Source organism: Triticum aestivum, chromosome 2B, assembly GCF_018294505.1.
Source record: "Triticum aestivum cultivar Chinese Spring chromosome 2B, IWGSC CS RefSeq v2.1, whole genome shotgun sequence".
Classification (NCBI taxonomy): Eukaryota; Viridiplantae; Streptophyta; class Magnoliopsida; order Poales; family Poaceae; genus Triticum; species Triticum aestivum.
In genome coordinates, this window is record NC_057798.1 from 385,905,707 (window position 1) to 386,049,885 (window position 144,179).

The window sequence follows — 144,179 nt, forward strand, 5'->3', positions numbered from 1 at the left end:
GCGCTACGTGATATCATCGGCACTAACTGGGATTCCTCTCAGTTTCCTCGGCAATGCTATGACCTTTTCAAATAGTGAATTCACTCTCTATTGATGAGCCTCTCCCCAGTTACCAGAATCATTCCCAGCATTTGCATTTTGTTCCCAGCTTGCACCGCCAATGTGCCATTCTACCATGGGTCTCTTCCATTTCCGGTGGTAAGCAAGTTCATCCATTACGTTTTCTTCAACAAGGTAATCCACATCAGCCAAGTCCGAGTATACCATTCCACCGACCCCCTCCAAACGATTGCTCGAGAATTGCCTTAGGCTGGTTTAAAGAGTCTCAATGATCTCTGAATCAAAGGTAATTCTTTTTGCCACTTAAGGGGATATTTCTACGAGTCACCTTCCCTAAGGTGCATCGTTATGGTATCATGGAAACTCAACTCCTCGCTACGTTGACAACCGTTCACCACCCTCTTAGGTGTGGAATTGTGGTCTACCTAGTGAACCTTCGTCATCCGTTTCTTTCCACCCCTCTTGATGTGTATCTCGTGTCTCAACCCGAGAGATGGTCCTATGTCTCATTCCGTGAGTTGTTCGATCTTCGAGAAGATTGATCCTTCTAGAGTTCCCCTCCTTCTCTTGTTGTCATGTTGGTTGGAGTTTCCAGAGCAAGACGTCGAGACAGGATGATGATCAAATCAACGTTCCTATGAAGTGCAACCTGGATCGTGAAGATTGTGCTAGGTCGCGTTCCCCCTTCATCTTACCCTACGCTTGAATCTCGAGACGAGATTTTTGTTTAGTGGGGGTGAGTTGTCACATCCCTGGTCCTGTTATGCACTAGGCTAGACCTCATGTGAGCATCATGTTTTAATTCAAATGAAATTTGAATTGAGGGATTTTTAAAGCCTCAGAAACCTTCTAAAAATGATCAACATTAAAATCTTCTCAAAGAAGTCCAAGAAAATGTTCCTCTTAGTCTCTGAAAATATTGCAAAGAGGTAAAACTCAAAACAATATTTTTGGTATCTCAGAGTTAATTATTTTGGGCCTTTGAATTAAATAAATAACTATTTGCATTGGATATATATTTGATATATAAATAATATATGTCCAATAATGCTGGAACATTTTATGTGGTTTGGTATATTTTAGTTCTAGCCACATAACTATTTTCAGGATTTTATAAAATGGTTTAGTATTTTACTAAACTAAAACAACACAGAACAAAATAAATAAAAACAACAAAAATAGGAAAAGCAGAGAGGAGAGAAACCTTACCTGGCGCTCACCTGGTAGCCCAGCCGGCCCAGCTCCTGTGCGGCCCAGCCCACCAGGCGTTCCCCCCCTGTCGTCTTCCTCCCCTCGCCCCAAAGCTGCTGCTGTCGCCGTGAGAAAGCGCCGCGCACGCAGGCTCCACCTCCTGCTTCGCGCTGGAGGCTCAACCTCCTCCCTGTCCCCGCGCCTGGAGACGCCTCGACCCCCTCTGTTCTCCCGCCCTCTTTCCTGGCTCTCCCCCTCGCTCGCCGCAGCCATGGCCGAACGCCACCATCGCCACCGACGCCGTTCGCCGCGGCCACAGCCACCGCCTAGCCTTCCCATCTGTCCAGGAGCTCCACCTCCGTCGTCTACGCCTCCTCAAGGGCACACGCGCCGCCGGACGCCCCCGAACGCCCACACCGCCGCCTTCTTCAACCTTCGGCCCCGTCGATCGCCGTCGTCGATTCGCCCCCGACAAGACATCTTCGAGCCCACTAACCCTCCCAACGGACTCGCGGTGAGCCCCTGAGTCGTTTCCCCCTTCTTCCCTGGTCGCTTTTGACCTCTAGGCCATAGCCCCGTCGTGGCCGAGAGCTCCATGCCGCCGCCGCGTAGCTCGTCGTCGTTTGAGCCAGCATCTGTCACAGCTGAGCACATATTTGTGCTCCTCGCGTCGTCAGGAGTCTGCTGAGACCCTCCACTAGTTTCCCCGTGCACCGGAGCTCCATTCTCGTTGAGGTCCGGAACTCCGGCGCCACCGCGAGCTCGTTTCCGGCGAGCTCCGGCCACCATAGCCGCTGCCGCTCGCCCAGTTGGATGCGGCGCATCTTCAGCTACCCGTAGGAGCAAACCACGCGTCGAATGGTGCTCCGTAGTCGGCCATGGTCGTCGCCGGCGAAACTCCGGCGGGAGCTGACGTGGCGTTGCCATTAGCGGCTAATCCCCCCAATTAGCACACTAAGAGACACTGACAGCGGGCCCCGTAGCGGGTCAAAGCCCGAGTCAACGCGGGATTAGTTCCTGTGTCACTAACGTGTGGACCCCGCACGTCAGGTTTGACCTGGACCTGGCCGTTGACTCGTTGACGTCATGCTGGCGTCAGGCTGACATAGTTAAATCATTTTCTGGAATTATTTTAATTCTAAATATTCAGGAAATTCCAGAAAATGTTCAAAACTTCAAAAATTCATAGTAATTCAACCGTAACTCCAAATTAAATAATTTATATATGAAAAATTATCAGAAAAATTCAAGGAATCCATCTGTACCATTTTCATGCATGTTAGAACAACTTATAGATGTTGTTTAGCACAAATCATATAAAGGGCATTTAAATAATCACATATGGAGTTTGAATTTGAATCTTGTATTCAAACCAACTTCATTTAATCTGTTGCTAGTTGCATTAGCTCAAAACACATTCATTTTGCCATGTCATGATCATGCATCATATTGTGCATTGCATTGATTGTGTTCCCTTCTATGTTGCCGGTATTTGTCCCCTCTCGATAGACGTGATACCGATGATGTGATCGTTGACACTGATGAAGACTCAATGTTATCTTCAGAAGTGCCAGGCAAGCAAAACCCCCTTGTTCATTCCGATACAATCCTACTCTCTCGCTCCTGCTCTCTTTTAATGCATTAGGACAACAACGATTCAACTGTTACTTGCTGCGGTAGCTGAACCCCTTTATCCTTTGCATGACCTGTCATTGCCACAGTAAATAGATGAAACCCACTAGCATGAGTAGGAGTTGTTTGAGCCCTGTTGTGCCTACTCATTCATGTTTGTTTGTCATGCCTGCTACTGCTTAGAGTTGAGTCAGGTCTGATTCATCGGAGATGAATCAGAGGTGTGTGAACATGTCCTACTGTGTGTGAGCTAAGTGTGAGAACACGATTTGGTAAAGGTAGTGGTGAGAGGCCATGTAGGAGTACATGGTGGGTTGTCTCATTGCAGCCGTTCTCAGGAACTGAGTTCTGTGTTTGTGATCCATGATTCAGCTACTACCATACATTGGGCCCTGAAATATGACCCCGCTCGACTTCTTATTCACCCTTGTCCTCTGTCCATGAGTTGCAAGTAGTTTCTGGTGTTTGTAGCTTACTGGAGGCCGTGGACAGCGCTGACCGTAGGGGTGGGCTGTGATGCGGTAGGTACGTGGCACGGTGTACCGGATGCCCGTTTGGTGTCTCGGGAACCCTGTTCACATCGTTTGGGGCTGTGAGCGAAACTCCGGCCGGATCTCCTCATGGATGGAACCCGAATAGGCAATAAACCTGGACTAGAGACTTAGGTGTTTAGGTAGGTCGTGGTCTACACCCACGTCGGCTTTCGCTTGAAGTCTGCCGAGCACATGTCGTGTGCAGATGCTAAGTGGTGGAAACATGTATGAAGAAGTACACCCCTGCAGGGTTAATATCATCTATTCGAATAGCCGTGTCCGCGGTAAAGGACTTCTGGGTTGCTTATATCAGTTCATAGACAAGTGAAAGTGGATACTCTAAAATACGCAAGATAAGCGTGAGTGCTATGGATGGCGTTCTCGTAGGGAGACGGGACGGATCCATAGTGGTGTATTGATATGGTGAATATGTGGACTCGTGTGCGCCACCTCAAAAGAGTTGCTTGCAGTCGTAGTTTAGGATAGCCACCGAGTCAAAGCTGGCTTGCTGCAGTTAAACCCCACCATCCCCTTGTTGATAATGATGCATATGTAGTTAGTTCTGATGTAAGTCTTGCTGGGTACATTTGTACTCACGTTTGCCCATTTTATGTTTTTGCAGAGAGACTTCGGTCTCACTAGTAGTTCCACGTGGACTTCGACGTTTAGCTTGTTACCTCAGCTACGGTCTTGTGCCTCCGCAGGATTTGGTAGATAGTCAGGCTTCTCAGCCTTTTTCATTTATAGATGTCTGTACTCAGACATGATAGCTTCCGCTTGTGCTTTGATATGTATGCTCTGAATGTTGGGTCATGAGACCCCTGTTTGTAATATCTCGCTCCTCGGAGCCTATTGATTAAATACTTGAGTTATAGAGTCATGTTGTGATGCCATGTTGTATTTGCACATATCGAGCATATTGTGTGTATGTTATTGAAATGCTTGGTATGTGTGGGATCTGACTATCTAGTTGTTTATTCTTAGTAGCCTCTCTTACCGGGAAATGTCTCCTAGTGTTTCCACTGAGCCATGGTAGCTTGCTACTGCTCCGGAACACTTAGGCTGGCCGGCATGTGTCCTTCTTCGTTCCTGTGTCTGTCCCTTCGGGGAAATGTCACGCGATGAATACCAGAGTCCTGTTAGCCCGCTACAGCCCGGTTCACCGGAGTCCTGCTAGTCCAGTGCTACAGCCTGGATTCACTCGCTGATGACCGACACGTTCGATGCTGGGTCATGGATGCCTGTCCCTGTAAGTTTGTGCCACTTTGGGTTTACGACTAGCCATGTCAGCCCGGGCTCCTTATCATATGGATGCTAGCGACACTATCATATACGTGTGCCAAAAGGCGCAAACGGTCCCGGGCAAAGGTAAGGCGACACCCGTGGGAATACCGTGCGTGAGGCCGCAAAGTGATATGAGGTGTTACATGCTAGATCGATGTGGCATTGAGTCAGGGTCCTGACATTAGCTATTACATGTTGAGATAGCACCGATGGGCCAACTCATATCACCACTGACGCGCCAGCGGCCCATCAGTGGTTTCGGGTCAGTGATGACTTAGTCATCAGTGATGAGCTAGTTGACCCGTTTGTGATGACTTTCATCATTGACCAGTTGAATGCTACTTGTGAGCTGCGTTGAGATTTCCCAGAAGAGGAGGGGATGATGCAGTACAGTAGAGATAAGTATTTTCCTCAGTTATGAAACCAAGGTTATCAGTCCTGTAGGAGAACCACGCAAAAACTTTGTTAGCAGCACCTGCACACAAAATAACAAATCCTCGCACCCAATGTGAACAAGGGGTTGACAATCCCTTTGCGGTTATTTGCAAGATTAAACAGTATGGTGATAGATAGATAGATAAAAAAGTACAAAATAAATAAATAAAGTAAAATTGCAGCAAGGTATTTTTAGAATTTTTAATATATGATAAAGGCAGACCCGGGGGCCATAGTTTTCACTAGAGGTTTCTTTCCTGAAAATAACATACAGTGGGTAAACAAATTACTGTTGGGCAATTGATAGAAAAGCAAATAATCATGATGATATGCAAGGCAATGATCATGCATATAGGAATCACGTCCGAGACAAGTGATTGCTAGTATCTGCATTGGTATTTCCTCGAAGAGGAGAGGATGATGTAGGACATCAACGGTAATTATTTCTCTCAGTTATGAAACCAAGGTTATCAATCCAGTAAGAGGATCCACCCACACTATGTAAACAACACCTGCGCACAAATAACAAATAATTGCAACCCAATGTGTAAGAGGGGTTCTCAATCCCTCCTCGGTATTGAGACAGATTAAATTGTATGAGATTTGGTAAATAGATCGAACAAAAGCACAAAATAAAATAAATAAAGAAAAATTGCAGCAAGGTATTTTTGTTTTTTTGGATAAATAGATCTGAAAATAATATGATAGGAAATAGATCCCGGGGCCGTAGATTTCACTAGAGGCTTCTCTCGAGAAAATAGCATATGGTGGGTAAACAAATTACTGTTGTGCAATTGATAGGAAAGAGAATAATCATGACGATATCCAAGGCAATGATCATGTATATAGGCATCATGTCCAAGATTAGTAGACCGACTCCTGCCTGCATCTACTACTATTACTCCACACATCGACCACTATCCAGCATGCATCTAGTGTATTAAGTTCATGAAGAAATGGAGTAATGCAATAAGAACGATGACATGATGTAGACAAGATCTATTCATGTAGGAATAGAACCCATCTTCTTATCCTTAATGGAAACGATACATGCGTGTCATGTCTCCTTCTGTCGCTGAGATTGAGCACCGCAAGATCAAACCCATCACAAAGCACCTCTTCCCATGGCAAGAAAACTCAATCTAGTTGGCCAAACCAAACCAAAGTTTCAGAGAAGAAATACGAGGCTATAACAATCATGCATAAAAGAGTTTAGAGAATTCTCAAATAATATTCATAGATAGAACTGATCATAAACACCCAATTCATCGGATCCCAACAAACACACCGCAAAAAGTCATTATATCAAATAGATCTCCAAGAACATCAAGGAGAACATTGTACTGAAGATCAAAAAGAGAGAAGAAACCATCTAGAAACTACCTATGGACCCGTAGGTATGTAGTAAACTACTCACGCATCATCGAAGGGGCAAGGGTGTTGATGAAGAACCCCTCCATGATCGTTGACCCCTCCGGCAGAGTGCCGAAAAAGGCCTCTAGATTCGATCCCGTGGTTCTGGAACTTGCGGTGGCGAAACTATTTCCTCTCGACCCCCTAGGGTCTTTGGGATTTTAGAGTATTTATAGAGCTAATAGGAGGTGGAGGGGGTGCCTGTGAGCTCCACTACCCACGAGGGTGCGCCCTGGTGCCTGTGGGCTCCACAGGCCACCTCTGGTGCACTTCTTGCGCCTCCTGGGTGTCTTGTGGGCAGAAAAAATTCTCCAAAAAGTTTTGTGGCATATGGACTCTGTTTGGTAATGATATTATTTGAAGTAAAATCAAGAAAAAAAACAACAACTGGCACTGGGCACTATGTTAATAGTTTAGTCGCAAAAAATGATATAAAGTTGCTAGTAAATGGATATAAAACATCCAAGATTGATAATATAACATCATGGAACAATAAGAAATTATAGATACATTGGAGACATATCAGCATCCCCAAGCTTAATTCCCGCTTGTCCTCGAGTAGGTAAATGATAAAAACAGAATTTTTGATGTGGAATGCTGCCTAACATGTTTATTACATATTCTTTTCTTTTGTAGCATGGACATTTGGACTTTTAAGATGATTCATATCAATAGTCTATATTTGACATGAGGACATCATTACTCAAGCATATCAACAAGCAACCATGTCTTTCAAAATATCAACACCAACGGAAGCTATCCCTAGCCCATTATGCTCAATCATTGATCCATTCATGAGACACACTCGAATTTTAACCATGCCCAATGCACATGTATGATAATAGTGTTCCATAGTTGGTGCTTTATAAGAGAAGATGGAGACTCAATAAAAATAAAAATTGCATAAAAGTAAATAGATAGACCCTTCACAGAGGTAAGCAGAGACTCGTAGAGGTGCTAGAGCTCAAAGCTTAAATTGAGAGATAAAATTGTTTTGAGAGGCATGCTTTTCCTGTCAACATAAATGACCGAGAATTCCCAATACTTTCCATTCTAGATAAATCATAGGCGGCTCCCAAACATAAAATAAAGTTTATTCCTTTTCCCACCATTTTTCACAATCCATGGCTAGCCGTATCCACGGGTGCCTTCCATACCAACACTTTCCAAGGAATTTATTAGTGACAACATAAAATATATTTTTTTCAGTTCGGGACTAGGCATCCCTATTATCAGCCACTCTCATGCAATGTATAGTAAATAAACACTCATCTTGAGAATAAAATATCTAGCATGGAAAATATTGGCCATCCCTGCTGCTTCATGAGCGGTACGGGCACACAAAAAGGAAATTCATTTTGAAATTTAGAGTTGGCACATACAAATTTACTTGGAACAGCATGGAAATACCGCATATAAGTAGGTATGGTGGACTCATTTGGCAACTCTTGGTTTAAGGAGTTTGGATGCACAAGTAGCATTCCCACTTAGTACAAGGGAAGACTAGCAAATAGATTTAGAAGCAACCAACCAAAAAACGAAAATGATCATAAACGAGCATTAAACATAACTAACACCGAATAATGCACCACAAGTAGGATGTAACTTCATTGCATAAATATTGACTTTCGTGCTTGCATAGGGAATCGCAAACCTTAACACCAATATTCTTGCTAAAGCATAATTACTCACCAACATGACTCACATATCACTATCTCCATATCTCAAAACTATTACGAGGAATCAAGTTTATAATATCAAATGATCTTCGTGAAAGTTTTTATTATACCCCTCTTGAATATCTATCACTTTGGGACTAATTTCCTGTTTTACCGTTGCTACTAATAAAGCTCTCAAATAAATTTAAGTGAAGTATGAGAGCACATATTTCTTCAAAACAATTTTCATTTCTCAAAATAATGTAAGTGAAGCATTGAGAGGATATTTATTTAAAAAATTACTAACTCCCAAAATAATCTAATTGAAGCATGAGAGTATTTATTCAAAAATAAAACTACCACCGTGCTCAAAAAGATATAAGTGAAGCACTAGAGCAATTCGATAGCTCAATTTTTTTGAAGTGAAGTACATAGATCAATTCTAACAAATTATGGCATAATTATGGCTCTCTCAAATAGGTATGTCCAGCAATGATGATTGTGACAAACTAAAAAGCAAAACAAGCAAAGAATCATATAATACAAGACGCTCCAAGCAAAACTCATGATATGTGACGAATAAAAATATAGCTCAAAGTAAAATTACCAATGGTCGTTAGAAGAAAGAGGGGATGCCCCACTTAGTTGCTTGGTTCTCCTTGAATATTAATTTTGGGTGCCATGGGCATCCCCAATCTTACGCAATTTTCACTCCTTATTCCTTCATCCATCCTGATCTCACCCAAAACTTGAAAACTTCAATCACACAAAACTTGACAAAACCTTCGTGTGATCCATTAGTATAATAAAGCAAATCAACACTCTAAGTACTGTTGCAAACCCATTATTATTGCATTATACTTACTTTATTCTAACTTTACCATGGCTTGTACCCTCCGATACAATCCATAGATTCATCAAAATAAGCACACAATGCAACACAAATAGAATCTACCAAAAATAGAACAATATGTAGTAATCTGGACTTTAACCATCACAAAGCACCTCTTCCCATGGCAAGAAAACTCAATCTAGTTGGCCAAACCAAACCAAAGTTTCGGAGAAGAAATACGAGGCTATAACAATCATGCATAAAAGAGTTCAGAGAAGACTCAAATAATATTCATAGGTAGAACTGATCATAAACTCATAGTTCATCGGGTCCCAACAAACACACCGCAAAAAGTCATTACATCAAATAGATCTCCAAGAACATCGAGGAAAACATTGTATTGAAGATCAAAAAGAGAGAAGAAGCCATCTAGCTATTTCCTAAGGACCCATACGTCTGTAGTAAACTACTCACGCATCATCGGAGGGGCAAGGGTGTTGATGAAGAACCCCTCCGTGATCGTTGACCCCCTCCGATAGAATGCTAGAGAAGGTCTCTAGATTGGATCTCGTGGTTCTGGAACTTGCGGCGGCGGAAACTGTTTTCTCTTGACTCCCCTAGTGTTTTTGGGATTTTAGAGTATTTATAGAGCTGATATGCGGTGGAGGGGGTGCCTATGGGCTCCACTACCCACCAGGGCACGCCTTGGTACCTAGTGGGCCCCACAGGTCCCCTCTAGTGCACTTCTTGGGCCTCCTGGATGTCTTCTGGGCAGAAAAAAAAATCTCCAAAAAGTTTTGTGGCATTTGGACTCTTTTGGTATTGATATTCTATGAAGTAAAAAACAAGCAAAAAACAACAACTGGCACTAGGCACTATTGAAAGTGCAAGTGGCACTTATACTATATTTTGGTGTGATGACAATGTGGTTAGTTGAACTAATATCGGTTATTAAAGTTTATCCCAGGATATAGATGTGCGCCCCCCCCCCAATTCAAAAAGGTCAAAGGCGTAGTCTTCCGGCGAATGGAATGTTTAGTTTTTGGTTTGCTTCGAGTCATAGGGAAGACCGCACTATTAAGAGGGGTTTGTGTGGATGGAAGTTGTGTGGGAATGCCATTGCCGAACCATATACACTAAGCCTACCCACTCCTACCACCTAAAATCCTAGTGTGTGTGCTTGTGGTACTCAGAAAGTTTGTGGCAGAAAGTTACTGGGTACCCCATGCTTACGGGGTCTTTGGACCCCCCGCGCACGGGGTACTACATAACTCTCTAGGTACCTCGTGCGCATGGTGTCTTTTGACCCCCGTGTGCACGGGGTACTATTTAAACTCTCTGGGTACCCCATGCGCACGGGGTCTTTTGACCCCCATGCGCACGGGGTGGTGTGTAAGTCTCTGAGTACCCCATGCGCATGGGGCTGACTTAGCCCGTGCGCACGGGGTCCAACGGGCACAAATCCCCACCCGACCAAGAACATTATAAAAGGCCCCTTCTTCCACCTCCAACCTCTAACCCTAATGTCTTGTTGAGATCCACCATTGGTACACCTTATTTTGCTCAATACTCTTAGTCCCTCCACCCAAACTTGTTGAAACTTTGGGGATTGCGAGAGCAAGACCCAATCTACATCTTGACCAAACCAAATCGCGTTCCCCGCAACATTTCTTACCCATTGACTTGTTACTCTTGGAGCTTGGGCTCCTAGACGGTTAGAGGTTCCTCCGGAAGCTTCCTTGCTTGTGGTTTTCTCCGGAGAAGTTTGTAAACGTGTGGTGGTCACCTTCAAGACCAACCTCGAGTGATTCGAGGCTCATCCGTTGGGGGTGACTCGAAGGAGATTACGGTGAGCCTTCGGTGGCATTTCGCAAGCTTTCGCTCCGGCACCGCTCCAAACGGAGAGTAGCTCTTCCCCAAGTAAGAGTGAACTTCGGGATAAAATCCGCGTCCTCGTCTCACTTGTGGTTAATACTTTCCCGCACCTTACTTTGCTTTGTATGCTTGTTGGCTTGCTACTTAGATTGTTGCCTAGCATATTTAGCTTGGAGCTTGCTTGTCATATAGGTTGGATTCACCTAGTTGCATATCTAGTTTACCCTTTTTATCTGCTAAGCCTTAAAATTGACAAGAAATATTAAAATTTGTTGTCTCCTATTCACCCCCCTCTAATCGACCGTATTGATCCTTTCAACTATGTCAATAGGTTAGTGCCAAAACCTGATATAAAGTTGTTAGTAAATGGATATAAAACATCCAAGATTGACAATATAACATCATGGAACAATAAAAAATTACAGATACATTGGAGATGTATCAACAAGTAGACCGACTCCTACCTGCATCTACTACTATTATTCCACACATCGACCGCTATCCAACATGCATCTAGAGTATTAAGTTCAGAAAGAACGAAGTAACGCCTAAGCAAGATGACATGATGTAGACAAAGTAAACTCATGCATGAATAAACCCTCTCTTTTTTATCCTTAATAGCGACGATACAATACGTGTCATGTCCCCTACTGTCACTGGGATTGAGCACCGCAAGATCGAACCCATTACAAAGCACCTCTCCCATTGCAAGATAAATCAATCTAGTTGGCCAAACCAAATCAATAGATCGGAGAGAAATACGAAGCTATAACAATCATGCATAAAAGAGTTTTGAGAAAACTCAAATAATATTCATGAATAATCTGATCATAAACTCACAATTCATCGGATCCCAACAAACACACCGCAAAAAGTGAGAACATTGAGCATAGAACTCCAAGAACATCAAGGATAACACTGTATTAAAGATCAAATAGAGAGAAGAAGCCATCTAGATACTAACTATGGATCCGTAGGTCTGTGGTAAACTACTCACGCATCATTGGAAGGGCAGCAAGGTTGATGTACATCCCCTCCATGATTAAAGCCCCCTCCGACAGAGTGCCAGAAAAGACCTCCAGATGGGATCTCTCGAGAACAGGAATTCGCGGCGATGGAAAAAGTATTTCATGGACTCCCCTGTTGGTCCTGATTTTAGAGAATTTATAGAGGCAGAGTTAGGTCAAACGGAGTTACATGGGCCCCACGAGCCACCAGGGCGCGCCCTACCCGCTGGGCACGCCCTGGTGCCTCGTGGGCCATTGCTCCATCTTCTTGTCGCCTCCCGAAGCTTCCAGGGTCTCTTATGTCCAAAAAAAATCTCGAAAAAGTCTTGTGGCGTTTGGACTTCGTTTCGTACTGATATTCTAAAAAACCAAAAACAGGCAAAAAACAGCTACTGGCACTGGGCACTAAGTTAATAGGTTAGTCCCAAAAATTGATGTATAATTTCTTGTAAATATATATAAAACATCCAACATTGATAGTATAATAGCATGGAACAATAAAAAATTGTAGATACGTTGGAGACATATCCCTGAATGGTCAATGATTGCTATGTAGAGAAAGCCGAAAGGGTCCTGCTACCGTAGACTAGCTGGCCAGTGTGGATTGACAGTGGAGGCCATTGAGCAATATAATACTTACTTCTCTCCCACGGAGGCCAGTCAGTGATGCCCAGTTTAACAATCATTTAGTGGATTAGCCTACATACTGTCAACCTCTTGACTGCATAAAAGATGATGGACATTGCAACCCCAAATATCATTACATACATGTGTACATTTTTGAACATAAGATAAAGTTACCTTTGTGATTTTTCAATCGCATGCAACCATTTTCCGGAGATTCAAAGAGAAGATAGCACGTTGCGAATTTCACCGAGTTCACGAAATTAACATATGGTGACCGAAGGCATGAGACTTAAGCAAAATGTATATGTTATCCCATGGGAACATATACACATATAGCAAACCAAGTTTTATGCACCCACACCACTAACTACAAAATATGATCACAAGTTTGCACAAAAAATTGATTTTCTTCAGCGAAAACTATTGCCCCTTTGTGTCATTGCCTTAAGTGCTGCTACTTTGCTGAAGAGGTAGGCTTTGACTTCGCTTAAATTCATGCTAGAGTGGTGATTCGTCAAAGATTTCTATTCAATGAATATTGCTCCTTTGGCTGCACATGGCCCATGAATAGGCGAAAGACCATATATACGATTTTCAACCCGTTTCCTTCCATGATTTCATGTGGTGGCAGTTCAGATTTTGAATTCCCAGCAGTACAGCCTAAGAAATGCAACAAAAGTCTGAAATATAGTAGACATGCCTAGACAATGGCAAGGGCCTGGCATGTGTCATGCCATGACGTTTGCAGAGTGCAAAATAAGTTTGGAGGCCAAGGGAGCAAATGGCCTGGCACTCCCTTAACAGACCGAATCCTTTCCATCTCAAAAGCTAGATCCTTCCCAAGAGAGGCCCCCGTTTGTATGTGGTCCAGGTAGGCTTCTGCAGAACATACGATGGTTGTGACAGGGCCCGCGGAGTTCCGACCTTGTATGATTTTCCGTCAATTCAAGGGACACCATCTGACATGTCGACAACCTAGAGTAGTCACACCTTGTTTTGGTAGATTCTCTATTCCCATCAGACTAGCTACCAACGGTTGAGCCTTGAATCTTTGGGCGATGTTTGATTTCATTATTTGGCCATGGTATCGAGGGAAACCCCTTTCTTAAAAAACAAAAAAGTATCAAGAAAGAGAGTAGATGAACCTCGATAATGTAGCAAACGCATTGCCTATAACATTATAAGAAAAAAAAGAGAAATGAGAAAGGAAAAAAAAAGGAAAGAACAAAGAAAAATAAAATACATAAAAATGGTACTTTGCCGAGCTCGGTTATGGGATTTTCAAAGACTATATTTCCCAATCTCCTGCGGTTTAGATCTCGGCAAATCTTCCGTTTTTGTTTTTATGTTTCTCTGACCCTTTCCACCCTGGGAGGAGAGCAAGATGAGAAGAACCATCCCCTTAAAATTGGAAGGCGAGGCGCGCATAATCCCATATCCTCCATCGGAAGAGCGACTCCAAATTGAAGCATGCCATGAAGCATCACCGACGAGCTCGAGCTGCGAAGACAACCTGATTTATTTATTTATGTTGTGCATGGTGGACATGTGATCTGTTTATCGCACAATTAGATCTTAAGTGATTTTATATATTACTACTGAGTGCATATCTTTTGTACTCACAACTCGATTCTTGATTGACATATGAGTTGTTTGTTGTTACTTATGTATCCATTATCATGTTCACTAAACACTTCACAAGAAATTTGTCTATATAGGTCAGTAAATATATAATAATGTTCTGTCATAACTTGGCAATAACATTTAGTAGTAGTACATGGCATCTAGATTTGTGTTTTTAAGAATGGGATCAATGTGTTGACAATTTTGTTTAGTTCTAGTTAGTGCTGCTTTTTTGATAAGGGGCACTTTGTTACTTAAAAGGTTTAAGCATTACATCCAACCTCCGCATAACTAAGATGCACATAGCCAAACAAATTTCTCACACAAAGCCAAAACTAAAAAAAGAAAAAATACAAAGAAAAATGTAGAGTCTATATAACGCGTAAATCGGAGGGGGGGGGGGGGCAATCCTAAGATCATGCTGGCACCCATGTTGGGAAAAGGTATCCATCGACATAGCCTCCAATCATGCACACACCTCCGTAAATAGGTCTTGATTCTCCACACATTGTAGAGAGGACCATAAATGAAGCGTCCAGGTACATCTGTAGATAACCTGCATAAGAGAAGTACTTTTATTGTTAAAACCATATTCCTCCTTACATAGCCAAAGCGAGCAAATAACGGCAAGCGCTCCCACCCTAAGAAGAGTTCTAAACTTGTGATAAATACCATGTAACCAGTTGCCAAATATATTAGCTACACTACAAGGAGGATACAAGCCAGAAACTATTTGGATGGCTCACCATATAGAATGAGCCAATTTGCATTGAAAGAACAATCGTTTTAGTGTCTCATCATGCTGACAAAATAAACATTGCGTACTTTCGTGCCAATTCCTCTTAATAAGGTTCTCCTTAGCTAGTAAGGATGACTCCATGATGAAGATACAATGCAAAGATCTTATTCTTAAGAGGTATCTTCATCTTCCAGGTCTTCTTGTTATTATCAACTAGCACATCATATTGGAGCAGCGCTCTATACATAGACTCCACTGAGAATTGTCCATTCCCATGTAGGTTCCAATGAAAAACATCGAACCCTAGTGATAATTGCACCATGGACAACTGCTGAAGCAGGATGTTCCATGATTGGAGTCTTGGTCCAATTAAATCTCTTCTGAATGCCTCATTTGGCGGAAATGATTCCAAAACCATGGTGATAGTATCACCCTTGTGATGCACAATATAGTATAGAGCTGGATATTGTTTCAAGGACGTAGTGTTGCTTAGCCACTTATCCTTCCATAATCTAATTTTTGAGCCGTCCTTAATCGGGAAGGATCCATAGAGGAAGAAATATTTCTTCGTGGCCATTAGACCCGCCCAAAAGTGAGAGTCCCCAGGCTTCTAGTATACTTGGGATACCGCCTTGGAACCCACATATTTTCCCTTAGGAGGGTTTGCCATAAACCATCTTCCGTCAGTAACTTAAACAACCATTTACCGATGAGGGCCCTATTCTTAACCTCAAGATCATGAATGCCGAACCCGCCTTGGTGTTTGGGACGGCAAACCACACTCCATTTAGCCAACTGACATTTCTTTCTCTCGCTATCTCCTTGCGAAAAGAATCTTCATCAGAAATAATCCAATCTATGTAATATTACTTTCGGCATCTGGAAGAAGAAAATCATATATAATACCATATTATTTCATACTGAAATTATGAAGACCAATCTTTCGCCTAGAGAGAACAATTTACCTTTCAAACTACTTAGTCTTTTTTTAGTATCTCCTCGACATGTTTCCATTCAACATTTGTGAGTCTTCGATAATGTATCGGTATCCCCAAATATTTGAGCTCAAACTGGCCCAACCCGCATCCGAACAGGTCAGCGTATGGATGGGCCTCGTCTGGAGCCTCACCAAAGCAAAACAATTCAGTTTTATTAAAAAAATGTCTTAAGTCCTGAGAGTTGCTCGAGTGATGATAAAATTAATTTCAGGTTTCTCACTTTCTCGAGGTCATGATCCATGAAGCGAATCGCACCATCGGCATATTGAAGGATAGAGAGACCACCACCAACTAGATGATTCACTACCCCATCAACTTGGCCATCAACCTTGGCACGCTCAATCATGTCTACTAACATATTCACCACTATATTGAATACCATGGGCGATAATTAGTCACCTTGTCGTAATCCTTTCTTCATTTGGAAATAGTGGCCAACGTCATCATTGACTTTAATGGCCACATTACCTCCAGATATGGAACTATGGATGTGTGCCACTTTGCAAAAAATCCTTTCATTCTGAGAGTCTGTTGAAGATTAAACCACATGACTTTTTCATAAGCTTTTTCAAAGTCCGTTTTAAGTACCACCCCATTCAACTTTTTCCAATGTAATTCATGGACTGTTTCATTTAGAATAACAACTCCATCTAGGATGTTTCTGCCTTGCGTAAAAGCAGTGTGTGAAGGACGAACCACATGTTCAGCAACCAAATTTAGACTACTCGTCACAACTTTCGCGAAGATTTTAAAACTAACATTAAGGAGATAGATAGGTCTATATTATTGTATCCTTTCAGCCTCAATAACCTTAGGTAATAAAATAATCTCACCAAAGTTTAAGAGAAACAATTCTAGTTGGGGAGCATGTAGGTGGCCAAACAAAAGTAGGAGATCCAGTTTGATGACTTCCCAGAAGTTGTGCTAGAACTCAGTGGGAAACCATCCGGGCCAAGATCTTTGTTGTGCTCCATTAGGAAAACCGCCTTTCTAACTTCCTCCGCAGAATATGGAGCTATTAGAAGGCTATTTTCCTCCTCAGAGACTATGCAATGTTACTGATAGTTGCTTTCTCTGAACATACTTCGGTTTGCAAATGCTAATTATATTTTGCCATACGTGCATTTGCTCTGAAAATTACATCACAATAATATCCTTAAATGGTCTTAAGGTAGGAGGTGTCAGGTTTGAACTTGCTGAGAGCATTCTTTTCCCAATAGTATTTTAGGAATGCAACTTGTAACCTTTTTTCTCGCTCGATTTCACACCTCCGTCACTTCAATGGACTCCATAACGTCTACTTGTAGCTTTTCGTCAAAAGTATTAGCTACACATGTAAACCATTGCATGCATGCATTGATATATAAATAAGAACAAATCATACTAGAACCTAAATAGTAATGTCCAAACTAGGGTTCCGCAAACCGTACTCTAAAATTAATACTAGCTAGAGTACTGGGCATTTAGTCCTTCTTCCTCTTGTATCACCCTCCCGGCCATCACCTGGGTGAAGACGTAGGCTGCTGATCGTCGGCTAGTCGTCGTCATTGGTGTTTCTGCCATTCCCGTCCTCATCCACCACATCCTCCTCCTCCTTCGAACTGGGTACTCTAACTCTGAGTTGTCTGGGAGCGGGGGGGGGGGGGGGGGTCCTTCGGCCCTTCCATGACCTCAGTAAAGTCGGGTTCGTGGGAAGTGTGGGGACCGAGGGCGGCGTCAGCGCACATAAATCCTCACTGAAAGCAGGACTGTGAGTGTCACCGTCGCTGGAGTTGTCAACATTCGATGACCCTGTCCAGGCCATGGATGAGCAATTTTTTACACTAATTAGTAGTTGAAAATATCTAGCTAACTATCTAACAATTAATAAAGTGTATATAGTTTTTAAAAAGTTATATATAACTAGCATTTGCTACTAACTTATTATTTTATCAGTATTGCTAAATTCTACTACATCATATCTAACTTATTTTAGCAAGTAAACATGCATGCATTTTATAAAAAATAGGAAAAAGTGATGAAGGAGCTCACCTCGTGCGCTCCTCCTTGATGATGGAGACGTCGGTGACGGTGCGAAGAGGAGCGGGGCGACCAGCTGCGATGGAAGCTCCTGTGGCCGTGGTTGTGGTCATCGGCGCAGCGGCTTCTGCTGCCTCCATGGCGACATGGAGAAGGAGAGGAGGCAATGCGGCAGATCGGTGGAGGAGGGAGACAGGGCCCACAAGGGTTTCTGTGGTTGTCGAGCCCGTGCCTATGCGCATGTTTAAATGCGGGAGACAGAGGGTCAGAGCTTTGCTGAGTTTCAAAACTCGGCATAGGAAGCCCAACCATCAAATAGTCATTGCCATGTCTCTGGTGGGACCGCCTGTCAAATCTTTGCCGATTTTTTATCCTCAGACATCACACTAAGCGTGACCCCTAGAACTCCATAATGAAAAATAAGAAAAGGATAAAAAGATTGCCGAGTTTCCTTTTGTGGAAAGCCGACAAACTTAGGCCGTTGTCACGTCTCCGTCGCTTACTCGTTTGTGGGGCCCACATGTCAGGACATTGCTGAATTTCTGGCAAACAGAACTTGGTGAATGTGCGACACTGCCACGTTTCTTCTTGTCGTCGAGTCCCTTTTTCTGGACATGGGAAAACTGTGATGTTTGACGAGGTGTGTGGCACTACTGAGTACAATCACCCCGAAACTCATCAGACACCTTAGACTGCCGAACCCGTGATAAAAGGAACTTAGTGAACCTTGGAAACTCGGCATCAATGGCGATTCTAGTAGTGAATTAAAGATTACTTTGAACAAAACCAAAACTAAAACACCATGTCATCCAAGAGAAGCATGGACAATTTTTTTGCGAGAAAACTTCCGACCTATTCATCTTCAATCATGAAAGTACAACGAACACCAAAAATAATAAAAAGTGCATCCAGATCCATAGACCACCTAGCGACGACTACAAGCACTAAAGCAAGCCGAAGGCGTGCCGCCATCATCGCCCCTCCCTCGCCGGAGTCGGGCACAACTTGTTGTAGTAGACATTCGGTAAGTCGTCATGCTAAGGCCCCATAGGACCAGCACACTAGAACAATAACCGCCGCCGATGAAGAATAACGTAGATCGAAAGGATCCAACCCAAAGACACACTGATAACCCACAAGTATAGGGGCTCGCAACAGTTTTCGAGGGTAGAGTATTCAACCCAAATATATAGATTCAACACAAGGGGAACCAAAGAATATTTGTAAGTATTAGCAGTTGAGTTGTCAACTCAACCACACCTAGAGATTAAATATCTGCAGCAAAGTGATCAGTAGCACAGTAATATGATAGTTTTGATAGCAGTGGTAACAGTAGCAATAGTAACAGTAACATCAGTGATGATTTTGTGGCAAGTGTAATAGTAACAACAGTAGTAGCAACTTAGCAAGAGCAATATGTGGAAAAATTCGTAGGCATTGGATCGGTGCATTCGTTGGATGATATTCATCATATAACAATCATAACCTAGCGCGATACAGCATGAGCTCCAGTTCATAAATATAATGTAGGTGAAGGAAATATGCCCTAGAGGCAATAATAAAGTTATTATTTATTTCCTTATAATCATGATAAATGTTTATTATTCATGCTAGAATTGTATTTACCAGAAACATAATACATGTGTGAATACATAGACAAACAAAGTGTCACTAGTATGCCTCTACTTGACTAGCTCGTTAATCAAAGATGGTTATGTTTCCTAACCATGAACAATGAGTTGTTATTTGATTAACGAGGTCACATCATTAGTAGAATGATCTGATTGACATGACCCATTCCATTAGCTTAGCACACGATCGTTTAGTATGTTGCTATTGCTTTCTTCATGACTTATACATGTTCCTATGACTATGAGATTATGCAACTCCCGTTTACCGGAGGAACACTTTGGGTACTACCAAACGTCACAACGTAACTGGGTGATTATAAAGGAGTACTACAGGTGTCTCCAATGGTCGATGTTGGGTTGGCGTATTTCGAGATTAGGATTTGTCACTCCGATTGTCGGAGAGGTATCTCTGGGCCCTCTCGGTAATACACATCACATAAGCCTTGCAAGCATTACAACTAATATGTTAGTTGTGAGATGATGTATTACGGAACGAGTAAAGAGACTTGCCGGTAACGAGATTGAACTAGGTATTGGATACCGACGATCGAATCTCGGGCAAGTAACATACCGATGACAAAGGGAACAACGTATGTTGTTATGCGGTCTGACCGATAAAGATCTTCGTAGAATATGTAGGAGCCAATATGGGCATCCAGGTCCCGCTATTGGTTATTGACCGGAGACGTGTCTCGGTCATGTCTACATTGTTCTCGAACCCGTAGGGTCCGCACGCTTAAGGTTACGATGACAGTTATATTATGAGTTTACATGTTTTGATGTACCGAAGGAGTTCGGAGTCCCGGATGAGATCGGGGACATGACGAGGAGTCTCGAAATGGTCGAGACGTAAAGATTCATATATTGGATGATATGGTTAGGCCAAGGGGTCAAGCCCATGAGGCTTTAGGTCGGTGCAAAAAGGAGTCTTGCGGAGGCCAGGGGGCCAAACGCCGGAGACCTTGGCGTCTGGCCCTGGGCCAGACGCCGAGGCCCATGGCGTCTGGGCCAGACGCCAAGGATTGTGGCGTTTGGTCCTGGAGTCCGAGTGGGACTCTTGCCTTTCGGGCAAAACCGACTTTGAGGAGGCTTTTGCTCCAAGTTTCGACCCCGGGGCTCAACATATAAATAGAGGGGCAGGGCTAGCACCAAAGTGACAACAAGTTGATCCACGTGATCTATTCCTTAGCCGTGTGCGGCGCCCCCTCCACCATAGTCCACCTCGATAATATCATAGCGGTTCTTAGGCGAAGCCCTGCGATGGTAGAACATCAAGATCGTCACCACGCCGTCGTGCTGACGGAACTCTCCCTCGACACTCGGCTAGATCGGAGTTCGAGGGACGTCATCGAGCTGAACGTGTGCTAGAACTCGGAGGTGCCCTAGTTTCGGTGCTTGATCGGTCGGGCCGTGAAGACGTACGACTACATCAACCGCGTTGTGCTAACGCTTCCGCTTACGGTCTACAAGGGTATGTAGACAACACTCTCCCCTCTCGTTGCTATACATCACCATGATCTTGCGTGTGCGTAGGAAATTTTTTGAAATTACTACGAAACCAACAGTGGCATCCGAGCCTAGGTTATTTATGTTGATGTTATATGCACGAGTAGAACACAAGTGAGTTGTGGACGATACAAGTCATACTGCCTACCAGCATGTCATACTTTGGTTCGGCGGTATTGTTGGACGAGACGACCCGGACCAACCTTACGCGTACGCTTACGCGAGACCGGTTCCCTCGACGTGCTTTGCACAGAGATGGCTTGCGGGCGACTGCCTCTCCAACTTTAGTTGAACCAAGTATGGCTACGCCCGGTCCTTGCGAAGGTTAAAACGGAGTCTATTTGACAAACTATCGTTGTGGTTTTGATGCGTAGGTGAGATTGGTTCTTACTTAAGCCCGTAGCAGCCACGTAAAACATGCAACAACAAAGTAGAGGACGTCTAACTTGTTTTTGCAGGGCATGTTGTGATGTGATATGGTCAAGGCATGATGCTGAATTTTATTGTATGAGATGATCATGTTTTGTAACCGAGTTATCGGCAACTGGCAGGAGCCATATGGTTGTCGCTTTATTGTATGCAATGCAATCGCGATGTAATGCTTTACTTTATTACTAAACGGTAGTGATAGTCGTGGAAGCATAAGATTGGCGAGACGACAACGATGCTACGATGGAGATCAAGGTGTCGCGCCGGTGACGATGGTGATCATGACGGTGCTTCGGAGATGGAGATCACAAGCACAAGATGATGATGGCCATATCATATCACTTATATTGATTGCATGTGATGTTTATCTTTTTATGCATCTTATCTTGCTTTGATTGACGGTAGCATTATAAGATGATCTCTCACTAAATTATCAAGAAGTGTTCTCCCTGAGTATGCACCGTTGCGAAAGTTCTTCGTGCTGAGACACCACGTGATGATCGGGTGTGATAGGCTCTACGTTCAAATACAACGGGTGCAAAACAGTTGCGCACGCAGAATACTCAGGTTATACTTGACGAGCCTAGCATATACAGATATGGCCTCGGAACACGGAGACCGAAAGGTCGAGCGTGAATCATATAGTAGATATGATCAACATAGTGATGTTCACCATTGAAACTACTCCATCTCACGTGATGATCGGACATGGTTTAGTTGATTTGGATCACGTGATCACTTAGAGGATTAGAGGGATGTCTGTCTAAGTGGGAGTTCTTAAGTAATATGATTAATTGAACTTAAATTTATCATGAACTTAGTCCTGGTAGTATTTTGCAAATTATAGATCAATAGCTCGCGTTGTTGCTTCCCTGTGTTTATTTTGATATGTTCCTAGAGAAAATTGTGTTGAAAGATGTTAGTAGCAATGATGCGGATTGGATCCGTGATCTGAGGATTATCCTCATTGCTGCACAGAAGAATTATGTCCTTGATGCACCGCTAGGTGACAGACCTATTGCAGGAGCAGATGCAAACGTTATGAACGTTTAGCTAGCTCAATATGATGACTACTTGATAGTTTAAGTGCACCATGCTTAACGGCTTAGAATCGGGACTTCAAAGACGTTTTGAACGTCATGGACCATATGAGATGTTCCAGGAGTTGAAGTTAATATTTCAAGCAAATACCCGAGTTGTGAGATATGAAGTCTCCAACAAGTTCTATAGCTAAAAGATGGAGGAGAATCGCTCAACTAGTGAGCATGTGCTCAGATTGTCTGGGTACTACAATCGCTTGAATCAAGTGGGAGTTAATCTTCCAGATAAGATAGTGATTGACAGAATTCTCTAGTCACCATCACCAAGTTAGTAGAACTTCGTGATGAACTATAATATGCAAGGGATAACGGAAACAACTCCCAAGCTCTTCGTGATGATGAAATCAATGAAGGTAGAAATCAAGAAAAACATCAAGTGTTGATGGTTGATAAGACCACTAGTTTCAAGAAAAGGGCAAAGGGAAGAAGGGGAACTTCAAGAAGAACGGCAAGCAAGTTGCTGCTCAAGTGAAGAAGCCCAAGTCTGGTCCTAAGCCTGAGACTAAGTGCTTCTACTGCAAAGGGACTGGTCACCGGAAACGGAATCACCCCAAGTGATTGGCGGATAAGAAGGATGGCAAAGTGAACATAAGTATATTTGATATACATGTTATTGATGTGTACTTTACTAGTGTTTATAGCAAACCCTAAGTATTTGATACTAGTTCAGTTGCTAAGATTAGTAACTCGAAACGGGAGTTGCAGAATAAACAGAGACTAGTTAAGGGTGAAGTGACGATGTGTGTTGGAAGTGGTTCCAAGATTGATATGATCATCATCGCACACTCCCTATAATTTCGGGATTAGTGTTGAAACTAAATAAGTGTTATTTGGTGTTTGCGTTGAGCATGAATATGATTTGATCATGTTTATTGTAATACGGTTATTCATTTAAGTAAAAGAATAAATTGTTGTTCTGTTTACATGAATAAAACTTTATATGGTTACACACCCAATGAAAATAGTTCATTGGATCTCGATCTTAGTGATACACATATTCATAATATTGAAACCAAAAGATGTAAAGTTAATAATGATAGTGCAACTTATTTATGGCACTGCCGTTTAGGTCATATTGGTGTAAAGCGCATGAAGAAACTCCATGCTGATGGGATTTTGGAATCACTTGATTATGAATCACTTGATGCTTGCGAACCATGCCTTATGGGCAAGATGACTAAAACGCCGTTCTCCGGAACAATGAAGCAAGCAACAGATTTGTTGGAAATCATACATACCGATGTATGTGGTCCGATGAAAGGCTTACAGCAGGTATCATTATTTTCTGACCTTCACAAGATGATTTGAGCAGATATGGGGATATCTACTTGATGAAACATAAGTCTGAAATAATTGAAAGGTTCAAAGAATTTCAGAGTGAAGTGGAAAAATCATCGTAACAAGAAAAATAAAGTTTCTGCGATCTGATCACGGAGACGAATATTTGAGTTACGAGTTTGGTCTTCAATTAAAACAATGTGGAATAGTTTCATAGCTCACGCCACCTGGAACACCACAATGTTATGGTGTGTCCGAACGTCGTAACCGCGCTTTATTGGATATGGTGCGATCTATGATGTCTCTTATTGATTTACCATTGTCGTTTTGGGGTTATGCATTAGAGACAGCTGCATTCACGTTAAAAGGGCACCATCTAAATCCGTTGAGACGACACTATATGAACTGTGGTTTAGCAAGAAACCCAAGTTGTCGTTTCTTAAAGTTTGGGGCTGCGATGCTTATGTGGAAAAGTTTCATCCTGATAAGCTCGAACCCAAATCGGAGAAGTGCGTCTTCATAGAATACCCAAAGGAAATTGTTGGGTACACCTTCTATCACAGATCCGGAGGCAAGATATTCGTTGCTAAAAATGGATCCTTTCTGGAGAAGGAGTTTCTCTCGAAAGAAGTGAGTGGGAGGAAAGTAGAACTTGATGAGGTAACTGTACCTGCTCCCTTATTGGAAAGTAGTTCATCACAGAAATCAGTTCCTGTGACAAATACACCAATTAGTGAGGAAGCTAATGATATTGATCATAAAACTTCAGATCAAGTTACTACAGAACCTCGTAGGTCTTCCAGAGTAAGATCTGCACCAGAGTGGTGTAGTAATCATGTTCTGGAAGTCATGTTACTAGACCATGATGAACCTACGAACTATGAGGAAGCGATGATGAGCCCAGATTCCGCGAGATGGCTTGAGGCCATAAAATCTGAGATATGATCCATGTATGACAACAAAGTATGGACTTTGATTGACTTGCTCGATGATCAGCAAAGCCATGTTAAATAAATGGATCTTCAAGAGGAAGACGGACACTGATAGTAGTGTTACTATCTACCAAGCTCGACTTGTTGCAAAAGTTTTTCAACAAGTTCAAGGTGTTGAATACGATGAGGTTTTCTCACTCGTATCGATGCTTAAGTCTATCTGAATCATGTTAGCAATTGCCACATTTTATGAAATCTGGCAAATGGATGTCAAAACTGCATTCCTTAATGGATTTATTAAAGAAGAGTTGTATATGATGCAACCAGAAGGTTTTGTCAATCCTAAAGGTGCTAACAAAATGTGCAAGCTCCAGCGATCCATCTATGGACTGGTGCAAGCATCTCGGAGTTGGAATATACGCTTTGATAAGTTGATCAAAGCATATAGTTTTATATGGACTTACGATGAAGCCTGTATTTACAATAAAGTGAGTGGGAGCACTACAGCCTTTCTGATTAGTATATGTGAGTGACATATTGTTGATCAGAAATGATGTAGAATTTTTCTGCAAAGCATAAAGGAGTGTTTTAAAGGAGTTCTTTAAAAAGAAAAGACCTCAGTAAAAAGCTACTTATATATTGAGCATCAAGATCTATTGAGATAGATCAAGACGCTTGATAAGATTTTCAATGAGTACATACCTTGGCAAGATTTTGAAATAGTTCAAAATGGAACAGTTAAAGAAAGAGTTCTTGCCTGTGTTGCAAAGGTATGAAATTGAGTAAGACTCAAATCCCGACCACAGCAGAAAATAGAAAGAGAATGAAAAGTCATTCCCTATGCCTCAGTCATAGGTTCTATAAAGTATGCTATGCTTTGTACCAGACCTATTGTATACCTTGCTCTGTATTTGGCAAGGGAGTACAATAGTGATCTAGGAGTAGATCACTGGACATTGGTCAAGAATATCCTTAGTAAGGACTAAGGAGATGTTTCTCGATTATGGAGGTGATAAAAGAGTTTGTTGTAAAAGTTACATCAGTGCAAACTTTTACACTGATCCAGATGACTCTAAGTCTCAATCTGGATACATATTGAAAGTGGGAGCGATTAGCTAGAGTAGCTCCGTACAGAGCATTGTAGACATAGAATATTTGCAAAATACATACGGCTCTGAATGTGACAGACCCGTTGACTAAGCTTCTCTCACGAGCAAAACATGATCACACCTTAGTACTCTTTGGATGTTAATCACATAGCGATGTGAACTAGATTATTGACTCTAGTAAACCCTTTGGGTGTTGGTCACATGATGATGTGAACTATGGGTGTTAATCATATACAGATATGAATATTGGTGTTAAATCACATGACGATGTGAACTAGATTATTGACTCTAGTGCAAGTGGGAGACTGAAGGAAATATGCCCTAGAGGCAATAATAAAGTTATTATTTATTTCCTTATAATCATGATAAATGTTTATTATTCATGCTAGAATTGTATTTACCGGAAACATAATACATGTGTGAATACATAGACAAACAAAGTGTCACTAGTATGCCTCTACTTGACTAGCTCGTTAATCAAAGATGGTTATGTTTCCTAACCATGAACAATGAGTTGTTATTTGATTAACGAGGTCACATCATTAGTAGAATGATCTGATTGACATGACCCATTCCATTAGCTTAGCACCCGATCGTTTAGTATGTTGCTATTGCTTTCTTCATGACTTATACATGTTCCTATGACTATGAGATTATGCAACTCCCGTTTACCGGAGGAACACTTTGGGTACTACCAAACGTCACAACGTAACTGGGTGATTATAAAGGAGTACTACAGGTGTCTCCAATGGTCGATGTTGGGTTGGCGTATTTCGAGATTAGGATTTGTCACTCCGATTGTCGGAGAGGTATCTCTGGGCCCTCTCGGTAATACACATCACATAAGCCTTGCAAGCATTACAACTAATATGTTAGTTGTGAGATGATGTATTACGGAACGAGTAAAGAGACTTGCCGGTAACGAGATTGAACTAGGTATTGGATACCGACGATCGAATCTCGGGCAAGTAACATACCGATGACAAAGGGAACAACGTATGTTGTTATGCGGTCTGACCGATAAAGATCTTCGTAGAATATGTAGGAGCCAATATGGGCATCCAGGTCCCGCTATTGGTTATTGACCGGAGACGTGTCTCGGTCATGTCTACATTGTTCTCGAACCCGTAGGGTCCGCACGCTTAAGGTTACGATGACAGTTATATTATGAGTTTACATGTTTTGATGTACCGAAGGAGTTCGGAGTCCCGGATGAGATCGGGGACATGACGAGGAGTCTCGAAATGGTCGAGACGTAAAGATTCATATACTGGATGATATGGTTAGGCCAAGGGGTCAAGCCCATGAGGCTTTAGGTCGGTGCAAAAAGGAGTCTTGCGGAGGCCAGGGGGCCAAACGCCGGAGACCCTGGCGTCTGGCCCTGGGCCAGACGCCGAGGCCCATGGCGTCTGGGCCAGACGCCAAGGATTGTGGCGTTTGGTCCTGGAGTCCGAGTGGGACTCTTGCCTTTCGGGCAAAACCGACTTTGAGGAGGCTTTTGCTCCAAGTTTCGACCCCGGGGCTCAACATATAAATAGAGGGGCAGGGCTAGCACCAAAGTGACAACAAGTTGATCCACGTGATCTATTCCTTAGCCGTGTGCGGCGCCCCCTCCACCATAGTCCACCTCGATAATATCGTAGCGGTGCTTAGGCGAAGCCCTGCGACGGTAGAACATCAAGATCGTCACCACGCCGTCGTGCTGACGGAACTCTCCCTCGACACTCAGCTGGATCGGAGTTCGAGGGACGTCATCGAGCTGAACGTGTGCTAGAACTCGGAGGTGCCGTAGTTTCGGTGCTTGATCGGTCGGGCCGTGAAGACGTACGACTACATCAACCGCGTTGTGCTAACGCTTCCGCTTACGGTCTACAAGGGTATGTAGACAACACTCTCCCCTCTCGTTGCTATACATCACCATGATCTTGCGTGTGCGTAGGAATTTTTTTGAAATTACTACGAAACCCAACAGTAGGAATGTATTCCGTAAATATTCATACGTGCTTATGGAAAATAACTTGCATGACATATTTTGTCCTACCCTCTCGTGGCAGTGGGGTCCATAAGGAAACTAAGCGATATTATGGCCTCCTTTTAATAGAGAACCGGAACAAAGCATTAACACACAGTGAATACATGAACTCCTCAAACTACGGTCATCAACTTAAAGTATCCCGATTTCTGTCACCCCGGGGTTTACCGGTCATAACACGTAATAGGTGAATATGACTTGCAAGATCGGATCTAGAACATAGATATAATGGTGAAAACATAAACAGTTCAGATCTGAAATCATGGCACTCGGGCCCAAAGTGACAAGCATTAAACATGGCAAAGTCACAACAACATCAATACCAGAACATAGTGGATACTAGGGATCAAGCCCTAACAAAACTAACTCGATTACATGATGAATCTCATCCAACTCCTCACCGACCAGCGAGCCTACGAAGGAATTACTCACTCCCGATGGGAGAATCACGGAATTGCTGATGAAGGAGGGTTGCTGATGACGAAGACCGAAGATTCCCCTCTCTGGAGCCCCGAACGGGCTCCAGATCTGGCCTCCCGACGAAGAACAGGAGGTGGCAGCGGCTCCGTATCATGAAACGTGATGAAACTTTCTCCTCAATTTTTTCCTCCAAAAATAGGATTTTATAATGTCGGAATTAGGGTTAGGGGGGCCACCAGGTGGGCACAACCACTAGGGCGCGCCTGGAGGGGGTGGCACGCCCTGGTGTATCATGCTCACCCAGGACACGCCCTCCAGTGGTTCTTGGTCCCAGTATTTTTTATTTATTCTAAAATAAATCTCCAAAAAGTTTCATTCCAATCCAAGAACTTTTATTTTTGTACAAAAACAACACCATGGTAGTTCTGCTGAAAATAACGTTAGTCCGGGTTAGTTTCATTCAAATCATGCAAATTAGAGTCCAAAACAAGAGCAAAAGCATTAGGAAAAGTAGATACGGCAGAGACGTATCAACTCCCCCAAGCTTAAACCTTTTCTTGTCCTCAAGCAAAACTGAAAGTGAAAAAGAAAAACTTTTACGAAATCTTTTGTTCTTGTTTACATAAATAAGCTTAAGTAGCAGCCATGTTTTCAGCAAAGATCATGACTCACCATGTCAACAATAACTCTTAGAAATTATATTGACTCATATCAATGGCATAATCAACTAGAGAGCAATAATAAGGTATATCAAATGCCAACACTTTGTCAAAACAATCATGATATAATATGACAACAGTGGTATCTCGGTAGCCCTTTCTGAGACCACAAAACATAAATGCAGAGCACCTCCAAAGTTCAAGCAACAAGTAAACATTGCAATTCATGGTAGAAAAGATCCAGTCATGATGCATCCAAAATTAACCATACGCAATTTATGAGGATGACAACAATGCTTGTTTGAGAAGGTGCCAACTCAACATAAAATTAAATAGATAGTCCCTTCACAGAGGGGATCAGGGATTTGTAGAGGTGCCAGAGCTCAAAGTTTTAAAAATAGAGATAAATAAAATTTTGGGAGGTACACCCTTCCTGTCAACGTTATGACCAAGAGTTATCAATATATTCCATCGTAAACAAATTAGCGGCGGTTCCCAAGCGCTAAAAGTAAAGGTTTACTCCCCCTCCACCAACAAACACACTCCACGTCTAGCCGAATCCAGGGGTACCATTGATACCAACAACAATCCTATGGGACTTTCGTTTAACTAAATGCAATTTTTGATTTCGAGACTGGGCATCCCTATTACTGCCCCTCTCGGGCAAGGACGAGTGAATAAACACTCATCATGAGAATAACCCACTTAGCATGGAAGATACTGACCGCCCCCTCTCGCTCCATGAGCGGTCCAGGCACACAAAACAGATGTTCATTTGGAATTTTTAGAGGTGGCACATGCAAATTTACTTGGAACAGCAGGGTAATACCACATATAGGTAGATATGGTGGACTCATCTAGAATAACTTGGGTTTTAGGATTTTGATGCACAAGCAGTATTTCCGCTTAATACAGGCGAAGGCTAGCAAATAGGTTGAGAAGGGGCTAGCTAGAGAGTGAAAACGGTCATGAACATGCATTATGCATAATTAACATTGAATACTAACATGAGTAGGATATGAACACCATGAACATAAATATTGTAGAGGCTATGTTGGTTTTGATTCAACTACATGCATGAACATGTGCGAAGTCAAGCCACTTGAAATATTCAGAGGAGGATACCATATCATCATACTACATCACAATCATTTTAATGCATGTTGACATCCAAGATAAATCATTATCCACTCCTAGCTACTTAAGCATGGCATGAGAAACTATAATCTCTAATTTTCATTGCAAACATGTTTGATCATAATATCCTGAATCATGGATACTGGGTTAAACATATTTACAAAAATAGAACAAGTTGAGTTCATACCCATTTCTCTCTGCGACAGCCAGTTCATCTAATATCGTCATTATTGCCTTTCACTTGCACGACCGAATGATATGAAAATGATAATAGTGCAAGTGTGCCGTTGACTAAGATGGAATCTGCAAACATTTTATTAAAAAAGGAGAAGGCAATGTAATATGGGATCTTTGTTAAATCAACAACAATGCATAAGAGAGACACTCAATATTTTCATCGCGGTCTTCTCCGTGGTACGACTCAATGAAAAGAAAAGAATTTTAGAGAAACACACTGAAATAGTTTTGGAGTTTTCAGTTTTTCTTGAAGAAAGCAAATTAAAGAAGGAAAAACAAAAACAAGAAAACTATTTACACGAGAAAGCTTCCAACAAGCAAAAGAAGAATCCAGAAATCTTTTTGGGTTTTCTTTTTAATACTACAACTGATTAAGCTAGAAAGATAAACCGAAGAGAAGTAAGAAATATTTTTGAATTTTCTCAAAGTTTTTCAAACACACAAGAATAAAGCGAGAAAATAAATCTAGCATGGATAATACAATGAAAAAGTGTGAACACCGACAACTAGAATAAAATTTGTGAACATGAATGTAATGTCGATGGAAATACATACTCCCCCAAGCTTTGGCTTTTGGCCTAGCTTGGTAATCACCATCCACGGCTTGCATAGTAGTCAGAGTGATATCTCATGCAGGCTCTTGGTGCAGCCTCCTCAGCCCGCCGAGCTGCCTCGATCTCCACCTTGTACGAGTGGGCCTCGCTCTCAAGAACATAATGTCTTCTTTTGCTGTCAAAATAAAAGAGAGCATGCGCAGGCAAAACAATAGGCACAATGGTTTCTTTATTGAATCTCAAGTTATAAGTATAATTAGTGACTTTTGCCTTAAGGAACTTATGGCACTTCATGGCCTCAAAGTCTAAGTACTGAGTATGTAATATGGGGTCATAAGGCAGAGGTGTAACACCAACCTCTTTAGCTAAACGAGAAGCATAAATCTCACCATAAAATAACCACTACCAGCATTGTGCTGCAACCTTCATGCAACAATCGCTCCAAGATTATAACATTTAATTCCGGTCAGAGCAGTGTATATGAGGCTTAAGTCAGGAGCAGATACTGTACTACAATCTTGCTTGCCTATGATGCATTTGCCATTAAAGAGTGCAAAGTATTGAATTGATGAGGACTTAATACTTTTTATTCTACCTTGTGTCACTCCTCTATCCTCACCATAGAAAAGGCTAGTCAAAAATGACTCATACTCACATCTTGGTGGCTCGTCTAGCGAACCCCAATATGGAATTTTGTAGGCATCACATAACACACTTAGAGGCATGGTAAATGGGTGATCATAAAGGATAAACGAAACTCTAGACTCACGAGGAAAATATTTAAATTTCTTAGTAGAAGTTTTTGTGAGGTTGAGATGCTGGATGCACTTATCTTCAATGTAGGGGCTGAGCTCGGCATTGTGAACATATTGATCAAATTCTTCCTTAATGCCCGCGCTTACCATGAAATCGTTACACGACCATAGGCATGATTTGATAGCGGCATCCTGCATTGCGCTTGCACTTGGTTCAACATAAGACCGGCGTATCGAGCCACTACTAGATGATGCCTCTGTAGACCACGTCCTCGGAGAACTCCTAAATAATTGCATTTTTATTTGCAAACAATTTCTGAAAAATTTTGGGACACAAAATTTTTGTCAACAAAACTTCACAAGATTGATATCAACTAGTCATAAGGATGCATAGAGGCGATATCAAGCATTTAAACTACCTAGAACTCTAGGAACTCAACATGCAAGCCCATTTACAACAACACCAAGAGTAGCTAATTATTCAAAATATAAACCACTAAAGAAAAACTAATTGGAGCAATGGAGGAGTCACATACCAAGTAGCAATCCCCCAAAATAGTTCATAAATGGAGCTTCAAGCAAAGAGATCGAAATCCGCGGGTTTGGGAGCAAGAACACGAGAGAGAGAGAGAGAGAGAGAGAGAGAGCAATGGTGATTTTTTTCTAGAGGTAGGAGATGACATGGGCTAAAGAAGTAAGTGAGGGGACCCACATGGGGGCCAGAACCCACCAGGGCACGCCTCGGGTTGCTGGTGTGCCCTGGTGTATTGTGGTCACCAGGGGCACCCCCTCTGATGTTATTTGCATGAGAAATTAAAAAATATTCAGAAAAAATCGTATTAGATTTTCAAGGCATTCTGAGCACTTTTATTTTTTTACCACTTTTTATTGCACGAAAAAATTCAAAAAATAGACAAAACACATTATTTTATTTTATTTAACTAAGGAAAACAAAAAACAAAAGTTTAGAGTAGAAGGTTGTGCCTACTAAATTCATCATCTTCATATATCTAAAATATGGTCCATTAATAAGGTTGATCAAGTCTTATTAACAACCACTCTCGGTTACCATGAAATCGAAGAACTTTTGTAAAACACTAAGCTACCTCAACGGGGATATGCATATCCCCTACAATAAGTATATCATAATTTTTGGCAGTAGGTAAAGGTAGTTGAAAACTTCCAATAGTGAGTGTCGGAGATTTTTCAATAGCATTAATACCATTCACCTGGAATTGTTTCTTCAGAAAGTGCACCATATGCTAATTGCCATTGATATGAAAAGTGGCCTTGCTTTTATTGCAATCAATAACAGCCCCTGCAGTATTCAAAAAGGGTCTACTAAGGATAATCGACATGTTGTCATCCTCGGGCATCTCAAGTATAAGAAAGTCTGTTAAGAAAGTAACGTTTGCAACAACAATGGGCACATCCTCACAAATACCGATAGGTATGGTAGTTGATTTATTAGCCATTTGCAAAGATATTGCAGTAGGTGTGAGTTTATTCAAGTCAAGTCTTTTTCTATAAAGAGAAAGGCGTAACACTAACACCAGCTCCTAAATCACACAAAGCAGCTTTAACATAATTTCTTTTGATGGGTCAACATATAGTTGGTATTCCTGGATCTCCAAGTTTTCTAGGTACTCCATCTTTAAAAGAATAATTAGCAAGCATGGTGGAGATTTCAGCTTTCGGTATCTTTCTCTTATTAGTGATGATGTCTTTCATGTATTTTGCATAAGGGGCCATCTTTAAAATATCAGTCAAGCGGGTGCGCAAAAAGACTGGCCTAATCATTTCTGAAGTGTTCAAATTCTTCATCGTCCTTTTTCTTAGTTGATTTAGGTGGAGAGGGCAAGGGTTTTTGAACCCATGGTTCTCTTTCTTAAGCATGTTTTGTAGCAATAAAGTCTCTTTTATCATATCATTTATTTTTTGGTTGTGGGTTATCAAGATCAACAACAGGTTCTATCTCAACATCATTATCTGGTTCTTTATCATTGTCCGGTTGAGTGTTTTCATGAACATCATCATTATCCTTTTCATTATCACTAGGTGAATGTTCATTACCAGATTGAGTTTCAGCATCTGAGATAGAGACATCATTATTATCTTCAGGAGGTTTTTCTATATCAGGTTCACTAGAAGTATGCAAAGTCCTATCATTTTTCTTTTTCTTTTTCCTCTTGGAAGAACTGGGTGCATCAGTGTTAATTATTTGAGAGTCTTGTTCAATCCTTTTAGGATGACCGTCAGGATAAAGCGGTTCCTGAGTCATCTTACCTCATCTAGTTTCTACTCTAACAGCAAAATTATTTATATTATTATTCATTTCATTAAGCAATTCTCTTTGAGATTTAGCAACATGTTCTAATTGAGTTTGGACCATAGAGGCGTGTTTCCCTACACCTCTAACATCATTAGTGATTCTAAATAGGAAGTCACTCAAGCGAGCAATCATATTAGAGTTGCATTTCAATTGTTTCATAACATTTGCATTGAAGTGATCTTGTTGGATGATATATCTATCAAATTCGTAAAGGCATTGACTAGGATGTTTATTGTAAGGGATGTCACCTTCATCAAACTTTATAAAAGAATTTACCTCTACCACGGGTGGTGGTGGTGTGTCAAGTCCATGTATTTTTTCAATAGGAGGTACTCCCTCCGTTCCACTTTATAACGCGTCTGTGTGTGCAGCATTTATACCAATGCATGACCTGGCACTCTTATTTGGACAGGAATTGCCCTCCTGCTGCTCTCTCTCACACAGCACATGGGTGTCTGCTGTCGCGTTCCTCTGAACCAGGACAGGGCTAGTTTTATCCAAAGTAGCTTATGCGCACTACATTTCGGAATCTACACAAAAGATCTATACGCATTATAATATGGAATGGAGGGAGTAAAATTTTAAGATCTTCAACCTTAATACCTTTTTCCTTCATACATTTCTTTGCCTTTTGCATATCTTCAGGACTGAGAAATAAGATACCCCTCTTCTTCGGAGTGGGTCTAGGCGGTGGTTCAGGAAGAGTCCAATAATCATAATTCTTCAAAATATTATTCAATAGTTCCTCAGCTTGTCCAATAGTTTGTTCCTTGAAAACACAACCAGCACAACTATCTAGGAAGTCCATAGAAGCATCGATTAATCCATTATAGAAGATATCGAGTATTTCATTTTTCTTAAGAGGATGATCAAGAAAAACATTAAGCAGTTGGCGAAGCCTCCCCCAAGCTTGTGGGAGACTCTCTTCTTCAATTTGCACAAAGTTAAATATTTCCTGTAAAGTAGTTTGTTTCTTATGAGTAGGAAAATATTTTTCAAAGAAGTAATAAATCATATCTTGGGGACTACGCACATAACCAGGAGCAAGAGTATTGTACCATATCTTAGCATCACCCTTTAATGAGAACGGAAATAGCTTGAGACTATAATAGTAGTGAAGTTTCCCATCATGAGCAAAAAGGGTGGCTATATCATTCAACTTAGTAAGATGTGCCACAACAGTTTCATTTTCATAGCCATGGAAATGATTAGATTCAACAAAAGTAATTAACTCTGGGTCGACAAAGAATTCAATCCTTATCAGTAACAAAGATAGGTGAAGTAGAAAACTTAGGCTCACATTTCATTCTAGCATTCAAAGTTTTTTCTTTATACTTGCATAGTAATTTCTTAAGGTCGTCCCTATCATTGCAAGCAAGAAAGTCTATAGCTATCTCTCCATCCATAACATAACCTTCGGGTATCTTAGGCATTGTATATCTAGGAGAGCTAGGTCTAATAGGTGTTTCAAGAATTTTAGTTTCAGGAGCTTCATGAGTTTCAACATTCTCAATATCTTTAGCTCTAGCAAGTTGTTCATCAAGAAATTCACCTAATGGCACACTATCATCAAGCAAGGTACTAGTATCATCAAAGGCATTACTCACAGAAGAAGTAGCACCATCAATAACTTGCGACATATCAGGATTAATAGCATGTGGTGGTGTTGCAAGTGTATCAATAACAAAAGGCGAATCAAGTACAGAGCTAGATGGCAGTTCCTTACCTCCCCTCGTCTTAGAGGAAAAAAATCTTGGTTCTTCTATCTTTCAGATTCTCCATAGTTATAAATAGGTATAAATCCCAAGTAACTCAACAAATATAGCTATGCTCCCCGGCAACGGTGCCAGAAAAGGTCTTGATAACCCAAAAGTGTGGGGGATCGCAACAGTTTTCCTGGGTAGAGTATTCAACCCAAATTTATAGATTCGACACAAGGGGAGCCAAAAAATATTTGTATGTATTATCAGTTGAGTTGTCAATTCAACCACACCTGGATATTAAATATCTGCAGAAAAGTGATCAGTAGCACAATAATATGATAGTTTTGATAGCAGTGGTAACAGTAGCAATAGTAACAGTAGCATCAGTGATGATTTTGTAGCAAGTGTAATAGTAACAACAGTAGTAGTAACTTAGCAAGAGTAATATGTGGAAAATTCATAGGCATTGGATTGGTGCATTCGTTGGATGATATTCATCATATAACAATCATAACCTAGGGCGATACGGCACTAGCTCTAGTTCATAAATATAATGTAGGCATGTATTCCGTAAATAGTCATACTTGCTTATGGAAAAGAACTTGCATGACATCTTTTATCCTACCCTCCCGTGGCAGCGGGGTCCATAAGGAAACTAAGGGATATTAATGCCTTCTTTTAATAGAGAACCAAAAAAAGCATTAACACATAGTGAAGACATGAACTCCTCAAACTATGGTCATCACCGGAAAGTATCCCGATTTCTGTCACCCCGGGTTTACGGATCATAACACATAATAGGTGAATATGACTTGCAAGATCAGATCTAGAACATATATATAATGGTGAAACATAAATGGTTCAGATATGAAATCATGGCACTCAGGCCCTAAGTGACAAGCATTAAGCATGGCAAAGTCATAACAACATCAATCTCAAAACATAGTGGATACTAGGGATCAAGCCCTAACAAAACTAACTCGATTACATGATGAATCTCATCCAACTCCTCACAGACCAGCGAGCCTACGGAGGAATTACTCACTCCTGGTGGGGAGCATCATGGAATTGCTGATGAAGGAGGGTTGATGATGACGAAGACCGAAGATTCCCCTCTCCGGAGCCCCGAATGAGCTCCAGATCTGGCCTCCCAAAGAAGAACAGGAGGTGGCGGTGGCTCCGTATGTGAGGCGTGATGAAGCTTTCTCCTCGATTTTTCTCTCAAAAAATAGGATTTTATAGCGTCGGAATTAGGGTCAGGGGGGCCACCAGGTGGGCACAACCCACCAGGGCGCGCCTAGAGGTTGTGGAGCGCCCTGGTGTATCGTGCTCACCCAGAGCACCCCCTCCGGTGGTCTTGGTCCCAATATTTTTTATTTATTCTGAAATAAATCTCCAAAAAGTTTCGTTCCAATCCGTGAACTTTTATTTCTGCACAAAAACAACACCATGGCAGTTCTGCTAAAAACAACGTCTGTCCGGGTTAGTTTCTTTCAAATTATGCAAATTAGAGTCCAAAACAAGAGCAAAAGCGTTAGGAAAAGTAGATACGACGGAGACGTATCACACACGAACATAGACGAATAACAACCAGATCCGAGAAAATCCACCAAGGATAGATCCGCCCGAGACACATCTCCACACGCCCACCAATGATGCTAGACACACCACCAGAATAGGGGCTAGGCGGGAAGATCTTTATTCCATCTTCAGAGAGCCGACATCGTCTCGGCTTCCTGAGCATGACACAAACCCTAAGAAAACTCGAAGGAACGACTAACAATGAAGCCTTCCTGCCGGCCCTTGCCAGGATCCACCACGCCCCCATGGCCCTAGGGCCACTGGAGATGAGGCGGACCTGCGGCGACGCCGTAGAGAGGCACGAACCCTAGCTTTGTTTTGAAATAGGAGGAGGCGGTGGCTGAGTTGCTTCACGATTTAACATTATCCATGGACAATTAACCCAGAATTAAACTACAAACAAAAGGTGGTAGGTCCAGCAAAGTCAGTAACATACCTAAGGGTAACACAACAACCCAAAATAAAATGTATTACTTTGAAGTACACAAACAAAGCAATTCACAAGTTGTGGCTAGCCGCTTGCAATTGGTAGCTTGTTAGTCACTGACACCAGATACCTGCATGGACAATTTTTTTTTTGCGAGAAAACTTTCGATCTATTCATCTTCAATCATGATAGTACAACAAACACCACGATAGTACAAAGAACTATCTGAATTGGAAGCTCCATTTACTAAGGAAGATATTTACAAAGTCATCAGACAAATGCCTGCAGATAAATCTGCTGGACTAGATGATTTCAGTGTAGCCTTTCTCAAAAACTTCTGGGATATCATTGCCATAGATTTCTATAAGCTTATTGAAGATTTCCACTCTGGTCAAATGAATATACAAAGTATCAATTACTCCTTCATAACCCTCATTCCCAAGAAGGAATTTGCCTCAAGACCAGCTGAATTCAGGCCTATCTCATTGCTTAATTGCACTCTTAAGATCATTACTGAATTGCTGGCCAACAGATTGTAGTAGTACATTCTCAAAATGGTTCACAAGAATCAATATGGGTTTCTCAATAACAGATGCATCCATGATTGTTTGGCTTGGTCATATGAATACATCCACCAATGTCATCAGAGCAAAATGGAAATCATCCTCCTGAAATTGGACTTTGAAAAGGCCTTTGATATGTTGAAACATGACACCATAATTGAGATACTACAAGCCAAAGGTTTTGGAGCCAAATGGATTTTGTGGACTAAAATGATTTATGGCACTAGTTTCTCCTCTGTCCTACTCAATGGAGTTCTAGGGAAACAATTCTTATGTAAGAAATGAGTTAGGCAAGGAGATTCGTTATCACCTCTCATATTTGTGATCGCTTCTGATGTGATTCAATCTATCTTCAATGAAGCCTACCAGTCTGCCATGATAGAATCTCCACTCATCCACAACTCTTGTCTAGACTACCCCATTATTCAATATGCAGATGATACTATCCTGGTGGAAAAGGCTGATACCAAGCAAATCCAACACATCAAAAACTTACTCTTGCATTATGCTGGTTACACTAGGCTCAGGGTGAACTATTCAAAGTCTATACTGATCTCAATCAACACACCTGCTGAGAAGATGAATGAACTCTCCAACCTTCTAGGCTGCAAGATCGGTACACTACCCCAAACTTATCTTGGTCTACCTCTCTGTCTTACCAAACCTAGAGTGGAGGACTTTGTGCCTATGTTGAACAGAATTGAGAACAGATTAATGGGTTGCTCAACCATGCTATTTACTGGTGACAAATTGACCCTCATTAAGTCCATTTTCACAAGCATGCCCACCTTCTTCATGTGTACATCGATGATTCCCAAAGCAGTCATTAAGAAAATCAACTCCTACCTCATGAACTGTTTCTGGAGAAAACATGGTACCCAGGATAGACAAAATGTTCTTATTTCCTGGGATAAAGGCAGCAGGCCCAAAGAACTTGGAAGTCTAGGTGTTCCAGATCTGCACTCTCATAACAAAGCATTGCTCATCAAGTTCCTCCATAAATTTTTCAATAAGACTGATACTCCTTGGGTGAACATTATTTGGGAAAAGCACTACCAAGACAGATTACCTGGGGATAAAAAGGTGGGATCATTCTGGTGGAGGGCAATACTCAAGCTGCTACCAATATTCAAGCAACATGTTGTATGTAATGTAGGAAGAGGGGATTCTATTTACTTCTGGTATGAACTGGGAGGGATTACCAAATATCCAGAGCTACACTCATATGCTATTAATCAAGATATCTCATTGCTCAGAGTTTTGCAACACAATGACATCAGCCAGCTATTCCATAGACCACTATCTCAATAGGCCTTTCAACAATCCACTACACTGCAAGCATACTTTAATAACAGAGATATTACATCAAAGAAGGACAACTGGACTTATGCATGGTCAGCGCCCAATTATTCATCCATGAAAATGTACAAGGCCATTAAAGGGGAAGGCACAACAAACAATATCTTCAGACTATTATGGAAAACAACATACAGGCTCAGGCACAAGATTTTGTTTTGGCTCTTAATCAGTGACAGAATAAGCACGAGGAATTTAATTCAAAGGAAAAGTATGTATTTGGAGGATTACAACTACCCACTATGTTCACATGCCACTGAGGAAACAGTAACTCATCTCTTTTGGGATTGCCAATTTGCCTTGAGGTGCTGGAATTCCACCACTCCTAGTAAACAAAGAGGCATTTCAGTATATGATGAAGTTCACCTGATCATGAACAAAAAACTTACATCCAGATCCGTACACCAACTAGAGACGACTGCAAGCACTGAAGCGAGCCGAAGGCGCGCCGCCGTCATCGCCCCTCCCTCGTCGGAGTCGGCCACAACTTGTTGTAGTAGACAGTCGGAAAGTCGTCGTGCTAAGGCCCCATAGGACCAGTGCACCAGAACAACAACAATCATCGATGAAGAATAACGTAGATCGAAAGGATCCAATCTGAAGACACACAAACATAGACGAACAACAACCAGATCCAAGCAAATCTATCGAGGATAGATCCGCCGGAGACACACCTCCACACGCCCACCAATGATGCTAGACGCGTCACCGGAACGGGGGCTAGGCGGAAAGATCTTTGTTACATCTACAGGGAGCCGCCGTCGTCTCGCCTTCGTGAGCAGGACATAAACGCTAAGAAAAATCAAAGGAACGACTAACAATGAAGCCTTCCCGCCGGCCCTTACCAGGATCCACCGTGTCCCATGAATCTAGGGCCATTGGAAACGAGACGGACCTGCGGCGACATCGACGAGACGCACGGACCCTAGCTTTGTTTCAGAACAGGAGGAGGCGGCGGCTGAGTTGCTTCACGATTTGACATTATCCATGGACAGTTAACCCAGAGGTAAACTACAAATAGAAGATGGTAGGTCCAGCAAAGTCAGTGACGTACCTAACGGCAACACAGCAACCCGAAATAGCATGTATTATTTTGAAGTATACAAATAAAGCAATTCACAAATTATGGCTAGCCGCTTGCAATTGGTAGCTTGTTAGTCACTGACCCCAGATACCTTCTAGCTAACTTTTTTTTTTTGCGAGAAAGCTTCCGATCTATTCATCTTCAATTATGACAGTACAACGAACATCAGAAATAATAAAAATTACATCCAGATTCGTAGACCACATAGCAACGACTACAAGCACTGAAGCGAGCCGAAGGCGCGCCGCCGTCATCGCCCCTCCCTCGCCGGAGTCGGGCACAACTTGTTGTAGTAGACAGTCGGGAAGTCGTCGTGCTAAGACCCCATAAGACTAGCGCACCAGAACAGCAACCGTCGCCGATGAAGAATAACGTAGATCGAAAGGATCCAACCCGAAGGCACACGAACATCAACCAGATCCGAGCAAATTCACCGAAGATAGATCCGCCGGAGACACACCTCCACACGCCTACCAATGATGCTACACGCATCATCGGAACGGGGGCTAGGCGGAGAGACCTTTATTCCATCTTCAGGGAGCCGCCGCCGTCTCGTCTTCCTGAGCAGGACACAAACCCTAACAAAACTCGAAGAAAAAACTAACAACGAAGCCCTCCCGCCGGCTCTTGCCAAGGCCCCCTCCCCCCGCGGCTGCATCCGACCTTTTCTCCTCGCACTCAGGCGCGCTCTCTCCTCTCTCTACATAACTCAAAGGACAGAGGAAATAATTCGGCTATGTTCTCCCAGATCTTCCATATATAGAGCATAAGAGGCATCGTTCTGTTTACACATATATCTTGCCTTGCTTCCTCCCCCTCTTCGGTGCTTCGAGATTGCAAGGAAAAAATGTCATCTAGCCAGTTCGCCTCGGAGCATGTTTGCTATGTAAACTGCAGCTATTGCAACACCATCCTTGTGGTATCACATCCCCCCTCCTCCTCCTCTCTCTCTGTGTCTCTCTCCCCCAATTTGAGGCCATCTTTATTTATTTGGTACTGTTCGATTTTCTGAAGGAGTGCATGGATTACATACAGTTCGATTTTCTGAAGGGGTTAACAGCAGTTTTTTTTTGAGGTCAATAGTTCAATTCATGTAGTTTTGGGGAACAGGCCTTCGCTGCACACTCGTTGCTACAGTAATTTAATTTCCATCAAGTTGTACAGTATCCTTTTTGTCTTTTCAGTTGCCCACTTACATTTTAGTTTGAACATTTCGGTGTTTTCAGTAAACTTCATAGTGCATGAATAAGGTAACACTGATGTTTTCCCTTCTCAATATTTTCACAACATTAAATATGAATACACGGATCTGTTCATACATATCATCAGCAACAAGTACTATATTACTGCGTCGATTTCTTTTGCACTGTCCATTTCTGGTTTGTTTTGCCTTCTTCACTTTGGGCAGATGTACCATTTTTTCGGTAACAAATGGAAAACTATTTCTCCTTGAACTATCTAGTTTTGTTCTTTTTAGTGGCGCTTTACTTGGGATTAGATCCATATGTAAGATTTGGTATAAGCGTTCCTACTCCTCGAGGGAGCCGCGTCGTGTATATTTATATGGGGCAACAATGCCTTGCCGTGGCGTACAAGAGAGAACAGAGAGAACTCCAATCTGGTTCGGTATAAGAGATAGAGAAGGATACCAGAGAGAGAGATAGATATAGGTTGAGATTACATGAAGAAAACTACTCAAACTCTAACACCCTCCCTTAATCTAAACTATCCTATATTGAGATTTCTCTTGAACTCTTCAAAAGGCTTGGCCGGCAAAGCTTTGGTGAATCCATCAACTACTTGATCCTTAGATGGAATGAACCGTATATCCAACTTCTTCTCTGCAACCCTTTCACGCACGAAATGAAAATCAATCTCAATGTGTTTGGTTCTACCATGAAACACTGGATTGGCAGAAAGGTAGGTTGCTCCCAAGTTATCACACCATAGGCAAGATACACGAAGTTGCTTGATTCCTAGCTCATGAAGCAAAGATTCCACCCAAATTAGCTCAGCAGCGGCATTTGCTAGTGATTTGTATTCAGCCTCTGTACTTGACCTTGACACAGTGGCTTGTTTTCTGGCACTCCAAGAAATAAGGTTTGAACCAAAAAACATTGCAAATCCTCCAGTTGACTTTCTGTCATCAACACATCCTGCCCAATCAGCATCAGAAAAAGCACTGACAAGTGTGGAACTAGAACGTCTGAACTGAAGTCCCAAACTCACAGTTTGTTTAATGTATCATACAATCCTTTTGACAGACGTCCAATGAGTGGAGGTAGGAGCATGTAAATATTGACAAACCTTGTTTACATCAAATGATATGTCTAGTCGTGTCAAAGTTAAGTATTGTAAGGCTCCAACAACACTTCTATATTTTGTGCTCTCCTCTTCATTAAGAGGTTCTCCTTGATATGTTGAAAGTTGTTCTGAAGAAGATAGTGGTGTAGGTGAAGGTTTGCAATCCTTCATTCCCATACGAGTTAGAAGTTCAGTGGCATATTTTTGTTGATTCAATACTATGCCATCTTGAGTCTTCTTAACTTCAATGCCTAAGAAGAAATGTAAATCACCAAGATCCTTCAAAGCAAACTCTGAACTCAAATCACGCAAAAGAGCATTAGTGGCATCTTGTGAAGAGCTTGCAACTATAATATCATCCACATATATGAGCACAAAAATCATTGTGTTTGCCTTATTATAAATGAAGAGAGATGTATCTGCCTTGGATGGAATAAACCCAAGATGCTTCAACTGTGAACTTAGCCTTGAGAACCAAGCTCTAGGTGACTGTTTCAGACCATAAAGAGCTTTATCAAGCTTGCAAACGTAATGAGGTGTTTGTTTGTTTTCATATTCTGGTGGTTGCCTCATATAGACCTCCTCTTCCAGAACACCATGCAGAAACGCGTTCTGAACATCTAGCTGTCGAAGACTCCATCCCCTGGAAACAGCAATGGCTAGCACAAGTTTTATAGTAGCAGCTTTTACAACTTGACTAAAGGTATCCTCATAGTCAATACCATATCGTTGCTTCAATCCTTTTGCAACTAGACGTTCTTTATACCTATCAATGGAGCCATCTGCTTTCCTTTTAATTCTGTAGACCCACTTGCAGTCAATAATATTTTTACCTCTCTGACTTGGCACCAACTGCCATGTTTTATTCTTCATGAGTGCATCATACTCTTCATCCATAGCCTTTCTCCATTTAGGATCTTCAAGTGCATCACTCAACCTCGCTGGTTCACCTGAAACACATAACATACCATATGGTATAGTGCCATCTTTTCTTATCTTGGGATTTTTAATACCTTTTTGTAGCCGGGTCATGACCCTTGAAGTAGTAGTAGGCTGTTCTTGTTGTTTCACAGGAGATTGCATAGACTGGCTGGTGGCAGAAGATCTTGGCGATCCATCCATGTGTGCAGACTGGGCTGGTGTACCGGATCCAGTAGACCCCGGTGTGGCTTGACCCGAACTAGCAGCGGCCGAGTCCACAGAATAATCTGGAGCAGAAAATCCCGAGCCTGGCGATCCTGTCCCCTGCATGTGCGCGCCGGACAAGGGAGATCTTGTCCCCTGCATGTGCGCGCCGGACGAGGGAGATCCCACGCCCTCTCCTGTGCCTTGCATGCGCGCTGACATGGCAGAAGCGGAGCGGGTCGGGGACGGCTGACCCCCATGTCGGCTGGTCCCCCTGACAGGCGCGTGATCCCGTGCGGATCTCCGCCCATGATCCAAGGCGGATCGGCGCGCAGGCATGGCAGGTGCAGCCGTATCCTCCTCGTGCTCCACGCCTGCTGCTTCTTCCTCATACACATCAAATATAGCATCAATTTGTACCGGATTTTGATCATCTTGATCGTTTTGAACGCCGTTTTCTTCATGCACCTGCACAGGCGTACCAGAAGTAGAACTAGAAGAAATATTAGCACATTGGTTAGCACAATTGTTATCACCCCCTTGATCAAATTCCGGAAGTAGAAGAATTTCTTTTCGAAGAAGGGCACCGGCATTTGGATGAAGTGACTTGAAAGGAAAAACAGATTCATCAAAGACAACATCCCTAGATATATAGACTCTGCCAGTAGAGACATCAAGACATTTGACCCCTTTGTGTATAGGACTATAACCCAAGAAAACACATTGTTTGGAACAAAACGCAAGTTTGCATGTGTTGTATGGTCGAAGATTCGGCCAACATGCACAACCAAATATGCGTAGGGATGTATAGTCAGGAGTAATACCAAAAAGACGAGTGATAGGATTTTCAAGTTTGATGACTTTACTGGGGCGAATATTGATAAGATATGTTGCGGCAAGAAAGGCCTCATCCCAGAATTTGAGAGGCATAGATGCATGAGCTAGCAATGCTAGTCCTACTTCAACAATGTGGCGATGCTTTCGTTCAGCAGAACCGTTCTGTTGGTGAGCATGGGGACAAGATACATGGTGAGAAATTCCAATCTTTTGAAACAAAGAATTAAGTTTTTCATACTCACCTCCCCAGTCCGTTTGCATGGCAAGAATTTTAGAGTTCAGTTGACGTTCAACAAGACTTTGAAAGTTGCTAAAAACTTGAAAGACATCGGATCGTTTCTTTAGCAAATAAATCCAAGTAAACTTGCTATAGTCATCAATAAAGCTTACATAATAAGAAAATCTCCCGACTGAAGTGGGGGCTGGTCCCCAAACATCTGAAAAGATAAGTTGTAACGGAGCAGTAGATATACTAGTAGAGATGAGATATGGTAATTGATGACTTTTTGTTTGTTGACACGCATCACAAACTGACTCGATACTAGACACAAAGGGAAGTTTATTTTTGCTAATGACATGCTGAACTATAACTGAAGATGGATGACCCAAGCGTCGATGCCACTTTTCTGAAGATGGTTTGGTGACACTCCAAGCTTGTTTATTTGACTCCGGCATAGGAGATGATGATGTGATTGGATAGAGACCTCCCTCGCATCTTCCTGTAAGAATGACTCTCCTCGTTGCCAAATCCTTAATCACAAAAGAGTAAGGGTAGAATATGATGAGAACATTATTGTCAAGTGTAAAACGATGAACAGAGACAAGATTTTTTGATGCATGAGGGATATGTAGGACATTGTTGAGACTAAAATTTCTCTGAGGGGTTTTAACAATTGAGTTACCAATGTGGGTAATATCCATACCAACTCCGCTTGTCGTGTGAACCTCGTCACCTCCATGGTATTTCTCCCGCATCGTCAACTTATCAAGCTCTCCTGTGATGTGCTCGGTAGCACCCGAATCTGCATACCAGTTAGTGTCGATGCCATACGAGTTGGTGACGAGGTTAACCTTCTTCCTTTCCTGATGATCTTCCTTGTACCGATCCCAGCAGTCCCTGGCGCCGCCAGCATGATATTTGTAACATATCTGGCACTCGGGGTAATCGCCCTCATGCTGCTGCTGATATTGCTGCGCTGATGGCTGGCGTTGACGCTGCTGGTAGCCGTTGTTCCCACCGGTGCGAACAGGAGAAGGGGGAGCACGGTCAGAGCGACCACGCCCCCTGCGTCCGCGGCCTCCTCTGCCCCGAGATTGGCCACGTCCCCTGTACATGGCATTGGCTGACGAACGAAATCCTGGTCCGTCGCCAAGCATCTCCATCCTCTGATCGAAAGCGGAAATCTGCGAGAAAAGATCATCAACAGAGATGGAATTCTTGATGGCGCCAACTGCTGCAACGACGAGGTCGTAATCCCGATCGAGTCCGGCGAGGATGTAGTCCACCATCTCTCCATTTGTCAACGGACGACCTGCTGCCGCAAGCTCGTCTCCGAGGCTCTTCATCTTGGTGATGAAAGCATTAATGGACATGTTGCCCTTCTTGGTGTTGGAGATGGCGATCCTCAGGTTTGTTATTCGCGATTGCGACTGCGCAGCAAAGATTGTGGTAAGGGCAGTCCATAGATCAAGGGTACTTTCCTTACCGATCACTTGCGCGAGGATTTCTGGAGTGAGCGAATTCAGGAGATAACTTAGGACCTGCTGATCTTTGGCAATCCATGGACCATACAGTGGGTTCGGCTCAATGGCCGTGGTCTTGTCCGCCTTGGCGATCTCCACTGTTTTCGGCGGCGCTGCATCGCTGCCGTCGAGAAGGCCGGTCACCTGCGCGCCTCGCAGGGCCGGCAGAACTTGCGCCTTCCATAGGAGGTAATTCCCCCTTGTGAGCTTCTCTGTTGGTGGAGCGCCGAGGTTGAGGCCGACGGTGCTGGAGCTCATGATGATGGCGATGGAAGGGCGCTGGGGTTCTGGTTTTTGTGTTGCTAGATGATAGGGAAGAGGCTAGCTCTGTATACCATGTAAGATTTGGTATAAGCGTTCCTACTCCTCAAGGGAGCCGCGTCGTGTATATTTATATGGGGCAACAATGCCTTGCCGTGGCGTATAAGAGAGAACAGAGAGAACTCCAATCTGGTTCGGTATAAGAGATAGAGAAGGATACGGGAGAGAGAGATAGAGATAGGTTGAGATTACATGAAGTAAACTACTCAAACTCTAACACCATAGACTATCTCGCATGCATAACTGGGATTAGCCACTACCCTTTGATGCAATGGTTTTAGATAGCAAATTATATCTCAATTAATTTGGTCTTATCTTCACATATAATTTCGCGGAAATGTTCTGCACAATGGCAGGTTTTCATGCTTTGTAGAACTAAATAAACTTATCCCTGTAGATCAAGAAAGATACAGAATGTTTCTTCATTGGATGTAATTTGGGAAGGAAACCTGCTGCATGGGATAATAGATTTTCCGAGAGTAACGCTTTCATTTTGAAACAACGAGCCTCCTCGATTTCCATTCAAGAAACCGCCATAACCTATTTTCTTTTTGTGTAGTACATTTCTGAGAGTAATAAATAGGAAATAATCTTCATATGTTCCTTGAAATATAATTTTTTTTCAAGTCAAGACTAGACATGCATGCGTACAGGCTGCAGCTGATTAAATCCTCTTTGACCACATATTTGTTTAGTTTTTCATGCGATATTACTTAGTTTGAGCCGTTACTACTTTAATTAACTGATAAAATTTAAGCTGCCACAACCTTGAATTCTATCTCTCTCCTCTCCAAACAGAGTCATTCTGCGGATGTGGAGAGGGAAGTGGATCTGCTTGTCATGTCATTTTCCTCTTTCTCGATGTTTGGGCAGGTGGGGGTCTGTGTATGTGTCACGTGCTGAAAGAGAGGCTGGATCGAGAGAGGGTGGCATGAACTTTCACCTGTATAAAGTTTCCGCTACTTTTTTGCGTTTTCATCATGCATGCCCTTACTAAGAGAGAGAGAGAGAGAGAGAGAGAGAGAGAGAGGATGTTGTCGTTTTCGACCAGAGATGTCATGTCTGCCTGTCACCTGGAGGAGATGCCATTTGGTTTCTCATCATACATCAGGGTACGATATGGATATGAGACATGGTGCAACTTTACCATGCATTCCTAGCTACTAGTATAACTCTCTACCTAATGGGCACCACACATTGACCGTTTGCATTGACCCCATATAGCTCTTACAACTCTACTTTTTAGAGCGCGCATGATTTTGTACCTATCTCTCTCTCCCTCTCTCCGCGCGCATGCCTGTGTGTATCTATGAAGTCTAAATAAGCACTGTTGCACATAGCTAGCAGGTTTTGTTGACTCTACTTGAACCATTTGCAAGCTAGCGCTGGTGCAAGATAGCAAGCATTTAATCTTGCCTGTGACTTGTTTCTGTTCATTCGGATCTAACATACATGATTTATGAATGACTACCATATACAGATAACTATTCAAGATACTCCATTAAGCTACTATACTTACAATAATAGTTCAACAGTGCCACGTTTATCCTGTACATTATTTATTGCAAAACAAATACACGTGATATAATTCATACTCCAAAATACTACAGTTCTATGCATCAGTACCCTTAATAATAAAACACATGTATACACAGGTTTAATTATTAGCAGTTAACGTATACAAACATATTTGCAGGTCAACGTGCCAAACAATTGTTCCTACAACATTGTGACTGTTAGATGTGGGCATTGCACGATGGTTCTCTCCATGGATCTTGGACCTTTCCACCAAGCACGCACCGCTCAAGAACACCAGGTCTAGAATGCAAACGGTTCTAATAAATTGTGGATCCACAAATACAGCAGGAGTTATTGTGGCACTATGTATATACTCTCTCTGTCCCATAATGTAAGACGTTTTTTATACTACACTAGAGTCAAAAAACGTCTTACATTACGAGACGGAGGGAGTATGTGTTTACTAGGTTATATAAATATCTAATAGGACACTTAATTGTTTCTTTTGCCCTAGAGGACTACTTCACCCGGGTTTATAAGGCCTAGTATGTATTTCAAGATTTACTATAGCCATCAATTAGACCAACAATATATAAGATGTGTGCCACAAAAAGTATAGCGATGAGTTTATATTTGAAAGAAGATTCTAACTGTATGATTTCATGGCATATAACTCATGTATTACCGCTCCATCTGATTTTTTTTTTTTTGAAAAGGAGGCTTGCCCCCGGCCTCTGCATCTGAGCAATGCATGCAACCATATTATTAAAAGTCTCAAAGAAAAACAAAGTATTCAAAATACATATTACGCCTTATGAACGTGGACTGACGATGTACAATTTCTTTTTCTCCGGACATCTATCTTTTTTTGGATGGCCTGCTGATGATTACATTTTAGCTTCGTACATAATCTGTGATGACTAAACAGGTTGACAACAACATTGTCGACTGTTTTAATCTCATATATATTGTGGTATAGTGTTTTTTGAGAAAATAAATAAGGGTACATCTCATAAATATAGTTTGACCAATATTTACAACTAATGGTTACATGCATATTTGTTTATTTAGGTGCAGAACAAAGTTATATTGAATAATTCTGGGAGTTACGACTCTGCTGCAAGGAATCAGCGGGCAATGCCCATGTATCCGATGGTGAACAATCAGCAGCAAGTGTCACCGATACGCCGTATGTTGTTTATTTTCATGTTTACTAATTTGCTGCATTTCTTGAATTGTCGTTATTGACGAACTGCATATCATTTTACTATTTTTGTTTCATATAACCACACACTTTACCTACTAAGAGCATCTACGACCGGAACCCCTACTTTTCCCTAAACATCCACGCAGATAGCCCGAACATTTTCAGATCAAAAAACATAACCCAACCGGAGCCCCAAAACCCAACACATACGTTCAGGCTGTCTGACACCCCTCATATTCAGTCCATATGTGGGACGGATATGGGGACGCACGGACACGTCCACCACGTGGGATTGACAGGCAAGACCCACACGAGAACCGTTGACGAGGTCATTGGTTTGTTGAGGACACATTCATGGCGCCGCTCTGGTGCACCGTCCGAGGGGCCAAATCCGGCTATTTAAGCCGGATGGTGAGGGTAAAACCTAGCGGCCCCCATTCCGTCCTTTCCATCCCATCCATTTCGACCTTGTCGTCTACCATGGTCGGGTAGAACATCACACATTACACAATTCTCACACTCGAGTGCTGGTGGAGGTCATGTCGGAGATGTGCGCCGCCGAGATATGTGGTGTCCCTCACCTTGCGGGGGAGGAGAATGTGCCAGGACTGGGCATGGAGGTTCCATAGGAGGAGGTGATAGAGGAGGAGCCACGGGGCCTAGAGGTTGAGCATGGCGGATTGTGCCGGAAGCAAGCGAAGGGTGAATTCCACCTCGCCCAAGCCGCAGAGGCAGAGGTGGTGCACCTCTTGACGGAGGCACAGTTGATGGCGGAGCAAGCAGGCGCGGCCGCCTTCACGGTGCTCGTCGCCAACCCCCGTCTCATGGACAAAAACCAGGCCATCTTGGAGTCGCTCCAGTCCGAGCGGGAGGTGGAGGTGAACCGCTGGCATATCCACCTCGCCGACGTGAGTCATGAGAGGCTACTTGCGACATGGAGGAGGCATCGGAGTTTCGCACCAGCGCCAATGACCATGAGGCAGGTGGCTCTGGAAAGGGGCTCATCGATCTACATCTCCGATGACGATGAGTAGATTTGGGTACTTTGCTTTTTCGAATGTAGCTTGTTTCTTTCATGTGATTAGTACGTGGTGAAATGAATGTTTCATGGAGTAGTATATGGAAATGAGAGTTTGCAAATGAGGGGTGTGGTTGCAATGATAGACAAATGAGGGGTGACCGGTTCCTTCCAGCGGACATATTGAGGGTCAAATATGCACATTTTGGTTGAAGATGCTCTAGCTACTTTGCAAATATACCATGACTGCACATGCTCAAAATAGTCGAACTTAACCTTGATTCCAACATATTTTCACATTACCTTTTCCCTCTCGCTGATCTGTGTGTATTGCATATAGAAGTATGACCAGTTTAATTACATTACTAATTAAATTATCTTTTTTTATTTTACAAGTACCACACGTAATCTTTTCTTTTTGTCGCCAGCACCGGAGAAGAGACAACGTGTTCCATCTGGGTACAACAGATTCATCAAGTGAGATTTCAGGCCATATATATGTTGATCACTTACATAATATTGTTGCTACAAACCAAGTTTGGTATAAACCTGTGCAAACCAATCTAGATTGAACAGATCGATCGCTCCATTAGCTAATTAGCTAGCAACAATAATGATGGACAGTTCAAACACGATAAAATGATTACGGAACTAACTATTATGTGGTCTTGTTAATGAGTTTTGCAAGAAAGTTTGAACACCAGATTTTTGGGTTACAACAAGCTAGGATTAGGCTTATGTTGCATTGTAACCATAAAAAGTATTCTAAGATTGTTTTTGCATCACTAGGTATATTCTTAATGACATGTGTTTCTGTTAGGTTTGTTTGGAAGACAGATTTTGTAAGCACGTATTACAGAAATTATTGCAGAGATATGTTTTTGTTTGTTTTGTTTGGTTATTAGGATTTATTAGTGACTGCTCCCTCCATCCATGTTTACAAGGCCTATTGATCTTATCTTAATTTATTGTTTAAGTTTGACTAATTTTATAGGAAAAATATCAGTATATTTTTCTGAAAATGGAGGCATACCCCGGCCTCTGCATCATGAGGATGCATGCAGCCATCTTATTAAAAATCTACAAAGTATCATCATAAAAGTCTTACAGCTCGCAAACGGAGCAGAGGAAAGTAAAAAAGGAAAATTACATGCTGACAAAGGCAACCGATACGGTAATAAGAAGGATAAGCTCCCTAGACTCCTATCGTGTTATGCGAACGCCATCCGAATCGGTTGAAGATAACCCGAGCTACCATCTCCCATTGGTTGCACCCAGTAACCAAAGGCTCCCTGGAGTTCATAGGAGTGAGTAAGGACCACGTACGGATCCAAGCTGTAGCTCTGAAGATGACCTGCAAGAAAGTTAAAGTATGTTGCCCGTTAAAAATCATATCATTCCTGCAGTTCCATATAGCCGATAATAGCGCACATATTCCAATCCGGATACGAGCCGCAGTAATCTGTTCAACCCCAGCTAACCACGTCCCAAACAATGACGCAATATCGAATGAAGGATTAATGTTGAAAGCCATATGAATCGTTCTCCAAAGTAGCTTGGCAAGTGGACATTCAAGAAATAAGTATTGTATTGTTTCATCATGATCACAAAAATAGCACCGCGAACTTCCTACCCATCGCCTTTTAATTAAGTTGTCCTTTGTGAGTATCACTTGCTTGTGGACAAACCACATAAAGATTTTAATACGCAAAGGAACCTTAACCTTCCAGATGTGTAACGACCTTGAGAGGGGGCCAGAATTAATCAAATTCATATAGAATGATTTCACCGTAAAAATCTCATTCTTAGTTAACTTCCATTGTGTTGAATCCGGCTGGTCGAAGAGTTGAACTTCTATCAGTCTCCGAACCAAATGCATCCAGGCAGTCCATCTATCACCAACTAACACACGTCTGAACTGAATGTCCAGGGGAATAGTTTGAAGGACCGTGCCTATGTAATCCTCCTTACATTGCACAATATTATGAAGAGTAGGATATTGGACGGCCAGGGGCATCTCTCCCAACCACGTATCCTCGCAAAATCTTGTTGACATCCCATTGCCAACCAAGAATTTGACCCTACGAAGGAACAAGCCCTTCGTTCTCATAAGTCCCTTCCAGAACAGCGAGTCAGTCAGTCTCATGGTAACCTGGGCTAGTGTTTTCGAGCGTAAATAGTTATTACGCAGGATTTGTGACCACATACCCCCTGGCTCTGTCTCTAGCATGTATAACCATTTGCTCATAAGACATTTATTCTTAATTTCTAAGTTCTCAATACCAAGACCCCCTTGGTCTTTAGGTCGGCAAAGGATATCCCATCGTGCGAGACGATATTTCCTCTTGGCCTCATCAGACTGCCAGAAGAAACGAGATCTAAAGAAATCAAGTCTCTTCCGAGCCCCTTTCGGAATTTCGAAGAGCGAAAGTAGAAACATCGGCATACTAGTCAGCACTGAGTTAATCAGGACTAGACCTTCCAGCAGCTAAGGTCTTTTTCAATTCGTTCTTCAATACACTCCCATTCTTTATTGGATAGCTTATGATGATGGATCGGTATAACCAAGTAACTGAATGGTAAAGCACCTAATTCACATCCGAACAATTGTCTATAAGTGTGTTCCTCGTCTTTGGCTTTCCCAAAGCAGATCAACTCGCTTTTATAAAAATTAATTTTTAAGCCAGACAAATGTTCAAAGAGACATAAGATAAGTTTCATATTACGTGCCTTAGCCATGTCATGTTCCATCAATATGATAGTGTCATCAGCATACTGTAGAATGGATACCCCTCCATCAACTAGATGAGGAACTAACCCCTCTACATGGCCATGCTACTTGGCCCTGCCAATAATGACGACCAACATATCTACCATAATAGTGACCGATATCATTGTTCACCTTGATTCCGACACTACCCTTCTGGACTTGGGTATCCACTTGGTTCCTCCAGGCTTCACTAAAACCTTTCATGCGCATTGCCTGCTGAAGAAAAGGCCACTTTACTTTATCATACGCCTTCTCAAAATCCACTTTGAAGATAACCCCATCCAGTTTCTTCGAGTGGATCTCATGAAGCATTTCATGCAGAACGACCACCCCTTCTAGTATGTGTCGCCCCGGCATGAACACTGTTTGGCTTGGTTGGATCACTGAATGAGCAATTTGTGTCTATCGGTTCCAACCTTTGTGAAAATTTTGAAACACACATTCAGCAGACATATGGGCCGGAATTGTTCGATCCGAACTGCCTCATCTTTCTTAGGTAGCAGTGTTATCGTAGCGAAGTTAATATGAAACAACTCTAAATGACCGTTGAAAAAATCATGAAACATAGGCATAAGATCATTTTTAATAATATGCCAACATTTCTTATAGAATTGAGGTGGAAACCCATCTGGTCCCGATGCTTTATTCTGCTTCATTTGTGATATTGCCCGAAGAACCTCTTTTTCAGTAAACGGTGCAGAGAGAATATCATTCTCCGCTGCCTGTAATTGAGGAATATCATCAATCACAGATTCATCGAGTGTCGCCGTACTTGTATTCGGGGGGTCCAAAAATTGCTTATAATAATTAGAGATATACGCTTTCAGATTTTCATGTCCTACTATTGTCCCCTCGTCCTGTTCAAGCTGTATGATTTTCTTCTTCCTATGTTTACCATTTGCAACCACATGGAAGAATTGTGTATTGTCATCCCCTTGGACAATCTTAAGCGTTTTAGCACGCAATGCCCAAGAGAGCTCGTAGACTCCTTGCTCAGCCTTGGAATAATAGAAAGAAGAGTGTCTTCAGCCTTTAAGTCTAGTGCCTCAATTAATTGAGTAAGACACTCTTTTTCTTATTTGTAAATCTCACTCTCATTTCTAGCCCAACCTCTCAAAAACTGTCGGAGATGTCTAATTTTATTTTGCCATCTCTCAACATGTGTCCTTCCACTAACCGGCTTAGCCCATTCGCGTGCAATGATCTCCAAAAATCCTTCTCTCTCGAACCAGCTTTGTTCGAAGGAGAAGGTATTTTTATTTGCCACATGGGTAGCCTCACCCAAGTCTAATAGAAGTGGTGTATGATTCGAGATCGCTCTCTGCATCGCATGGACCGACACCAACGGATACTTTTGTTCCCACTCCACACTAGCAAGTACCCTATCCAACTTTTCATAAGTCAGAATGGGTAACGAGTTGACCCATGTAAATTGCCTACCGGTGAGTTCTATTTCTCTCAAATTAAGACTCTCGATAATCATGTTAAACATCATAGATCAACGTCCATCAAAATTGTCATTGTTCTTTTCATCTCTCCTCCTGATTATATTAAAATCCCCCCGACTAGTATTGGCAGATTCTCATCTCCACAAATCCGCACCAAATCGGCCAAAAAGTCTGGTTTAAATTCAGGTTGTGCTGCCCCATATACAGCTACAAGAGACCACCGGAGCCCATCCAGTTTTGATCTCACCCTAAATTTAACCGAAAAGTCTCCTTGAACCACATTAAGCACCTCTAGCGTCTCACACCGCACTCCTAGTAAAATCCCGCCTGATCTTCCTCTAGGAGGTAAGATGTGCCAGTCAAAATTGATACCACTAGATAGAGTTTGAAGAAACTGTGATGTGAAATTATCTTGTCCTGTTTCCAAAAGTGCAATAAAGTCTAAGTGTTGTTCTATCGTTGTCTCCGCTAAGAACCTTCGTTTAGCCAAGTCAGCTAGACCTCTGCTATTCCAAAAGAGTCCTTTCATAAGTCATCATGATTTTTTTCTTAAGCTTAACTCTAGCGCTTCTGCGTACTGCCGAAGTAGGATAAATTTTCCGCTTCCAGGGTCATTTGGGCTTCTCCCCAACACCCTGCGGGAAAATAGGATTGGCAACGACAAAACTGCGCCCTCCATCAGGAGAGGCTCTACAGTGTCTGTAGTCTTCGATCCCTCCTCATCCTCGGCCTCCGCACTAGGCAAAAGATTGTTACATATATTTGCGAGATCAACCATTCCTAAATTGTTCATTTCATTGTCATTCATGGGTTTGATAGATGCAAGATTACGAATAATTTCGGAAGCCCTCTCCACTTCTAATTCCCCAAAGAAATTCCTAAGTCGTTTGCCTTATCCACTATTTCATTCTCTCTAAAGTGCAAAATTGAACAACTTTTATCAAAAGACGTGCCTGTAGTAGCCTCCACATGACGAAGCATGGCTGCCCTCTTGGCGCGCGCTAGCTGCAGGTCGTCCGCGTCAGGCTGTCCCTGGATCCGGTTGCTGACACGCCTGCCAGCCGTCACCGGATCCACGATCCCGCCGAAAGCGATAAGCTCCTCCGCCGTCCTCTCCCGGGGGGTATGCTCCCGACTCCCACGCCCTTCCCCTAGCGTCAATAAAGGAGGGTAAGGCGTAGTCGAGCGAAAATCGGCCGCAGTGGTCAAAGGGGAAGAGGACCATGGAGCCACCTGCTCACTAGTCCCGCTCCCCCCTCGCCAACATAGCAGCGCATGGCGCGGTCCTGCGGAGGGGTTAAGGCATGGGGCTCCTGCCCGCACCTCATTCCCAGCTTGCCCGGGACAACTGGGATAAAAAGAGCACCTCAGACCTCCTGTCCAGGTGCCCCTCCCAGAGAGGTCGAGTCGGACACGTGTAGGCGGGCGCTATGGGCCTCCTGCCCACGCCCCCCACTCGCGGCCAACCCGCAAGTGTCCACCTGCCCATCGGGCACTACTAGAAAAAGGCATGTTAGTGGCGCACCTATATTTACCATTAATGACACACTATAGGTGCGCCACTATTATCACGCCATTAGTAATTTTTAGTAATGGCGCACATTTGGCGCGTCATTACTATGCCTAGAGGTGCGTCATTACTATCTGACTTAGTAATGGCGCACCACATAGAAGTGTGCCATTACTAACAATTTTTTTCAACTTTTTTTTTAGAATTTTTTTTCATTTTTTTTTCAATTTTTTTTTCATAATTATTTTTCGTTTTTTTCTTAATCTCGGGCCACCATGGCTTAATCTCGCATCACTATGGCTTAATCTCAAGTCAAATCACACTCCATGGTCAAACTTCCCGAAAGGTTACCCATCCTCACACTACTCCAACCCAAGCACGCTTAACTTCTCAGTTCTATCCAACCCAGCACCAGCTCACTTAACAGGCACTTGTTGATATATCTAGCATATCAATCTTATTAAACCTTGTTGATGTCTAGGACTTTGTTCATGTTCATGTTCATGAGTGTGATGAAATTTTGAAAAAATATCTCAAACTTCCGTTCATATTACGTATCATATTTTGAACAATTTTTCCAAAAAAAATTCGAAACTAATTTTTTTTCTGTTACTAGTGGCGCACCTAGCAAATGGTGCGCCACTACTAAGTTTGATTTTTTTCATTTCCCCCCCCCCCTCTAGATCTTAAAAGCCCCGTATCTTTTATTCTGTTAGGTTTTGGGGGATTCTAAAAACTTTTACAAATTCGAGTAGATGATTTTTCATATTAAAAACTTTTTAATCCGAGTTCGTTTGCAAAAGTTATGCCCATTTTACAAATTCTAAAGAGATTTGGCAAATAAAGTCGAAATTCATATTTGTAAATTTTCCCAACAACTAGACCACATATCACATGAGAAACTTATTTTCTTTTATTTATTTTTTTGACATTTCCATCATTTTATTTTATTTTTTTAAAACTGAAAAGGTGGTCCACCGGGGGGTGCATTTGAAAGTTAGTAATGGTGCACCTTCACAAAGTGCGCCATTACTATGTGTACCAATTGGTCAAACCTTGGTCAAACTTAGTAACGGCGCATTTTGTATGGGTGCGCTATTACTAAGTTTGACATAGTAATGGCGCACCTATGCAAAGTGCGTCATTACTAAGTTTGACCAAGGTTTGACCCAGTCATACACATAGTAATGACGCACTTTGTACAGGTGCGCCATTACTATGTCAACTAGTAATGGCGCACTATCCCCTGGTGCGCCACTGCTAACAATTTTTTTATTTTTTTTCAAAACTAATAATGGCGCATCACACACCAGGTGCGCCATTAGTAATATGTCAGTAATTGCGTACCTCAATATTAATGTCCATATTAGCTATAGCCGTTTTTTTAGTAGTGGGGCGTAGAGCCCATCCTGACTGGGCCGCTGTCAGCGTGTCGTAGTCCCTGTGGTGCCTGTTGTGGGGTATCGGAAACCTGAAGGGCCGTCATCGCCTCATAGGCCGGAACCAACACCGGTAGTAGCTCAAGTTTTGTCGGGTCGTCCACCTCGATTCTGGAGCTCCATAACCGACTAGGAGCCGACCTCGCTCCAAACGAACCAAAGCAAAGTGTGTTTGTCGGAGTTATGGACGGGGGCGCCTCTTTAGCGGAGTTATCTGCCTTATCTGGTTGCGCATTGGGCCCCTTGGCCGACTCCCGTGGTGAGTTATCTGAGCCCTTATCCTGATCCTGGGGGCTCCGCCCCCCTCAGTTGTGTCCATATCCTGAATCTCAACCCCATCCTGCGAAATCAGAGTGTCCTCGATCTCAAACTCTAAAACGTAAGTGACTCCAGCATGTCTCCATCTAACCATATCTGATATGAACTCAACGCTCACAACACTGACCAGCAACCTCGCGGCCCCAATATATAAAGTACCTAGTAAATGAATTTTAATACATATTCATGATAGATCTAGACATTTATTGTTTTTTTTATAGGCTTAGTGAAATTTAGAATGGTCTGGCAAAAGGCAACATTAATAATAGGCCTCTAAACCCAGATGGAACTACGGGAGTATCTCCCTCAACAAAAACTATTGAATTCTGCTTCTTCCTGTTCATATAGACAATATAATACCTTTGCTAGTGCAATAGATTAGTTCTTCTTAATTCGTGTAAACAGGGTCAGATCAAGTACTGATTACTTCAATAAGATTTCCTGAAGGTATTGCTAGGACAAAACAATTTCAACTTTATCTTTGGAAACGCGCGACAGAAACAATCGCTTACATATTAGTGCCTTTCATTGTTATTTGGTGTGTTTAACCTGAAACATTTCGTGGATTAAACTGGACTGTGTTATGAATTCCGTAATTTAAGCAATCTTTTAGATGGTTAGACTATACATAAAGTTTTATATCTATTCACAAATGTGGTTCCTCATACAATAAAACAACATTGCTTGATAACCCTTTACGGGTATATGGGGAATATATTGCTGGCACCACTGGGATATATCACACCGAGGACTAAAGTTACTTCGTGCTTTGATATTTGCATATTTTTACCATCTTTATTGCAGCATATCCTTATTTTATGTCTTAATAAATTCAAGTTTAGAGTACTATCATGTCTAAAACATGAACAATATGGTCTATATTTGACTATTATTTTATGTTTAATTGATTTTACATCTAATTAATATGCACTCATATGGATTAGTTCAAGTTAAATACGAATTGGTTCATCACGGCTAGTACAATGTTGCATAGTGTAGACACATGAAATGTGTAACCTCAAAGCACAACTGGAAGATATATAATCCTTTTGTCCTATATTAATTGTCACTCAAACAGATGTATTTAACACTAAGAGGAGGCAATAGATGGCAGAGAGGTGTAGCCCACTGGGAGCAAAAAAATCCAAATTAAAATGAAACTAGAATTTAAGGAGGTAGCTTTAGTTTGCTTCACTAATCGCCTAAAAAACTACGTGTATGGTGCCCTGCAAAAAGAAACTACGTGCAGCGTGAATCAGAAGTATATGTCAAGGTTGATGGGTAGTTAATTAATTTATGTTTTTAAGCTATTGCATTTTCTGATCTCAAACTTCATGTATACATACGAGACCCTGAATACACGCAAGTATGATGATTGTTTAAGAAGAGGAGACATGCAGGAGTCATATTATACATATTTAAGTTCGCTTCGATTGACAGGGAAGAGATACAAAGGATAAAGTCAAGCAATCCTGAGATTAGCCACCGAGAGGCATTCAGTACTGCTGCAAAAAAGTAAGTACACTTAATTATAGTACATTTTTATTATTCATGTGCACGCGTCATCATCGGTACATTTTTTTTCCTTTCGAAAAGAGGTTTTACCCCAGTCTCTACATCAGAAAGATGCATATGACTCATATTATTAATAAGAATCCAGCAACAAAGTCTCCAAGTCTCGAAGTAAGAAATAAAATAAAACGCTCATAAGAGCCTAATCGAAAGCCACAACCGGCTGGCAAATAAAATAGGAGCACTACATGCCTATCCTATTACATGACCACCATCCAAACCGGTTGAAAATAACCCGAGCTACCATCTCCCATCGGGTAGACACAGTAGCCAAACGCCCCCTGGCCTCCGTCGAAATGAGTAGCGACCACATACGGATAATTGCTGTGGCCCTAAAGATAACCTGCAAAAAGGGAATGTTCGTTGATCTGTTAAAAACCAAATCATTTCTGCAGTTCCAGACTGCCCATAATAAGGCACAAACTCCAACACGAATGTGCCTCGCTATATCTAAGTCAACCCCATCAAGCCACGTTCCAAATAACATGTTGATGGAGGTAGGCGGAGTAATATTAAAAGCAATATGAATTGAACGCCAAAGAATCTTAGCCAGCGGACAATCTAGAAAGAGGTGTTTGATAGTTTCGTTATGGTCACAAAAACTACACCTAGCAGAACACATCCAATTGCGTTTTGTCAGATTATCCTTTGTCAAAATGACTTATTTATGCACGAACCACATAAACACTTTGATTCGCAAAGGTACCTTTACTTTCCAAACGTGCTTCGAGGAGGGAATGACACTAGAGTTTATGACATCCAGATACATGGATTTGATGGAGAACACGCCGTCCTTAGTCAGTTTCCAATACAACCGATTTGGCCGCTGAGACAACTGGACATCCATCAACCGTCTTACAAGATGAAGCCAGGCCTCCCAACGATTGCCAACTAGCGTCCTTCGAAAACTAATATTGAGGGGAGTGGATTGTAAAACGTTTGCAACGTAAGCTTCTCGACGTTGAACAACGTTGTACAGAGTAGGATATTGAAGTGCAAGGGGCGTCTCCCCAAGCCACGTATTCTCCCAGAACCTCGTATTAGCTCCATTTCCGACTAAGAACCTTGCCCTGTTGAAAAAGAGTTGCTTGACTCTCATCAACCCTTTCCAAAACGGTGAGTCAGCCGGTCTCACAGTCACCTGTGCCAATGTTTTAGACTGAAGATACTTATTTCGCAAAATCTGAGCCCAAGTAGCCTCCGTCTCGGACGAAAGTTTGAATAGCCACTTGTTGAGGAGACATATGTTCTTGACATCCAGATTTTCAATGCCTAGACCCCCTTGGTCCTTCGGCCTACAGATGATGTCCGATTTTGCAAGCCTATACTTTCGTTTAAGCTCATCATTCTGCCAAAAGAATCGAGATCGATAAAAGTCTAACCTCTTCCTGACCCCCACCGGGACCTTAAAAAAGGATAGGAGAAACATAGGCATACTTGTGAGGACCGAATTAATCAGAATTAATCGCCCTCCATATGACATGACTTCCCTTTCCAATAGCTCAGTTTCTTTTCAAAATGATCCTCGATGCACTTCCACTCCTTGTTAGTCAGCTTACGATGATGAATGGGTATACCTAAGTGCGTGAATGGTAACGAACCCAATTCACATCCGAACAATTGCTTATACGCCTCCTGGTCATCATTAGCTCTTCCAAAACAGAACAATTCGCTCTTTTGGAAGTTAATTTTGAGCCCGGATAATTGTTCAAATAAGCATAACACAAACTTCATATTTCTCGCTTTCGCCAAGTTATGCTCCATAAAGATGATAGTATCATCAGCATACTGTAATATGGATATACCGCCATCAACTAGGTGCGGAACCAGGCCACCTACCTGCCCCGCATCCTTAGCCCGTCCTATTAAAATAGTTAGCATATCAACCACTATGTTGAATAGAATCGGTGACATGGGATCTCCTTGCCTTAACCCTTTGTGTGTCTGGAAATAGTGACCTATATCGTCATTCACTTTAATCCCTACACTCCCTTTTTGCGTAAAGGACTCAATTTGGTCTCTCCAGGCCGTGTCAAATCCTTTCATACGCAAAGCTTGTTGAAGCAAAGGCCATTTAACTTTATCGTATGCTTTTTCGAAATCCACTTTAAAAACCACACCATCTAGTTTTTTTGAGTGAATCTCATGGAGCGTTTCATGCAAGACGACCACCCCTTCAAGGATATTTCTATCTGGCATGAAAGCAGTATGGGACGGTTGCACAACTGAATGCGCAATCTGCGTAAGTCTGTTCGTCCCAACCTTGGTGAAGATTTTGAAACTGACATTAAGCAAACATATAGGCCTGAACTGCTCAATGCGAATAGCCTCTGTCTTCTTAGGAAGAAGAGTTATCGTTCCAAAATTCAGCTGGAACAAATGAAGCTGACCATCGAAAAACTCATGAAAGATCGGCATCAGGTCTCCCTTAATGAAGTGCCAACACTTTTTGTAAAACTCCGCCGGAAACCCATCCGGTCCTGGCGCCTTATTGTTTTTCATTTGTGCAATGGCCTCAAATACCTCTTTCTCCATAAAGGGAGCAGTCAAAATCTCATTCTCGTCCGTCTCAAGTTGAGGAACATCCTCAACCCTTGACTCATCCAAAGACACAAAATTCTCTTCCGAAGGTCCAAACAACTGCTTATAATAGTTGGTAATGTAAACTTTCAGGTTTTCCTGACCAACTATCGTCCCTTTGTCTTGTTCTAATTGGAAAATTCTCTTCTTACGATGCTTTCCATTAGCAATCATATGAAAGAATTGAGTGTTATCCTCGCCTTGGACGATTTTACGAACCTTAGCTCTCAACGCCCATTTCAATTCCTCCTCGGGAGAAGCTCTTTCAGCCGCAACTCGGCCTCCATTTTAGTCTCCAGCTCACTGGTATCTAAGATAGAGGTTTCAGCTTTTAACTCAAGGGTGTGAATAAGCAGGAGGAGTCTTTCCTTCTCCGCCTTATATATCCCATGCGTATGCTTAGCCCATCCACGAAGGAACCTTCGGAGATGACGAATCTTGCACTGCGACCGCTCAATGGGTGACCTTCCACCCGAGTCTTTAGCCCACTCTCCAGCTAACAACTCGAGGAAACCCTCTCTTTCAAACCATGTCAGATCAAACGAGAAAAAAAATCTTATTACCCACATGAGTCTGAGCCCCCGAGTCGACTAGTAGCGGTGTGTGATCCGAGATACCTCGTGTCAACGCCTGCACCGTTACCAGGGGAAACTTATGTTCCCATTCGACACTAGCTAAAACACGGTCAAGCTTCTCAAAAGTCGGAACCGGTAATGAGTTAGCCCAAGTGAATTTCCTACCCGAGAGCTCTATCTCTCTGAGATCCAAGCTTTCAATGATAGTATTGAACATAAACGACCATCTGCCGTCAAAATTATCATTATTCTTTTCCTCCTTTCTTCGAATAATGTTGAAATCACCACCCACTAAGACGGGTAGCTGCTCGCTACCGCAAACACGGACCAGATCGGCCAAGAAATCTGGCTTGAGTTCTGGTTGCGCGGCTCCATAGACCGCCACCAAAGCCCAATCAAATCCATCGGCTTTAGTTCTGACCCGAAACTTTACCGCAAACTCTCCCAAAACTACACTCCGAACCTCCAAAGTTTCACACTTAACCCCAAGTAGAACCCCACCGGATCTTCCTCGAGGAGGGAGGCAATGCCAGTCATAATCTACCCTCCCAGATAAAGTGCTAAAAAATTGTGGAATGAAATTTCCTCGTCCAGTCTCCGACAAAGCAATAAAATCTAAATGATGTTCAAGAGAAGCATCCGCTAGAAACCTTCTTTTAGCCAAGTCTTTAAGACCTCTACTATTCCAAAAAATGCCTCTCATATTTCGTCATGAATTTTTTTAGAGGTATGGATCCTAGAACTTCTACGCACAGCCGACACTGGATAAACCTTCCGTTTCCAGGTCCGTTTAGGCTTAACGCAAACAACAGAAGGTTCACCACACTCGGGCTCTGCCTCCATCACCAAAGACTCATCATCATGGTTAGAGGTTTCAGGATAGGCATACTCCTCCTCCTCCTCCGTCTCCGGTAATGTAGGGTCAAGATCGGCACACAAACCATCAAGAGCCCTAACCCCAAGCGCATCAATCTCTGACTCATTCATAGGCTTAACGGTATCTATGTTACGAATCATTTCTAACGCTCGTTTGGCTTCCAAATCAAGCATATCATTAACAAACTTAGAAATATCTAAATCATTATTACCAAGTGATACTCCTAGTTGGTTCGCATTGTGCACAATCTCATCATTGGTAAAATGCATAATAGAATTTGATTTATTAACAGACATACCAGTGGAGGTCTCGACGTCACGCAGCTTGGCCGCCCTCATAGCACACCTGAGCTGCATGTCATCAACGTCCGGCTGCTCCTGCAGTCTCCCGCTGACCCATCTCCCCGCAGAGATAGGATCCGGGATCCCGCCGAATGCGATGACCTCCTCGCGCGAAGCTATGCTAGGGGAAAGGCCTCCTGCCCGTCCCCCAACAGCGGTGACCTGTGTCGGGACCACCGGAACATCACCCAGAGACGACGAAAGCTCCCTCGGCCTATCCACAGAAGTCCCGCCGAGACCCGAGACCGGCGATACCAGCATAGGGGTCCGTGGAGTGTGGCGACGAAACAACCAGACCACCCGGCCTGCCCTTCAAAGCAGCAATAGGGGAGACGGCGGCCTCCTGCACGCCCGCTCCTCCGCAAGTCGGCGACCTCAGGGGCGTGAGCGCCGAGCAGACCCTCGGCATCGATGGCGACAGGGGCTCAGAGGGCCGAGCCTCCTGCACGTGACCTCCAGACGCGACCACCGGCGAAGCCACCTCGACCAAAGCCGAGGGAAGGGTGAGAGAAGAGGGCGGGGCCTCCTGCCCCGCGGCACCTCCCTCCTCAACATGCTTCGTCATGCACAAACTCACCATAGGGCTCACTGAATCGACCCGGTCGCACCATAACCTAGGCGGAGCCGAGAACGCCCCCAACGAACCAAGCTGAAGACTGGTAGTTGGAACTATACCAGTGGACCCAATAGGAACAGAGTCATCAGAATCAGACGGACCCGAAGGCCCCTTGACCTTATCATCATCACTCTTAGCATTATCATCCTGGTTCCTCGAAGCACCTCCTTCCTCAGAAGTGTCCATGGGATTATCATCCTCAAACTCACTGAAAAGACTAGGATCCTCATACTCAACATCCAACTGATACAGAACGCCTGCATGTGTCCAAGGCACCACATCTGGCAGAAATTCAATGTTAGCGACACTGACAAGTAGACGTGCCACCCCGTGAGCATGTGTGAACTGCTATCCACCTGCTCAGTCTTGCCAATCAAAGAACCCAAGCTCCACGTCACCAAGAAGCTGTCGAGAGGAGCAGACGGAGCTCCAGAGAAACGAACCCAAATCTGAGTTAACGGCGTGCCCTGTGGCTCCTTATTTTTCCACTCATCAAACTGCAACACATAACTAGTACCCGTGACCCTACTCATACCGAACTTGAGGGTTCTCAGTTGATCCTCCTTAGACGGGAAATCCACTTTAAAAGAATTATCTGTGAGCTTAAGTAAGGACCACTGGAAATTACTCGGAGCAAGCTCTCTCAACTGCTAAATGATCTGCGCTTCGGTCAACGGTCCATGAACCACCTTCACCACATCGGAGAAGGAGGTTTCCACTACGGGAGCCGAGGGTTCCACACTGGGAGACTCAAAAAACATCAACTCCGAACAACACACCCGGTATATCTGCACGGAAGGTTTGGGACCCAACATCAGAGGACACTCGGCAGTTGTATGTTTAGGTTTCCGGCACAAATCGCATAACTCCGTAGTACATTGAACCAAAAAGTGTCCCGGTTCCCCACAACGGAAACAGGTGAGCTTCTTCTTTTTAGCCGCCCACTTGGGCAGCTTGTCACCCTCAGCCTTGTCCTTACCTTGCTCAGTACCAGAATCACCAGTATGCATGGGCTCCGGCAAAGAGACTGCAGCCAAAGCCTGCACCGTCTCCACCGCCACCTGCGGTAGATCCGATGCACCGTCAGCCACCTCCGTCGTGGTAGCGTTCTTCGTATGCCTTGGCGGGTGGTGCCGCCGGTTCCCGCCCTGACCTCCGCGAAAACGTCCTCGAAAAGCTCGGTTATTAGGGCCAGCCGCACCCTCGACAAAGTTGCCTGGCGTTCCTTGGAAACCCCGGTTATCATTGCCGTTGTCCACCCAAGCATAGCCACGGCCCCCTTCGGTGGACGAAGAACCCCGGTGCAGACCAGCGCCATAAGCATCATACCCATCATCGCCCCACTGACCACACGGGGGATTACGGTCATCTCCCACAGACGCACCCGTCCCGTGGCCGGTCGAACCCTGGCCCGAGCCACCGCGGCCTCCCGCCATCTGCCTCGGCCATGGCCGTTATGGCAGCGGCGGGTCGGCCCTACGTGGCAGTGTCGGCGCTGCCCTAGGCACGGGAATAGGCGCCGGAGGCGGAGGAGGCGCCCCCCGAGGCGGAACCGGCGCCCTAGCCGGAGGCGGAGCTTGTGCCCTAGCCGGAGTCAGAGCCGGCGCCCTTGCCGCAGGCGGAGCCAGCGCCCTAGCCGGAGGCGGCACCACACGAGGCGGAGCCGGCGCCCGCGGCGGCAGTTGGGTTGGCCGGGGCGTAGCCCGAGCGGGACCTGGCGCGGTCGCTGCCGCAGCCTGAGCAGTTGCTCCCACGGCCCCGGCCTGGTTCCACGTAGCCGGCGCGGCCCGCGGCGAAGGCGGCTTAGGCGGCATCTTGGCCGGACTCGGTCCCGGAGGCGACCGGCGATTAGCACCGCCGGCGAGCACCGGACAACGATGGCGCGATGAGGCTTTCGGGAACCCCGGGTTTCCTCTACGGCGAACCCTAGCCGCGCGATGAGTGGAAGGAGAGGAACGTGCATGCGGGGGCGACCGACTCGAGGCCTCCACATGCACGTCGCCTGCTCCCGACGCACCGCAAGCCTGGCCAGCCCCCTGGGCTTCGAGCCCAGTACTAGCCAAGCCCACGGCACCGTCGATCACTTGCGGCCCTTCTGTGCCCAAAAGCAAATTTAAACGCTCGTGTCTATCCGCCCGAATATCACGAACACCGGCAACCACCGGCGATCGTTGCGACACCGTCCGACCCCCCTTCTTTTTCTGCCTAGTAACTTTCGTCCAACAGTCGGGACGAAAAAAGTCGGGCAAGGTGATATCCGTCGGCCCAACCTTCGGCAACGGTCCACACCACGATTTCACTTTCGACTTCTGCGGAAGAACTGGAGGGCCAAACAAAATCGATTTCTTGCTACTCACCGTAGGTTTAGGCACGGGGATAGAAGTAACCAAGCCAAGCGAAGATGACGGCCAGGCCGACGTTCCCGGCAGATCAACCTCGTCTTCATCCTCATCAGCAAGAATCCTAAAACGTCCCCCAAACCTTTGCATCGGCTTTGATCCGTCGACATCCTCCGTGAGATCAACAATGACAGCTTGTTTATGTGTTTGGAATATTGCATAAAACGCATACCCGCAAAAAAAAAAAACAATGACAGCTTGTTCTTCACCCTCCGAGGGCACCTGCACACACTCAAGAATCATCGGTACATAAACTTGAGTATATAAACACATAAATACGTTGCCATTTCTCAGTGGACTGAGGTAACGTTATCATGAATAGCCTCCCCGCCAGGTTTGCTCCTATGCCGATGCAAGTGCAGGCCGAGGTAGGCCCGCAAACTGCCATGAATTATTCAGAAAATACAAACGACCAATACAAACTGTCCAAAGAACAGCGACACAGGAAAAAAAACACTCCAGAAAGTACAACCACAATTACTCCAATCTAAAACGACTCAAAGTCGCTTCAGCCCACTGCCTAACTTCTAGGGAGAAGTTTCGTGGATCTAGGCGTCCCAACCAAGATGCGACATCCGACATGCACCGCAATGTTCAAAGGTTCTCTGCTATGTTTATGTGTTTGGAATATTGCATAAAATGGATTGCATTCGCCGCGTTTTCCTCTGGCATGCACACAAAGACGCTACTGACGGCTACTGCTACGTCAATGAGCAGCGTGTGTATCGTCCTCTCCGCATCCATGACTTTCATCACATGGGCATCACACCGCACCCGTTGGACAAGGCTCCAAAAGACCGACCCGACCAGACCTGCACCCGTTGGACAAGGCTCCAAAAGACCGACCCGACCAGACCTTGGTCGTGCCTCCCGAGCAGTCATCCAGGCCAACTTCACCGCGCGACCCTAAACGGACGTCCGTTTTGTCCGGATTCTGTCCGTTTGGGTAGCGCAATGGGGTCGTGTCCGGGCAGTTTTCGGGATACGGTGGCTGTGCGCCCAGCGCGCGGACGCATCCCGGTCGTATCTTGTCCGCGTGCATATTTTTTTACAAGTCCTTAATTTTTTTTTTCATCATTCATTTTTGGTACATGATAATACATCATCACATTTTGACTAGTAAAATAAGGCCAAAGAAAACAAGAACCACAAGAATACATTTAAGAAGATACCTAACTTTCATAACTGCTCCCTTGAGTTGGGTTAGGGCCTTCTCGATGCACTCATTGTTGATCTGTGGAGGAGGCTCGACGTTGCACACTCCTTTCTTCTTCAAGTCAGAAGTCGATGTTGCTTCCTCACACCTAGTATCGTGCCTAGCATCTAATCTAGCAACAAATGCATTTGTCTCATCTACAGCCTCTATGCTAGCTAAAAGTGCACGAACATGTACTAAATTTCGCTCTATCAATATATCGATGTACTCTTCTTTTCAAAACCAAAACTTGCATCCATTCTACACAATACAATTTGAAATTAGCACAATTAGTCTAATCCGAGAGCACAAACCGAAGCTAAAAAGAGCACATACCCCATCGTTTAAGCACTTGATGAACATCCATCTGGGATGTTCCGGCGTTGTAGACACGCGGTGCACGACCATCCTTGGGCAGTGGTCGCACTTAATGAGGGGCAACGATGCGCCGACGAGCTTTTGGGCTAGCACCGAGCCCGGCCGGCCGCCATTCGTGTATCTGCCGGCGGACCACCGACGGTGCAGATCCGAGCGGCTAGAGGACGAGCCACTCCCTGCATGTAACCTTGCGGCCCGGCCAGTCCATGGCGCGGCCCGGCCTCCCACAACCGGGCGAGCTCAAGACCGACCGGATCCGTCCCAAATCCGCTCGGCGGGTGCGCAAACCAGGTGGCCGTGATTGAGTAGCTCGGCGGCGCCAAGGGGAAGGGGCTGGGCGAGTGCGCGCCCGAGCTGCACGGCTGCAGTGGCAACGGCAGCGACAAGGGGAAGAGTGGGGAAGAGTGGAGAAGAGTGGAGTGGGGTGCGGCCGGAGGGAGGGAGGAGGCGGATAGAAAAAGGCCCGTCCTGTGCCACCGACGGGCGAGCCAGGGGAGGACACGCGCAGACGGCCGGCGCGTCCGCGTGGTGTCCGTTTCACCCCAAAAGCGACGCAAACTTGGGCCGCGGATGGGTCGAAAGCGGACACAAAACGGACAAAAATCCGTTTGCTCCCGCCCCCGGTTTGTCCGTTTTACCCCAAACAGACGGGGTCGGACATGATGGGGTCGCGCGGTGGAGTTAGTCTCAGTGGATGTACGCACCATCTTCGGCGTTTCGACCACTTGGCATGTTGGAAATGGTGAGACCCACCTGTTCTGGAAGGATCATTGGCTTGACGGTTAATCCATCGTTGAGGCCGCTCCCGCCGTCCTCGTGTTGGTGCCATGTCAACATCACAAGTGTTGTATGGTCGCTGAGGGGCCTTCACATGAGAGCTTGGATCCGTGATATCCACGGCAGTCATGGACCCTCCGTTCTTATCGAGTATGTTAAACTGTGGCTGCGATTGTACCAATTTGTGCTAACGACGGAGCATGACGGTTTTTCCTGGAAGTGGCGCACCCAATGCATCTACATAGCGCGTTCCTACTATGAGGAGATGTTCCTTGGGTTCACGAGTCAACGTCGCTCGGAGCTCGACTGATGCACCTGGGCCCCGCACCAATAAAACTCTTCCCTGGCTAGCGCTCGCTAATGGGCGGCTAATTAGTTGTTGGGACATGGCCTTCCACATGCCCCGTGTTGCGTGCTCCGTGACCTTGAGACAATGACTCACCTGCTTGTTAATTGCCTATTTTGTCGCCAAGCGTGGCATGATATGCTCTCGTGGTGTCGTTCGAGCACTTGACCGCCCGACGCCGGCGGGGACTTCATTGACTAGTGGGCCTCAGCCTTCGATGCATCGCCCACTGGCCAACGCAAGGGCCTATCAACCTTGGTCATTCTCACTGCATGCTGGATTTGGAAGGCTCGGAGCGGTTGCATGTACAACATGGAACATCCCTCTGTCTCTAACATGACTCGGTCTAGACGTGATGAGGCTCGCCGTTGGGCATGTGCTAAGGCAGTGGCCTGGATGTCATCCTACCTGAGACGTAGACGTAGGTTGTAGCTCGAGTGGCCTCTTAGGCTGCTCAAACCCACCCCTGTGCACACCAATAGGTTGTATACGCGCTCCATGGGCAGTCTTAGTTGTTATTCTTGCACACTCTCTATCAATGAAAAGATATGCAAAACTTTTGTGTATTCGTGAAAAGAAATGAAGATGGTCTGGTGTCAACTTTGGGATAAAACTTGACACGATGATTTAGCAATGACGGTGCACACATGCGGCCACTCACCTTCATGGAGGTGTCATGTTAGATTTTTTTTTTGAGGGAAACAGTAAGACTGTGCTGCGTATTTTTATTAATTTCAAATAAATGAATACAAATAGTTCATGAAAGAGAAAAAGAACTATACGTCAAAAAGAAAAGGAAAACCTAGGAAAGGTAAAAAATAATAAGCATACAACAAATACAAGCAACAGTAACATCCCACAAAAGGAAAAAAACAGTCTCAATCTAAATCTGAACCAGCGAATTATCTGAAATAACAATTGGTTGCTTAAATACTACACAATTCATTTGACATTGCTGGGTAAGTCAACATCCAGATAGTTGAAAAGAAAACTTACTTTGAACAAAGTCTGGACGGATGATTTTGTCGGGAAAGTTAGCATATATCTCATGACCAGGCCCTTTTATGTGCAGTGCAATTTTAGTGCTAGCTTTCAGCACATAAAACTTAGAAATTTCTTTCCAAAAGCCAGTGCCAAAATAGGAGTCACCACGTTCATCAAGTCTTACAGTAGCAACGATTGTAAATCCATGGTTTATGTGCAGTATGACATCCGTGGAGCCTTGATATACGTAAATAAAAAAATTGTGCACTACATAATCTGTTGCATAGCAAGGGATGTGCTGCAGAAAATGGTAGGATTGTTAAACAAAATATGGTAACATGCAAATAAGGGCCCAAATTGAAAGAATTGTACAACAGTTGAAATCGAAGGACAACAATCTATAATTAAACAGATAGGGTAAACATGATGTCCTGGAAATATGAGAGTAATCAAAATAAAAATACATCATTAATTTGCCTAATATAGAAAGAAGAGGCGAAAACCCCCCTTTGACGTAAATGGTGCATGTGGCACCTTTTATACAAATTTAGCAATATTTAGAACATTTTCAGGAAAGTAGGCCATGCCAACCGATTTAGGGTGAGACTAAACATACCGTGCGCGTCCTCAAGTTATCTGGTACGGTGAGATGGAATCTCCGGCGGAGGTCGCAAAGTTCTGAAGTGTCGGGGCACTGTACATTCTATGAATGAAAGAAAACCCTCAAATCAGCTCGAATAAAAATGAATACACGGCGATTTCCACCGGTTGATTAAAGGAGGCAGATGCACTGGGATAAGAGATGAGATAATATCTCATTAAATTAATTACCTTGTCATTATGAGAAAGAACCCTCACTACCGCAGATTCCCCAATAGAGCGGAGTTGGGTCGACCGCGAGCAGCGTCGAGAAAGTCAACGGCGATAGGCGGCGGCAAGCGAAAGTGGCGAAATGCGATGGGCTTTGCCGGCAGCCTGGCGCCAGCGGTAGGCGTCGAGCTAAGTGTTTACCGCCGTGATAGGCGGTGCCATGGCACAGACGCGGAGGAGCTTGTGCAGGTGTGAATGGGGAATGTACCGGAGGGGGTGGCGGGCGGGTGAGGGTTTTTGTGACGTGGGGATGGTGAGGGCTTTCTTTTTTCTTTTTTGAATTGGGTGGTGAGGGTTTTCTGTCCCAGAAAGAATTTTGGGGGTGACAGTTTGCTAGAGCGAACCGTATGTGATTGACGGAACAGGCACAATGAAAGTCATTGCACACGGTTCCAATTTTGGGAACCGTGTGTGATTGACGTACTCCTACTACCTCCGTCCTATTTTATTGGTCCCTCTTTGTAATTTTTACCAAATTTTGACCAAATATTTAACATACTCATACATAGATAATAAGCGTACACATACATAAGCATAGCTCAATCATAAGTACATAGTTCAACCGTCATTAAGCATACTTAAGCGTATATAGTTCGATCCATCCCACATCTCATCTCACATGCCGGCACGATCCTGAAGCTTCTCCAGGTACTCGGCGTACGCGTCGTGCACCACCCTGCGAGAATACTTCTGCATGAAGGAGCCAACGGCCCGTCCTCTTGCATGCGTCACAACACTTAGATACGCGTCATGAAGCTTCTGATTGCAAAATGGGCATCCATAGCCGCCGTTCCAGGTCCTAATATGCCTGTTATGCATTCTTGCATAAAGCTCCCTCATCATTTGCCTCCTGTACCTCCTCTGGCCATCTTCATCCTCGTTGTCCACATCGTCAGATAGCACCTATACAAATAGTAAAACAAATTTGGCATCAAATCAATGATTACATGCCATGAAGTAGGATTAGGAAAAAATTGCTATTTATTTATACATATCCATAGATTATGGTTCGATTTTTAAGCACAGTCGTCTATGTACAGACCAATCTTGAAGAAAATAATGGCACAAACATATGTAGGTCATTCAAAATCAATTGCCAAGTCTTGGCTAGGAATTATTAGCACGAACACTAACCCTAGTCGGATTACTAGCAGAAATCATTTGCACAGATGAAACAACTAATCACTTATCACCTGTACCATTCAAACAATCAATACACTACACGGATCTAATAAAACTTACTCAGATTTCGTGGATTGGGAGAACATAACCATAGGATTTCTATTCCAAAAAGGGGGAGGCAGGAGTAACCAGAGAAACCCTATGATCTATTTGACACATAAATGGGCATAGATGACTAACGAGCTGTCCGTCATCATTGGAGTCGTCGCCGGAGTGGTCGTCGGAGTCGTCGCCGGAGTCGTCGTTTGAGTCGGTGTGGAACTCCACCTCCGGCTGTGGAAGCTTGACGCCGTCGACGACTTTAGGGTGCAGCGATAACTCACAGGTGGTGACGGCAACCTCTGTCTCCATCTCCACGTCGTGCTTCGATGCTTTAGCAGCCCCGGCGTCGCCACTCCCTCTGATGGGGCGCTTCGGCGGCATCCTCATACACTGACGGCTTTGAGGACTGAGAGCGGCATCGAGGATGCAAGCGGAGAGAGAGGATTGTGTGTGTGTGGCGAGGATGGGGGGTGTGGCCGCTCGGGCGCACTATTAATATGGAGTAGTGGGAGTTGTGGGAGAGAGGCGGGCGGCGGTCAAACCGATGGCTTGCCTCCCGGTGAGCCTGCACGCCAGACTGCTGGCATGCCTTCCAGTTCACACAGCTACTCGCACGCCTCCCGATGACACTGCGGAGCAAGCACGCCTCTGTCAATTCACACACCTGCACGCACGCCTCCCTGTCTGCTTGCGCAGTGGACTGCTCGCATACATCCCGTCAACTCATGCCTGCTCGCACGACACACAAGTTGCGCGGCGGCACATATATTGTTTTTCTATTTGGATGATTAATGCCGCCACTTTATTGCTTAACCAAAGCATGGCACGTATCCATTGTTGGTCTAACTCTCACGGTTCGAATAAATAATATGTTTGGGATATTGGTTCCTAATTATTAATAATCTCCCGTCTGTAATTGGATAAAGGTACATCAAAACTGGTCCCAAATTTGACAATGAAAAGTACAATGCCACTTTGTATTGGTGTCCATATGACAACACGATAAGTTCCATGAAATTCAAATAAGTTTTGGATGTACTAGAATTTAAAAATCAGGATTCTTAATGTTTGAAATTTGTTGCACGGGGAGTAAACATGCACCCAGTGAGACACATGTGTTTTTGCAATCCATTTAGGTGCACTGTCATGTGTGCATGTAGCTCAAATTTGATTTTTGCACATTATACCCATAGAAAATCAATCAATTGATGTACTAAAACATCTTAATGATCTCTGTGATTTTTTTGAAATTAAAACGTCCCTCCTTTGGTAACATATATGTTCACCGCGGGATAATTAATTTAACATGCATCGTAGTTGCGGTGGATTCGCGGTGTGTGTGTGTGGATATGTGCGTCTCGGGGTGGCGGGTGGCTCGTAGTACACTATGAGTTGTGAGCCACCGTGTGGGTTGGCCGTTTTGTTAGGCAGGCCGGTGCCACATCAGAGTCGTGAAATCATTATTTAAAACATTACACAATCCTTTCATACATACATGTTTTGGCCACATGCAGTCGATGGTTGTCCTACACGACACTCGATACTCGCGTGTGACACTTTCTGTGGGACCGTGAGGTCATTGTCCACTACTTTGACGAACAACCAGCAGTGAGGTTAATTTGACTAGCAAGGTAGAATCTTTTTTGTTTGTGTTATGGTGGTATATAGTACGCGTCAAAGAGGTGGGAGGGGACTAGCATATATACTATACATACGCGTCCGTGAACAAGTACACATCACTCAGTGTCGGGACTTTTAGTTTCCGAGGTACACGCCACATCAAAATTGAGAAATTGGCTATTCAAACATCACACAACACCTTTTTGGGCCACATGCATATCCTAGCTAGGACACGCACGTGCGACGCTTCCATCTGTGGGCCCACGAGGCCATCATCGATGCATGCATGCATCAACATCAGGAGAGGTTAATTAATTTCACCATCGATGAGGATTCTTTCAGGTTGTACATATATTACGGCAGGAGCACATAGTATGCGATGAAGAGGGGGGAAGGAGACCATCATATGTAGTCCGCTTGATGAACCTTGCTTTGTGTAGGTGCATGGTTTACGGTTTTGAGGCATGTGGCACGTCAAAGTTGTGCATTTTGGGTATTCAACATATATATGTTTGGCCCACATGCAAAGCGGTGGTGGTTATCCTCTCGCACCCACTTAAGCGATTATCAGCGATATCGATGCTTTCCATCTGTGGGGTCGCTTGGTCCATCACTACTTTTTGCGTGACAACAAGAGAGGTTAATTTTACTCAGGAGGGGATTATTATTTTTGCTCTGGGATGACATGCATGATACAGTTTGAGCACACACACATGCATGTGTGTGCATGAATCCCTCCCATCGAGTCAAAGTGGCTAGTACAACGACACATCATGAACCGATCTCGCTCTGTGTGGGGAGCTACTGTACGATTTTTGACGCACGCGCCACATCAATGTTGTGTATTCAAACATGCATGCATGCATCACCTCCATACATATGCATGTAGTGGTTGCCTTCGAATGGTACACTCCCTCGTGTGGTTATTGGCGACAAGCCTATATATTCGTGGGCCCGCGTGGACATCCATGATCACCTTGACCAACAACAAGATAGGTTACCATGGCGGATTCTTCATTTGGTTCGTGTTATCATAGTATAGGTCATGGTGAGATTCAGACCTTAAGTTTGAGCACATATACTATGCACACATGCATGCATGAATCCCCGTCCTTGGCTTGAAGTGTGGTGTAACATACATATGCATCATCAACCTAACCCTCACTCAGTGTGGGGATTTCTAGTTTGAAATCACGGTGCCACATCAAAGTTGTTCCATTGTTACTCAAAAACACACCTCTCCATACATATGTTCGGGCCACACGCATGCAGTGGTTGTCTTAGGGGACTAGCTACTTGCGTGATTATTGGCGAGCTAGCCCATCTCCGGGGTCGCATGGACAATCATCACTTTGACCAACAACAAGAGAGAGGTTGTACGACCAAGGTGTATTATTCTTGATCCGTTTTACGATCCATCTTGGTGAGTATGCCTCTCTGGCCCGCCGACTGAAAGTTTGTGTGTGTGGGGGGGGGGGGTTGCTACTTCGCACTTTGCTAGGTGAACCTCGGTTGCGTGAGGGGGGTGGGGGCATGCATTCATAGCTTAGGATTCCCTTTGTTCCAACACGGGGGGGGGGGGGGGCTGCTAGCTACTTTGCACTTCGTTAGGTGAACCCCTGTTGGGGGGCATGCATTCATAGCTTAGGATTCCCTTCATGCCGACACGAGGGAGCGGGGGCTGCTAGATACTTCTCACTTTGCTAGGTGAACCTCGGTTGGGGGGGCATGCATTCATAGCTTAGGATTCCCTTGGTGCCAACACGAGGGAGGGGGGCTGCTAGCTACTTCACACTTTTCTAGGGTGAACCTCAGTTGGGGGCATGCATTCATAGCTTAGGATTACCTTCATGCTGACACGAGGGAGGGGAGCTGCTAGCTACTTCGCACTTTGCTAGGGTGAACCTCGGTTGGGGGGCATGCATTCTTAGCTTAGGATTCCCTTCGTGCCTACACGAGGGAGGGGGGCTACTAGCTACTTCTTACTTTGCTTGGTGAATGAACCTCAGTTGGGGGGGGGCATGCATTCATAGCTTAGGATTCCCTTCGTGCCGACACGAGGGAGGAGGGGGGCTGCTAGCTACTTCGCACTTTGCTAGGTGAACCTCGGTTCATGGGGAGGGGGCATGCATTCATAGCTTAGGATTCCCTTCGTGCCAACACGAGGGGGGGGTGGGGGCAAGCAATATTGTGTGCTTTGCGAGAGAGGTGCCACATCAAAGTTGCATTTGGTATTTGAAAATGAAACCACCATTTTATACATAAATTTGGTCCACATGCAAGTGTGTTTGTGTTCTGACCCTCTCCCACGTCATTTTTTTTGCCAAATTTATGAACATTAGACAAGTTGGATGATGCAACAGACATGGTTCACTCAAACTAACCATGTGCCACGCAGGTGCCCCTGTCACGCACACATCTGCACAATACATTGGGCTCCACCTCTCAAAAATATCTGCCCGCCTCGAGGGTTTTTCTGTTTCATAACACACGGTTGTTATCTCCGGACCGTGTGCGATGTTTCTTGTTGCCAATCCCGCCTGCATCCTTAGAAAATATCTACCCGCCTCGAGGGTTTTTCTGTCTCATAACACACGATTGTTATCTGCAGACCGTGTGCGATGTTTCTTGTTCCCAATCCCGCCTGCATCCCTAGAAAATATCTGCCCTCCTCGAGGGTTTTTCTATTTCATAACACGCGGTTGTTATCTCAGGACCGTGTGAGATGCATTATCATCAAAAATTTCAATAGCCCAGCGTTTGACTCCCGCATAGTAAAATTTTTAGTACCCGTGTCATTTCCTCAAACATCCCGCGCCCCCCTCCACACACACACATACACACACAACACACACACACACACACACCAAAACCTCTTCGGGCATGCGCGCGCGCGCGCGCACACACACACACACACCTCCCTCGCTCGAAACCCTAGCAAGGTCCCCGCCGCCGCTGCCGCCACCGCAAGGCCTCCAATGTCAACATCTGCCGGTTTGCCCGTGCAGCTTACCCACCATTCTCCATACCCAGACCGCCCTGAGTTTCTTAGATGACGCCTGCCAAACATCCCCTTTCCCACATATCCCCATCTGCATCCCCATCCCCCACTCCAGAGCGTTGCAACCTAAGCTTGGCTATGCTTCCCTTGGAGCTCGAGGAGCGACTGGCCCAAAAGAGGTGTATAGCAGTCTCTTTGCCCGACGTCGCCGAGGAAGCTGACGACCATTACTGGCGGCAGGCACTCCAGCAGCGGGCTAGAGTATGCAGGCATGTCTTGGCCGCCGGCTATGACATCGAGGTCATCGACAACGACGGCCTGAGGCGGGCTATGTCCAAGTTAAGTGGCCCACCCCCAACCCCTCAGGTTCAACCGCTGTCGATCTTATCCATGGCCCCGCTACTGATCTCCTCTGGCTCGCTGTCAACAATTTGTCATTCTACATTGCCATTGAGCCCCTTTTGTCATTTCTGAAGGACATGTTCTACGATGCTGGCTTGGGATCCACAGCTTCCAAGTCAGACCTCATCGACGACGACCACGAGGAGGGCACCCTCTCCGGCTCTTCCAAGGGGAAAGATCCCGTCTGCTCTTCCAAGGGGAAAGCGTCCGTCTGCGACATCAGGGAGGGCACCCTACAGTCGTGCTCTTCCAAGGGGAAGGAGCCCATCTGCGACAACATGGAGCAGATCCAGGGTTCGTGCTCTTCCCACGAGAACGAGCCCATCTATGACAAGTGAGGAAACCCATGATTTGTTTGCCGTGCCTCTTCACAGGGGGAAACCCATGATTTGTTTTGTCGAGTCCCTTTTGTAGTGTAGTGAGAATATGTCGAGTTTTAATTGCTATATCTGGTTGTTTGCAGTATGCATTGTTTATTTTAGTTGTTCACAATGTGATGCTCTATATGTGCAATTACTTACTGTGCAGTACATTTCATCAACCCAGTTTTAAACATACCGATAGGAATGCATATATTTGCTTGTTGTTAAGCCTGTTATAGCTACCATATGCCTCTTTTAAAGTTTTTTGATTCTTCGGTTGTTTGTAGTTAGCATATGTCTAGTTTCAAATGCTATCTTTGGTTGTTCGTAGTATGCCTTGTTTATTCCAGTTATTCACAACGTGATGTTCTACATGTGCAAGTATGAACTATGAAGTTCAATTTCATCAGTGCCAGTTTCAACAATACCACTATGAATGACTACATTTGGTTGCTGCATCTTGTAGTTAACACGCCTTTCCATTTTTATTTAACAATAACCAGTGTACTTAGACCGGCACAATACCACTTTGAATGACTATGTTTGCTTGTTGTTAAATGTCAGGCCTGTTGCAGTTATCACACCTTTCCACTTGTTTTGCTTTACTAGCATGCTTAAACCTGCACATTGAAGCTATCTTTTGTAGATTATTTTGTCTACCATGGATAATTTTGGTTGATGCTTAGCCTGTTGTGCTTGACATGCGTCTCGATGTGCCTACACAGGACAAATTTGGGAACGACTGTTGTTTTCCATCGAGGTTAGTTTCATCCCATGGCTTATATCTGCTCACGGTTCAGGATATCAGTAGCTGGTACCATATAGGACGGCGGCTGATAAGGGACTAATCGGTGAATCAGACTTTTAATTGAATATATCTGCAACCCATCTATCGTTAGGTTAACTAGGGCCATATGTAATATATCTGTGGCTACATAGAAACATTAATGTCTTAATATGCAATCATAGGCTACATAGCAACAAGGAAGAGTGTTACATTAATGTTCTAATGATGTCTAGATATACATAGAAGAGCAGCAGCAGCAGCAACAACAACAACAACACAGCCATGTTTGATTCTCAACTTAGCTATAGGTTAGAGTTAGTTTCTAGCTCATGAGTAACCCTGAAATAACTCCATCCGAAGAGTTGTTTGGATGGCAGGGTTAGATTGACAATAAGTGCACTAGGAGAACTAGCTCCAATTAGCACCTCTTGGGTTGGATATTTTTTTGGGTGGGTTATAGATGCAACTAGCTCAAACTAGCCCTAATGTTTAGATATACTTTAGGGCTATTTGAGCCCGAACTAGCTCAAACTAACTGTAACCCATGGATGCAGCAACAGTTAATAAGCCGATAATTTGTACGAATGCACTAAACTCCTTCCGGCCCATAATATAAGATGTTAATTCATCTAGTATGTGAGTATATTGGATGTTATAAGATACTCCCTCCATTCCTAAATATTTGTCTTTTTAGAGATTTCAAATGGACTAGCACATACGGATGTATATAGACATATTATAAAAGAGTGTTTTACTACATCATTGTGCAATTGTTGTTTAGCTTCTAATATTAACTTGGTGCTTTTAGGTACATATGTCATTGGTAAAGATCCGCACTTCGACCCTTTTTGCATATGGGGCAATGAGATATCGATGAACCTGCATCAAGTGAGGAAGCTGATAAAGATTGTCAGTAAAATGGGTCCAAAGATGGCAATTAAACTATTTGTTTACACTTTATCCAAGACAACAGCAAACTGCAGGATGGTAAGTAAGAATTCTACAGCCTTCTTTTTACTGCCCATAATGAGTTGTGTTAGATGACAATGTCTAAATCTTTTTCCTTTGCAGTGGTTGCCAAAGAAGTTTACTCAAGATTACCTCTCAAACTACATGATTGGTGGGCTGGCAAGGTTAAAGTATTTATACTAGAACACGATGATTATCTAGATGTTTTCAAGAAGACCGTGAAGTATGGGCGGTCGGCCATCACAAGGGGTTGAACTAGAGTCGTGCGTGCCTTCTGCATGGGGGAGGGCACAATATGGGCATTCCGCTTCACGTTGTTCAGCAACCAGAATATATTTCGCCTCTTTCTTTACTGTCTTTAATAGTACAAGTATACAACTATGGTTTATCATTCTTTATTTGGTCCTTATGTAATTCTTGAACATATGTACCGATGAATCGAATAATGCATTTGTTGTTTGGACCTGATGGATATGGATAAAGTTGTAGCATACATTCAAATTCAAATTCAAATCCAAATCCGGTACAATCTGAAAAAACAACAATTAAATTACGGTGAAATTACGCTCTCCAGGTTGTTACGGCACACGGTTGGTAAAACACGAACGTTTGTGATATGCACCATAATCCGAGACGGTTCACAGAGAGGAAACGTGTGCAAGCATGCACACAGTTGCCGTTTGCAAAGCGTGTGCGGTGTTAGACAATAGCACAAATGGTGCGGGCAAACTAAACGTTTGTGTTAGTTGCCTTATCGTACATGATTTGCAACCATGAACTATTTCTGATGACGTATGCATTGTAAACGTTGCACCACAGAATAGCATGTGCGATAGTTGTCGTGTACGACGATGTTACGACGGTCCGATGTTTTGTAATCTTGTCCGACACTCGTACGGTGATTAGCTAATCTTATTAACAGTGAACCGTTTGTGATGGGCCGCGCATCATACATGTTCTATCATAGTGAAATGTTTGTGATGGGCCGCACATCATAAACATAGCACCACAGAATACCGACTACGATGGCAATGCGAGAAGAAACGAGTAGGAGTACTGTAGGGGCCCTATCCCTGACGGTTTCTAGGTCGTGTGGGAAGGACCCCCCCTATCACCCACACTCACTTAGCGACGGTTCCAAATGTCATCATAGAAAGGGGTTAAAAACCGTTTGTTTAGCACCGATGCGCACCAGTGTGAGAAGAGGATGTGAAACATTTAGACTGTTGTGGCCTTTGCGGTCTTTGATGATCTAAAATTGAGCTATTAAAAGTTGATGCCTTGCATGCCATCAAGGTGTTTTTGTTCCTCATCTAGAGATGCAACTCTGTGTTGTGGTGTGATATAATGTAGAGGAGTTGGATCTGAATCATTTGTCAGCTGAGCATATGATGTTACATAGAGATGCTACTGAGAGTTTACGTCGTTGAAGTATCCTAAACCGAACTTTTTTAAAACTGATGCTTGGTTGATGTAGTTCCAGTATATTAGTTGGTTGAGAGTCTACTGTTGTTGGTGTTGTGTAGTCATATCTTTTATTTCATTGAAGAATGAAAAAGATGAGCATTTCTCCAGCCAATGTCTGAAGTAGTTATTGTTGTGTAGTCGGCTGGACCTATGCATTTCATTAGAAGTCAGATATAGCTTGGACTATACTTCTGAATAGAATGAAACATTTCTCTTTCGTTTATCTGTCTTCAATTCTTCTGACCGAATGGCTCTCTTTAACACATGTACGTTAGTGTGGTGATGGTTAAACAACTACAGTAGATCGGTGTTTTTTGCATTTCTCAACCATGGATATTTTGCCAAAAATAAACCCTTAGATTTGTTGCCATTCCTTTGATAATAGTAATTTGTTTTGGCTATTAAGTATTTTTTAGCAGTAATAAACTAGACTCTTTCATGTTGCAACCCAACAGCAGCACCCATGTTTGACTGCGACTACACATATTTGCTCTAATGCTCTTAGTTTTAACTAGCCAAGGCAAGGATGACGCCCACCATCGCTATTATATTTATTATCCATGTTGGATTTATTTTTTGTTGATGCTTGCCCACACTCTAAATGTCTGCTTGTGTCATTCTTTATCGAACAAGGGATTGCCGCATGTCCCCGACTTGACTGAGTTAGGCTTCGATTTGCACGTCTCTTTCAGCTTGCGGGATTAGTGTTGCTGCAAGTAATCCACTTTCTTTGTAATGGATGGTGGCAACATTATTTAAGCCATTGTAGAGTTTTTGACAGGGTTAAACATTTAGAAAGATAGATTCATTTAGCCCTGTAGTACCAGTGTCTGCAAGCATTGGCTATTGTTAGTAAAATGTTGAGTTCTTCCTTTATATCATTGTCTTATTGCTATCATTTTTTCAAGGCTGATGCAGTACCTTGTTCTTTTCACTCAGACTTGCCTATTGTTTGTTTCCTTTTATTGTCTTATTGCTATCCTTTTTCAAGGCTGGTGCAGTACCTTGTTTTTTTCACTCGGACTTGCCTCTTGTTTGTTAATTTTGCTGTGATATAAACTTCTATTATAATTGGGTAATATTAACTCCCCTGTAGTAGAATGGATGGTCGTGGTAGTAGAATAGTACCACCTCTGTAAACTAATATAAGAGTGTTTAGATCATTAAAGTAGTGATCTAAACGCTCTTATATTAGTTTACAGAGGGAGTACTTTTCTTCAGGTGAATGTGATACAGTGTTGTTCATTGCATGGCCTGCACTTGTATCAATATACCATGCTGGTACATGTAGGTTAGTGTTGTTGGTGCCTAACATGAGCTTGAATGTTGTAGTTGAAGTATAGAACAACAGCAGGTTAACATGTTTTATTTGCCCTATGCAAGTCTGTTGTTTTGTTTGCCCTTTCTAGTATTGTACAAACTGATGCAAACTGATGCATTCCTAGTATATTCTATAAGATTTGTAAAAGCAAACATTTCACTATGCAAGTCTGTTGTTTTATTTTCCCTTTCAAGTACTATGATAGTGTCCAAATTCAGGATGGGAAAGGTGAAGCTGGGAAGTCCTAGTGGGTAGATCTACTTTACTGCTTGCATTAGTGTTTCCATTGCGTTTGTTTGGTTCTGGCCTCAGCAACAATGCACTAATGCAGGTAGCCTTTGTGTTCACTCTTTTATAGGAGCGCCAGGACTAATTTTAAGTGCAAAGCCATGAAGCCAAGTGCAAAGATGTGATGCATTGTGATAGACTGTAGAGATTATGACATTGGTACAGATTTACTGTTATTTGTGATCACTTGCCAGACATTTGTTTGCTCTGTTTGACTGTAATAGACTATAGAGATTGTGACATTGGAACAGATTTAGATTGTAGAGATTGTGGCATCGAAACATATTTACTGTTATTTGATGAATTACATTTGTTCTATTTTGTTTGAAATAGTGATTTAAAAATATGTGAAATGGAAACCTAACTAGTGGGATCCACTGGTCAAAATTATCTGAGAAATGTTGTAATATATGACATGTGGGACCAATGTATGAGATTATGACATGTGGTACCAGCTCCAATAGATAATGGCCAAAACTAGGAAATCAATGGACTAAGAAGGCCACGTACCAAAAATAAAAAGGATGCAATGTTGGGCTTGGCCCATGAAGTCGACCAAAAATTGACAGGAAAAAATATAGAAAGGTTGAATTGTTGGGCTCGGCCCATGTAAAACACCAAATTGGACCGAGCTGATTATAATCAATGACCTTATCATTTGGTCGCAATTTTGCCAAGCCATGTTGCCAAGTTGGATCCAACGTGGCCTGGGCAGACAACCAGTGACCAAAACAATTCATCGTAGGACCAACGAATTTTTTTTGGTTGTTGCCTTCTGCGACCATATCATAGAGAAGGTCGTTAAGTTTCATTAAAGACGGTCAGCTTTTGACCAATTGGTTTTGGTCATAAAAATGTTACAAATGAAAAAATAATGACCATTCAGCGACCAATGGAGATGGTCACAAGTTGACATATTTCTTGTCACTTGTACGCGTCGGTCCTAAACAAACGGTTTTTAACCCCTTTTCGCGACGACATTTGGAACCGTCTCCAAGTGAGTGTGGGCGATAGGGGGCTCCTTCCCACATGACACAGAAACCATCAGGGATATGCCCTCCTGGCACACACGTTTGGCAAAATGAGGTCGTGTGCGACCGGCGAGCGCTCAAATATGGAAATACATACAATAGAGCTAAAAAAACAATTATACGGCAAAATTGTTCCCGGTCACAAGTACATCGCACAAAGTCAGCCCCCGCTAAACGTTTCCATTCTTATGTACATCCCACACAGTTGCTCCAAGGAAAACATTTTCATTCACAGGTATATCACACACATTTTCCCGTTAAATCGTTTGCGTTATTGAATGTATCACACACGGTCCGTAGAAGAAACTGTGTGGCAAAGGTTGTCCATCACATTATGTGGTAAACATTTGCGCAAGGTGGCCTAACGCAAACAGTTTTCAAGAGAAAGTCGTGCGTGATTGTTCATTGATCAAACACGGTTTATTCCTAGAAACTGTGTGCCTTGCCTTAGGTCATCGCCCACGGTATTTTTTCAACAACCGTTTGCAATAGCAAAACCCAATTACCAGGCTAATTCTCCATTAGCAGGCTAATTATCTGATTATTCATAATCCATTTATTAATCTAATTGACATTTCATATTAAGCATACAATATATTTCATTTCCATATTAAGGAAGCAAAATTTCATAATTGAAATACATCAGAGTACAACATGATATAGCTTCAGCACTCAGCTACCCCATTACTCAACTGCACCAGCAGCAAGTTCTGCATGCAACATGTAGAACCTTTGGATGATTGACAGATGCATCTCATCTGGAAAACTGCTGAAGCGGAAGGCGAATATTGAGCCTTCATTCATGTTGAAGGTCTTTGCAACTTTAGGCCAGTGCCTGTGGATGATTGACCGTCCGTCCTTCATCCTCTTTAGGAACACTTCAATATTGAACCATGGGTGTTGGATGAAAACCTTCCTCGCCTCCTGACCATAGAGGTGGTTTGAGAGGTAATCATTAGTGATCTGCTTTGGAAAGGCCTGAAAACAAGGATGTGCATAAATATCTTTTCTATATTGGAAATGGGGCAAAGGAATAAACAAAAGGCAAGGTATAATAGTTAGTACCATCTTGTACTGAATTGATGTCTTCTTCATTGTGCAGACAAAGATCTTGTTGTTTTCTGTTGCTAATTTATTTATCCTAATAATCTTTGTGAGTTTCTTGATTTGATTGATATTCATGGACAACTCATTTCCCCATATGCAAAAAGGGTCGAATAGTGGGTCAAAACCTCTGATAGCAGGACCTACATGTGCAAGACCAAATTGTTAAAAACCAAAATATTAGAATGGTTCCTGCAATTGCACAATAATGTCCTATTAGACAACGGACCATGCACGTGCTAACCTCAATTGTAAACCTCAGTGCTTCCCATTGTTTCCCTGCAACACATATAAGGTAGTAGTCATCAGGTTAAGTAAGGATTCGCATGCTATTAGTAAAATATGTTGATGAAAAATATGCACATTACAGATTCATCAGATTAATTGAAGCCACATGGAAAACCCATTTACCCAAACCAAGCATGATTAAGAACTAGGAAATATAGCACTTGTATATGTTTCTCACGTATTAAGTGCAGCCAAATTCAATTTATTCCTCACATGCACAACAATACAAAATTCTACCCACGACAAACATCTCGCATTGCAGAATTGAACCAAGCAGTTAAGTAAACACCACAACAAATGAACCAAACATTAACTGAGCACCACATTGCATAATATAACATACTCCTAATAGAAGATCAGACAGTTAACCAAACAGTTAACTATAGCCAATTGTAGCAATTGTATTTGTTTCTCATGTATTTACTACAACCAAATTCAATTTATTCCTCACATGGTATACAATAACAGAATGCACCCACAATTTTGTAAAGATAAATTTGATTTCTTTCTCACATCGAAGACAATACAAAATTTCAGCCTGAAGAATTGAACATCACATTTGCAGAATTGAACTAAACAGTTAACTAAAGATGACAACTAATTAACAAAATAGTTAATAAGTGAGCACCACACTGCATGACATATAGAACATATACACTAGAGCTACATATTGCATGGTAAAATTAGATAGCACAATTCACTAGAATTTTTGAAGGAAAGGAAGGAGCAGCACATGCAACGGGTAAATCGAGCACGCTTAACCGGTGTAGCTAGCAAATGGCAAGGTGCTCCTCCAAGATCTGGGGGTCGGCACGAATGGCGCTGCTTATTTGGTAGAGGGGTCGGTGATTTGGGTGGAAGGTGTCGCGCTCGCGCCGGCGGTCGGGGCATGTGGGATGTGGAAGGAGGAGGAGGATGGGGGTCGGGTGTGGATTACCTGCCTGGATAGACGAGGCCGAGCAGCGTGAAGCAGGGTCGCCGACGAGGAGGCGGCGCTGCAAGCAAGGAGTGAAGGTTTCAACTTGGAAAGGAAGGCGGAAAGAGGGGAAATGTGGCTTTTGGTAAGGGGGATGGGGCGGGGAGGTAGATATTTCCGCGAAAGCCAAAGATTTGGAATCGCTTCAGCGAAAAAACTAGTGCGCAAAGTGTCATCAGACACGGTCCCTTATTCCGAACTGTGTACGATAGGTGGACATCACAAATGATTCAGATAGCTTTACCCGTGTGTGATGAGTTTGAACGTCAAAAGTTTTGGTTTGAATTTCCATGGTTACAGCGGTCATCCACGTCATTGCATTATTTGGGTACACAAAGGTGACTACATCACACCCACACTTCTTAATCGAGCAAGTTCAGCAATTAAATAGAGCTAGCTGACCTCTCTAACAAATTAAAGATCGATGCTCTTAATTAAACAAAACAAAGAGTCCTACTACGGCTGGTGCTCGTCGATCTCCGTCGCCGCCTCCATGTCCAACTCGCGCCTGACGGTCTCCTGGGGAAGGGGCTCCATGGCATCCATCACACCATACTCGGCAAGCATCTTGCCATCCGTGTCCGTCATCTCTTTGGAAAAGGCTGCCACGAGCTGGGCATGGGCGGATGCGATCTGGGCTTGGGCGGGCTCCGTCGTCGCAAGGTATGCGGTGGAGGAACGGACGGCTGCTCGAACGCTCTCGGCGATTGCCAGCTCTTCGACCGTGGGTTGTCGACCGTTGTCGGAGAAGCTTCTTTCGATTTGTGTAGTGACCACCAGGAACTGTGATGTAGGGTGAAACCCTATGTGGACGATCTTTCATGTTTGGAGTGGATCCTACGGGGAATCATGAAGAACACGCGGAAGCACAAAGGGGAAACACGGGGAAAACGAGAGAGAATCAGTAAACCGACATAGAATCAATCACATGAGTGCTAGATCACCGAACACAAAGAGATACACGAGATCCAAAGTCAACAAAGGTAAGGTTACAAAGGAACCAATCTTCTCCATGAGGAGGTCTTGGGGGTCTTCCCTAGAAAGGGGTCTTGAATCCGCTTGGGGGATCTTCTCCAAAGAGGTCGTGAGCTCCGAGGAGAAGTAACCAAGTGGATGAGCAAGGCTCTCACACAAATATGAGCTAAACCAATGCTAACTCTAACTAGGAGGAGGTGAGGGAGTATATATAGTGCTAGCCCACGAAGGGTTAAGTGAGGGCGAAGGGGTACATGGGCTTGGCCCAATACACTGTGCGTAGACAGGCCGGAAGTTCCGGGCTCCGGAAGTTCCGGGCAGGTTCCGGCCGGGTTCCGGGCTAACCAGAGAGTTGGCACGCTCGGGGCTGGTCTGGACTCCGAGGGCCGGAGGTTCTGGGCAGGCCGGAGGTTCTGGGCAGGCCGGAAGGTCCGAGGGCCAGAAGGTCCGGGCTTTCCAGAAGCTTGTCCCTGCTTCTTCTTCCTTCTCCTCTTCCATGACTGGCCTTGGTCCTTGGATCCTCCATGGTCGTCTCGGTTGTACCCGAGTGTATGCAAGGTCCATGCATGAGGTAGTAGCCATGTCTCACATGTGGAAAGTGAAGGTTCGAAGAGGAGTGAGTTCACCTTGTGGCCAATGGCGTATGGTTGAGGTCTCATCATATGTCCTCTTGGGGCTTGGAGAGTAGTTGGAGTGTACATGGGGATGAACGTGGGATGCTCCGCATCATCTCCCCCCCCTTGGGAAAGATCTGACCTCGGATCGTGATCCTCATCACCATGGAAACGGTTTTCGTGGACGGACTTGTAGTTGGACGAAGTTGAAGACATGGCGCAATCCAAGTAGTCCAAGGTGTCACCGGAGTGATAGACATGCAAAAAGAGCAAACACAAGCGACACTCGGAAATACAATGGTTAGCGCACACAAAGTGTCCATCATGTAAGAATGAGTCTGTGCGGCAAGATAGTGCGTGGCAAGACACATGATGCTTATCAAGATGATCTAGAATGATATGCAAAGCATTCATGGGGTAATTAGCATGGTGCACAAAGCGACAAATTCTACCATTGTGCAAAATGATGTCATAATGGGATGGTTTATCAAGAGCATGAACATGGTAATTGGTGCTCAATGTGATTATGTTGTCATGCAATTGATGATGGGCAATATGATGTATGAATATGCCATCAAGGAAGATCACAACAAATTTGCTAAGGAAGTGCACAAGCTCATATATCATGGATGACATTGGAATATAAGATGCAACAAGGCAATCATAATGTGAGTCAATCCATGCATGGGGTGCAAACTTGTGGTAAGTATGATATGTCCATCGAGCATGACATGTATGAGCATAAACAACAAATATGGAGGGGGTGGTATACCAATGCTCGATGCCGTGGCATGAGTGTAGTTCTGAAGGTGCATCCAATAAGTGCGAGCGCTCCTCAATGTGAAGGTCCATAGAGCCAATCTCCAATGTCGCTCCTCCGTTCGTGAGATGTATCATGTAGACAACAAAAAGGAAACAACAATGAAAGAATGACCCATCCAATATGCGTACTTGAGGATGGCTCAAAGGGAAGGAGGTCACCTTTAGGGGTTTCTCAAGGATGATGGAGTTGCGCATCAAGTATGCCTTCTCATAACCAAAATGTCTCGTGATTGTACCACCTTGTGAATCCTTCAATCGAAAGAACATGGCAAACACTCGGAAAAACAAATGAGGTTAGCGGAAGTACAAAACCTATCATTCATGTGGTAAAATACTAAACAAGTGTATGCATAATGCTCATCATAAGAAAGGACAAGGGAGTATTTCATAGTATGGAGGCATATGATGTGAGAACAACCAAATGCAATAGGCTCAATCAAACAAGCATGCATCACAAGTAAGGTGTCAAAGTCTCCAAGATCAATAAGCATAGTATGGTTGCACTCAATACAAGTGGATATGAAAGAGGCAACTAATGGACACAAGAGACAATGATCAAGATATATCATGTGAGAGGCATGAACATATACGTCATCAACCCAAGAAAGCAAGTAATAGTGGAACATGGGTGATGCAACCAAGCAAGTAATCATAGCAATCACGTCAAGCAAGCTAGTAGTGCGAAGATGCAACGTACTAGGAGGAATCATGGCAAGCATGCCGTGTGTGCAAATAGTGTGCATGAATAATTCACATGACATATCACAAGCATGAAAGCAAGATGTGAGGAAAATAGCATGAATGTATTGGTGAAAAGCCATATGTAAATAGCAATGGGTCATCATGACTCTCCCAACACAACAAGCATCGATAGCATGGGTCACATGATAAACATGGCAATAGCAACAAGGTTCTCCACTAAGCATGCAAATACACATAGGAGTAGCATAATGACGAATCATGGGTAGATGCAAGCAAGGGTCACAATTGCATGGCAAAGGCATAGAAGCAAGTATAACATGCAAAGTGAACACGGGAAAATGAGCATAAGGTGACAAGTGGTAAATATCCCATAGCCGTGTGAGAGCCAAGTAGAAGAGATGCATGTATTCATTGCGCGAAGGGAACGGTGGTAAGGATAGTCCACGGGATCCCAAAGCGTCGTTGCTCTCAAGAGCTCGTTTCGTCAACTCTTGGGATTGAGAGGTTGACAAGTGTATGTGAGTACCTACACAATACAAAGGCAAAGGAAAAATTGCGTGTGCGTGGTATATGTACACATCATCCATCATGATGCGCACATGCTTTTGTTGGTTAGCACAAAATATCCAATGATCAAATAAATGAGATGCGTGATATAGAAACATGTCATCCATCATGAGAGGTTTGGTATTATGCATGTCATAATGGAGACTCAAATTGTGTAATGCATCATGAGAAATATCTAGAGCATTGTTATTCATGGAATGCATATGGTGCAAGCAATTATGTGAATCATGCAAAGTATGAAATGTATCAAGATCTCTGAATAAGTATGAGGAAACTATGGGGGTCTCCTCATGAGCATGAGTAGCAACATCACCTGGAGAATATTGACAACATCCAAAACAATGCATATTTGGAACAATGTGATCATGGCGTGGCATAGTAGATGAATTGCGCAAATCATGTAAAGGAAGCATGGCAATATCATCACATGAAAAACAAAAGCAATGACCATCATCTCGTCATCTATGCCATAAGTGCAAATGGGATTGATTTTAATGGGGCATGCATAGTTACTATGTTGAGATTGTAAGGATGCAATATGGGAGATCTCACTCATAGCATATGACAAGTTCAATGGGTTGTCAAACATGATGTGACCAAAAGAATTTTCACATGATATCCTATGGAGCATAGCATCACAACTAGGCAACTCAACATGCTCATCATCATATTCATCATAAATAGGTAAGTCAAGGCATGAAGAAGTTTCACTAGCATGAAGCATGGTAATAGGTGGGTCAACATCATGGGAGCAATCAATGTCAAGATGGTCCACTAGTGGGACAAGAGAAGCACCATCACCTATGTTACCTTTGGAGCGTCGCTTATGTGTTGTAGGTGAGGTGTTGAAGATCCACTCGTTATCATCTTCATCTTGATGGAACCATGTGGGGGGTGCATCTTTGTCCACCATGGCCATCGTCGTCTCCATTGGAGGGATGGACTCGTCGAGGGTAAGCATGTCGTCATGTAGGAGACCTAGCACCAAAGAAGAAAACACACTAGGAGTAGAGGTTAAGTCGTTAGAAATCATAGTGGCCTCACATGTCGTGTCAACTACCTCACTATCTAAGTGTTGTGGCTCACTCACTCCCTCAAGGATGCTCTCACTCATATGGTTGGTGGAGTCACTCAAATGGCTCTCAACCTCACATAGGATGTGTGACATGCTCTCATGTGTGGGGCTAGTGGTGGTCACTCTCATCCTCTCATGGGAAATGCTCTCAATGTCACGTATGGTGGAGTCACTCATGTCACTCATGTGGTAGTGGCTCTCCTCACATGGCACTTGGGGCATCTCAACATATGTGGGTGTCGAAGAGGTGTAGGTGCAAATGTCTCCGTGCGCGGTCGCGTAGCTTGACTTGGAGTATGAGTCCAATGTGGGCGCCGTCTTCATGTTGTTGAATAGGTTCGTGCTCGTCGTCGTAGTCGAAGGGGATGGCCCTTGCTCGACCGTCTTGTCACCGTCTTGGTGTGGGAGGTCCATATGATGTGGCACCTCGTAGCTCGTCTCCATGACCGAAGGGAATTTCCCATGCTCGACCATCTTCCTTGAGGGGCTTCCGAAGATGGAAGTGTCGCCCTCGCTCGTAGGTAGTCGACTTGGACTTGATGAAGTCGATGTAGGCGTACTCGTGGGAAGTATGCGAAGATGCCGTACGTCCAAAGGCGAAGATGCCTTGATAGCACTTGGCGAAGATGCCAAAGTGGTTGTTGTAGTCGTAGCACCGTCTTTGTGGTGGTCGTCTCGCGGTCTTCTTTTGTGCTCATGAAGCTTCGACTTGGCTTGAAGTAGGGCTTTTTGTGACTTGTGCATTTGCGCTTGTGGAGCATCTTCGTGATGATGATGTCGTTGTCGTGCTTGAGCTTGTAGAAGATGTCGTTCGTCGTTGTCGTGCTTGAGCTCGTAGAAGATGTCGTTCGTCGTCGCCGTGCACATGTTGCTTGGAGTTGACTTGCCCTTCATGACGATGTGGACGTGGACGAATTGCGCTTGCATCATTGTCGCACTCCGAAGACTTGTGGCTTGAATGTCACCGCCTTGAAGATGATGAAGGGGAAGTAGACTTGAGCAAGGACCGAATCTCGTCCGTCCTTGCATCTTGCTCCTCTTTATGTGCGGCAAGCTTCTTGTCGATGTAGTCCCTTCTCCTTGCTTTGGAGTGACGAATGTCGATGGAGATGTTCTCGATGCGCTCTCGCAATCTTGATTGTGCGCCATGCACTTGTCGTTGTAGATCGAAGATAGACGCTTTGGTGATGTAGTTGTTCACGCCGTCGTTGTTGTCGAGGACCGGAGAGGAAATGCCTTGCCTATCCATCACAAGACTCGAGCAAATATGAGTGGGAGAAAGATAAGAACTTATACCAATGTACCTTGACCGATGTTGACAATGAATCAAGTTCACTCAAATGCGGACAATGAAATAACACTATTGGTACCAATTCTTGTCGGTTCTCACACCTACACAAGTAAAGCTTATGGTGGAGCTCGGTGAGGATAGTGGCACAAAAATTTAATGCAAAATGTTAGCAAGAGTCAATAATGTTGAAAGGGATTCACGAATTCGCAAGTGAAACAAATGGACCAATAGCAAAGAATGGCACACGGAAACACACACACGGATAGATAAATGGGGTCGTGCAACCAAGGAATGAGCACAAAATGTGGAACCCATGGAAAACGCTCGTGTTGCACAACTCAAGAGAGACGCTAGCACGATTGCTCAATAGGCGGATACGACACTTGTGCACAACCTATAAGATGCAAAATGGATAAACTTTCTATCCCAAGTATGCTATGTATGTATGGTTCCCGGTGTTTCTCTGAAGATGATCCAAGATGATTGGATATGACAATCTTATATGCAATGTGGTATGATGCTATGACACTTGCTTACAAGCTTCTTTGCTCTCTTTCTTTTGCTTAAAAGCTTTATTTCTTTTTTTGTATGGCCACTTTTGCACAATGCACAAACCAAGATAGCAATTGTGTATATGCGGGAATAAACTTGTGACACACGATATGATACCAAGATATGCACCACGATGATATGGTATGTATGCTATGGGAAGTATGATCACTAATGTGCACAAGTAACGTTGCCGGCAATACTCAAATGGCTAGTCTCGATAGGCAAGTAATGCAAAATGGGCTAGGGGTTAACAATGCAATGGCAAGGGAATATACAAAGGAGGGATACCATGATATCAAGATGATATGGAGGTTACCGTCCGGCGATGATGAGTGGCGGTGTTCTTGATGTAGAAACCAAGATGATGGAGTCTCGTCCCTAATTAGCCAAAACACCTTAGGAAACGGAAAAACCGCGAACTCAAAATCTCAAATGTCAAATGTCAAAATGGTGGTAGCGGGAATGCGGTGGTGGTTTGCACTTGGCAAAACGGAAGTATTGGTGGAAACCCGAGTAGCCGAAGTTGACCGGGTTATGGTGGTGGAAGCGGATGATGGGCTATACATAGAGTCAAATTTGAAAGCACGTCCCTAAGTAGCCGAAACACCTTAGGAGACACAACTCTCAACACAACAAAATTGGGTTAAGTTGGGGTGGTGGAAGTGTATGGTGGGCAAGCCTATGCGGAAGTTATGGTGGTGGTTGATGAAGAAGCAACTGTCCCTAAGTAGCCTAAACACCTTAGGAGACTCAAGTCACTACTCAAACATCCTCAAATGCTATGGGGAACAAAATGGGTTAAGTTGCGGAAGTCGGTGGTGGCAATGTGGATGATATGGTGGAAGGCCTAGGCAAAGATGCCAAAGTTCCAAAAATTTGATGGAGTCAAATGGTGGTGAGACCAATGTGATGACATTGGGCACGTTGATAGCTTCAAAACGAGCCAAAGAATACTCAAATCGGAGTTTGGAGCGAAAAGTTATGATGAAAAAGGTGAAAGAGGTTGATGCTGAAATTCTGTGCAATGTCTCTGGTTAGGCCGGAAGTTCCGGGGGTGGCCGGAAGTTCCGGGGGTCATGGAAAAAGTCTGGGACTTTGGGTAAACTTTCTGTTTAGCCCGGAAGTTCCGGGTAAGGACGGAAGTTCCGGGGGAGGCCGGAAGTTCCGGGGGTCGTGGAATATCTTCCAGGACGAACCATAAATTCCAGATCTGAGAAAGGGGGCGGATAAACTCGATTTCCAAGGTCAAAATTGGGGAGATTTCGTGGATGGAAATGGGGGAAAGATGGGGGAAAGCTAGATCCACTTGAAACCAAGCAAATCCATGGATCAAAATCAACAAAACATCATCCAAACCAACAAATCACAAAAAAATTGGGGGCTATTTTCGGTGGGGATTTTCGTATTTAGGACGAAATCAACAAAATCAAGCTAGAAAACAAAGGGTAGGGGCTCCAAAAACGTGATCAACGTGGCTCATGATACCAAGATGATGTAGGGCGAAACCCTATGTGGACGATCTTTCACGTTTGGAGTGGATCCTACAGGGAATCACGAAGAACACACGGAAGCACAAAGGGGAAACACGGGGAAAACGAGAGAGAATCACTAAACTGACATAGAATCAATCACACGAGTGCTAGATCACCGAACACAAAGAGATACACGAGATCCAAAGTCAACAAAGGTAAGGATACAAAGGAACCAATCTTCTCCGTGAGGAGGTCTTGGGGGTCTTCCCTAGAAAGGGGTCTTGAATCCGCTTGGGGGATCTTCTCCGAAGAGGTCGTGAGCTCCGAGGAGAAGTAACCAAGTGGATGAGCAAGGCTCTCACACAAATATGAGCTAAACCAATGCTAACTCTAACTAGGAGGAGGTGAGGGAGTATATATAGTGCTAGCCCACGAAGGGGTAAGTGAGGGCGAAGGTGTACATGGGCTCGGCCCAATACACTGTGCACAGACAGGCCGGAAGTTCCGGGCGGGGCTGTAAGTTCCGGCCGGGTTCCGGGCTAACCAGAGAGTTGGCGCGCTCGGGGCTGGTCTAGACTCCGGGGGCCAGAGGTTCTGGGCAGGCCGGAAGGTCCGGGGGCCGGAAGGTCCGGGCTTTCCAGAAGCTTGTCCCTGCTTCTTCTTCGTTCTCCTCTTCCATGCTTGGCCTTGGTCCTTGGATCCTCCATGGTCGTCTCGGTTGTACCTGAGTGTATGCAAGGTCCATGCATGAGGTAGTAGCCATGTCTCACATGTGCAAAGTGAAAGTTCGAAGAGGAGTGAGTTCACCTTGTGCCCAATGGCGTATGATTGAGGTCTCGTAATATGTCCTCTTGGGGCATGGAGAGTAGTTGGAGTGTACATGGGGATGAACGTGGGATGCTCCGCATCAAACTGGGCATGGGCGGCCTCGACATGGTCGTGGGCGGCCTCCATCGGGGCTAAGGCTGCCGCTGGGGGACGGACAGCTGCTGTGCCAATCTCGCGAGTTGATATCCACGAGGCAGATGTTGCTGCTGCCACCTGAGAAGCAACATCGGCCGTTTGGGCTGCCTTTGCCGCCCAGTCGCAGATTCTGGCCACACTCATGCACCTTGTTAGCACGCGCATGGCATCTGCGACCGCGCTTTCGCCGGAGTGGGCCATCGAAGTTGCCCTCACGACGCGGGTCCACGTGCCCATCTTTCACCGGCGACGATTGAATAGTGAAATGATATTTGGGGAGCGAGCTAGTATGCTTGAGACGCCGGCTGTGGACTGTAGCCGATGCACCTTCTCGCATAAGCCATAGGCGTACTATACACCGACGGTGCTCCAGGATATTTTGTGCTGCATCTCACACGGTTGCTGATAATAAAATGTGTGCGATCTATTTGATTTTTCATCTTGTTTTGAATTACATAATGGGGTCACAGCGACAATGGATGGTGTTTGAATTGCTAGACCTTTTATCTGGAGTGAACATGCAACTATATGTGCGTCATAAAAGAATTGGAATTATTCAGGGTTCGTTTGAACATTCTATACATTAAATTGGTTTTCTAGCCATTTCAGGTGAACAATTCAAAATTAAACTACATGTACATGCTCCAGTGCATATAAATTGGTTGAAAAATCAAATCTGTGTCCTTGGGTGCATGATTAGGTCCCATGCAAGAAATGGAAATGAATTTCAAACACCAGGGCACCGTTGATTGCCGGCAAAACATTGAGATGACTGGTTCTTAAATTCTAGTAAATCCAAAACTCGTCTGAAATTCATGAAACTTGGCATGCTATCATGGAGCGGCATCAACATGCCGTGGTAAAAAAATTGTCCCATTTGGGGCAGGTTTGGGTATATGCTTCTCCCAAACCGGACCTTCTCACAACCAGCATGATGGTTTTCGGTAGGGAACGTCTGACCTTTGGGGATGAAACGATATCCATTGCCTCTTATTGCTTTCAAATTTTTTCTCGTGTGAACATAGAACAACAGGAGTGTTGTGTGAATTTTTGTGATTTTCAGGGTTCGTTTGGACATTTTGATGCATTAACTGAGTTTTCAATGCATTTATGTGCATAATTCAAATTTGAACTACATGCATATGCTCCAGTGCATATAAATTGGTTGAAAATCAAATCCGTGTCCTTGGGTGCATGCTTAGGTCCAACGCAAGAAATGGGAATGAATTTCAGGGCACCGTTGATTGACGACAAAACATTGAGATGCCTGGTTTTTAAATTCTAGTAAATGCAAAACTCGTCTGAAATTTATGAAACTTGGCATGCTATCATGGACCAGCATCAACATGCCGTGGTAAATTTTTTGTCCCATTGCCTCTTATTGCTTTCTCGTGTCAACATAGAATAATAGGACTGTTTTGTGAATTTTAATGATTTTTCGGGGTTTGTTTGGACATTTTTACGCATTAACTCAGTTTTCAATGCATTTATGTGCATAATTCAAATTTGAACTACATGCACATGCTCCAGTGCATATAACTAGGTTGAAAAATCAAATATGTGTCCTTGGGTGCATGCTTAGGTCCCATGCAAGAAATGGGAATGAATTTTAAAAACTAGGGCACCATTGATTGCCGGCAAAACATTGAGATGCCTGGTTTTTAAATTCTAGTAAATCCAAAACTCATCTGAAATTCATGAAACTTGGGATGCTATCATGGAGCGGCATCAACATGCCATGGGAAAAATTTTGGCCCATTTGGGGCAGGTTTGGGTATATGCTTCGCACAAACCAGAGCTTCTCACAACAAGCATGATGGTTTTCGGTAGGGTACGTCCCACCTTTGGGGACGACACGATATCCATTGCCTCTTATTGCTTTCGAAATTTTTCTCGTGTCAACATAGAACAACAGGAGTGTTGTGTGAATTTTATGATTTTTGCTGGGTTCGTTTGGACATTTTTATGCATTAATTGAGTTTTCAATGCATTTATGTGCATAATTCAAATTTGAACGACATGCACATGCTCCCGTGCATGTAAATTAGTTGAAAAATCAAATATGTGTCCTTGGGTGCATGCTTAGGTCCCATGCAAGAAATGGCAATGAATTTCAAACATCAAGGCACCGTTGATTGCTGGCAAAACATTGAGATGCCTGGTTTTTAAATTCTAGTAAATCCAAAACTCATCTGAAATTCATGAAACTTGGCATCCTATCATGGAGCGGCATCAACATGTCGTGGTAAATTTTTTGTCCCATTTGGGGCAGGTTTGGGTATATGCTTCTCACAAACCGGAGCTTCTCACAACAAGCATAATGGTTTACGGTAGGGAACATCCCACCTTTGGGGACAAAACGATATCCATTGCCTCTTATTGCTTTCAAATTTTTTTCTCGTGTCAACATAGAACAACAGGACTGTTGTGTGAATTTTAATGATTTTTGGGGTTCGTTTGGACATTTTTACGCATTAACTTAGTTTTCAATGCATTTATGTGCATAATTCAAATTTGAACTACATGCAATTGCTCTAGTGCATATAACTTGGTTGAAAAATCAAATATGTGTCCTTGTGTGCATGCTTAGGTCCCACGCAAGAAATGAGAATGAATTTCAAAAACCATGGCGCCGTTGATTGCCGGCAAAACATTGAGATGCCTGGTTTTTAAATTCTAGTAAATCCAAAACTCGTCTAAAATTCATGAAACTTGGCATCCAATCATGGAGTGGCATCAACATGCCATGGGAAATTTTTTGTCCCATTTGGGGCAGGTCTGGGTATATGCTTCGCACAAACCAGAGCTTCTCACAACAAGCATGATGGTTTTCGGTAGGGTACGTCCCACCTTTGGGGACGACACGATATCCATTGCCTCTTATTGCTTTCGAATTTTTTCTTGTGTCAACATAGAACAACAAGAGTGTTGTGTGAATTTTGTGATTTTTGCTGGGTTCGTTTGGACATTTTTATGCATTAGTTGAGTTTTCAATGCATTTATGTGCACAATTCAAATTTTAAGGACATGCACATGCTCCCATGCATATAAATTGGTTGAAAAATCAAATATGTGTCCTTGGGTGCATGCTTAGGTCCCATGCAAGAAATGTCAACGAATTTCAAACACCAAGGCACCGTTGATTGCTGGCAAAACATTGAGATGCCTGGTTTTTAAATTCTAGTAAATCCAAAACTCGTCTGAAATTCATGAAACTTGGCATCCAATCATGGAGTGGCATCAACATGCCATGGGAAATTTTTTGTCCCATTTGGGGCAGGTCTGGGTATATGCTTCGCACAAACCAGAGCTTCTCACAACAAGCATGATGGTTTTCGGTAGGGTACGTCCCACCTTTGGGGACGACACGATATCCATTGCCTCTTATTGCTTTCGAATTTTTTCTTGTGTCAACATAGAACAACAGCAGTGTTGTGTGAATTTTGTGATTTTTGCTGGGTTCGTTTGGACATTTTTATGCATTAGTTGAGTTTTCAATGCATTTATGTGCACAATTCAAATTTTAACGACATGCACATGCTCCCGTGCATATAAATTGGTTGAAAAATCAAATATGTGTCCTTGGGTGCATGCTTAGGTCCCATGCAAGAAATGGCAACGAATTTCAAACACCAAGGCACCATTGATTGCTGGCAAAACATTGAGATGCCTGGTTTTTAAATTCTAGTAAATCCAAAACTCATCTGAAATTCATGAAACTTGGCATCCTATCATGGAGCGGCATCAACATGTCGTGGTAAATTTTTTGTCCCATTTGGGGCAGGTTTGGGTATATGCTTCTCACAAATCGGAGCTTCTCACAACAAGCATGATGGTTTACGGTAGGGAACATCCTACCTTTGAGGACAAAACGATATCCATTGCCTCTTATTGCTTTCAAATTTTTTTCTCGTGTCAACATAGAACAACAGGACTATTGTGTGAATTTTAATGATTTTTCGGGGTTCGTTTGGACATTTTTACGCATTAACTGAGTTTTCAATGCATTTATGTGCATAATTCAAATTTGAACTACATGCACATGCTCCAGTGCATATAACTTGGTTGAAAATCAAATATGTGTCCTTGGGTGCATGCTTAGGTCCCACGCAAGAAATGAGAATGGATTTCAAAAACTAGGCGCCGTTGATTGCTGGCAAAACATTGAGATGCCTAGTTTTTAAATTCTAATAAATCCAAAACTCGTCTAAAATTCATGAAACTTGGCATCCAATCATGGAGCAGCATCAACATGCCATGGGAATTTTTTTGGCCCATTTGGGGCAGGTTTGGGTATATGCTTCGCAGAAACCAGAGCTTCTCACAACAAGCATGATGGTTTTCGGTAGGGTACGTCCCACCTTTGGGGACGAAACAATATCCATTGCCTCTTATTGCTTTCGAAGTTTTTGTCGTGTCAACATAGAACAACAGGGGTGTTGTGTGAATTTTGTGATTTTTGCTGGGTTCGTTTGGACATTTTTATGCATTAGTTGAGTTTTCAATGCATTTATGTGCATAATTCAAATTTGAACGACATGCACATGCTCCCGTGCATATAAATTGGTTGAAAAATCAAATATGTGTCCTTGGATGCATGCTTAGGTCCCATGCAAGAAATGGCAATGAATTTCAAACACCAAGGCACCGTTGATTGCTGGCAAAACATTGAGGTGCCTGGTTTTTAAATTCTAGTAAATCCAAAATTCATCTGAAATTCATGAAACTTGGCATCCTATCATGGAGCGGCATCAACATGTCGTGGTAAATTTTTTGTCCCATTTGGGGCAGGTTTGGGTATATGCTTCTCACAAACCGGAGTTTCTCACAACAAGCATGATGGTTTACGGTAGGGAACATCCTACCTTTGGGGACAAAACGAAATCCATTGCCTCATATTGCTTTCAAATTTTTTTCTCGTGTCAACATAGAACAACAGGAGTGTTGTGTGAATTTTTGTGATTTTTTGGGGTTCGTTTGGACATTTTTACGCATTAACTGAGTTTTCAATGCATTTATGTGCATAATTCAAATTTGAACTGCATGCACATGCTCCAGTGCATATAAATTGGTTGAAAAATCAAATCTGTGTCCTTGGGTGCATGCTTAGGTCCCACGCAAGAAATGGGAATGAATTTCAAAAACCATGGCGCCGTTGATTGCTGGCAAAACATTGAGATGCCTGGTTTTTAAATTCTAGTAAATCCAAAACTCGTCTAAAATTCATGAAACTTGGCATCCAATCATGGAGCGACATGAACATGTCATGGTAAATTTTTTGTCCCATTTGGGGCAGGTTTGGGTATATGCTTCTCAGAAAGCGGAGCTTCTCACAACAAGCATGATGGTTTTCGATAGTGAACATCCCACCTTTGGGGACGAAACGATATCCATTGCATCTTATTGCTTTCGAATTTTTTCTCGTGTCAACATAGAACAATAGGAGTGTTGTGTGAACTTTTGTGATTTTTGTAGGGTTCGTTTGGACATTTTTATGCATTAACTGAGTTTTCAATGCATTTATGTGCATAATTCAAATTTGAACGACATACACATGCTCCAGTGCATATAAATTGGTTGTAAAATCAAATATGTGTCCTTGGGTGCATGCTTAGGTCCCACGCAAGAAATGGGAATGAATTTCAAACAACTGGGCACCGTTGATTGCCGGCAAGACATTGAGATGCCTGCTTATTAAATTCTAGTAAATCCAAAACTCGTCTGAAATTCATGAAACTTTGCATGCTATCATGGAGCGGCATCAACATGTCGTGGTAAATTTTTTATCCCATTTGGGACAGGTTTGGGTATATGCTTCTCACAAACCGGAGCTTCTCACAACAAGCATGATGGTTTTCGACAGGGAACGTCCCACCTTCAGGGACGAAACGATATCCATTGCCTCTTATTGCTTTCAATTTTTTTATCGTGTCAAAATAGAACAACAGGACTGTTGTGTGAATTTTTGTCATTTTTCGGGGTTCGTTTGGACATTATTGCGCATTAACTGAGTTTTCAATGCATTCATGTGCATAATTTAAATTTGAACTACATGCACATGCTCCAGTGCATATAACTTGGTTGAAAAATCAAATCTGTGTCCTTGGGTGCATGCTTAGGTCCCACGCAAGAAATGGGAATGAATATCATAAACCAGGGCACCATTGATTCCCGACAAAATATTGGGATGCCTGGTTTTTAAATTCTAGTAAATAGAAAACTCGTCTGAAATTCATGAAACTTGGCATGCTATCATGGAGCGGCATCAACATGCCGTGGTATATGCTTCTCACAAACCGGAGCTTCTCACAACAAGCATGATGGTTTTCGATAGGGAACGTCCCACCTTTGGGGATGAAACAATATCCATTGCCTCTTATTGCTTTCGAATTTTATCTCATGTCAACATAGAACAATAGGAGTGTTGTGTGAACTTTTGTGATTTTTGCAGGGTTCGTTTGGGCATTTTTATGCATTAATTGAGTTTTCAATGCATTTACGTGCATAATTCAAATTTGAACGACATGCACATGCTCCAGTGCATATAAATTGGTTGAAAAATCAAATATGCGTCCTCGGGTGCATGCTTAGGTCCCACGCAAGAAATGGGAATGAATTTCAAATACCAGGGCACCGTTGATTGCCGACAAAACATTGAGATGCCTGGTTTTTAAATTCTAGTAAATCCAAAACTCGTCTGAAATTCATGAAACTTGGCATGCTATCATGGAGCGGCACCAACATGCCGTTGTAAAATTTTTGTCCCATTTGGGGCAGGTTTGGATATATACTTCTCACAAACCGGAGCTTCTCACAACAAGCATGATGGTTTTTGGTAGGGAACATCCCACCTTCGGGGATGAAACAATATCGATTGCCTCGTATTGCTTTCAATTTTTTATCTCGTGTCAACATAGAACAACAGGACTGTTGTGTGAATTTTTGTGATTTTTCGGGGTTCGTTTGGACCTTTTTACGCATTAACTGAGTTTTCAATGCATTTATGTGCATAATTCAAATTTGAACTACATGCACATGCTCTAGTGCATATAACTTGGTTGAAAAATGAAATCTGTGTCCTTGGGTGCATGCTTAGGTCCCAGGCAAGAAATGGGAATGAATTTCAAAAACAAGGGCACCGTTGATTGCCGGCAAAACATTGAGATGACTGGTTTTTAAATTCTAGTAAATCCAAAACTCGTCTGAAATTCATGAAACTTGGCATGCTATCATGAGCAGCATCAACATGCTGTGGTATATGCTTCTCACAAACCAGAGCTTCTCAGAAAAAGCATGATGGTTTTTGGTAGGGATCGTCCCACCTTTGGGGACGAAACAATATCCATTGCCTCCTATTGCTTTGAATTTTTTTTCTCGTGTCAACACAGAACAACAGGAGAGTTGTGTGAATTTTTGTTTTTTCGGGTTTCGTTTGGACATTTTTACGCATTAACTGAGTTTTCAATGCATTTATGTGCATAATTCAAATTTGAACTACATGCACATGCTCCGGTGTATATAAATTGGTTGAAAAATCAAATCTGTGTCCTTGGGTGCATGCTTAGGTCCCATGGAAGAAATGGGAATGAATTTCAAACACCAGGGTACCATTGATTACCGGCAAAACATTGAGATGCCTGGTTTTTAAATTCTAGTAAATCCAAAACTCGTCTGAAATTCATGGAACTTGGCATGCTATCATGGAGCGGCATCGACATCTCGATGTACAAATTTTGTCCCATTTGGGGTAGGTTTGGGTATATGCTTCACACAAACCAGAGCTTTTCACAAGCATGATGGTTTTCCGTAGGGAACATCCCACATTTGGGGGCGAAACGATATCCATTGCCTCCTATTGCTTTCAAATTTTTTCTCGTGTCAACATAGAACAACAGTAGTGTTGTGTGAATTTTTGTGAATTTTCGGGATTCGTTTCGACATTTTTATGCATTAACTGAATTTTCAATGCATTTAGGTGCATAATTCAAAATTGAACTACACGCACATGTTCCGTGCATATAAATTGGTTGAAAAATCAAATATGTGTCGTTGATTGCATGCTTAGGTCCCACGCAAGAAATGGGAATGAATTTCAAACACCAGGGCACCGTTGATTGTCGGCAAAACATTGAGATGCCTGGTTTTTAAATTCTAGTAAATCCAAAACTCGTCTGAAATTCATGAAACGTGGCATGCTATCATGGAGCGGCATCAACATGCCATGGTAAATTTTTTGGCCCATTTGGGGCACGTTTGGGTATATGCTTCTCACAAACTGGAGCTTCTCACAACAAGCATGATGGTTTTCGGTAGGGAACGTCCCACCTTTGGGGACGAAACGATATCCATTGTCTCTTATTGCTTTCAAATTTTTTCTCGTGTCAACATAGAACAACATGAGTGTTGTGTGAATTTTTGTGATTTTTACTGGGTTCGTTTCGACATTTTTATGCATTAACTGAGTTTTCAATGCATTTATGTGCATTAGTCAAATTTAAATGACATGCACATGCTCCAGTGCATATAAATTGGTTGGAAAATCAAATCTGTGTCTTTGGGCGCATGCTTAGGTCCCATGCAAGAAAAGGGAATGTACTTCAAACACCAGGGCACCGTTGATTGCTAGCAAAACATTGAGATGCCTTGTTTTTAAATTATAGTAAATCCAAAACTCGTCTGAAATTCATGAAACTTGGCATCCTATCATGGAGCAGCATCAACATGTCGTCGTAATTTTTTTTCCCATTTGGGGCAGGTTTGGGTATATGCTTCTCACAAACCGGAGCTTCTCACAACAAGCATGATGGTTTTCGGTAGGGAACATCCCACCTTTGGGGACAAAACGATATCCATTGCCTCTTATTGCTTTCAAATTTTTTCTCGTGTCAACATAGAACAACAGGAGTGTTGTGTGATTTTTTGTGATTTTTCGGGGTTCGTTTGGACATTTTTATGCATTAACTGAGTTTTCAATGCATTTATGTGCATAATTCAAATTTGAACTACATGCACATGCTCCAATGCATATAAATTGGTTGAAAAACCAAATCTGTGTCCTTGGGTGCATGCTTAGGTCCCACGCAAGAAATGGGAATGAATTTCTAAAACCAGGTCTCCGTTGATTGCCGGTAAAACATTGAGATGCCTGGTTTTTAAATTCTAGTAAATCCGAAGCTCGACTGAAATTCATGAAACTTGGCATCCTATCATGGAGTGACATCAACATGCCGTGGTAGAAATTTTCTCCCATTTGGGGGAGGTTTGGGTATATGCTTCTCACAAACCAGAGCTTCTCACAACAAGCATGATGTTTTTGGTAGGGAACGTCCCACCTTTGGGGACGAAACGATATCCATTGCCTCCTATTGCTTCAAAAAATAATTTCTCGTGTCAACTTAGAACAACATGAGTGTTGTATGAATTTTTGTGCTTTTTCGGGGTTCGTTTGGACATTTTTACGCACTAACTGAGTTTTCAATGCATTTATGTGCATAATTCAAATTTGAACTACATGCACATGCTCGAGTGCATATAAATTGGTTGAAAAATCAAATCTTTGTCCTTGGGTGTATGCTTACACTACTAGGGAAAACCCTAGTAGCAGCGCTTGGAATATGCATAGCAGTAGCGCTGGGTCCAGTGCTACTGCTAGCGCGCTACAGGTAAGTTGTAGCAGTAGCGCTGGTATGGGCAGCGCTATCGGTAAGTATTGTTAGCAGTAGCGCTTCTTGGACCAGCGCTACTGATACCTATCTGTAGCGCTTGTTCATAGGAAGCGCTGCTGCTAATCCGTCGCTACTGCTAGGTGTTTTCCAGCGCTACTGCTAATGTTCCTGCTTTCACCAATTCGCACCCCTCTACGTATTTGTGTTGTATTTATACAGGGTCTATACAATAGTTTCATCACATCATACTAAACATACACTATTTTCGTCATATCATAGACATACAGTAGTCTCATCATACCATCATCATCATTCAACACAAATATCATCAAATCTCGAAAATAGTGATACACAAGTGCGATCATGCCATGTCTGGAATAACAACTGCATGGTCATGGCACACACACAAGTTTCATCATCTCTATCTAAACCATGATGTAGACGAGAAAAGCGATCAGCATGAGCAAGAGCGCAACTATGTAGTACTGGCGGTCCCGCCCCTTCTCATGCTGGAGTGTCCACCTCAAGTAACTACTTTCTGCTTCGGCTCTGCTGTCGAACCCTCTGTGACTAGCTGCCAGGTACCTGTGCATCTGGGCCTGAGCGGCTGGCCAGTGGTCGTAGACTCTTGGAGCCCTCCCAACGTACACGACATAGTAGCCCTTCACCATCTCTGATCTATGTACCTGCATCGTGAGTTGATGAATTGAACGATAATATGGATAATGTACTTAAGAAAACAAGGAGGCATAATTAGCAAAATACAAGCAACCAATAGTAAAAATAAATGACGAAGTTCCTCATACCCAAACTAATTAACTAGAGCGATCTATGCTAGTTCAGGACCACGGTTTAGTTACATCACATAGTTTCGCCATGCATAAATTCAATGTTTTGCCATAGAAAGATAGTAGTGACACATTGTCATCAACAATCAGTCCTCCATGTCGGCGTTCCAATCTTCATAGTCAGGGAGGAAGCACCCGAGCTTCTTGAAAGGCTTCAGGTCCAGACGTTGAGCGAGTAGCAGTGCTCGGACATCTTCCCGCGTGATTGGCCCATGGTACAACATCCCTGTTGGTTCGAGGACCTGCTTCATGATCACCTGGGCAAGTTCACACTGTACGTGATAAAACTCAGCTCTGCTTCGATGATCCGGTGTCCTTCCTATGCTTGTGGACCAGCTGACAATCTCGTCATCGTTGGTAGTAGGTGACATGCGAAGGCGTTGTTTATCCCTTCTGTACTCGAGCAAGTGATGCATGAGGTAGAATCCATCAGCCATACTGGTGTGCGGTTGCTGGATGCAGCAGAAGTCGGTCTTATGACCGAAAGCCAGCCCGCAATTCCTGTACTTTTTCACCTTGATATATCCACCAGACAGGCTGAAGGTTAACATGGCACTATCAAGAACACTCTTTATGTGCTTGTAATCCTTTTTCCTGAGGTTCTTTGATGAGTCCAAGTACATCGCATGGGAGTATTCTGGGGACAGAAAGATGAGGATGGCGCCCCCCTGCTGCGCAAATTAAGTACACCTCAAATTAGCCTCCATGCTTGCAAAGGAATGATTAACACTTATGAAAGGATATGTGCGGATGACTTACGTGGGATGATAAGGCAAGAGAATCACTACCTTGTCCTTATTAGCGATCATGAATTCATCGAGGTACTTGCTCGCATAGTCACGGTGCTCTTTGCAAACTGCCAAGAAGCTCTCGTGCATATAGAATGGGTCCGCGACGCAGATATATTTGATGTTCTCGACCCTGATGAAGTAGTTCAGATACAACGCATACATGCAGATGAACTGGAAATCCAGCTTGGTCATGTGGAACATGTCGTAGATGTAGTCAAATCGTAGGATGAACTTATTTGCGGGCCATCTCTCGACGTACAACCTCCCACCCGGCACCTGAGCCGCGTAAAGCGGGTATCCTGGTTTTTCCGTGACCAGAAGGTTTTTCTCCCAGGCAAGCACATATTCATGTGGTCTCCATTGTTCAGTATGTGCTCTAGCGCTTTCACAGGTAGGATCGGCTGGCCGGTGACATGGAAGCGATGCGCACCTTCGACAGGTATCTATCTACCACCCGGGGCTCCAGAGGTGGCTGGCTGCTTGAGGCAGCTTTGGCTCCTTTAGGGCCTTTCTTGTCCGGTCTCCTCCTTTGCTTCTTGGTGGGTGGAGGTAGTGAGCCCACCATACATTCCCTAACCACCACCCCCAGTGTCGTCGGGCTAATCAGTGGATGGACATTGGGGAGTTGCTGGGTACAGGCGGCATCTGGAGGCGTATCCTGCAAGGATCGCTTGAAGAGAGACTTTTTGCATTCCGCCTTAGGACGTTTCAGCTCTGGCAAACCAGGCAGCATCAAGTCATCATCTCCACGCTCATAGCCTGAGTCTTCGCTGTCCCGAGCCATTAATCCTCCATCATCATAGGCGGTATTGAAATACTTGTCTGGGTCATCATCATCCTCCTCCATGTCATCATCAACATTTGCTTCTTTAAGAACGGGGGCTACATCATCTGGCACTAATGGAGGCTCTCCCTCGGGTCGTCCTCTATCACTCGCCACGACAGGTGCAGGTAATGTGGTAGGTGGGGTGGTGTTCATACCTTCTTGAGAAGGTGGCATTGGCGTGATACTGGGAGCCTCGAGACGAAGAAGAGACTTGGGCCAAGGCAAGAACCAGCTCTTGCATGCGCCAATCATCTTAGGGGTCTCGTCGTCGTCGACTGGTACCGGAGGAGGCAAATCCTCGAAGCACGCTAAGACACTGGCCACATTAACCTCGAATACGCCATCGGGCATCTCTCGCTTGTGGAACATGCGGTCCTTTGGCTTCACGATCGTTGCCTTTCCCACGGCCACCTTCTGGCCCTTGATGTTGTAGAGTAGGGTGCACGGGGTGTCATTGGCCTATGAAGGAGACATGTCTGCCACGTCAAACATCCAAAAGGCAACTGAAATGGAAGACTATAGACATGCTGGTGAAAAGGGTATGACGCGCATATACCGTGAGGGCATCGAGCTCAGCCAGCGATGAAGGCCCACCGACCATGCAAGAGACGGAGGTTGGGCTGCTATGAATAGGAGCAGGACCTTTTGCGGTTGCTTGAGCAGGTGTTGGTGCTCTGGTGTTCACCGAATTGCTCCCGACAAAGCTGGGAAGGGGAAAGTCCTCCGGTCGTGCATTTTGATTGTTCTTCGTGAAATCCCATAGTGCCGGAAGCAAGCTGACCACCGCGTCAGCAACTGTTCTTTGGTCTCGGATTTGGTCTTATCGACTGCAATCTTGACCCTCTCGTTGATGCTCTGCTGAGTGACGATCGAGCGTCTCTTCCTTCTTTCCTCTAGCTCCTTGGGGTAGCACATCTTCCACAAGGCGCCATCCCGGACGCCGTGCACACGTCCATAGGACGGCGGCTTGTCCATCGGGACCTTCTTTAGTATGTTCAGGGCCCTGTTGAATGGGGTGTCCCACTTGGGCCTCGCCGACGACTGTGACGACTCATTGCTTTCGGCTGCCTTTTGGTGCTGCTCTTTCTGCAACAGGAACGTGGATGGTTTGCTAATGTTACAAAACTTGCAGTCGAATTTATTGGAAGCTATAATATGATAATGTGGCAATATAACAATTACCAGAAGTCTCATGAACTCCCTCGTGACCGGGTCCATGTAAAAGAGCTTTTTTCTTTGTCCCACTTGTACCGGCCCCTGATCTAGTCATGCTCCAGCGGGTTGGTGAACTCCGCCAATGGGTCTGGGATTCCGTGACTTTCACGTTCGGTGTCCTCCTTTCCCATACGGCCCTCTTCCCCTTGTAACCACGACTTCCGAGGTGGTTGGGAGGCGTATTCCTAGCCTGGAGCGCCTTCATTTTCTCCGACTTTGCCTTGACACTTTCTTTAGTGCAATTCTCCTTGAATTTTGCAAAGTCCTCTTCCGTTATTGATGGATTGTTAGCATGAATCTTGGACCACGATTCATTCTTCGCAATCGATTTTTTCACCCGAACTTTCCAGGAGGACAAGTCGTTGGTGAACATCACCATCGCCTTGTCGTTTATCTTTGTCATGGCGATGTCTTCCCACGGATCTTTATATTTTTCTTCATTCCGGCCGGGGAACAAGAACCTATTGTGCAACTTCTTTAGGAGCATGTTCTCCATATGTGGTATCTGCCTCAACCTCTCGTCATTGATGTTGGCAGATTCCCTGAGGATGCATCCAAGTTGATTGCCCCAACACGAGAGCGCTCCTCCGGATCCGTTGGCTCTAACTTCTTGGGGTGCATCTCCGTGACAACAATTTGTCCGATGCCAAGCTCGTTTCGTCTTCATGTCCTCTTCTTCTTCGGTGCTTTACCTTCTAAGACAGCATCGTTGCCGGTCTCGGGGGTGGTGTCGATGCCGGTGCCAGTGCCATTGTCGGTGTCAGGGTTGGTCCCACTGCCGCCACCATGCAACCCCATCTGTTGTTTGTCGAGGTAATCAAAATAGTGATTTGCTGCCTCGATCGGGTCTTCGAGGCGAGCAGGACCACCCGCGACTTCAGCACCGGTAGACATGTTTCCTATTCAACAATTGTAAATGAAAGATATAATGAAAAGAAAAAAGGGGCATATATTTGGTAGAAATGTTGATTCATTCCCCTTCTGGCAAATTTCGGGTACTCCATATGTCCTAGTTTCTAGCACAAGTCATGTAGAAAATCATGGAATATTTTGGCATGTCCTTTGCGAAAAACTGGACATATGGAGCGCCTGAAATTTGCCAGAACGGAAATGAATCAACATTCTGGCAAAAGATAGGCCACTCAGATATTTTTCGACAATTGGCACAAGTTCATATAACAGATTTGATGCTATCTCAAGAGAACATGGCAACATTATGTCGGGGGAAAACGACACCTATGGGATCACTGGAATCCCTTCTACGGTTAGCGGGTGCGGGGTTGTACAAAGAGCGGGTCTAGAAGCCAGCACGAAGGTCGTTTACCCAGGTTCAGGCCGCGAGGATGCGTAATACCCTAGTCCTGCTTTGGTGTACATTTGAGTGTTCTTGAGATTTTGAACTAGCTACGGTGCGTGCGTCGTCCAAAAGATCTGAATCCCCCCTCAGTACGTCGCGGGCCTCCTTTTATAGAAAAAGGGGCTGCCATAGTGGCACACAGGAGGTGGGAAGGTATACAATGTCCAAGCTTATCACCTGTCATTATAGGACAAGGTGCATTAAATGCGCTACTTAGGTGTCCTCTTGCTTTATTGAGGACGGTACCCGTCCCGTCTGTCGCCCCTCCGCCTTGCTTCGACGCACGTCCAGGCCAACGAGGCATGCAGCGCCATGTAGGCAGGCAGGCTGCTGAGTTGGTGTGATGGTAGGGTCTTCATGAAGATCTACATGCCACCACATAGGTGCTCGCTGACTTGGCCTAGAGGCCACATGCCGCCACGCAGGTGCTCGCCTAGTTGTTTGGCTGGCAGTTACATGGGAACGGCGGTGGAATCTGGCAGATGTGGGCCTGGCTGCGGCCCCGCGGATGTCTTCAGCAACAGTCTTGCCGGGGCCCCGGCAAGGGTCTTGCCGTGGCGTTGCGGTCGTCCCCGGCAAGGGGCTTCCCAGGGGTCTCGGGGATATCCTCGACAAGGATCTCGCTGAGGATCGTCGTCTTCTGATTCAAACCTGATCTGGTATGCTTATGGTCTTCACAAAGATCTGCATGCCACCATGGATGCGCCTCCCGAGCTTGGGTTTCAATGTGGTTGAGGGCGCCGAAACTCTCAGGCTCGAGGGTGGCAGCCCTGCTGGCGTTTGGGCAAGTTGCCCCGGCAAGGCTCTTGCCATGGCTGTGGAGGCCGCCCCGGAAAGGGTCTTGCCGGGGAGTCCACCTCGCCCTTCTGCTCTTTGTGTTTCTTTCTTGGCGTTGGTCTGGTTGTTTTATGCCTTTGTGCCCTCTGCCCCGCCAAGTGTGGTCAGGGGTGTGGGGCTGCAACTGCCCGCGCACAAGTAAAGGGGTGCAAAAAAGTTATCCCTATTTTTGTACATCGACACGGGCCCCCGGGCCTGGGCCACATATAAGCGTGGGGCGTTATTGGGCCAGGCCCAGAATAGTGCGCGGGCGTGCGTGCGGTGGAGTTTTTATCGCAGTAATTCCCCCGCTCGCTTGCGCTTCCCCACGACCCGCGTTGTATGCGCGATGTGGGGATCGTGCGTGATGTGGGGGTTATGCGTGGGGAGGTTTCTGCCCTCATGTGTCACATCGCAGTTAATGGTAAAGAGGTGGCCCGCACCTTCCCCAAAAATAAAGGGGAAAACTGCAGGCGCGCTGCTCATTTACCCTTCGCGTGTTTTCAATCTTGGAACCGTCGTCCCTCTCTTCTTCCTCAAAGCGAAAACTCTCTTGCCTCTTCTCGCCGCTGCCGCGCCTCCATTGCCTTCAATCCCCCACCTCGTTCTCGGCCACCATGGCGCCCAAGTCAAGTATGGGCAAGGGAGTGGCCAAGGATGCTGGGGAGAAGGAGGCATCAGAGAGCGAATTGGCGGCGCTCCGGATGCAGCACGCCTACTCCCCCTCCACGGTCGATGTTGTCCACCTCAGGGACTACTTCAAGCCCCTGTGGGGGGTTGAGATGACGGGGCATCTGGCCACGCACATCATCCCAGTCGATTTTGCTAAGGCAGGCCCGGATCGGTACCCTTTCTTGGTTGACTACTTCTCATGCGGACTCTGTCCCCCTTTCTCCGATTTCTTCAATGACATCATGCACACACCTATGGCTTCCACCTTCTGGATTTTACCCCAAATGCGGTGGCGTGCATGGCCCTTTTTGCCCACCTTTGTGAGGGCTTCGCTGGAGTGCATCCCAGCACGACGCTCTTCCGCCACTATTTTTACCCTTGTATCCAGAAATGAGGCACCATCTCTAGCTGTGTTGCCTGGATCCCAAGGAGCTTGGAGATGGGTATGTACCCGGAGGGCGCCCAGAAGGAGAGGTGGGAAGAGTGGCAGGGCCGATGGTGCTGGATCAAAGAGGAAGATCCGCAGGAATTCTGTCGGGTCCGTCAGGCACCGCCGGTCCTTAGAGATGACTGGGGCGACATCGATGCCAACGATAAGAAACTCTCGGTCACCACCACCAGGATCCATCGCCTAACCATGGCCGGGCTCACCCTTGAAATGATTGGGGCTGATTTCATCAGCCGTCGGATTGCCCCATTGCATAACAAGGGGAGGCCGGCCTGGGATTACAGGAACGCGACTGACATCATGCGGCTCCGCCCTGGCTTGAACCACAACTTCACGGTGATGGGGCACACCCACTTTTGCCAGAGGCTCCTCCAGCTCAACATGGACCGCGATGGCAGGGCTGAGAGGACTGTCAAGGCCGCAAAGGCCGGCAAGGCCATTAAGGGGCCCTTAATTGGGTTGCCAGTGGGAGTGGTCCCGCTGAGCAACAATTCTCGCCAGACTGACATCGTTGCTATGATGCCAGACTTCAATGCACACGGCCTTGACCCGAGCTGGGTCAAGCCGGAAGCAGAGCGGGTGCGGGACTTTTTTGATAGCTTGTCGGAGAAATACATCTGTGATGAGCCAGCGCTTATCTGGGATACCACCAAGGAGGAGCTAGATTATATTGCCGCCAGGGCGGCTGAGGCGAAGCTTGCCTGGGAGACCAGCAGCACTGGTGCCGCAGAGGACGAGGCCGGCGCGGCCGCAGAGTACAAGGAGCTCGCCAAATGGGTGGAGTCTGCCGGGGAGGCCAGTAGTGCCGGTGCCGGGGCTCCTCGTGTCGAAGATGTGGTTAAAGAGTCGACCGAGGGGGAGGCCGAGGCAGACGACCCTCCGGCCCCAGAGAAGAGGCGTGTCCAGTGCCGGGCTGGCTCCGGCAAACCAGTTCGGCTCGGCAGGGCCGGACCACGGCAACAGGTCCAGGAGCAGTCCATGCACCAGATGAGGACCGCATCAGCGAAGAAGGCGGTGAAGGTCGCGGTGGCGAAGAAGAAAGCGACGCCTCTTCTTCGTCCAAGCGTTGCCGGAATCCATCCCCCCTTCTCCCCCTGCAGATGTCTACACGGAGGTTGTCTTCAATTTTGGGTCTCTCAGCCCAAGGAGGAAGAGGAAGCCGACGAAGGAGGATGTGGACGAAGAGGAAGTATCTCGCCCCCCCCCCCCCCCCCGTATTATCCCCTGACTTTACTCCTGTGTCATCTTTCCTTGACCTGATGTTGTCCTCACAGGGACATGGAGACACTGGCGCAGAGGGTGGCGAAGAGGGCCAAGGCCTCGACGGGCGACAAGCCCCCGACAGGTACTTCGATTACGCCGCTGGTGGTAGAGAGCAGCCCGGAGAACAGCCCCCGACACAGCCCCCGCTTCATCCCCCAGTGTTTGTACATCACTCAGTCCTCCATTGATGAACTTTGGGTTGTGAATCTTTGATGCTGATCTTGCCGGGTTTGCCAGAGAAGAACGGCAGCAGGAGGATCCGCCGAGGGATACCCCCAACATGCCGCCCCTCTCGACTATGCCGCCACGAGGGGCGTCCCCGGCAAGGGCATCCACCGCCGAGCCCACGCCTATGGAGGAGGAGGAGACAAACTTGGGTGCCAGTGGTTCCACCCCGGAAACGAACGTCGGCGGGGAGGGTGCCACCTCTTCCCAGCCCGGTGCTGGTAAGTTTGCTTGCTTCATGTCCTTGTTCTTTCTTCTTCTTTTGAGATTTTTTAAACCTTGATTTGGCTTTGCCTCATCCTCCTTCTTGGCATCTAGGCACTTCCTCGGCGGACCTGGAGAACATTGATACCGTCATAGAGAAGCTCGCCAGGGATGCTGAGGCCGAGGACAACAAGATCGCTGCCGAGGAGGCCGCCAAGACCGCCGATGAGGTCGCCGCCAAGGGGCCTGCCGGGGAGGCCCGCAAGGCCGCTGCCGAGGAGGCCGGCAAGGGGCCTGCCGGGGAGACGGGCAAGGACGCTGTCGAGGAGGGGGTGGTCAACGACCAACCTTCCTCCTCGGCCACCTCCGGCTGGGGAAAATACCTGAAGGTGGGCGACGACCTGTTCGTCCACCTCCCAGGGGCGGCGAGTACCAGGGCACCCACCGAGGGGGAGGTGTTCGACGACGAGGTGCTCACCGCCACCGGGCTTGAGGTTGTTGACGAACCGAGCACCAATGGCGGCTGTTCCCAAGAGGAGCAGCTCCTTTGGGCATGAGCGCCAACTTCCAAAAGCTCCAGGCGCCCCACCGTGCCCGCCTGGACAAGGCAAAGTCCAGGATGGCGGCGGTGGACAAGGCGTAGGCAGACCTCGCAGGGTGCATCACCGAGACGCAGGCCTGGTTCCGCTAAGCCCGCGAGGAATTGAAGATCGCCCAGGATGTGCTGGCTGAGCGCAAACAGGAGCTTGTCTTGAAGCCGGATGATATCGAGAAGGCCCAGGAACTGGTGAAGGAGCAGGCCACCAAAGACGAGGCCACTCGGCACCAGCACCAGGCCGAGCTAAACTCCCAAGAGGAGGACCTTGCCGCTCGTGAGGGGGAGCTCGCCGCCACCCTCCGCGGCAAGCGTGAGGAGGTCGGGAAGCTTGTCACACAGCGGACTCAGGAGCCGGAGCAGAGGCACAGGTAGGCGCTTGATGCCCAAACCTTGGTCCATGCTGGCAAGGTGAAGGAGCTGGAAGTGGAGCGGGATGGGCTGAAGGAACAAGCTCTGAAGGTGGCGAAGGAGAAGGACACACTCAACGGTGCTTTGATGGAGGCACAGGCCGCAGTCCTCGGCAAGGCTGAGCAGCTCTCCAAGGCCAATGACTCCATCAAAGACCTGAAGCTGAAGCTGGAGGGTCTCGAGGAGACGCTTTTGGAGGTCCGGGCCCGAGAGGAGACCCTGACCAAGAAGATGGAGAAGGAGAGGCAGCTGCGGAGGAATGACGCCACCAACCACGAGGATTATGTGAAGGGCGAGAACCGCTGGATCAGTCGCCTCGCCGACGTCGCCGACACGATCACCATGAAGCTAGCGACCATGGGGATGCCAAACGTGAGGTACGCCCCGGAGCCGAACATGAGCCCCAACGCCAAACTGACCCTGTTCTTCAAGGGTGTTCTTGGGGCCCTGGAGCAGTTCTGCTCGAACAGGGTGACCTCCCTGGCCGATGAGGCCCGGAAGCTTTGTCGGGGTGCCATGAAAAAGGTCCTCACCAAGGTGGCGTACTGGAACCCCAACCTCGACTTCGATGCTGCGCTAGAGAGCTTGCCGTAGGATGTGGACCTCGCGATGCTCGCGGAGCGTATCAAGCCCATCATCAGCCGCATCGACGGAGTTCAGAGGATAGAAGGCCAGCGCTGGGACTAGGCACCCCGTTTCTCATCGCCGCTGCAGGTTCATGACCAAGACAATTTTTATCTTTAGTTAGAACCGTAGCAACAATTGGTGTAATATAACCCTGCAGTACTTTGAAACGATGCATGTTATTTCCCTGTTCGGTTTCTCTTTGTTTGTCCACCCTACGTTTAATTGGATAGGCTTGCTGGCGCGTAAACCTAGGTTGCAACGTCTCGAGGACGGATCCTCAACAGCCGACCGGGTGCGCTTGCGGCCAGGCAAACCACCTTACCACTCTTAGCGCAACCGTTTGAACTGTCGAGCGGACTCGAGACAGAACAAAAGCGTTTCCAGTAGTGGAAAGGCCACCCTGCCCTTCTTGATGCACCCACTTGAACTGTTGAGCAGACTCGAAACAGAACAAAGGCGTTGCCAATAGTGGAAGGGCCCCATTGCGTGCAGGTTTATCATACAGAGAGCGGGATCTCTGAGGAAAATAATCTTATGTAAAAAAAAGGAATTGCTCAAAGTTTTTCATGAATTAGCTTCTTTGTTGTCATACGGGTGGTTGCTTTGTCTGTAGATGATGTCGCTCGCTTCATCATCTTCTTCCTTGGAACCCATGGCGACAAAGAAGCGCCAAACTAGCTGCTAGGCCGGATTTTCACAACTGCGCCCCCTACCTGGCGCGCCAAAGATGTCGAGGGAAAACGACACCTATGAGATCACTGGAATCCCTTCTACGGTTGGCGGGCGCGGGGTTGTGCAAAGAGCGGGTCTAGAAGCCAGCACGAAGGTCGTTTACCCAGGTTCGGGCCGCGAGGATGCGTAATACCCTAGTCCTGCTTTGGTGTATATTTGAGTGTTCTTGAGCTTTTGAACTAGCTACGGTGCGTGCTTCGTCCAAAAGATCCAAATACCCCCTCACTACGCCGCGGGCCTCCTTTTATAGACAAAGGGGCTGCCACAGTGGCACACAGGAGGTGGGAAGGTATACAGTGTCCAAGCTTATCGCATATCATTATAGGACAAGGCGCATTAAATGCGCTACTTAGGTGTCCTCTTGCTTTATTGGGGACGGTAGCAAGGTTCGTCCTGTCCGTCGCCGCTCCGCCTTGCTTCGAAGCGCGTCGAGGCCAACGAGGCATGCAACACCATGTAGGCTGGCAGGCTGCTGAGTTGGCGTGATAGTAGGGTATTCACAAAGATCTTCATGCCACCACGTAGGTGCTCACTGAGTTGGCCTAGAGGCCGCACGCCGCCACGCAGGTGCTCGCGTAGTAGTTGGTCTGGCAGTTGCATGGGAACGATGGTGGAATCTTGGCAAATATGGGCCTGGCTGCGGCCCCGTGGATGTCTTCGGCAAGAGTCTTGTCGGGGCCCCGGCAAGGGTCTTGCCATGGCATTGCGGTCGTCCCCGGCAAGGGGCTTGCCGGGGGTCTCGTGGATATCCTCGGCAAGGATCTCGCCGAGGATCATTGTCTTCTGATTCACACCTGATCTGGTATGCTTCTGGTCTTCACAAAGATCTGCATGCCACCATGGAGGCACCTCCCGAGCTTGGGTTCCAATGCGGTTGAGGGCGTCGGAACTCCCAGGCTCGAGGGTGGCAGCCCTGCTGGCGTTTGGGCAAGTTGCCCCGGCAAGGCTCTTGCCGTGGCTGTGGAGGCTGCCCCGGCAAATGTCTTGCCGGGGGAGTCCACCTTGCCCTTCTGCTCTTTGTGTTTCTGTCTTGGCGTTGGTCTGGTTGTTTTGTGCCTTTGCTACCTCTTCCCCGCCAAGCATGGTCAGGGGCGTGGGGTTGCGACTGCCCGCGCACAAGTAAAGGGGTGCAAAAAAGTGACCCCTACTTTTGTACACCGACACATATATGACAAATTTCCAGGACTTAGCAAATTAACCATTAGCTACTGCCCTAAACAAATTTGCCCTAGCTAAATTTGCTCATTTGCTAAAAAAATTGGCCCTAGCTATATTTGCTACTGCCCTAATTAGCTACAGTTTTTAATTTGCTACTGTTTTATTTACTTGCTACTGTTTTTATACCTATTTTTGCTACTGTTTTTATACCTATTTTTTTTGCTAACTTGCTCCAAAAAATTTCTAACTTGCTAAAAAACAAAAAAAAATTGCTAATCAGCTACTGCCCTAATTTGCTAATTTTGCTAATTTTGTTTGCCAAATTTGCTAACTTGCCCTAAAATTTGCTAAATTTCCCCTAAACAGAGGCTAAATTTGGCCTAAACAGAGGCTCGGGCAGGGGAGAGGAGAGGGAAAGGAGGGAAGGGGAGAGGAGAGGCTTACGGCGAGGGAGCTCAGGCTCGGGCGGCGGCGGTCGAGGGCAACAGACGGCGGTGGCGGCGGCGAGGTCGAGGTCGCGCGGGCAGGGGAGAGGTGGGGGTGGCGTTGTGGTCGAGGGCGGGCAGGGGAGACGCCGGTGAGGTCGAGGGCTGGCTCAGGAGACGGTCGGCGACCAGGTCGACGGCGGCCAGGTGTGACGGCCGGCACTTGAGGGCGACGAACGACGTGAGTGTGGGCACGGCGATGGCGGCAACAACAGAGTGGGGGAAGAGGGTGTGGGGAGAGTGGGGTTGGGACTTGGCGGACTTGGCAAAATTTGAGCATCGCGGTGGTTAACTCAAAATAGCAGTAGCACTAGATCCAGCGCTATAGCTATCTTAGCTATAGCGCCGGGTTGTAAAGCAGCGCTACTGCTAATGGCACATAGTAGTAGCGATTTTTTAGGATCCAGTGCTATAGCTAGCTATAGCTAAGATAGCTATAGCGCCGGATCCTAAAAAAGCGCTACTGTTAACTGTTCCAATTTTTATTATTTTCTTTTTATTATTTTCCTTTTCTAGTTTTTAGTTTTCTTTTCTTTCCTTTTTCTTTTGTACTACTTTCTCCTTTTTGTTTTTTTGTCTTTCTCCCGATGACGGCGTCTCCTCTCCCCCACTGCGCGCATATCACGGGAACCATGCATGTGGTGGTAACATATCAGTTGACCGATAACGGTTACTTAATTGCATACACAAAATAGATACATATAGATAGATGTAGGTTTCTGATCAGCTGCGTCGACGACATTTCACATTGAGCTTCTTCCCTTCCTTGTTCGTTCCCGAGTAATTGAGCCCCTCCTTGTGACTTTTCTGGAGCCATGGATTATGATCTTTCTTAGGTAATGTAGTATTGATTCTTCTTTTCACATATGCTTCATCATCATCGTCATGTTCCCTCATCAGGTTGCCGTATTGGTCGTAGTCTTCCTCGTTGGCTACTCCATCCATTCTGACGATGCTCCTTTTGGATCTCCTCACGACAACACGGCTGGGATTGGCCGGGTCGGTTAAGAAGAAGCATTGTGTCACGTGCTTAGCATGTACCCATGGCTCATTTTTCATGATGACGTTAACATTCATGGGAGTTCTCTTCGCGTCGGGTATAGACATGGTGGTGAAATACTTGTTTTCTCTTACTACGTCCTTGGCCCATCTGACACAGAACATCGTTGCATCGTGCAATCCAGCATAGTCAAGCTCCCAGATCTCTTCGACCCTTCCGTAGAATCTCACAGTTGTGCCGTTGGCGTCAGTCATGCATTGAATTGTCACCCCAGAGTTCTGGTAATCACTGTCCATGTCTTTGGCCTCCGTGTAGAATGTGTACCCATTGATACTGTAGGACTGATAGGTCGTGAGCTTGGGCGTGGGGCCGTGTGCTAAGGCATGTACGAGCAATCCGTCCGAACTGCCCTCTTCCATGGGATTTTCAAGGAACTTGCTGTTTAAACCAGCACAAGAAAGTGGCGTTGTGCTCTATAGTAACTTCATCGTCCGTCTTGAGCATCCCCTTATCATGGTACTTCTTTGCGTTGGTTTCTTTATCTATGCCACATAATCATGTACCACATCTAGGTGTTGTAGCACTACTAAGTTAGCCCTGTCAAAGTCGTTTCGTCTATCCGAGTAGTCCACGTGCAATTCCCTCCAACCGTTATTGTGACCATCTCCTTCGAGCTTCCCATCGTGCTTCTTGACGGGCAAACCAACAACAGGGTCTCTGACGCTTAAATAATTCTCGCAAAAGGAGACGCACTCATGCGTTAGATACCCCTGGACGATGCTCCCTTCTGGACGGGACATGTTACAAACGAATCCTTTGATGACCCCATTCATCCTCTTGAATGGCATCATGCTATGAAGGAATGTTGGCCCAAGGTTGATGATGTCGTCCACGATGTGGACACACAGATGCACCATGATGTCAAAGAACGCGGGCGGGAAGTACATCTCAAGCTCACATAGTATGATAACGATCTCTTCCTGTAGCCTTCGGAGCTGCTTCACACTTATGGACTTTCGAGATATAACATCGAGGAAGTTGCAGAGACTAGTAAGTGTGTCACGGACGTGCTTCTCCATTATCCCTCTAATGGCAACCGGGAGTATCTGCGTCATCATCACGTGACAGTCATGAGACTTCATCCCGCTGAACCTTTTCTTCTTGGGGTCTAGAAATCTGCTTATCTTCCCATAGTAACCGGAACTGACTTTGATTCCCATAAGGCACTTGATGAATTGATCGATCTCCTTTGCACTTAAGGTGAAGCAAGAAGGGGGGCAATAATTCTCCTCCTTCTTGTTGACTTTTCTGCCCCTTTCCCCCTCCTCTGTCCCCGTCTACGTCTCCTCCATCAACTTTTTACGGTGGAGATCTTTCCTGATCTTCAAATCATCCAAGTCTTTCCTTGCCTTTGGCCCATCCTTGGTCTTCTCCGGCATGTTCATCAGTGTGCCAAGCAAGCTCTCACAGACATTTTTCGTGATATGCATTGGATCAAGGCAATAAGGTGTGTCATGATTGGGCCAGTACTCCAAGTCCCAGAAAACAGACCTCGTTTTCCATACCTTCAGCAGCAGCTCCGGCGCCTTGTTGATCTTCCCCGGCGCGGGGCATTGTTCCCAGTTTCTCAATAGCTCGTCAATTTTGGTGCCGCTCCTCTTACGTGGAGGTCCTCGAAGCTCAGCCAACCCATTGAATAGATCTCCATGCTTTCTACACGGGTCATCCTTCTCGAGCCATGTACGATGCCCCATGTACAAGATTTTCCCGGACCGGCCATCTTTCGTTGATGTAAGCTGTTGAGACATTGTATCATCCACGCACCTCGTGCATCCGCAGTATCCGTGGCACACCTGGCCTAAGGTGTACCCGTAACCGAGATAGTCATGCACCGTCGTCATCAGCGCGGCTCTCATATGGAAATATTCTCCTTTGCTGGCGTCCCATGTCCATGCCGGTGTTTTCCATAATGTGTCTAGCTCCTCTTGTAGAAGCCCCATATACAGGTTAATACTATTTCCCGATTGTTTCGGCCCTTGAATCAACATGCTCATGTGTATGTACTTTGTCGTCATGCACTTCCATGGGGGAAGGTTGCACATCCATACAAACACAGGCCATGTGCTGTGGTTGGTGTTTTGATTTCCAAACGGATTCATGCCATCGGTACTCGCACCAAGCACGATGTTCCTTGGATCTTCTACATCAAATCCGTATACATTGTTGAATGCTCTTCCCTGGCCACCATCTATGAGGTGTCTCAGCCTCGTATCATCTCCATCATCGGGCTTATTCCTCTCCGTGTGCCAGCGCATGAGCTTTGCTTCCTTAGGATCTACGAAATACCGCTGCCAACAGGGAGTGATCGGAAAGTACCATACAAATTTCTGAGGAGCTTTCTTTCCCACCTTCTTGTATCGAGAAGCATTGCACACTAGACAACTAGTTTTCCCCGCGTGCTCCCCTCGATAAATGATGCAATCGTTGATGCATGTGTGGTACCTAATGTGCGGAAAATCAAAAGGGAAAACAATTTTCTTGGCCTCCTTGACACTAGTAGGACACACGTTCCCCGCGGGAAGAACTTTATTATGTAGAAACTTCAAATGCTCATCGAGGCTTTTGTCTGTCCATTTGTTTTGGGCCTTCGTCTTTAGAAGTTTGAGCGTGAAACTCAAGTGGGTCACCTCGGGTTTGTAACTGTCATACAATGGAGTCCTCGAGTCTACTTGAAGTTGCGCCAGCTTGGCCTCCTCTCTAGAAGCAGCTCTCTCGCTAGTCGTACTCTTGCGAAGGAGGTCTCGAACATGAGGGTCCTAGATGACTGCACTTAGTACCGTCGAAGACTTCGGCATGACCGCCGCCTCTTCTCCGCCATGTCCAGACTCTTCTTCGCCGTGTCTGGAATCTTCTCCGCCACCGTCGTCATTTCCGAACTCTTCCCCGCCGACATGTCTGGCGCCATCGTCTTCTTGTCGATCGGTCATCTCTTCATCTAGCCCCATGTTGTTATTCTCTGCCATGTGGACGTCCTCATCATCATATTCTTCTTCACTTATCCACTGAGTATATCCATCCATGAAACCATTCATCAGCAGGTGCGCCTTCAAAGTGCCACGATCAAAAGGGTCCAAAAGGACTCCTTCCTTGTAGGGATGGCAATGGGTAGGGTATGGGTGGGTATGAACTTCTTCTGCCCAAACCCATATCCACGGAAACCTTCTATACCCACCCATTTCAGTACCCATGGGCATAAATTGATACCCATGCCCATACCCATCGGGTATCCTATACCCAATGGGTATCCAATGGGTACAATCTATGGCATTTAATTTTTTTAAAAGTAGAGAAATGAGTCTAAAATTCAAGTGACGATGGGCGAGCGATATAGTATTGATGTGGTCTCCTCCGGTGAGTGGCATCTTGGAGAAATCAAGTGAGTATGAGCAATGGTTAGTGGTACCCCAACACCATGAGAGGCGGCAGTGGGAATTGGGGATCGTTAGATCAAGAGATGGACATGTGTTCGATGATGATAAGTTGATATTTCATCACTTAGAGGACACACATGTGATGTAGGATGAGTGGCGAGCAAGTACCTATGGCCCTATGTGCTATGGCCGGTTTAGGGAATAAGAGATTTAGGGTGGGCCATGAGAGTTACATGTTGACTCCACATATCATAGGAGTTAGTTTCATTTAACATTGTTTGTGTGTATCCATTGGGTGACCCATGGGCGCAATTTCATACCCATGCCCTACCCATATATTTTGCGGGTATGGATACCCATTACCCGTGGGTACAAACCCTCTCCAAGTCTTGCCCATGCCCATTATGTTTGGGTAGGGTACCCACGGGTACCCATACCCATGGGCAAAACTGCCATCCCTACTTCCTTGCATCTTGCACACAAACATCTAATCCTAGTCCGATTATTTGCATACATGTCCATCACCGTGGATTGCATGTACCGCTCCACCTTCCATCCACTCACCTTCATGACCGACTGCACAGTATAACAAGCAAAAGGGTTATGAAATAAATAATGCATGCTTCAAAGTCATATATATATATATAATTTTGGCATGACCTTGCCCCCATCCTACTACCGGGTATAGCTACACCCATTTCTTATATACTACCATGTGGTAGTATATACTCTACTTTATTATTTTTATTATGTTCATATACTATATCTAAGATAATCCAAAGTGAGTTATATGAAAAAATTGCAAGTGAGCTCATAGTTTTATTGTATTTGTGAAATACGTACATATTTGTACGCGAAATGAAGTATGCAAACAATATGGTATATACAACCAAAAAAGTAGTATATATACTACCTAAACATTCTAATATAATATATACTACGCGTACATACTCTCCGATATGATAGATACTACCTAGAACGTATGAAACAAAAGTGGGAGTAACTATATATATATATATATATATATATATATCCCAAACACACATATTCCCATTCTTGAAATGAACAACTTTTTACTCACCTATATATATCTCCTGAGAGAGACCGAGAGCACGCGGTTTAATTAGATGATGAGGGAGAACAATCGATAGAGCATGTGTGGTTGGCTAAATAGCTAGCTAGATCTAGTTGTTGGGGAGGAGAGGTGAATCTAGCTAGCTAACTAATGGAGAGGGGTTATGGTGGATGGGGGCATTAATGGGGGAGAGAAGAGAGGTGTAGGAGAAAGAGATAGGTCATTTATGGAGGAGGGTGCCATTAATGAGGAGAGAGGAGAGGTAGGAGGAAGAGAGACGAAGAGAAATAATGGTGGAGCTAGAGGGGAGAGGGGAGAGGGGAAAGGTGGGGGAGAGGGCAAAGTGGGGGAGAGGAGGGGAAGGGGGTGGAAAAGGTGGCACCAGCCGCAACTAGCAGTAGCGCTGATTTGCAAAAAGAGCTGCTGCTATTGGACTTAGTAGTAGCGCTTTCCAGGAAAAGCGCTAGTACTAAGTGGGGCCCACTAGCAGTAGCGGCGCATAAAAATAGAGTGCTGCTACTAAACTGTTAGTAGTAGCGCTTTTTTCTGTACACCGCTACAACTACGAAAACAGTCAGTGGCCTTGTCTGGTCCCACATAGCAATAGCGCGTTTCTGCTTCACAGCGCTACTACTATGGAGTTACTAGTAGTGCTTTCCTGGAAAAGCGCTACTGCTAAATAGCATCAGCGTTTACTTCTTTCCAACGCTACTACTATGCTACTTTGTATAAGCGTTTTCCTAGTAGTGTTAGGTCCCATGCAAGAAATGGGAATGAATTTCAAACACCAGGGCACTGTTGATTGCCGGCAAAACATTGAGATGCCTGGTTTTTAAATTCTAGTAAATCCAAAACTTGTATGAAATTCATGTAACTTGGCATGCTATCATGGAGCAGCATCAACATGCCATGGTACATATTTTGTCCCATTTGGGGTAGGTTTGGGTATATGCTTCTCACAAACCGGAGCTTCTCACAACAAGCATGATGGTTTATCGTAGGGAACGTCCCACCTTTGGGGGCGAAACGATATCCATTGCCTCCTACTGCTTTCAAATTTTTTTCTCATGTCAACATAGAACAACATGAGTGTTGTGTGAATTTTTGTGATTTTCGGGGTTCCTTTGGACATTTTTATGCTTTAACTGACTTTTCAATGCATTTATGTGCATAATTCAAATTTGAACTACATGCACATTCTCCAGTGCATATAAATTGGTTGAAAAATAAAATCTATGTCCTTGGGTGCATGCTTAGGTCCCATGCAGGTGCATTCTTAGGTCCCATGCAAGAAATGTGAATGAATTTCAAACACCATGGCACAGTTGATTCGCGGCAAAACATTGAGATGTCTGGTTTTTAAATTCTAGTAAATCCAAAACTCGTCTGAAATTCATGAAACTTGGCATGCTATCATGGAGCGGCATCAACATGCCGTGGTACAAATCCTGTGCCATTTGGGGCAGGTTTGGGCATATGCTTCTCACAAACCGGAGCTTCTCACAACAAGCATAATGGTTTTCGTTAGGGAACGTCCCACCTTTGGGGAAGAAACGATATCCATTGCCTCTTATTGCTTTCAATTTTTTTTCTCGTGTCAACATAGAACAACATGAGTTTTGTGTGAATTTTTGTGATTTTTCGGGGTTCATTTGGACATTTTCATGCATTAACTGAGTTTTCAATGCATTTATGCGCATAATTCAAATTTGAACTACATGCACATGCTCCAGTGCATATAAATTGGTTGAAAAATCAAATCTGTGTCCTTGGGTGCATGCTTAGGTCCCATGCAAGAAACGAAAATGAATTTCAAACACCAGGGCACCGTTGATTGTCGGCAAAACATTGAGATGCGTGGTTTTTAAATTCTTGTAAAGCCAAAACTCGTCTGAAATTCATGAAACTTGGCATCCTATCATGGAGCGACATCAACATGCCATGGTAAAATTTTTGTCCCATTTGGGACAGGTGTATATGCTTCTCACAAACCGGAGCTTCTCACAACAAGCATGATGGTTTTCGGTAGGGAACGTCCCACCTTTGGGGCCGAAACGATATCCATTGCCTCTTATTGCTTTCAATTTTTTTCTTGTGTCAACATAGAACAACAAGAGTGTTGTGTGAATTTTTGTGATTTTTCGGAGTTCGTTTGGACATTTTTATGCATTAACTGAGTTTTCAATGCATTTATGTGCACAATTCAAATTTGAACTCATGCACATGCTCTAGTGCATATAAATTGGTTGAAAAATCAAATTTGTGTCCTTGGGTGCATGCTTAGGTCCCATGCAAGAAATGGGAATGAATTTCAAAAACCAGGGCGCCGTTGATTGCCGGCAAAACATTGAGATGCCTGGTTTTTAAATTCTAGTGAATCCAAAACTCATCTCAAATTCATGAAACATGGCATGCTATCATGGAGCGGCATCAACATACAGTGGTACAAATTTTGTCCCATTTGGGACAAGTTTGGGTATATGCTCTCACGAACCGGAGCTTCTCACAACAAGCATGATGGTTTTTGGTAGGGAACGTCCCACCTTTCGGGACGAAACGATATCCATTGCCTTCTATTGCTTTCAAATTTTTTTCTCATCTCAACATAGAACAACAGGAGTGCTGTGTGAATTTTTGAGATTTTTCGGGGTTCGTTTGGACATTTTTACGCATTAACTGAGTTTTCCATGCATTTATGTGCATAATTCAAATTTGAACTACATGCACATGCTCCGGTGTATATAAATTGGTTGAAAAATCAAATTTGTGTCCTAGGGTGCATGCTTAGGTCCCACGCAAGAAAAGGGAATGAATTTCAAAAACCAGGGCGCCGTCGATTGCCGGCAAAACATTGAGATGCCTGGTTTTTCAATAATAGTAAATCCAAAACTTGTCTAAAATTCATGAAACCTTGCATGCTATCATGAAGCGGCATGAACATGCTGTAGTACAAATTTTGTCCCATTTGGGGCAGCTTTGGGTATATGCTTCTCACAAATCGGAGGTTCTCACAACAAGCATGATGATTTTTGCTAGGAAACGTCCCACCTTTGGGGACGAAACGATATCCATTGCCTCCTATTGCCTTCAAATTTCTTTCTCGTGTCAATATAGAACAACAGGAGTGTTGTGTGAATTTTTGTGACTTTTTGGGGTTTGTTTAGACATTTTTACGCATTAACTGAGTTTTCAATACATTTATGTGCATAATTAAAATTTGAACTACATGCACATGCTCCAGTGCATATAAATTGGTTGAAAAATCAAATCTGTATCCTTGGGTGCATGCTTAGGTCCCATGCAAGAAATGGAAATGAATTTCAAACACCAGGGCACCGTTTATTGCCGTCAAAACATTGAGATGCCTAGTTTTTAAATTCTAGTAAATCCAAAACTCGTCTGAAATTCATGAAACTTGGCATGCTATCATGGAGCGGCATCAACATGCCGTGGTACAGATTTTGTCCCATTTGGGGCAGGTTTGGGTATATGCTTCTCAGAAACCGGAGCTTCTCACAACAAGCATGTTGGTTTTTGGTAGGTAACGTCCCACCTTTGGGGGCGAAACGATATCCATTGCCTTTTATTGCTTTCAATTTTTTTTCTCGTGTCAACATAGAACAATAAGAGTGTTGTGTGAATTTTGTGATTTTTCGGGGTTCGTTTGGACATTTTATGCATTAACTGAGTTTTCAATGCATTTATGTGCATAATTCAAATTTGAACTACATGCACATTCTCCAGTGCATATAAGTTGGTTGGAAAATCAAATTTTGTGTCCTTGGGTGCATGCTTAGGTCCCATGCAAGAAATGGGAATGAATTTTCAAACACCAGGGCACCATTGATAGCCGGCAAAACATTGAGATGCCTTGTTTTTAAATTCTAGTAAATCCAAAACTCGTCCGAAATTCATGAAACTTGGCATGCTATCATGGAATGGCACCCGACATGGTGTGGTATTTTTCATGTCCATTTTGAGAGAAGGCGCACTCGAATAATGACAGCCAACAAAGGCATTTTGAAAAAATATCTGCCACTTTAATATCTCAAACATTTGTATAATTCAAACCGTGTGCGTTCTGTTAACCATTCACATGACGCCACGTGTCTTGGTTTTAATGGCTGTAGGAGGTGCCTTGCAGACAGCCACTTGACCTTGACTGAACGGGAGGCGTGTGAGCGCTGTCCGGTGCGCAGGCTGATCGAGAGGCGTGCAAGCTGTCCTCGAGTGCGTAGGCTCACCGGGAAGCGTATGAGCTATACGCTGCGTAGGCTCACTGGGGAGCGAGCCCTTTGACTTCCTTGGCCGCCCGCCTTGCTCGCATCCTCTCCATTAATGGCGCCCAAGCTGCAGTTTAATTCGCTTCTTAAATATAAAACACTCATCGCAAATGTTTTAGTTAGAACACCCGTATGCAAACTGAAAGCTTCCCCAAGAAGACAAGAGAAAATGTGCCGAGTAGGATTTCTGCAGCTCTTGATCGCAAACGTTTTAGATAGAACACCCGTATGCAAAGTGAGAGCATCCCAGGATTTGTGCATCCCTTCAACGCAAATGGTTGTTTTGGATGACCCGTGGGCAACCACATAGAAACAATTTGGTAAGATTTGTCAATCCTTGTAACACTGCGATTTGTCAAAATACGAGCTAAAAATCACTAGCAGTATCTAACATTTGCAACTAAAATTCAGTAATTAAGCATAGATTTCATTCATAGATTAAGCAGTCATTCTTAATTTATACAAACAGTTCAACTCGACAGCTCTACCGACCAAACTTTTCCCCAATTGTTGCCAACCACGTACTGAAATAGCTAGTTCAACTATATATACTAGCTAAATTTTAAATACGCTGTATAGTTCCACCACATCTACAGTTAGATGAACAACGTTTGCGGTTAATAAAAAAACGTTTGCAATTTAATTACCTACTATACCACTGTCCTGGTTTATAAGTATGATTTAAGTAATAAAATACGAATACATGTCGCCAAAGATTATATAGTTGGATTTGTATTTGAACATAGTTTCCAATTATATCATTTTTAAAACATGCATTAACATTTTGTTGGTTAAATTTGAGGGCAAAGTATGGCACAGAATAAAAAGGATACTATAGACTAGACGGAGGTGTTAGCACGCAGCCGCTCTCTACACAACAACACAACTGTCGGCCGGCTTGTAGGCGAACATTTCCTGCATGTTCAACTGCTCTTTGCGTGTGGTTGGTTGCGGTTCAGGCGGTCGCGACGCGCTATTCTCGTGTCCCGCCGCGCGCGCTGTGCTCTTGCTTCCCTCCGGGTGCTCTGCCCTCGTCCCTCCACGCGCGCTGCCAGTGTTTGGGGCCGGCGTACAATCACGCACGTTCGTGTGCAAGCGGTTGCGCCGGGCGCGGCGCGATGATGCAGTTACCCACTGCAAAAACTGCCATGCGGACGCGCCGAGAATCCACGCCGCCCGGCCCCCTTTTATTCCTGTGGCCATTTACCTTCATCTCTCGTCTCACATGACACAATAAGCACACCCACAAGGACACATACAGAGAGGACATCCGGCGGCTCCAATGGCTCTCCTAGCGGCAGACGACGACAACGGCGGGCAGTTCACCATGCATCGCATAGTGGACACCAACGTGAGGGAAGGCCCTCTCGGTGATGTACACGAACGATCCGGTCTCGGTGGAGAGCCCCATCCAAACTATGGAGCAGTTCCTTGCCGAGGACAAGTATTGAGTGGTCAGCTTCGACCTCGAGTACACCATCGGTCGTGCCGGGCACGATAAGAAGGTTGTCGTCGCCCAGTTGTGCGTGCGACATGACGTCCTCGTCTACCACTTCCACCTTGCCACAAGGCCTTGCGAGCGTGTCTCTAGGTTTATCAACACCTCCGACTACAATTTCACTATGGTGGACACCACCAATGATCTAAAAGCGCTCAAGGTTTTGGACTTGAAATGCCCGAATCTTGTTAACATCCAGCACCACTACAAGGTCTGGGGCAGCGACAAAAACAAACTGAACTTCCTGGTTGACCTTGCCTTAGCCATCATCGACCCCTACTACGCGAAGATGAAGGAAAAGAGCAATAAGGATAAGAACGCCTGGCACAGTGTGTGGCATGAGAGACTGGATGAACAACATGTCAAGTACGCGGCCATGGACGCGTACACAAGCTACTAGATGTACATGTGGATTGTTGACATGAGGAACTGTCTTCTTCCTGACCCAGACGAGGGATCGAGCCAGATAGCAGTGGCGGGAGTGTCACAAGAAGTAGATGACTAGAAGATCGTTTCTCCTACTTTAGAATGCATGCAATTGTTTATTGAGGTGTGTGCGAATGATCTGTGTAGTCACTTATGTAATTGGATGTTTATTTCAGTTATACATAAATATACATGTTAATCTACTGTAGACAGAGCAATTCACACGGCTTATTAGCAGCAATCGTCTGTGTCATTATTGGTCTTCGCACACATTTCTGATTACGGACCTGTTTGCCGCGTATCACACACATCTTGTTCAGTTGAACCGTTTCCATTGTGTTGCCTAATCACACACAATTCATCCCAGTGAACCGTATGATGTATATTGCACACACCTTTATCTGGCTGTCCATTTCTTTTGTGCCTCCTCATCCCAAACAGTTAGTTGAGCTGAACTGTATGCCCTGCATCGCACACGCAACTAAATTCCGAATTGTGTTTGATGCATCTGTCATTGCAAATGTTTTGCATCTTTTTTGACAGGTTTTTTACACCATCGTTTGCGATTATGGCATCGCACACAGTTTCATCGAAGGGTCTCTGATTGTAGTGTCGCGTTTGGACCATCCTGCAGTAGTGTGTAGTGGTGTGAGACGTAGCTACCCAGTTGGGTTGCCTCTGGATGAACAGTTCCCATTGTTGTCACGCGTGCGATACGTAGAATGAGTCAAGACGTGGCGATTCAAACCGGTAGGGTTGGCTATGGATGAACAGTTCCCGGTGGGGGTTGGATGAACAGGACCTCGGCCATGTGTAGGAGGTTGCCGCTGGATGAACAGGATCCCATGGTGTCGGGGAAGCTGATCCACGAACACCTATGGGGCCGGCGGACCAAGCCCCTTTCGGTTCAGCGGGGGGCAGAGATCGCATGAAGAGCGGATCAAGGCGAAGCACACGAGCCGTTTACCCAGCTTCGGAGCTCTCCGGAGAGATAATACTCCTACTGCTGCTTGTCTGATTGTATTGAGTTCTTGCTCGGGAGTGCTGAGTGCTACAGTACACACCAGCTGCTAACGAGACCGGGCGTGAGTGTTTTTCTGGCCTCCCACCCCCCTCTATGTTGCGCATGGGCCTCCTTTTATATGCTCAAGGGGTCTCCGACCGGTGGCAACGCAGACAAGGGTAAAAATGGAAAAGGAATTGTGGTTGGTACAACTACCTGTACAGTGTATCCTACCTAACCCTGACGGCAGGGTACAAAGGCATTAAATGCCCGTCTGCGTCGCCCAAATAGTGCAAAATGGACCGTCAGGAGCGCCACCGTTTGCCACGATGGCAATCTTGTCAACGTCGCTTGCCACCGCGCACCGCTGGCTGCACAGCCTCTCGCCACGCGTGCCTGGAAAGGCCCCAGGGCGACACGTTGGTGGATGTGCTGGAGCGCGGGTACAGAGTGGTAGTTTGCCGCGGCAAGCGCCTTGCCGCGGCTGTTGTCTTGTCGCGTCAGGAAGCTTGTCGCTCACCGGGCCTTGCCGGAACGCGTGGCGCGTTGCGGCAAGTTCCTTGAGATGCCTTGGTTGGCCTTCCCGGCAAGCTCCTCTTGCCGGGGCCTTGTCTCCTTGGCTTGAATACTTTGTTCTTGAATGGCTCCAAAGGAACCACGGAGGACCTTGGCGGTCACCCGGCAAGCCTTGCCGCGGGGTGCTGTGACTGCTCGTGCACAAGTTCGGGATACTAGGGTACCCCTACTCTAGTACACCGACAGGAGCCCCCGGGCCTGGGCCACACACGGTCCCGAGCGCTATTGGGCCAGGCCCAAAACAGGGCACGGGCACGCGCGGCCTGGGTTACGCCGTATCTTACTCCGTATCTACTGCGCCTTCCCCGAACGGCACGCGTCGAATGCGGCGTCGTGGGAGAGATCATGGGTGGTTTCTTTATTCGGAAAGACGGAACGCCCGCCCCCTCCCTCTTTATAAGGAGGGGAAACAGGGGCAGTTCGCCCATCTCGCCGGTTGCTACTCCAATCTCAGAAATCTCCGCCGCTCCCCCCTTCTTCCCAAAGCTGAAAGAGAGCAGCGCTCCGCTCCCCATCGCCACCAGCATCACCAACGCCGCCGATCTCCCCCACCACCTTCGCCATGGCTCCGAAAGCCGACAAGGGGAAGGTCGTGAAGTCGGCCGAGGCGCAGCGGCTCGCGGTGCTGCGAAAGAGCGGGAAATCTCTCCCCCCCCCCCAACTCGCCGCGAAGGAGCTGAGGGAGTACTACTACCTCTTCTGGTCGACGGAGACGCGAGCGCATCCGCGTACGAAGGTACTCCCAGCTGCCGCTTCGGAACTGGCTCTGAATGGATACCCTTTCTTCGCGCTGTTCTTCTACTGCGGGCTCTGCCCGTCTTTCTCTGAATTTTTTTGCGATGTCATGAACACCTACGGGTTCCGCCTCCTTGACTTCACCCCCAATGCCGTTCTGACCATGGCAATTTTCGCACATCTCTGCAAAAACTTTGTCAGAGTCCATCCAAATGTAGCTCTTTTCCGCCACTTCTTTATGCCCCGAGTTGAGAGAGGGGAGCCTTTATCCGGCGGAATCGCCTGGATCTCGAGAGCTGGCAAGAAGGAAGCTTATCTGGAGGGAGAGCTCCGTAGCAAGTGGAAGGAATGGAGAGCAGAATGGTGCTGGATTGTCGAGGAGAGCCCGCAGCCATTTACCGCCCAGCGCCAAGCCCCAATAGTGTGCGGTAACGATTGGAGCAACATGGCCCCGGAAGACGATAGGCTGAAGATTGCCGTCACCTGGATCCTACGTCTGAGGCTTTCCGGGCTCACCGTAGGCGATTTTCTTCGCCGCCGCATCGCCCCCCTGCAGGAGAGGAGGAGACCTGCCTGGGAGTTCCAGAACGCGGCGGATATCATGAGGCTGCGCCCGGGCCTCAACTTCAACTTCACTGTCCTGGAACTGGACGCGATGATCCTGGAACTGTTCAAGCGCGATCCTCAGCATCCCGAAGCGTTCATATTGCCGAGGGGTGTCATTCCGCTGTGCAACAACTCCTCGCTCGACCGCATCCGTGCAATGATGCCGCTGTGCGATTCGCATGGAATTGTCCGAACTTGGCAAGAGCCTACCGATGATGTCATGCGGGATTTCTTTGACGGCTTGGTAGAAGTGCCGGTCCGCTCTGATGAACAGAAGAGCCTTACTTGCGACACCACCGATGCGGAGATGCAGCGCATCGCCACTAGGCTGGAAGAGGCGGCGGCAGCAGCTGCCGCGAGCGAGTTTGGATTCACCGTGGAGGAGGCAGAGGCAGCAGAGGCGGCAAGCCTTGCCGAGCGAGAGGAGCTTGCCGGCGAGGGAGAGCTTGTCGGGCCTGAAGCCGAGTCGAGCGAGCCCAGCGAGGGAGAGCTTGTCGGGCCCGAACCTTCAGACAGCTCGCTGCAAGCGGAGCCCCCAGCTCCACCAAGAAGGCGTCTCCGCAAGGCCGGGGACGTAGCGGGGCGGCAGACGAGTCAACAGTCGCCGTGCCGCGCGACACGCTCTACCGCAACAAGCACTGTTGCCGCGGGAGCGCCTCACGCCGCTGCGGCAACTGGAGCGGGGTCTTCTCGGTCCACCGCTACTGCTCCTACCAAGCGGACAAAGGAAGCTAGTCCTCCGCCTCGTCGCACCGGAGGCGAGCCGGACTTCGATCTCTCCGCGCTCAGCTCCGACGAGGAAGAAGAAGAGTAAGATTCTTTGTTGTACTTGTAGTTCTTCAATTCTTGCTGTTTTGTCTTGCATCTGATTTGCTTTACTCCAAACCCATTCCTTTTCAGGACCCTGGCCCAGAGAGCGGCGAAGAGAGCCAAGGTCCCGGTGATTGTCATCGAGGATGAACCCACCGCGATAGCAGGGGGCGTGTCCGAGACCACCTTGCCGGACCCGGCAACTATTCCCCAAAGCAGCCCCCAGCGCAGCCCCCAGCGTAAGTATATGGTTTACTTCCTGCTGTCAGGCGCGCATGGGTGATCTTTCTTTGCTGATATCTGACTGTTGGTTTGTGCAGGAGGAGAGCGGCCTCACCAGGAGTGCCCGGAAGCCGCTCCCGAAATGCCATCTGCTTCGACTACACCGCCAAGGGAGAATTCTCCGGCAAGGGAGCGTTCTCCGGCAAGGGAGAATTCTCCGGCAAGGGACAGATCTCCGGCAAGGGACAGCACCAGCGACCCTCCGGTGGTTGAGACCACGACTGCAGATCCTAGTACAGGTAATCCTCTTGCTTGAAAACTTCCCTTGGGTTCTTCTTCTTCTGATTTTCTTTTTGAATATTTGCATGACTTTTCTCCTTTTTCCGTTCGTCAGATCCATCTGCCACGGAGCCGATGGAAACCGAGGTCGTCGGCGAGGAGAACGCGCGCAGCAATACCGACGACGCCGTTGCCATCGAAGGAGAAGCCGGCGCTGATGATCCCGCCGGCGAAGAGGCCGCCAAAGCTGCCACCGCAGAAGCTGGCGAGGGATTCGGCGATCGCACTGATGGCCCCGAAGCCGCAGGAGCGTCAGGCGCTACGCCGACCGCTGATCCCTCCGCCGCTGCTGCAGCGCCAGGCTCCGAAGAGCCCCAGCCCGGCGCCTATTTGAAGGCCGGCGACGGCATCTTCATCAAGCTCCCCTGGGCGTCAAGCTCTAGGGCGCCGGTCGAAGGAGAGATCTTGGATGGAGAGGTGCTCGCCTCCGCTGGGCTGACGCTGGTCGACGCGCCAAGCAGCAGCAGCGACGAGCCTGAGGAGGAGCGACTACTGCGGAAGCTGTTATCGCTTTACCGCGCCCGACAGGCCAAGCTGGAATCCCGAGAAGCGCTTGTCGCGAAGGTGGGAGTGGACATTGAGAAGCGCGTGGAGGAGCTCCGGGGTCTCAGGCAGGAAGCTCTCCGATCCCTGGCAGAGGAGCGGGAGCAAGTCGCCGAGGAGCGGAAAGCCTTCCTCCTCGAGAAGGCTGAAGTTGAAGAGCAACAGCGGCTTGTTGCCGAAAAGCTATCTGCGCAGGAAGGCGAGTTGGCGCAGCGCAAGGTCAACCTTGACAGCCACGAGGAGGAGCTTACCGCGCACGAGCAAGCAATTGGCGGGGCCACCAAGAAGGAGCTGGAGACGAAGATGGCGCAGCTGGAAGTCGATCTCAAGGCGAGCGGCGAGGAGCTTGCCGCGCTCAAGCATGAGCGCGAGAAGGACGCCGCCGCTCATGGCGAGCTGCAGGGTCATATCGCTGAGAGGAGCAAAGAGCTTAGCGCCGCCAAGGATTCCAACGCAGATCTTGAGTTGAAGCTGGCTACTTTGACCAAGACGCTGGACGGCGCCAGGGAGCAGGAGGTGGCCTTGAAGGAGAAGATCAAGGCCGACGAGGCGCTGCTGGCGAGTGATGCTGCCGCCCAGAACGCCTTTAGGGAGAATGTGGAGCACTGGACCGAGGGTCTCGTGAATGTTGCCGCAGCCATCGACGGGGAGCTGGCGCAGCTGGGGATGGAGGATCTCGGGTATTCCTCCGATGAGCACCTCCAACCCAGCGCCAAGCTCAGCTTGTTCTTCAAAGGCGTGGCGACGGCCCTCTAGCGACTCCGGGAGAAGATCCCAAAGCAGCTGGCCGACGAGTCGCGCAAGATCTGCGCGGGAGCTCTTCAAAAGGTGCTGGTGTAGGTGGCCTTCCGCAACCCAGGCCTCAACCTCACCAACGTCCTCAGGTCCCTGCCGCCGGATGCTGATCTGGAAGCGCTCAAGGCCCTTGTCGCACCCATTGTCGACAAGGTGAGCAGGATCAAGAGGGTTGAGGGCGATCGCGTAGATTAGGCCGCCCGTTTTCTCTTTTTCTTTGTCGCTGCTGGTCATGTCATGAGAACAATCTGTTAGAGCTGCGACAAGCTATCTTGTAATATAACTTTATTTTGGGTAGAGATTGCTGTGTTATTTCCTTTACTTGATTCCTTCCTTTGTATGTTTTTGCCCTACGCTTTTAGGGAACTTGTCGGCGTAGGCACCTCAGCCGCGAGTGCTGAGTGCGGGACGTCAGCAGCCTGCTGGCGGTGCCGCTACCGACAAGAAACCTTGTCGCAACTAGTCGCAGCCCACTTAAGTTGTTGAGCGGACTCGAAACAAAGTAAGGGCGCAACTAGCTACGAGTTGGTTCCTCCGCACACAGGTTTTCCATACAAAGCACGATCGTTCGGGGAAGATAACTTAAAAAATTTAAAACTGATTGCTCAAACTTTGGCAACTTAGCTTTTCTGTCGTTTGCTTTCTGGTAAGGCGAAACTTCCTTGAATGATGCCTGGTCCACACCATTATCTTCTCCTTTCCCCCCGGCAAACTTGTGGGCGAGGGAACCTTCCTTTCCTTTTTGAGAAAAAGAAAGAAGAGAAAATAAAGATATGGAGCCTTATGGCTCGTTATTGCTTACCGGGGGTAGGCGCTGCACAAAGTTTCAGATAACGCATGCCAAAAAATAGTAGAAAACATGAAATTGACAAGATGTGCGAAGCACATGATCTTTACTTATGCACGGGGTCTGCGCCCGGCTTCGTACAAAGGATTACATGCAACATCGACAAGACTTGTACAAAAGGTGGTTGCCGAAAAAGGTTCCGGCAACCGCGCCCTACGGGTAAAACTTACAAAGATGCTCGATGTTCCAGGAGTTGCTCACCGGAATGCCATCTTCGGTCTCAAGGCGGACAGCGCCAGGCCTAGTGAGTCGTTTCACCCGGTAAGGGCCTTCCCACTTCGGCGTCAACTTGTTGGAATTCTTGGCGGACTGAACGCGCCGAAGAACAAGGTCGCCTTCCTCGAGACTTCTGGCATTAACTTTGCGGCTATGGTAGCAGCGCAAAGCTTGCTGGTATCGAGCAGCTCGTACAGCAGCCTGAAGACGGTCTTCCTCAAGGAGCAGCGTGTCATGTTGTCGCAACTGCTCTTGCTCAAGCTCATCATAAGCGAGCACTCGAGGCGACCCGTATACGAGTTCCGTGGGGAGAACTGCCTCTGCTCCATAGACTAGAGCGAAAGGTGTCTGGCCAGTGGCTCGATTTGGCGTCGTCCTGATCGACCAAAGAACCACCGGCAGCTCCTCAATCCAGTTCTTTCCGCACTTGTGCAGCCTGTCGAAAGTCCTGGTCTTGAGCCCGCGCAGCACTTCAGCATTCGCCCTCTCCGCTTGACCGTTGCTTCTCGGATGAGCAACAGAAGCAAAGCAGACCTTGGCGCCAAGATCTTGGACATACTGCATGAAGGTGCGGCTCGTGAATTGCATGCCGTTGTCGGTGATGATCTTGTTAGGGATCCCGAAGCGGCAAACAATCGACCTGAAGAACTTGACTGCTGACTGTGCTGTCACCTTCCTCACTGCTTCCACTTCCGGCCACTTTGTGAACTTGTCGATTGCAACGTACAAGTACTCAAAGCCCTCGACAGCTCGGGGAAAGGGGCTGAGGATATCGAGCCCCCAGACCGAAAATGGCCAGGATAAAGGGATCGTCTGGAGAGCTTGAGCTGGCTGGTGTATCTGCTTGGAATGGAACTGGCACGCTTCACACTTGGTTACTTTTGCAGTTGCATCCTGGAGGGCTGTCGGCCAAAAGAAACCTTGCCGGAACGCTTTGCCGGCAAGTGCTCTTGCGCCAATGTGGTGACCACATATGCCTCCATGTATCTCTGCCAACAGCTTTTGTCCGTCTTCCCGGTGAATAAACTTCAATTTCACACCGTTGAGTCTTCTTCTGTACAGTGTGTTGTCGACAAATTGGTACATACTTGACTGTCGGGCTACTCTTTCCGCTTCTTCTTGCTCTTCGGGAAGTTCTCCTGTCTGAAGGAAACGGACAATCTGCTGTGCCCATGCTGGAGCTTGCGGCTCGACAACAAGGACTAAAGGCACATCTGCTGCTGTGGGAACATCCGCTTCTACGGCGAGAACCTGCGGCTTAGCCGGAGCTTGACGTTCCCCGGCAAGCTTGCCGGAGCAAAACTTGTCGGGAGCGTCTGCTTCGACGGAACAAACCCTAGGGCTTGCCGGAGCAGACTGCTCCTCAGCACCCTTGGTGTTGATCTTGAGGACCTTCTTGGCGGCGGCTTCGGGGAGCTCTGCCGGAAAATAGTCACCAGAAATCAACTTCCTCTTCTTGCTCTGTCCAGTTGATGGCATTACAGACGGTTGAGTCAGCTTGAGCACAAAGATCCCTGGTTCCACAGGTAACTTAAGTGCGGCGCACTTTGACAGGCCATCGGCAATGTCGTTCTGAGCTCTTGGAACATGTTCCATCTGTAGGCCGTCAAAGCGCTCTTCTAGCTTTCTCACTTCATCAACGTAAGCTTCCATCAACGGACTCTGATAATTCTTGTTCACTTGGCGGACAACAAGCTGTGAGTCACCCCTGACAATGAGCTTCTTGATCCCAAGGTTTGCTGCGATCCTGAGACCGGCAAGCAAACCTTCATACTCTGCGGTATTGTTCGTTGCTTGCTCCTTGGGAAAGTGCATCTGGACTACGTACTTGAGGTGCTCTCCGGTGGGTGCAACAAGTAGTACACCCGCACTGGCGCCTTGCAGCGAGAAGGCACCATCAAAGTACATCAGCCACTCTTTGCTTGCTTCCTTGACGGGGATGCTCGTTTCTGGAATTTCTTCATCTTGTGTTGGCGTCCATTCTGCTATGAACTCCGCCAATGCTCTGCTTTGGATAGTTGAAGTGCTTTCAAACTTGAGGCCAAAGCTTGACAGTTCCAGTGCCCACTCGACAATCCTGCCTGTTGCTTCTGGATTTTGCAGTATCCTCTTCAGTGGAAAACGAGTGACGACTGTGATCTCATGTGCTTGGAAGTAATGGCGCAGCTTTCTCGAGGCCATGAGAAGGCCGAAAAGCAATTTCTGCACACCAGAGTACCTTGACCTAGCCCCCTGCAGAAGGGAACTGACAAAGTAGACTGGGTGTTGCACCATTCTTTTCTGCATCTTCTCACGCGCCTGCGCAGATCCATCTTTGTCGGGACCAGAGCTTGCCGGTGAAGTCCCCTGCTTGTCGCTGGATGCATCTGCCGAGGTTGCTGGCTCATCATCCGCCTCCCTCTCTGCTACTAACGCAGCACTAACCACTTGATTGGTTGCCGCTATATATAGCAGCAACTTCTCTTGTGGCTTAGGTGCGACAAGTGTTGGAGTGGAGGACATGTATCTCTTCAAGTCCTGCAGCGCAGCCTCCGCCTCTGGAGTCCATTTCATTGGACCTGCCTTTTTCAATATTTTGAAACACGGCAGGGCGCGCTCAGCAGATCTAGAGATAAACCTGCTGAGAGCAGCTACGCAACCGGCAAGTCTTCGTACATCCTTGACGTGCTTTGGTGCTTCAATCTGCTCAATGGCCTTGATCTTGTCGGGATTGGCTTCAATTCCCCGCTGAGACACCAAGAACCCGAGAAGCTTGCCGGAGGGGACTCCAAACACACACTTCTTGGGGTTAAGCTTGAGGTTGATCTTGCGTAGATTTGCAAAGGTTTCGTCTAAATCTTGAATCAGAGTTGCCTTGTCCTTGCTCTTGACCACTATGTCATCCATGTAGGCTTCCACATTTCTGTGTATTTGCGGCTCAAAAGCGTCATGGACTACACTTGCAAATGTTGAACCAGCATTCTTTAAACCGAAAGGCATCCGTACGAAACAGTATGTGCCACATGGCGTGATGAATGCGGTCTTCTCCTCATCCTCTTCTGCCATGAAGATCTGATGGTATCCTGAGTATGCATCAAGAAATGAAAGCAAGTCACATCCGGCCGTGAAGTCAACAATCTGGTTGATGCACGGCAAGGGAAATGGGTCTTTGGGACAAGCTTTATTGACATCTGTAAAGTCGATACAAAGCCTCCATTTCCCGTTTGCCTTGCGCACGACTACAGGGTTGGCCAACCACGTAGGATGGAGCACTCCTCTGACAAGGCCTGCTGCTTCCAATTTCTTGATTTCTTCTGCGATGAATTCTTGGCGCTCCACTGCTTGTTTCCTGACTTTCTGCTTGACGGGCCGCGCATGAGGACAGACGGCAAGATGGTGCTCGATTACTTTCCTGGGAACACCGGAGATGTCAGACGGTTGCCACGCAAATACGTCGACGTTCGCCCGCAGGAAAGCAACGAGCGCGCTTTCCTATTTAGGGTCGAGAGTGGCACTGATGGTGAAGGTACCACCAGTGCCATCCTCCTTGGTGAACACCTTCTTGGTCTCTGGTGGAGCTGCCATTGTCTTCTTACACTTGCTGGTGGAGCTCGATGGTGCGTCCTCGATGGTAGCGCAGCACTCCGAAGAGGTGCGCTTGCCGGAGTGGGCATCAGAACTCTTGCCGGACTTGGTCTTCTTCTTCGCCCCGGGAGCTTCAACGGCAAGTGACTTGCGATATGTTGCGGCTGCTGCTTCCCGGTAGATCTTGTCGGCGCAGATAAGAGCATCCTTCTTGTCGCCAGGGATAGAGATGACACTTATCGGGCCTGGCATCTTCAGCATGTTGTATGCATAGTGAGAGGCTGCCATGAATTTGGCGAGTGCTGGACGGCCGAGTATCCCATTGTAAGGCAATGGAAAGTCAGCAACGTCAAAAGTGACCCTCTCAGTCCTGAAGTTCAACTCGCTGCCAAATGTCACCGGCAACGTGATCTTTCCCTTCGGCTTGCTCCTTCCCGGATTGATTCCTTGGAATGTGCCGGTCTCTTCGAGCTCGCCATCAGGGATCTGGAGTTTCTAGAGTACCACGGAGGAGATCAGGTTTAAGCCGGCCCCGCCGTCAACTAGCATCTTAGTGACCTTGAGGTTGCGGATAGTTGGTGAAACCAACATTGGCAAGCACCCGACCGCAGTTATGCGATCAGGGTGGTCCTCAATATCAAAGATGATAGGCGTGCTGGACCATTTCAGAGGCTTGCGTGACTCGACGGGTGGTTCTGCCGCATTGACTTCCCGCACCCACTGCTTGAGCTGGCGGTGTGAAGTATGCAGAGAAGCACCGCCATCAATGCACAGGACCTCTGTGGCTTTCTGGAACTCCTGCTCATCGGTCTCGTCATCATCCATATCTTCATCATCATCGTCATCTTCATCCTTGTTGCGGCCGCGGGGAGGTCTGTCTCCTTACCGCTGCTTGGCCTTGCCGTGGCGTCCTCCTCGGCCGAGACGTTTCTTGCCGGCTCGTCCAGCACCTTCCTGGGTTTTCTCCTTGTTGCGTCGCTCGTATTCAGCCTTTTGCTGCTCGACAAGCTGCTCGACCTTCTTGCAGCTCTGGAGGTCATGGCCCTTGGTGCGGTGGATCTTGCAGTACTGCTTATTGGTGTCGTCCTGCTTGTCGGCGACCGCCACAGCCTGGTAGTTGGTGCCTGCGGCAATCTCCTTGCCAGAGCTACCAGCTTTGGCTTTCTTGGCGCCACCTCCGTTGCCGGACTGCTCAACGAATAGCACATCTCTGCCTTTCTTCTTCCTGTTGTTCCGCCGCCGGTTTTTCTTTGCCGGGACAGCCTCCTCACTATCAGATCCTCCTGCTTCTATATTCTCTCCGGGGAGTTTCCTCCCTTCCTCAGCACGTGCACACTTGTCGGCCAGGGCATATAGCTCACTGACGTCTCTGATCTTGCACATTGCCATCTCCACCCGCATCCTGCGATTTCGCACGTTCTGATGGAATGCGCTGATTACCGCGGCAGGGTGGACATCTGGGATGTTGTGCTCTACACGGCTGAATCTCTGAATGTACTTGCGCAGGGGCTCTCCTTCCTTCTGGGCGAGCAGATGAAGGTCGCTCTCTTGGCCATGAGGCTTGTGGCCGCCTGTGAAGGCACCGACAAACTGATGGCATAGGTCTGCCCAGGAGGATATGGAGTTGTCCGGCAAGTGCATGAGCCAGGATCTGACATTGGGCTTGAGCACCAGCGGGAAGTAGTTGGCCAGGATCTTGTCGTCCCGCCCCCCGGCAGCTTGCACCGCGATGGTGTAGATGCTGAGGAACTCCGACGGATGCGACTTGCCGTCGTACTTCTCTGGTACGTCTGGCTTGAAATTCTTCATGCTGGGCCACTGGACTTGCCGCAGCTCACGAGTGAACGCAGGGCAACCTACCGCGTATGGCAAGTCGCCTGGTTCCCCTGGTGCATGCATGTCGACAGAGGGCCCAGCTGATAGAGGCAAAGGTGTCCCGTCTTTCGATGAGATGGTGGATTTCGCTTTGGTGGAAGTCGACTTTGACGATCCGACTACGAATGTGCGAGGACGTCGCGCCTTAGCAATCGCTAAACCAACTCCGAGAGGTTATTGACCACGCCGGAGCACGATCAACCTGACCACGAGGGTCTGTTTCCTGCGAGCAAACGAAGAACAAGCAAGAAACTAAGATTGCAATCTGGATATTGCGAATATAAGATGAAAGCTTTATTGATCAAGGTGGGGTTCTGTGACGCCTTTGTCTGGTCGTTGAACACAAACGAAGTACGCGAAGTTGCAGCTATGGCGAACTTTTAATCTAAACAAAACCCAAAGTCTAAACGATGCCCTAAGGGCTGTATATATGGAGGAAGAGGGGGGAATTTCGTGGCCCTTGGTGGAGGAGTCCGAAATCAACCCTATCTCTTGTTTCCCCACACATACGGACTCTAAAAATAGCCTATACTTATGTATTCCGAAATTACATGGGCCTGGCCCAATAATAAGGTGACGCAGCACCTAAAATAGCCTCGGGACAAAATTTATGAAGTGGCATCTTGTATATTTTGTCCAAGGCTTCATGCACCCATTATGGTGGCTTCAAAGTCCTGAAATCATCACTTGTAACTGCGTTCTTGTTCCCCTTGCACATGCCATCATCTCCATGCTTGTTCTTGCTCCAATGTTCATCCTTCTCCAAGCTAGGCCCTTCATTTGTAAGCAAAACAAATGTATCCAATTTAGGCAGCATCATATTCTCATGAACATTAGAATCATTACCAAGAAACGAAAGTACCTGGTAATTTAGTTGGCATGCACGAGCTCTAGTAATTGGTCCAGTATGTATAGCAGCAGGGGCTGTGGGTGTAACAATTGTATTGATGTCCTCATCATCCTCCCCTTCTTGAAATGAAGTCGTCCTCGACGGAAGTCCATCTTCCTCACCCAAATAAGGCTTCAAATCTGCAATGTTAAAAGTGGGACTAACCCCAAAATCTGTAGGCAGCTCAAGTTTATATGCATTATCATTTATTTTCTCTAACACCTTAAAGGGACCATCAGCACGTGGCATTAGCTTTGATTTGCGCAAATCAGGAAATCTATCCTTACGCAAATGTAACCAAACAAGATCTCCAGGTGCAAACACAACATGTTTTCTACCCTTATCTCCAGCAAGTTTATATTTAGCATTCATACGCTCAATGTTTTCCTTAGTTAACTCATGCATTTTTAAAATCAATTCAGCACGTTGTTTAGCATCAAAATTAACCTTCTCCGAAGATGGAAGAGGCAACAAATCAATAGGTGCACGAGGTAGGAAACCATACACAACTTCAAAAGGGCACATCTTAGTAGTAGAATGCAATGAACGATTATAAGCAAATTCAATATGAGGCAAGCATTCCTCCCACATTTTCTTATTATTCTTCAAAACAGCCCTAAGCATAGTAGACAACGTTCTATTGACTACTTCAGTTTGTCCATCAGTTTGGGGGTGACAAGTAGTACTAAAGAGCAGTTTAGTCCCCAACTTAGCCCATAAACATCTCCAAAAGTGGCTAAGAAATTTAGTATCACGATCTGAAACAATAGTATTTGGCACACCATGCAAGCGAATAATTTCACGAAAGAACAAATCAGCAACATTAACAGCATCATCGCTTTTATGACATGGTATAAAGTGTGCCATTTTCGAGAATCTATCCACGACAACAAATATGCTATCCCTCCCCTTCTTTGTTCGAGGTAAACCTAAAACAAAGTCCATAGATATATCCTCCCAAGGAACACTAGGTACAGGCAAAGGCATATATAAACCATGAGGATTGAGTCGTGACTTAGCTTTTTGACATGTAGTGCATCGAGCAATAAAACGCTCAACATCCCGTCTCATCTTTGGCCAAAAGAAATGTGTAGCAAGTACGTCCTCCGTCTTCTTCACGCCAAAATGTCCCATTAATCCTCCTCCATGCGCTTCCTGCAACAACAAAAGACGAACGGAGCTAGCTGGAATGCATAGCTTGTTAGCACGAAACACAAATCCATCGTTAACGACAAACTTGTTCCACATTCTTCCTTCTTTACAATTCTGCATTACATCTTTAAAATCAGCATCATGCACATATTGATCTTTGATGGTCTCCAAACCAAATATTTTGAAGTCAAGTTGTGAAAGCATAGTATAGCGACGAGACAATGCATCAGCAATAACATTTTCTTTTCCCTTCTTGTGTTTAAT

General features: G+C 45.4%; 1 protein-coding gene and 1 pseudogene across 1 annotated transcript; both read left to right on the forward strand.

The window, feature by feature from the left end:
• The first annotated feature begins 41,598 nt into the window (after window positions 1-41,598).
• Window positions 41,599-59,828, forward strand: LOC123039226 (protein YABBY 1-like). The gene is made up of 5 exons (XM_044462479.1): window positions 41,599-41,670; window positions 48,778-48,897; window positions 49,671-49,788; window positions 51,253-51,301; window positions 59,750-59,828. The coding sequence occupies exons 1-5, from the start codon at window positions 41,599-41,601 to the stop codon at window positions 59,826-59,828; spliced, it is 438 nt and encodes a 145-aa protein (XP_044318414.1).
• A 21,738-nt stretch (window positions 59,829-81,566) lies between these two features.
• LOC123047746 (uncharacterized) lies at window positions 81,567-81,651 on the forward strand (annotated as a pseudogene).
• The last annotated feature ends 62,528 nt before the right edge of the window (window positions 81,652-144,179 follow it).

Excerpts from the sequence above, each read along its gene's own strand:
- LOC123039226 (XM_044462479.1), top strand. The coding sequence starts at position 41,599 with ATGTCATCTAGCCAGTTCGCCTCGGAGCATGTTTGCTATGTAAACTGC. Across the intron at positions 49,789-51,252 it reads GCAAGTGTCACCGATACGCC|CACCGGAGAAGAGACAACGT; the intron begins GTATGTTGTTTA and ends TTTTGTCGCCAG. Across the intron at positions 51,302-59,749 it reads GGGTACAACAGATTCATCAA|GGAAGAGATACAAAGGATAA; the intron begins GTGAGATTTCAG and ends TTCGATTGACAG.